The sequence below is a fragment of the Kogia breviceps genome, chromosome 19 (genome assembly GCF_026419965.1).
Source record: "Kogia breviceps isolate mKogBre1 chromosome 19, mKogBre1 haplotype 1, whole genome shotgun sequence".
Classification (NCBI taxonomy): domain Eukaryota; kingdom Metazoa; phylum Chordata; class Mammalia; order Artiodactyla; family Physeteridae; genus Kogia; species Kogia breviceps.
This window is the reverse complement of record NC_081328.1, coordinates 9,843,805-9,965,700: the sequence shown is the minus strand read 5'-3', so window position 1 is coordinate 9,965,700 and position 121,896 is coordinate 9,843,805. Positions and strand designations below refer to the sequence as shown.

General features: G+C 47.2%; 1 long non-coding RNA gene across 1 annotated transcript; it reads right to left on the bottom strand.

Annotated features, from left to right (window-relative positions):
- Window positions 1–1,178: 1,178 nt before the first annotated feature.
- On the bottom strand, window positions 1,179–96,752 carry LOC136793256 (uncharacterized). Its single transcript, XR_010838294.1, has 5 exons — window positions 96,668–96,752; window positions 96,412–96,467; window positions 23,023–23,161; window positions 19,178–19,226; window positions 1,179–1,277 (listed from the first exon to the last, which is right to left on the bottom strand). It is a non-coding gene; the product is annotated as an uncharacterized lncRNA (long non-coding RNA).
- Window positions 96,753–121,896: the final 25,144 nt, after the last annotated feature.

Genomic DNA, 121,896 nt, shown 5'->3' with positions numbered 1-121,896 from the left:
ATCAGCCTGCGTCGTCTCTGGAGTTTGCCCACTCTGTTTCCTTTGCCTGGAATGCCCCTCGCCTCACAATCTGTCACTCTTTCAGGGCCTGGGACAAACTCTCCCTCTTCCCTGACGTCTTCCCAGATTTCATGTCCAAATGTAATCTCCTACCCGCATCAGTGTTCCCACAGTTTTGTGCTTGGGATCAAAGCCAGGATGGGGAAACACAGGAGCCAAGTAGGGGGAAAAAGCGTGTGTGTATATATGTGTGTGTGTGTGGGGGGGTGTAGAACTGTTCAGAGCTTTACTGCCCCAGAAAGTCCTTATGTTACCACGTGTCTGCCCCAGGGGAGCATGGCAGGAGAAGGTGCTGTCCCTTAGGAAGAATCCGTGGTTTGCTGGGTCCTATGCTAGGCATTTTACGATTGTTAATTTAAGTAATCTTCACAACTTTATGAAGTCTGTACTGTTTTAGTTCCATTTTACAGATGAGAACACTGAGGCTCAGAAGAGGGAAGTGACTGAGCCCAAATCACACACCCAGAAAGTGGAAAACCTGAGCTGGAGCTCAGATCTGGTTGGCCTCAAAGGGACCCATTCCAGTGGGCTCTAACTTGGTCACTCATGTCCACCCACCTGTCCATGCCCCACCCTGCCACCCGTGAGGCACACAGGGACAGCCTCTGGCCTCCTTCCCTTGCACAGCCATCCCGAGGCCGACACACACATGCCTGTCCTCCATCTCAGATTGTGAAGGAATGCTATGGAAAGGATGCTTGCTGAGTTGTTCCTAACAGAGGACATGGCCAATGTCATTGCCAGAGCCCAGGGGATCATGGGAGGGAGGGAAGGAGGGACGGAGGGAGAGACGTTATTCTTTTAGAGGTTCTTGAGCTGTATCAAGGGATCCTCTCCGGAGAAGGAGAGAAAAGAGCTGCAGAGGAAAGGAATTCTCAGCCCTGCTCTGCATGTACCCCAGGGCCAGGTGCCCCAAGCATGTGGGCTCAACCTCAGGAGAAATCTATTCTATTACAGGACACACGTGGGAGAGGAGCAAAGTCACTTGGATGAGTAAAGTGTCCCCCATGTTTCATCTAGTTCCTCTGCTTCCTTTTAGGCGTGTTCCCTGAGGGGAGCCGAGGGATAGAGGTGCTATGAAGGAGCGAAATGCACTGGATCAAGAAACTCACTCTTCTCTGGAAGTTCATCAGAGCAGACAGACTGCCATCCACTAATCACGTGACTGTGTGTCCTTGAGCAGCACCCTTCACCTCTCGGAGCCTCAGTTTTCTCATCTGAAAAATGGAGAGAATGAGAATGAGAGGAGATACGGTGCTGCGGCGGTGGGGGGGGGGGCCTCAGGACTGCACTTCCCACCTTACATGCACGAAGTTAATTATTTCTTTTCCTCCCGATGTGTTCTCACAATTTGCAGTTATATTTTCTTTGGGGTACCTATTGGGTTAATGTCTGCTTCTGAGACTAGACTTTGAAACCCGAAGGCAGAGGTCATTCTAGAGTTCATGAAGACTGTTTCCCCAGGACTAGGACGGTGGCTGTCACGGGGCGGGGCTTGGGAAAGATGAGAACAGTGAATGAAGCTGCGAGCTCCCTCTCCATTCCTGCTTTGTCCACCCCTGCAGGGATTGTGCCTGAGGCTGGGGCATGCACTGGTGCCTGGGGGAGGGGTAGAGCGCTGGGAGATGGTGGGTGAGGGCTGGGTGCTGGTGGGGACCTGGGGATTCGGAGACTGTCTGTCTAATTCACACGGGCCCCGCCAACCCAGCTTTCACCAGTCTGGGCAGCTCAGGAGAGCAAGGAATACGCTTTGGGGGAATGGGAGTAGAGATTGAGAAGACTTCAAAGAAGAAAGGTTGGTGGATGGAGGGGAAAGATACTTTAGGATGAGGAGGGGCCCGTGAGAGTCCGCAGAGACTAGGGCAGCAAACATACCTGGGGTGCTCAGGGGAAGGTGAGAAATTCTCTGTAGTTGGCAAGCAGTGGGGGCGGGGGGGGGGCAGGAGGCTAGAAGTGTATTAGGAAAGCCTGAGGGATTTGGCCTTTATCCTGGAGCTAGGTAAGGGAGAGCCAAAGAAAGTTTTCCACCCATGGGTAGAACCAGTGGTGCGGGGAAGGGAGGGGAATAGTGGGTACTGACCATCCTGACCATCATCCCCAGGCCTGCCTGTTACCATGGCAACCAATGGCGCGCGGGGGGGTGGGGGCGTGAGAGGGATCTTCCTGTTTCTGTATGTATGAGTTTGACCCTCAGCATCTCAGGCCGAGTCTAAGACAAATAGCCGTGGCCACCTACTCCCCTTAGAGTCCCCAGGTGAGGAAGCCGGTTCAGCACCTTCCCAGCGAGCAAAGGCCCGGCTTGTGGCCCCTGTGCCCCTCCTGGAGCCCCCTCCCTGTCCACCTGAGAGATGACAGGGCTCAGGTGTGCGTCAGGGTCTCTGAGCAACTTCCACCCAGTCCTGAGCAGACTCTGAGGGGCAGGGAAATGGCAAGTGACAGCAAATGCCAGGAGTCACTAAGTCTCTGTCACCTCGATTTCCAGGCAGATGCAGGCGGTGCTGAGCAAATGCGGCACTTAGAGACACCCCTGTCCCTGAAGGAGCCACCTGAGCCAAGCTGAGGCCTGGCCGCACCCCATGCTACCCTACCCTTCCCTCAAACCGGCCTTCCTGCCCCAGACCCTGGACCCCTGTGTCCAGCCACAGCCCAGCCCTGGCCCAGAACCATCTCTTATAAAGACAGATCTGGCTCCTCCACACCCAGCCACAAGCTGGGGGGCTTATCTTTACCCATCATTAGGACTGTCTGCTCAAAAGAAACGACCTTCCTTGGTACTTTTTAAAGGTAACCTCCATGGGAGTTCCCTGGTGGTCTAGGGGTTAGGATTCCAGGCTTTCACTGCAATGGCCCAGGTTCAATCCCTGGTTGAGGAACTGAGATCCCGCAAGCCATGCAGCAGGGGCAAAAATAAAATAAAGATAACCCTTGAAAAGTTTGCTTACGATAACATCCAACAATTCTGGAGCCAGACTCCCAGGAATAATTAATTACTCCATCTGTGTTCAATGTCTTTGTCTTTTTTTATTTGTACAGACAGACTGAGGGGTTTCCAGCTACCACGTCTTTCCCCAAACAGCCCTGCTTTTTTTTTTCTTTTTCTTTTTTTTTTTTTTTTTGCGGTACGCGGGCCTCTCACCGCTGTGGCCTCTCCCGTTGCGGAGCACAGACTCCGGACGCGCAGGCGCAGCGGCCACAGCTCACGGGCCCAGCTGCTCTGCGGCACGTGGCATCTTCCCGGACCGGGGCACGAACCCGTGTCCCCTGCTTCGGCAGGCCGACTCCCAACCACTGTGCCACCAGGGAAGCCCAGCCCTGCTTTTTGAAACAATCTAGACAGTGTCCTGTTTGTTACATGACAGACTTTGGAAGGAATCTTTTCTGAGGGAAATACTGGAGAAAAATGATCGCATCTTACACGCAGGCATTTACAGTCTCTAAAATGCAAATCTGGCCAAGTCACTCTCCTCCTCAGGATCCTTCAAGGCTCTGCAAGATCAGGTTGGAACTCCTTTACCAGTCCGGTCCTGACCCGGCCAAACGTGCCATCCACATTTTGCCAGCATTCACCCCAAACTTGACCTTCAGCCCCTGCATTAAATTTTCTGACTCCCCCAGGTGGGGTTAGGTGTCCCCAGTCCCCACATGGATACACGTGTGCACAAACAAGCATCACACACACACGTATCCGTGCACACAGGTGCAAACACAGATACACGCACACCTGCAAACAATGCACACCTGCACACATGAACACGTGTGGGCACAGCAACACACGCACACACAAGTCCATGCATACACACAGATGCACATGCACGCACACACACAAACGCTTTTGTGTGCGTGCGTTCATTTTTATCATAACGCTGATACTTGGTTCTTTCCACAGTGTGTCTGGGTCCTCCCGTACCGGACCGTCCCTCCCCCTCACTGGCAGCTCCTGACCCTCTGGCAGCAGACAGTGCAGCGCCCAGTGAGAGACGAATGAGCACACTAGGGAGTCAGGAGGCACGGCCCTGGGACTGGCTCTGCCATTGCCCTTTAGCGGGACCGTGGATGAGTTCCCATCCTTCCCTGAAGCTCGGTTCCCCACAAGGACGATGGGAGGGGTCCACGTGGACCAGGTGGGGCTGAGAGACCAGCCCACAGTTCCCACTGCAGCCAGCACAGCCGGCACAGCCACCCAACCCAGCTTATTTATGATGCTCTCAGCTCCAAGTGGACCCATTTCCGAAGTCCTCTCCGCGATATGAATTATCTTAAAGGGCTGATTTGTATCACTGTGGCTGGACAATGCTTAACCAGAAAGCACTCCAGCCTTTCAGCAGTTTCAACCCAGGGAGAGCTATGGATTTTTTTTCATCCTAATTGAGCACTTCAGAAAGGGGGGGGGAGCGTGGGTTGAGAAACTTCAATACGTTGCATTTTTGGGAAAAGCAATTTTGACTTATTAGGTGTTTTTGGCTTCGCCTAACGAAGCCACTAATGCTCACTAATGACTTCTATTTAAATATTTTCCTCCAGCTGAGAAAAAAAATACTGTGTTAATGGATTTGACATCCCCTAGATGAGTATTTTCCCACCTTGGCCTCTGAACTTCCTTGGCCAGATCCTCTCAGATAGTCAAGAGGTCCCAAGCAGGCTATGTTAAGAAAACCCCTGTCACAATTACCTATAGAAATGATGATTTCCAGCACCATTGGTGATCTGCTAGGTGTAAGCATAAACTTAGCTGGAATCACTGGTTTCTCAAAATCTTGCACTGGGGCCCCAACCCTTACAGGATTAAATCCAAAGCTTCTAGTCTTGCACAAAAGGCCCACCCTGCCCACATCTGACACCACTATACACACCCTGCTCCCTTTTGAACCCCAGGCAGGAAATTCTAGGTGAGCGAGTGGCCTGTGTAGGCACACACGGCGCAGCATCCAGAAGGGCTGCATCTGCTTTAAGGCTTTGCTGTTGTCATCTTGAAATTCTTAATAATTTTCGAGCGAGGAGCTCCCATATTCTCATTCTGCGCTGGGCCTTGCAAATCACGTAGCAGATCATACCCAGACTCACCACACTCTCCCACTCCTCTCTACCTGTTTCTGTACAAGCTGTTTTCTCTACCGGAGGCATCGGTCTTCAGCTCAGCTCTGCCTGGCCCTTGACCATGGGATTAACCTTGGGCACGGATGCCTTGGGTATCAGAGGCAGCCCAGCCCAGCGGCTTAACGAAGCCAGAGACCAGGGTACAAATCTCAGTTCCACCACTTCTGGGTTACACAACCCAGGGCAAGCAACTTAGCTTCTCCGAGGCTTAGTTTTCCCTCCGAAAAATGGGATCTCCATTGTCCCTACTTCCCAGGTTGCTGCAAGAACTAACTTAGAGATAATCACGGAGCACTTAGAAGAGCGTCCGGGGGGCTTCCCTGGGGCTTCCCTGGTGGTGCAGTGGTTGAGAGTCCGCCTGCCGATGCAGGGGACGCGGGTTCGTGCCCCGGTCCGGGAAGTTCCCACGTGCCGCGGAGTAGCTGGGCCCGTGAGCCATGGCCGCTGCGCCTGCGCGTCCGGAGCCTGTGCTCCGCAACGGGAGAGGCCGCGACAGTGAGAGGCCCGCGTACCGCAAAAAAAAAAAAAAAAAAAAAAGAGTGTCTGGCCCAGTGTTCATCACTTTGTGACTACGATTGAATATTGATCCTCTCATGAAGCCCTCCTTGGCTGGCCTGACTCCTTCACCTAGCGTGAGATGTCCGTCCCTTTGTCCAAGCTCCTGCAGCCTCTTCTCTTCCGTAGGACCAGTATGCCAATAGATCGCCATCTGTCATAATAGTTTACAAACACTTCGGTTTGCAAGCGTCAGGAACGGACTTAAGCTAGCTCAGGCAAAAAGACGGGCTGGTTGTAAGTATATGGGGGTGTCTCACAGAACCCCAAGGGCAAGAATGTAGCTAAGCCTCGGGAAGTCCTGGAATATAAACTTGAAAACATACCAAGGACCCACTTTCCCCATTTTACTTCTGCTTTTATCTCAGTACTGGCCTCACTCCTATCTCTCTCTCCCTCTCTGTCTCTCTCTTTCCCTCTCTCTGCAGACCAGCATCTTCCTCAACTTAGCCATAAGGTAGAAAAGTATTACCTGACAGCATCTAAACTGTCCATGGTTCTAGCCATGGGAAGGCCGGGCCGTTCCTGACTCAGTTTCACAGTTCTGCGGACGCAGCCCCAGTCAGTGAAGCCCAAACTACGGGATGATTTTACACTCCAGAGTGGTCTAATCCTTTCACACCTCTCTACCACACATGTCTATCTTTCCTGAAAGGGCCATAAAGGATCCGTAAAGGCCATGTGTTTCTCAGCTTTGCCTCTCCTCCGGTCTGGTGCCTGGAGCCTAAATTGTTGTTGAGTAAAGGAGGGCGCGGATGGTAGGGGAGAGGCTAGCATTTCCAACCTCGAACACCATGCACTCTCACAGCTATTCTGCGCCCTGCAGGGACTTAGTAAAGGAGCCTGTCCTAGAACCAAAAGCATCGGGGGCAGGCAATTCATCCGAGGGGCGCTGGAGAGCCTGCCCTCCAGCCCCACACATCCAGGCAGGGCTTTGCCTGGTTCCCCAGCCTGCATCCAGAGCAACGCCTGCAGCCTTCTCCCGCTTGCACCGGAAGCAAAGCAGGGCTTGGTCTTCTTGAATATGCAGCGTGCGGCTTCAGGATCCAAGGTGATTTCTGCAGGAGGGAAGCTTCTTGCTCAACAGATTCTATACTCCCAGAAATTATTAAAGGAGCAGAATTACATTCACAGGGGTGAGAGGTCAGGGAACACTGGAAACGAGGCAATCCCAGCAGAACCTTCGCTAATTGCCACATTCGAATGTGCTGGAAGAGCAGAAATGCTGCTGAATTATTCACTTGGGTCTTAATATCAAAGCAAATCACAGAGAATCTGCTCCACGGCCAGTGAGCCCGTGAGCTCAGGGTGTGTCGATCAGCGAATCCCAGTACCTAAGGTGTCTCCGGACTGGGCATCCCCTGACCCTTGCCGACTCCTGCCTGGTGAGGATGCGGAGGAAAGAAAAGAATGTGCCTATGCAGGGGTCCCCAGGCTGAGCAAACCCACATGCTGACCGTTGAATTCACAGCTTTCACAGAGTGAAATATACGCTCCTTCTACGAATCCAGCTTCACGCTCCCCTTCCTGGGTCCCCATCTCGAAGAACGGTGTCAGATGGGAATGGCTGGTGTCCATGTGCAAGACTTTTTCAGAACCCCCTCTGGTCTTTCTTTGTCTCTTCGTCCTCTTGGGAGTGAGCTGGCCCCAGCGGGTGGGACTGTGCTGCTTTCCCCCTGCAGGGGGGGACGGCCAGCCTCGGTCCAGCCAGCAGACCGGAAGTCATACCCTTCAGCCTGGCGGACGCAGGAGTGAGAACAGATTTGTGGGCCTCCATCTTTATTCTTTGCTGGCTCACCTTGTTCAAAACTTAGGTAGGGAGTAGTGGTGCCAGTTCTCAGAGGGGGCCCGGAGCCTCCAGTGCATCAGGTCACCCTCCAAAGCCAATACGCCACTTGGCCTGGGACACATCCTTCCTGCCCACCCCAGAACTGTTAACAGATACCACACAACTGTAAAGCAAACAAACAAACAGACAAACCCATTTGGCCGAATCTAAGCTTCTAGAAACCACCAAGGTCAACATGTCCTGTCCATACACAGAAGCCGAAGGTCACAGCAGGCTCTGGCTGCCCCAAACCCATTCTATGTATGTATTTGGCTTTCTGAATTCCATTCTCTTTTTTTTATAAATTATTTTTTATTCATTTACTTTTGGTTGCATTGGGTCTTCATTGTTGCATGCGGGCTTTCTCTAGTTACGGCGAGCAGGGGCTACTCCTTGTTGCGGTGCACGGGCTTCTCATTGCGGTGGCTTCTCTTGTTGCGGAGCACGGGCTCTAGGTGCGTGGGCTTCAGTAGTTGTGGCTCACGGGCTCTAGAGTGCCGGCTCAGTAGCTGTGGCGCACGGGCTTAGTTGCTCCGCGGCATGTGGGATCTTCCCTGACCAGGCCTCGAACCCATGTCCCCTGCATTGGCAGGCGGATTCTTAACCACAGCACCACCAGGGAAGTCCCTGAATTCCGGTCTTTTTAAAAAATAATTCCCCATTGCACCAAATATTGAGAATCTTTGAGGGGACCCCTAATAAATGGTACCCCTCCAGGTTTTGAACAAACTGAGAAATAAAATAAAAAGTAAAGACAGAGGGCCAAAGTATCAGGTTTACTACTGCTAAAGGTGAGGTAGAAAATGTGGCTTTAGGCCAGTTAGGCAAGTGGCTTGCTGGTACTAAACTCCCAAATCTGGCAGCTGTGTCCACCCAGACTCAGACAGTGTCAGACTACAGCAGGCGTCCCGCATGGACGGTCCTGCCCAAGTGAGGCTTAGGTCTTGGAGGAGCAGAGGAGAGCTTTTTTTTTTTTAAAGAAAAATAGACTTTAATTTTTAGAGGAGTGTTAGGTTCACAGCATAATTGAACAGCAGGCCCAGAGAGCTTTCTGACACTCCCTGCCCCTCCGTATGCATAACCTCCGCCACCCTCAACGTGCCCTATCAGAGTGGCCGGAACGTGCGCTGACACAGCATTATTACCTCCCAGAGTCCATCGTTTATATTAGGGTTCACTCTTGGTATTGTACATTCTATGGGTTTGGACAAATGTATAATGACATGTTTCCACCATTATAGTATCATAAGAGTAGTTTCACTATCCTAAACAATCCTCCAGGTTCCATTTACTCACTTCCCGCTTTCCCCCAACCCCTGGCAACCACTGATTTTTTTACTATCTCCATAGTTTTGCCCTTTCCGGAATGTCATATAGTTGGAATCATACAGTAAGTAGCCTTTTCAGATTGGCTTCTTTCACTTAGTCATATGCATTTAAGGTTCCTCTATGTCCTTCCATGACTTGAAAGCTCATTTCTTTTCTTTTCCTTTTTTCTTCTGGTTGTGTAAACTGCTTTTTAAAAAATTGAGGTATAATGGACATCTAAGATTATGTTCATTTCATGTGTACAACATAACGATTTGATAATTGTACATATTGTGAAATGATCACTACAGTAAGTCTAGTTAACATTGGTCACTATACATAGTCACAAAATTTTTTTCCTTGTGACGAGAGCTTTTAAGATCTACTTGCTTAGCAACTTTCCTATATGCAATACAGTATTTTTAACTATAGTCACTACATTACATCATTTCTTTTTTGTCCTGAATAATATTCCGTTGTCTGGAGGTACCACAGTTGATTTATACAGTCACCTACTGAAGGATGCTTCTAGGTTTTGGCATTTATGAATAAAGTGGCTATAAGCATCCATGTGCAGGTTTTTGTGTAGATATAAATTGTCAGCTCCTATGGGTAAATACCAATGAGTACAATGTTAGATCAGATGTTAAGTGTATGTTTAGTTTTGTAGGAAACCACCAAACTGCCTTCCAAAGCGGCTGCACCATGTTGCCTCCCCACCAGCAATGAACGAGCTCCGCGCCCTCACCAGTATTTGGTATCATATGTGTTCTGGATTATGGCCATTGTAATCAGAGGAGAACTTTTGCCCTCTGAAGTCTGACTTGACCCCAAGAGTAAAAGTTTAAAGCAGGTTGCCTCGTTAATCTTCCCAAGTTCACCCATCAGATGAGTCAGCGTGCAAGGAGGTAAAGAAAGGTCGCGTGTGCTCAGCGAACACTCTTATCTTCATAGCACTTATCCCAGTACTTCCTCCTTATTTTATCTGTCTTCATGTCTGCCTTGCACATATGAGATGCTCAATAAATTAACAAATAATCATGAAGTGGGTGAACGAATGAAAGGTAGGGACCACATCCGTCTCGTTTTCTGTTGCACCTGCAACTTTGGGCAGGGTGATTGACACAAAGATTTGCTGAGTCAGTGAATTAACAAAGCAATGCATGAATGAATAAGTGAAGGCCAGGGTCCTGTCTATTGTCGGGTTCATCCACTGTGTCCTTTGCTCCTAGCAAAGTGCCTGATACCTGGCAGGCACTCAGTGAAGTATCTGTTAAGAGAACAAATATGTGAATGAATGTATGAATGAATGAATGAATGAATAAGTATGGTGCAGAGTGAGGGAGATTAGGGTCCCGCCTGCCCAGCGGTGGTCAGCGCTAACTCAAGAGTTAGGGCCACACGCTAAGAGCAAGTCCAGAGGAAGTGAGCATTAGATAGAAGATTTCTGAAAATGTTGAAGGAACTGGAGATGTGACAGTCTGTCGTCAAATGTCTTTAAACATCTGCCAGGCTGTCATGGGAGGAGGAGGCGGATGTACTCTGGGATCCCCAAGGAACCAGTGGAGGAAGCTTTAATAAGGCAGATTTTGGCACAATTTAAAAATGAAAAGAACCTACATGCTTTGTGCACAAGTCACATACGAGGCACTCTGCAGGTCGTTATTTAGCCTGCGTTCGGTTACATTTCACACCTTCCTAAACCAGGCGTGATTTCCCCATGCTTAGACACAAGAGACAATGTGACTCGCTGAAAGTCGCACAGTTATAACACGATAAACCAGGATGCAGAATCAGGACCAGCTGATTCCGTAGCCTACACTGCTTACAGGAGACCCCCCCGCCAAAAAAAAAAAAAGTTTAGGCTGCCTTGTAAGATAGTGAGTTCCCCATCACTGGAGGTGGTCAAGTAGAGGTTTGGTCACTCACTTGGTTAAGCCAAGAGAGACTACACAAAAGAGCTGAAAGGACAAACCAAACTGGAGTCTCTCTGGTTCTCTGGCTGTGGTTTTGCCCACTCTTGTATTGGGCCCACCCTAGCAACATAATGGATTTTGAGACAATGGTTTTGGTCTCGCAAGCTTACTTTAAAGATGATCTACCCGTCCTGTAAGCCACACCTAAGAGGCTTATAGTGCACACCTGACATTGTAAGGATGGCAAGTAGATTTTATTTTATGTTTCAGTTTGATCCAGTTGGTAGTGGCTGCCTGGAGTGCTGTCCAATTCTAAAGCTTTGTTTAGCCTCGGTGGGAACCGTGTTTTGATTGATTAGTGATGTCTGTCCTGGGAACGGGATAGTAGCTGGCAGACATTTGCCACATATATGCCAAACTTACTCCAGGACGTGCATTTGAACTCTGGAGAGCCCAAGTGGTTAATAGTGGTAAAGCCACATTCATCTAGGAAAATACCAATGTACATTGTCTTAGAGCCAGAAAAGGGATTAATTTTCAACACGAAGATTTGAAGCAGTCCATATTCCAATTCCTAAACATCACTCGACTTGTTTTTCTGTGAGCCTGTCCTTTAATTAGGAGGTTCTGCAAACACTCAAAGCCAAGCAGTTCCCTGGCCAGCCCAGCCCAGTGGCTGTCCCTGCCAGCTCCGCAGTTCCCTGCCAGCCGCAATTTCCCCTGAGCACCGCGCTGGGTTTTGATCATGCAAATAGAAATCGATGCTTCCCACTGTGCAGTAAATAGCCTGTCTCCGTGCTCAACCACATCTTTATCCCCAAAGCCAATTAGAGGCGTGGCCACCTCCCCATGCAGAACTGGGTTGGCTACTTAAACCCACAGCGTCGGCACCCTGGCCGGACCCGAAGCAGGCACCCAATAAACACTTGCTTCGTTGCAGCAGCTCTGGCCAGGATGCCTTTCCCCCGTTATCCCACTGATGTGGGTGTCTAAAATTAGCTGGTCAATACTGTAAATACCGCTGAAAGGTCAGGCCTCCAGCAGCCCGTGGCGGGGAAATCTCAACACTAAGTGACTTGGACCAAATGAGAAAGCACAGCTGTTTAAAACTGTAAAGCTGGCCTGGAAAGAGCTCAGGGCTGGATCGTCTATGATTCCTCCCTTCCTCAACCGCCCAGGACCAATGTCACCTCGTCCTGCTCATTCTACCCCAAGAACAGCTCCTCATGCCATCTGCCCGACCCCTGCCCCAGTTCTGGCCTCACCACTTTCACCTGGAGGGTCACTCAGCATCCTTCCTCACCGAGCTCCCGTACCCTCCATCCACCCCCCCAAACTGGCCTCTAGAGAAACTGCCTAAAAGAATACACATCATCATCATCACCATCATCATTAGTTTAGCATTTACGAAAGGAATAGAATCTGCCAAGCCCGGTACCAAGCACTTTACACATATTAATTCACTTATTCCTAGAACGACCCTGGATAAAGCTACTATTATCATCTCCATTTTACAGATGGGAAAACCAAGGGTCAGGGCAGCGGAGCGCATTGCTTCAGGGCCACAGCTACTAAGTAGCAGCAGATCTTGGGCTCCAACCCGGATGTGTCTGCCTCTGAAGTACCCATTCCTGACCTCTGCCCCGTGCTGAGCAGCCAGAGATCCATGAGGCCCAGCTCCCTGCGGGGGCTCAGAGTCTCAGGGGAGACAAACAGGCACAGAGAGCACTTACCCAACAATGAGGTAGGTGCTTTGCAGTGTGAATGAAATGCTGTCCGAGATGGTGGAATTTAACTGGCTGGGGCAGCTGGAGAGGATTCACTGCCTGGCTGAGGAACCGGCCTTGGAGCTGGCTGCTGGAGGGTGAATGGGACGAAAGGGCATTTTATGCAGAGGGAACAGCGTATAGGGCCTTGGTACGCGGAGTGAGACAGAGTTCTGGCCTGGGTATCGGAAGAAGTCATAGGGACGAATCAAGAGCACCCAGCGTGACTAATGATCATCTTACACCAGATACTTCCCAAACTGAGCCCCTGCTGCGTCCCCTGAAGCTGGTCCTGCTACAGCCATTCTTAGCTCCCTTTCTCCAGATGCTCAGCCCGAGCGTCTGGGTGTCACCCTTGACGCCTCTCTTGCTCTTCCGTCTTCCATCTGGCCCATCAGCAAATTCATTCCAGTCTACTTTCAAACTGTGTCCAGAATCTGTTCACTCCCCTCCCCGGCTGCTCCAGCCCCTACCCAAGCTCAGCCCCCCTTCTCTTGCCCTCGGATCATTGCCGTAGGCTCTGAACTTGTCGTTGCCTGACCAGTCTGTCTTCCATCGTAGTCAGTGTGACTCTTTAAAAGCAAGTCAGATCATGTCACCTTTCTGCTCAAAACCCTCCAAGGGCTCCCATCAGAGTAAATCAGAGGAAAGGACCAAGGCTTAAAGGGAGAAGAGAACCTCCAGGGCGACAGAATCCAAGGCGCCCTGTGTCTCCGGCCTTTCCTTCTCCACCCCCCCGCTTTTCCTCTCCCCTCTGGCCGCACCAGCCGCCAGCAGTTCCTGGAAACTCCCGCCTGTCACCTCCAAGTCCCTGCATTTGCTGCCCCACTGCCTGACATCCTCATGACTCATCTTCTCACTCCCCGCAGGGACTCACTCAAATCACCTTCTCCCCGAGGCCACATCCTCTCTAAAACGTCAACCTTCCTCCCCCACCATATTTCAGATCCCCTTTCCCTGATTTAATTTTTCTTTTACATGCAATTAAATGCCATTATTTAACATCCTCGATATTGGACTTACCCGGAGACTCGCCTCTTTGCCCCACTAAAATGTAAACTGCGTGAAAGTGGGGATTTGATTTGAGTTGATTAGCCACTTGGGGCTGATAGACAAGGAGAAAGAAGAAGGGTCTGGTGGAAAGGTGGGAGAAATAAATTTGTGGTCAGGAATCGTGAGTCCCTGGCGTTTGCTATTCCTGAAGGGGAGCCCTTCTGGGGAGAGAAGAGGCAGGGAAGGAGGGGTGGCTGGAGTGGATCTGGGAAAGGAGAGTCTCCACCATCTGAGGCTTCATCACCTCGGACACTGAAACCACCTAGGATGCAGGCAGAAGACAAGGAAAGGTGAAGCAGTCGCCTGGGAAAGCCGCAGCGCTGGGTGGATGAGAGATGGGGGGGGGGGGGGCGGGTACTTCCACCGTTGATGAGACCTTGAAGCAGGAGCTCATTGGTCTGGAAGCCACATCGTGATCCAGTTACGTCTGACCACCCTTAATGCCTTTTCAACAAGGCTCTTGGTCACCTCCAGGTCGAACGAAGTCTAAGCCTCCCCGGGGCGTCAGAAGTCCCTGGTCATTTGCCTTGACCTGCCACCCAGGCTCGCTCCTTCTAACGTGGGCTTTTGAAAGGGACACAGACTTTGGAGCCGGAGGATCTGGGTCAGAGCCCTGGCTCTACTGTGGACTCACCTCTCTGAGCCTCGTTTTCCCATCTGCAAAATGGGGATACAAATGTCTAATACACAAGGTTCCTGTACGGATTAAACGTGATACATGCCCAGGCAAACAGAATACACGACATATGCTTAGTGCTTCACAAACATCAGCTGCTGATTTTACCACTCGTGTCTCTGAGTCTCAGCCTGTCCACCTGTATCATGAAGCCAGTGTTCCCAACGCAAGGGTTTGTCTAAGGATTAAATGATGATAGGTTGATGAAAATGTTCACGAAGAGTATTGGGGTAGTGGCAGTTACACCATGTAACGCCAATATATCTACTCTTTCTCAAACGTTCCTTCTCCTTCCACACCCCCGAGCCTTCGATCGAGCCCTTCTCTCCGCCTGGGAGGCCTCCCTCCCTCTGCCCTTGCCTGGCCTTCCCTCAACATTCTGCTTAGCCCATCTATCCCCAGAGCTATGTATTAGTTACTTTACTTCTGTCTCCCGTTAGGTTGTGAGCTCTTGTAGGGCGCGGGGCTGGAGTTCCCACGCCACGGGGTCTGCAGCTCCCTGCTCAAAGCTGTGCCCGTGATGGGCGCTTGATAAATGTGGGTTTAATGGGATTACGATAAAAGAATCAAGGGGAGCAGCTATCTCTCCTTTAACTTCTCTTCCAATCAGATGTCTCACTGCTTCTCCAGGATAGGAATTAATGGAATCAAGGGCCAGTTTCCTAGAGAAAAGTAGCCAAGTTAGGATTTTAGAAATAATTGTGGTTCTGTGTTATGTCCCATTTGAGGGAGGAGAGGAGACTCAGATAAGCAAAGTCACAGCAAGCAGGCAGAGGTATCCCCATTGCTCTTAATAAAGGAGGCACTTAATCTCTTAAGATCATGTACGAAGTGCCCTCCCGCCAGCTAAGATGCCTTGCAATACCTAAGCATCCCCGTCTGTCACGTGGAGGCTCAGAGCTGGAGCCACAGGCCCCCTGGCTCTGCTTCAAGTTCTGGCTGCCCGCACAGTCTTCCAGGGTGGCGTTTGCTCAGCCTCTGCTCGAGTCCAGGAGGTCTCGCTTCTCTGGAGCTCCAGGTCATCGGCCGTTTCCCGCTGCTTCCTTCGCGGCCCATTTCCCAGGCCTTGGTGCATCTCCAGCCTGGACCATCCTTTGGCTCCTTTGCCAGGGTTCTTGCTCCCCCAGGCTCCCACTCCAGTGCATCCTTCACACTATCTTTCTGGAGCACACACCTGAAAATGCCCTGTCCTCCTTTTTCACTTGGAAAACTCCTATTCTTCCTTCAAAACCCAGCTTAAATGTTACCTCATCTCTAAAGCTCTTTTCTAAACTGTCTATACAGAAGCCTACTCCCTTAACTCCCATGTATCTCTTGTAACACTTGCCACATTACAGAAGCTTGTTTTGACATGTCTCTCTTCCCTGCCATGTGCCCTTAAAGAACCTGAACAATGTTTGAGGAATTCTCTGTGTTTCTGGTGCCAGCGGAGGTGAGAGGATGGAAGGAAGGTGCTCTTCATCTCGAGCACGACCAAAGTTCCCCGGGAAGCAGCTTTCTCTGCCCTTCACGGGGTCCTCTGCAATTCCCTGGCTTGGGGGTATAGGTGGTGCTAAGAAGGTTAGTAGTTCTAGCTAAGCAGACAGAGGTCAGCGCAAGGTCCTGCCCCAGTGAGAAGACTGGAGAGCAAATCAAGGAACCGGATGCAGGCACGGAGAGCTGGGAGAAGACAGAGGCTGCCTGGGTACCAGCTGCCCAGGGCTCACCCTCAAAACAGGGCTAAGGCACCTTGGCCTTGCAGAAGCTCATGGAGGGTCTGAGCCTGGCAGAATGACTGCTCTAAGCTGTGAGCTCCTAGGGGATAGATATTGGCTCTTTGCTCTGTCTTCCAGCATCTCCTGGCACAGAGCCGAACAATGAGAGTATCTGTGGAACCAAGTGGCAGGATGCGGCTCGCTGGCTGGGGTTGGTGCAGAGAGCAGAGGGCAGAGAGCCTGTAGTTTGGAGGCATCAGGGCCTGAAGCCACGCAGAGCTGGGGAAAGCAGGGGTGGACACACACACACACCACAGACCCCAGGAGCCCAGCTTCGGCCTCCCAACTTCCCAGCCATTAACGATCGCTATGCTCTGTTCTAGTTGGGTTGAGTCGCCTTTGCCAGAGCCCTGGGGTCTATCCACTTCCTCACAGTGATCTGGAGGCCCTTTAAGAGCAGACGATGTAGCGCCCTTTATGCAATCAGCGGCTCTGCATGTCCCATCTGGGGCCTGACTTTCCCAGCTCCGCTGGAGGCTGCCAGTCTGGGCTGTGGGCTCTGAGCGGTGCATTTCCAGAGCGTGTCATCAAGAAGAAGTTACATCAGAGTGTGAGCAGTGATTATCTCTGGGTGATTGGTTTTCAGGAGAGTTTAACTGTCTTCCTTATCCTTTTCAACACCTTCCTAATATAGACAATATACCCATACTATCTTGACGACCCGAAAATGTAACAACAAATACTATCTGTAGTGTAAAGAAAAGTATCATGAGAATACCGCCTATGTGGTGTGGAATTGACATGGTTGGAAGAGTTAGGAAAGACTTGGGAAGACGTTTAGGATTCTGGAAGGATGTGAAAGCAGTGGGATGCCACCTGTATCCTTGACTAGCGCGTGGTGCATTGGGTGGGGTGGCAGGACCTGCTCAGGTGCAGCGGGAGATGTGGCGATAACAGAAGGATGGGCCCAACTCTGAAAAGTTCTGAATGCCAGGAGAGACACAGACCTGATCTTGAAGGAGACAGGGAGCCATCGGGGACCGGTGAGCTGGGGAGCTCCGGGTCAGTGCCGAGCTGCTGATGCACCAGTCTGGCTGCAGTAACAGCGTGGAACGTGGTCATTTCAGTGGGTGAGGTGGGATGGGAGACTGAGCTGCCGTGGTGGGGGGCTGGGGAAGGGAGCAGACACGGGGGGGCAGGGCAGGATTCTGCCGGGCAAACCTTCTGAACCAGAGGGAGATGGGAGGCCCATTTGAAGAGCTGCGATGCTCGGGGAGGCAGAGGAAGAGGGGTACAGGGGAGTGGCGTGCTCAGAGCCACCCGAGGTAGACCTCTCTGCGTCCCTCCTGCCACAGACTTAGTGCAAGTCCCCATCATCTTCCCCCTGAATGGCCAGTACAGCTTCCTAACTGCACCACTGTGCTCCCCTGTGGCGCCCTCACACCCAGGCTCCAAGGGCAGCCAGTGGGCCCTTGGTAGAGCAGGGCCCCTCAGACTTGGAGGTGCACACGAGTCATGGGGGCCCTGTTAACATGCAGGTTCTGATTCAGTAGGTCCAGGGCGAGGTCAGAGAGTCTGCCTTTCCAACATATTCCGGGTGATGGCCAGCTGGCTAACCCTCGGACCGCACCTCGAATAGCGGGATTCCAAAACCCAAGTCTGGTCATCTGACTCTCTTATGTAAAACACTTCCGCGATACCCCACGGCCCAACCAGTTGGGTCCAAAGTGCTTCCTTCACAAGGCTCCTGAGGCCCTCCAGGACCCGGCTCTGGCCACCTTCCAGCCTCTTCCCGTTCCACTCAGCCCCCCTCTTTCTCTTCTCTCCAGCTGGACTGAACTTCCCCTCTTCACCTGTGAGCTGCTCCTTGACCTCCAGAACGTCCCTCATGAACTCGCTGCCCGGAACACCGCAATTCTACACAACCACCATCACCATGCACACATGCATGTGCACACGTACACACACACACACACACTCATGTGTGCACAGTATCTCTTGGCCTGTGGAAGCCTGTCTTAACCTCCCGTGTCCCCAGTTGGCAGCATTTATGTATTTAACTGTTCTGTGTCTTTCCCCCTCATCGGCTGGTGGTAGGCATTGATACACTTTTTTGAGTAGGTCTGAGCCCAACATTCAAATCTAGTCCATGTGACTTCGAGACCAGTGATATTTCATGAAACCACATTTCTCCCTTTTCAGGTAGAACTCAGGAAGTCCACCTGAGCAAGCCCTGTCTTCCATGTGTATTTGAACAACCAAACACAGCCTCCAGTATCTAATACTCTGGACCCTCCTCACTCAGGAGCCACCTGGCTCCTTCCCCACTGCTGAGGTCACTGAGGTTCCATTACGCTCTGGCCCTGACATAGGTCCTGAATCAGGAGCTCAGAGGATGCTGGTCCTTCTCTGACCTGGAGCCCTGGAGCTGGTACCTTGGATCCTGGTGTCTACTGAAAGTCAGCACCACCTTACCCCACAGCCCAGGGACCACCTTTTCCCTGATGCCTGCATGCTGCTTGAAGGGTTCCCCCAGGGTTTCAGGTTTGGACTCTGTCAACTGTGTCATCAGGTCTGGGCTGTGGTCTCTGGCTAGAGTCCTGATCTCATCATCCATTCAGTCTACTAGGTGGCTATTACCTGAGCTCTATCAAGACACTCTGTCACCTCCACCTGGACCGCCTTGACACCTATGGGCAGTCGGTGTGGTCCCATCTTCTCCAGGGTTAATATCAGCTGGTCAGGCTGGAAATCCCTCTTTACTGACAGTTGGGCATTTCTCCAACCCTTATCCCATTCCCCCCAAACTGTGCCTAGCTTGGGTTGAGATTCTGCCCATTTTATCACCTCCAATCTGTTGATGCAGTTAGTATTTCCATGCCCAGAAGGTCACAAGAAATTCCCAGCAGCTCGGTTGAGGACTCATATTCTAGGGTCTTACACTAGGTTGCACAGCTCTGTTGTACTATATGTGTAAATGGTGCCCATTGGAGCAACACACATGGCTGCCCTACAATCTGACTCCCTGGGCAGAGATCTTTCCGTAACCACAGACCAGGTTAGCATGAGGCTAGGAGACCTCCATATGACCACATGGGGGGGTTCCCACTGAGTCAATCCTGGGGTCTCAAGGATTCTGATGGAAGGTCATCAGCAGAAAATACCAGCTGAGGTGACCCCATTTTACCTCCGTGAGTCACTGAGAGTTTCAGATTCTCATCACTTACTGAGGCCGAAGTCCAAATGCAGATGACCTCTCTTGAGTCTGGGAAGGGCCTGAGAAAAGAGGAACCATCATTAAGGAATCTGATGAGATTCTGATTACTGCTAACCAAGCTGGATTTTCCTTTTAAATTATCCGTCAACACAAGTTCAAATGTTTGTGTCCAGGCAGCCATCTAAAAATTAAATACGCTGCAACAGTTAGGAAAAAATGCCCTGTCAGAAACACCAAAACTGAATTTGATTACTGATTATTCTGTGAATGAATTTATTCTGTTTTAGGTATCTCAGCTAGACTTTAGGAGCTTGTGATGAAAGGAAAGAGGGGGCGGTCTGCATTCTGTTGCTATTTAACCCTCTACCATGCTGACCCAAGTGGTGGGCCCGCTTATCCCTCTGGCTTATCCCTGTGACTCTGAGCAATGCTAATTAGCATTTCCCTAAAGCCTGAATTCCTACTCTTTAACCCAGGCACTGGGTTCTCTGGAGTCCTGTTAGTAGAATGTTCTGGAATCTTGCTTGTGGTCCATCCAAGAGCACTTCCATAAACTGTTGGTTAAAGAAAATTGAGACTTTCCAGAGAGTTGTACTTGGAGTCAGCAGATCTCACATTTGGGAGTTTATCCTAAAGAGATACGTGACATGTTCAGAAAGATAAAGGCATGGTTCCAGGGCTTGGGGTGGGGGAGGGGTGAATAGGCAGAGCACATAGGATTTTTAGGGAAGTGCAAATACTCTGTATGATACTATAATGATGGGTGCATGCCATTATACATTTGTTCAAACCTGTTGAATGTACAGCACCAAGGGTGAACCCTAATGTTAACTATGGATTTGGGGTGATTATGGTGTGTCAGTGAAGGTTCATCAGCTGTAACAAATGTATCCTCTGCCTCTGGTGGGGACGTTGATGATGGAAGAGGCTGTGCATGTGTGTGTGTGTGGGGGGGGGGGGGCATATACAGGGAGTCTCTGTAAGTTGGCCTTAATTTTGCTGTGAACCTGAACCTGTTCTAAAAAAAATAAAGTTCTTTTTTTATATAAGATTAAAGGCAAGAGAAATCAAAGCATTGTATAAAATAACAAATGAGAGTGAGAACTTTCATTGGTTTCACAGAATCTGGGGAACAATCATTGGAATTCGGGTTACACCAAAAAGGAGGGGCCCTCATAAATATCCTAGGCTTTTAGTTGGGACCTCTGAAGGGTCACACTGAAGCACTGATGGCTAACCAGAGACAGACCAGGCTTTTAACAATTAAAGGACAGGCTCAAATTGCCACATAAATGGAATACAGGAGAAAATTAATGTAATTATCTCAATAATGCAAAAAAACATAAAAAATTCAATACTCTTATGATTAAAAACTTACAGAAAATGAAGAATAAAAAGAGACTCCCTTCATCTGATAAATCTACAGCAAATTTTATACTTAATAGCAAAATATGAGAAGCTTTTCCCTAGAGTTTGGGAACAGTTTACTGTCAGAATTTCTATTCTGCCTTGTATTAGTGGTCCTAGCCAGTGCAATGAGGAAAGAAAATATTTTTGAGTGTACTGGGTGAGAAAAAAAATATTAAGTTGTCATTTTTTTACCAATGACATGATTGCAATACATAGAAAATCCAAAAGAATTTACAGACAATTATCACAGTAAATACATTAATTTAGCCAGGTCACTGAGTATAAGATCAATATACAGAAATCAATCATGTCTTTATATGCTAGCCACAAACGGTTGGAAAATGAAAAAATTTAAAGTCTACTGCTTATAATAGCATAAAAAATCAAATACTTAGATATAAATCTAATAAAAGAGTTCAGAGAATTCAACTATAAACTATAAAATGTTATTAGAGAAATTAAAGAAGACCTAAATAAATGAGGGGATATATATTTATACATATATGTTTATATATGTATAGTTTATAAGTTTATAGACTAGGAGACTCAATATTATAGAGATGTCAATTTTCTTCAAATTGATTTACAGATTTAAAATAATACTGATAAAATCCCAGCAGGTGCTGTGATTTTATAGAAACTGATAAGACAATTCTGAAGTTTATATAAAATGAAAAGGGCTAAGAACATTCAAGACAATCTTGACACTATCAGCTATCAAGATTTTTCAAATAAAGGGACAGTAATTAACAGCATATGGAACAAAGATAAGCACATAGAGAACGTATAAAATGGCCCACCTATATGTGTGGATGAGTGTGTGTATGTGTACATACCCAACTGATTTATGAATGTTGACCCCTACCTCACAACATATACAAAAACTAATTCCAGATAGAGCACAGACTCAAGTAGAAAAGCTAAAACAATAAAGCTTCTAGGACACAATAAAGGGAACCATCTTCATAACCTTGGAGCAGGCAAAGATTTCTCAAACAAGACACCAAAGCAATACCCTTAAATGAAATGATTGACAGTTGGACTACATTAAAATTCATTCATCAAATGACCCATTAAGAGAGTAAAAAGACCAGCCAATGTGGGAAAAGATATTTTCAACACATATAACCAACAAAGGACTAATAGAGAATATGTTTAGAACACCTGCAAATAAATAAAAGAAAGGGTAATAGAAAACCAGTCTAAATAGTTGAGCAGGTGCTTTACAAAAGAGGATATTGAAACAGCCAATAAACTAAAAATATGTTCAAAATCTTTGGTTATCGGGGAAACACACTTTAAAACCACTGTTCATGAGACAGTCCAAAATAAAAAAGATTTGGGAATTCCCTGGCGGTCCAGTAGTTAGGACTGAGCTTCCACTGCAGGGGGCACGGGTTTGATCCCTGGTTGGGGAACTAAGATCCCATAAGCCGTGCGGTGCCACCAAAAAAAAAAAAAAAATTAAAAATATTTTTTAAAAATCAAATAAAAAAAGACTTGAAGTACTGACAAAAATGTGGAATGGCTACAATGTTCGTACACTGCTTGTGGGAATATAATTTTGCACAACCATTTTATAAAAGAGTGGCAGCACCTGCCAAAGGTGAGAAGATGCATACCCTATACCCGGCAACCCGGTCCTGGACACAGGAGCAACAGAAACGCCCATCTATGTCTGTAGAAGATATGTATTAGAGTGTCCATAGCAATGTCACCTGTGCTAGGCAAAAACTGGCAACAGTTCCAAAGCCCATTAAAGAGGGATGGGTAAATCAGTTAGAGTATATTCATAGCATGAAATATTAAACAAAAATAACCAAGCAACTGAGAGTCACAATAACATGCATGAATCTCACAGTGTTGAACAAAAAGCCAGACACAGGAGAACACATATCCTATGGTCCCATTTATGTAAAATTCTCAATTAGGCAAAATTAGCCCATTGGTGCTGGGGAGTCAGGATACTGGTTCCCACTGGGAAAGACTGACTGGGCGGCGGGGAATACAAGTGAATTTCTAGGGGGCTGGTAATGTTTTATTTCTTGATCTGGATAGAGCTTATCTGGATGTGGTCACTGTGAGAAATTTTAACAAACTGTCGATTTGTAATTTGTGTACTTTTCAGAACATATGTTGTACTCCAATAAAATGGTGTGTATATATATATATATATATTTATATAAAATATATTTATAAATATATATTAAAAGGAATATACTCAACTTTGCTCTGGAGGCAAGGCAAACAGGCAAAGGGTAGAAAAAGGACAGTCTTATAGATTAACGATGGGGCTGATGAAAAACACACCTGTTAGGTAGGGAGTACCCTTGTTGGACTAGGAAGGAAAAGATGGCGAGAAGAGGTTGTAGTTTCTCCCATCTTTTCCTCTAAATTCTAGGAGATGAACTTGTCAGCCAAGCTCTTACCCAATTTGATACTCACCACAGATCCTTAATAACTTGTTCTTTGCTGAGAATAAACATATGCGTCCCAGTGAATTGATGATGATTTTATTGACTTGGGAGTTGAGGGGATTGTTTCTTGTTTTCTGCTTCACCACACCGTAGTCCAAACACAGCCCCTGTTGAAGAGGAGAAAAATCCATAGAGGACTTGAGTTTATTGGGTATGACCTTATGACTTTCTATCATGAAATAATTTCTGGAATTGGATCCAGAAAGTAAAACAAATCACCGAGTGCGTACAGATTTCGGAATATCTTCTTCCCCACCTCCACTTTTGACCCATCGGCCTATGACTTTAAATGCTTGGTCTTTCTCAACACTAGGACAAAACAGGTGCGTGCACGCACACACACACACACACACACACAGACACACACACACACACACACACACAACGGCTTCCTGGCTCTCAGCCCACACTCTTCCCGTTATTTCCTGCACCTTCTATTTTTTTTCTTTCTTGGCCGTACCACATAACACGCGCAATCTTAGTTCCCCACCCAGGGATCGAACCCCTGGCCCCCGCAGTGGAAGCTCGGAGTCCTAACCACGGGACCGCCAGCGAAGTCCCCTCCTGCATCCTCTTTGGACATCCCTTTGCTGAGTGCCATGGTGTTGGCCTCAGTTGACAAGATGATCTCTCTGCCCCACAGCCCTTACTCAGAACCAGACCCTGGTTCTCTGAGTCCTCCTGCCTCTTTTGGAAGCAAACATGTGGGCACAGGACAAAAAATCCCTTTGAACCTGTTAAGGATTCAGTAAATTGAATTCTGAGGCACAAAGAATCAGCTGGGGCCCCAGCGTGGCCTCGCAGTTTTAGCTGAATCCTCTGCTCATTGTCAGGAGTGTCTCTGTCCACAGAAGGTGATGCAGAATGGGCCAGTCCGACCTTTGAAACCTCTGCTCCTCCCCTTCTCCACCAGCACCCGTCTGGGCCGCCAAAGTAGTCTTCCTGCTTCTAGCGGCCACTCTTCCGCTTCATTCACTCATTCATTCATCCACCCATCATCTATAATTCACGTATTCCACACTACAGGGACAAGTCCTGGAGCTTGAAGAGCCCCCAAAGTACATCACTGTCTAACCACTGACCGTCGAGATTTGTAATTTCTTTGGCAATGTCTGTGGCCAAAGACTGCACAGCCCTCTTGAGGAGTAACCCCAAATGTGTGTCCTCTGGGACAAGAAGTACCCGACCCCTGAGGTCACTGAAAGTGCAGCATTCATGGTCATCTAGCTCAAGCAGCCACCTTTGCTAGAAGCCTCTTATAACACCCACCCCCCCACTCTGCCCCGGGAACCAGAGAAGGCAGACTTTAAAGAGCATACCCTTTCTGGGCCAGTCCTCGGGCTGATGTAGCGCCCCCTTGGGGCCTGGGGTACCATGGCAGCCCCAGGAATGGGTCTGGATGGCAGCCACCAGCATTTATAAGACTTTCATGACAGTTGCATTAATGCTGCTCTTGGCCCCAGTTTCATCACATCACCTGGCTCCCTTTCAGCACAGAGGCTGCTCAACGAAGGGTATAATTTCCTGACTCTAATGCATGACAAGGTTTCACTTAAAGGATAAAATAAAATTACCTTGGGAGGCTGACACTGGGAAGTCATAGATATGACTTGGTCTGCAGGAACATTCAGGGCTGGGCAGATCAGGGCGAGCTCATGTGAATCCTCTGTGCTTATGACCATAGCACAGCCTCCCTATGACTTGCAGTTGCTGGTTCCATGGCCAGGGTCTAGGACTGAAGCTAGACTGGCCAGAGTCAGGACCCTTTTTCTGATCACAGTGTGTGATGGTCCTAAATTGAATTGGCCCTTTCATGACTGCAACCTATGACCTTAGGAACAGCCATTCCATGCTCTAACCACTGAGAACTCTGGCCACCTTTTCCTCCAACGAGGATCCCTCCCAAAGCTGGAAGCTTCACCAGTCATGCATGTGGCTTTATTGAAGACCTGAGTCACATGGAACCTTGCGGACCTGGGGTTCACAGATGTATTAAGTACCCTCTCCCACCAGAGCCCCCTGCAGGGCCCACTTCCAAGCTGTCGTTGGACAAGTCCTCCCTCAACCACCTGACCTTGCTTCTAGGTATGGACGGAAGCACCTGTGTGCAGGGGATGAACTGTAATTAGGGGCAGAGTCTGGGTTTAAGTCCTCGCACAATTAATAATCCACTGACTATTAAATTGGAAAGAGAAGGGGGTCTACAGCACAGGAACAACCTGAGAGAGACAACTTGGAGAGGGGATAAGGGTCAGAAGACCCTAGCTTGGCCAAAAACTTCCTGGGCGACCATGGACAGCACCATTCTTCTCTCCAAACCTCCACTTCCTGTACCTGCAAATCTCCCTTTGGAAACTAGTAATAACCTCTGAGACACCTCCACCTCTGAGACCCTGGGAAAGAACCCAAAAAGCGTTCAGTATAAAATCAGATCTGTAGAAAATTCAGGCTGACGGAAGAGTCCTCCTCCAATCCAGCTAATTCACCAGAGCTTCAGCTTTCGGGCCTTAATGAAAGTTAAGACTCAGAGCTGACTGACTGTACTTGAACTACCCCATTTATAACTCACACCCCTGACAGATCTCTTTGGAGGGATTGAAGCTTGGGCTGAGGCAGTCTTCAAAGATGCAACACCAATTATTTTTAATATTCATGGAGCGAATCCATTCGGGGGCAGGTTTGGTGCTAAGCATAACAGCTGGACGTGCAGGTTGGAAAGAGACCTAATTTTAGAGTTGTTTTGACATTTTTCCAGGGTTTAGTCATTGGAGCCTGGGATAAGAGGAGCCCAGAAATAGGGGATGTCTCTCTTTAAAGTGTGTGTCTGTCCAGTGACTTTGGAAGCACAAAGAACTTCCGAGATAGAAAGGGTCAGGGGTCACTTTGGAAAACAGTTTCTTTAAGCATTAAACATACATCTACCTTATGGACCTGATATTTCACTCCTAGATATTTATCCAAGAGAGATGAAAACAGATACCCACAAAACTCCTTGCATAAGAATGTTCATAGGTTTTTCATGATAGTCTAAAACCAGATACAACCCAGATGTCCATCATCAAGAGAATGGATAAATTGTGGTAGAGCCATACCATGGAATATTACCCAGCAATAATTTTTTTAATCTATTGAGATATGCTGTCACATGGGCAAGTCTCAAATAATAATATGCTAAAGGAAAGTAGCCAAATACTGAAGAATACATACAGTGTGATTCCATTTATGTGAAATTCTGGGATAGGCAAACTGATCAAAATCAGATCAGAGGTTGCTCTGTGATGGGGGGTGGACACAATGGAACTTTCCAGAGTGAAGAAAGTGTCCTGTCCTGGACCCATCACATCTCTTCCCCTCCATGCCTCATGTTAAAGGCATTGATTGATTGATTTCCTGTCCCCATGCTTTCAGTCTTCTGTTTCGGCTCACGCCATTCCTTCCTCCAGGAAGTCCCCTCCTCAGCCAATGTCTGCAGGCCCAGATGCTCTCCATCTTCCAGGACCGAGTTAAAGTTTCCCCTTCTCCAAGAAGCCTTCCCTGCTCTACCCCTACCTAGTGGCAGTTACCCTGTCCTTCCAGCATTGACCCCTATAGTTTGGGGGCTTTTCTCCCTATCTTTCTTTTGGCTCGGACCATTCTTCGTAGTTTTGTTAACAGCAGGTTGTATCCATGCTTTAAATCCCTTTGCTATATGATGACCTTGCTGGCAGCCAAGGTTGTGTGGATTCCAGACACCCCAACCCCTAATAAAGAACCCACAGCAAATGACTGATATATACACAGGGAATGAAGGAACGAGTGACACACAAGTCTTCCTCTTTGCTTTTGTCAGACACTGCACTGTATTGTGTTCTGACTCCTTTTATTTTTCAGTCGTGCAGGATGCAAGCCACACCGATCTTTGCAGGAGCAGACTCTGGGCCCCCGGAGAGGGCTGGGCTGCCAACTTCTCATGGAGTAATTAAATGACAAATTACCTACAGGCTCTCAGCTGGAAAACCTATAGGAGCACAGCCTTTCCATAGTCGTATGGTTTAATCAAATCTGAATGCTTAGAAGAACTTCATAGCCTTTGTTCCACAGGCCTGTATTTGCAGATGGGGAAACTGAGGCTCAGAGCAGGACAGTGGTTCATTCAAGAAGACACAGGGCTGGGCTTCCCTGGTGGCGCGGTGGTTGGGAGTCCGCCTGGCGATGCGGGGGACGCAGGTTCGTGCCCCGGCCCGGGAAGATCCCACGTGCCGCGGAGCGGCTGGGCCCGTGAGCCGTGGCCGCTGCGCCTGCGCGTCCGGAGCCTGTGCTCCGCAACGGGAGACGCCACAGCGGCGAGAGGCCCGCGTACCGCAAACAAACAAACAAAAAAGGTAAGAATACACAGGGCTTTCTTTTTTCGCCTCATGTTTCCACGGAGAGAAGGAGCTTCCATTCCACTCACCAGGGTGGGACGGGATTGTAGGACTATTTCCCATCCTTTCCAACCCCTTCCTCCAAGAAGAGGAAAGCCTTATTGTGACCACTGGCCGCGCATTGCCCAGGCTTCCTCATCGACCGTCTTCACCCCCAGCTGCTTCCTCCACGCAGTAGGCTCTGCGATGGGATTCCCTCCCCGCACCAGTCACCTAGCGGGGGCCCAGATTCTCTAGGTATTCCAGCCCTCACTAGGTGGGTAAATGAAAGTCAGGGGGAAAAAGAAATTTGTCTGTCATATGTTGAGCTCTGTCCAAGGTGAGTTCATCAACCCACCTGTGTTAACAATACAGTTGATATTGTATTTTGATCCTTTTATGGCTTCTTGGGTTTGTCTTCAGAGTCATAGTTAATTGTCACCCTCATTCTCAACACGGGGGCAATTGGCAGTGCCCAGGAATAGAGAGCCACCCGCTCAAACAACTCCCCTAGAAGCGGGGTAGGAACCGGGGAAGAGGAAGTGTTAGGGCTGGCGCCCCAGTTTCTCGTCTGGGTGACCAGGTGGCTGCGCAAGTTGATATCTGGGGCAAAAACAGATGCTAAGGGGAGGAGCAGGTTCGGGGAGACGAAAGTGAGTTTAACTTTTGCCACACAGTCTGAAGAGGCCATGGAACATCTAGACGGAGATCTCCAGGAAAGAGATGGAGGTAGGACCTGGAGCTGCCGAGAGAGCCCTCGGCTGAAGGTAGAGCTTTCAGAGCCATGAGGGCACACAGGTGGGTATATGCCCACGGACAGTGTGCAAAGTGAGGTGAGGACTGAGGGCAGAGTATTCCAGGGCTCCAAGTCTGAGTGGTGGGGGGAGAATGAGAAAACCAGCAAAGACAGTGGTTCTCAAATTGTGGTCCACAGATCAACAGCACCAGCTTCCCCTAACAACTTGATAGATACACACATTTCCCGGCCCCAGCCCAGACCTACTGAGTCAGAAACTCTGGGCTTGAGGCCCCATCAGTGTTTTAATAAACCCTCCAGGTAATTCAGCTGCCCGTTAGCGTTTAAGAATCTCTGGCCTTAGGGATCATCTTCTCACACATCTTTAATTAGATTTATTTCTAGGTATTTTCTAAGCCTTTGGTAGGTTTTGATGCTATGATAAACGTTATTTTTAAATGTATTTTTCTGGCTGTTTGTTGCTGGCATATAGAAATACAATTGATTTCTATTGGTCTTGAAGTTCACTTATGAATTCTAATCATTGATCCACAGATTCATCCCTTTGGATTTCCTATGTGGCTGGTGAATGATATGAGATGATGACAGAGAAGAGGTCACGGGTTTAGAAATCAATAGAACTTCTGTAAACTCAGTAAGAAGCTATTTCTTTGGAGGAAAGGAGTCCAGAGTTAGACTGGAGGCTGTTCTGCTGTGTGCTACAGGGGTGTGCATGCGTACCCAGGCACGGAGAACTTTCCAGATATCATGCAGCTGAAGTGTGGGCTGGATCGCAGGAAAGCCAGAATCACAAGGGTAAAAACCGTGACAAAAATGCCCCATCCTTTGATATATCCATGCAAAAGGAAGTCATCCATTCCCGAGCAAGGTCTGCACTGCACACAAGTCAGGAGGTATTGTGGAGCTGCCTTCTTTGCCGACAAAGACTTTTCAGAGTAATGTGGCACATCAAAGGGCAACGCTGATGAGGGGATTAGTGGAATTTGGATTCTCCATCCCTTCGGCTGGGGAGGGAATGGAGCTCACGACCACCTGTGAAACAGCAGCCGGTGCTGGGTTCCTGGCACTCCATCCCCTGGGCTAGAAAAAGAAGGGAATCATGACCCACTGTCCTCTCTTTCTTCCTCTTTCCCTGCCTCTCCTCCTCCTCCTTCCTTTCCTTGATTATCCTAACTCCCATCCTGCGTGGCTGCCAAAGGCATGAAACCACAAGGAGTCAGGCAGAAATCTGTCGGGTGCCAAGCCTGTGGCAGAGGGAATTAACATGAGCCTCTCTTTCCAGGGAGACAGTGTCATAAAATGAACAGCATACAAGAGAGGGAAAAGAAAAATTTTAATTTAGGTCCCAGCTTTGGGTCAGCGGTGGGGAGGGTTTTGTAGTTTGGAAAGAGGGGGAAAAAAACCTGAATTTGGCAGACAGAGCTAACTGGATTTAGCTCTCAGGTGCACCACTGACTCCGAAGGACGCTAGGCAAAGTTATTTCCCTTCCTTTTTAAAAAAAAATGTTATTGAAGTATACTTGATTTACAATGCTGTGTTAATTTCTGCTGTACAGCAAAGTTATTCAGTTATACATATACATATATTCTTTTTCATATTCTTTTCCATTAATTTTTATCACAGGATATTGAATATAGTTCCCTGTGCTCTACAGTAGGACCTTGTTGTTTATCCATCCTATACATAAAAGTTTGCCTGGGGCTTCCCTGGTGGCGCAGTGGTTGAGAATCCGCCTGCCGATGCAGGGAACACGGGTTCGTGCCCGGGTCCGGGAAGATCCCACATGCCGCGGAGCGGCTGGGCCCGTGAGCCATGGCCGCTGAGCCTGCGCGTCCAGAGCCTGTGCTCTGCAACGGGAGAGGCCACGACAGTGAGAGGCCCGCGTACCAAAAAAAAAAAAAAGTTTGCCTGATTCCCCTTCCTGACTCTCAATTTCTTAGTTGATTAAATGGAAGCAATAATATATTTATGTTGGAAAGATTAATGGGATACTTACAGCTCTGGAAGGTGATGGACTTAAACTAACATGGAATCCCTCCATCTACAAATATTTAGAAATGCTAGATAAATACAAAATAATTACTTAGAAATCACAAAAAAGGACCCCCCCCCCACAAAAAAAAGGAACAGTAAATGTATGAGCTCAAAGACACAACAGTTCTGGTTCCACATGTTCAGCCGAAGACATAGACAAGAAATGTCCATAGCTGCATTTTATGAATAGCCCCAAACTGGAAACAGCCCAAATGTCCACCGTAAGTAAAATGGATAAACTGTGATATAGTCAAATAACGGACCAATGTAGACAACTACAGAAAGAAACTATGGTTATATACAACAGCATGAATGAAGTTTACAACAATTTTAAATGAAAGAAACAAGACACAAAAGAATACATACAATCTGAACCTCTTTATATCAAGTTCAAATAGAGATAAAAGCAACCATTCTGGAGCGCTGGATACATATATCTATTACAAACACTACCGTAAACAAATGATCAGACTTCGTATCCCCGGAGAAAACATGATGAGTAAATGCAACAGGAGATCCTGGATGGGATCTCGGAACAGAAAAAGGACCTTAGAGGGAAAACTGGCAAGATCCAAATAGAATCCAGAGTTTAGTTCATAACAATGAGCCAATGTTAATTTCTTAGTTTTAACAAATGTATCATGATTATAAAAATGTGCATATTAGAGGAAACTGGGCAAAGAATATATGAGAATTCTCTGTACTATCTTTGAATCTTTTCTGTAAATCTAAAATTATGCTGGAATAAAATGTATTATCAATATCAATAGATGTAGCAATCGCTGTCCTTATTTACCCGACTGATTTTAAAAATATATGCCACCCAAAAACCTGCACATGAATTTTTACAGGTACTATAATTACCTAAAACTGAAAGCAGCCAAGATGTTCTTCAGTACATGGGTGACCAAATAAACAAACTTTGGTACATCCATACGATGAAATACTATCCATCACTAAAAAGAAATGAACTATCAAGCCAGCAAAAGACATGGAGGACTCTTACATGCATATCACTGAGTTGAAGAAGCCAGTCTGAAAAGGCTACATACTGTATGATTTCAATTATATGACATTCTGGAAAAGGCAAAACTAGAGACAGTAAAAGGATCTGTGGCTGCCAGGGATTTGGCAGGGGTAGTGTTTGAATAAGCAAAGCACAAGGGACTTTTTAAGGCAGTGAAATTATTCTGTATACTTTAATAATGAATATATGACACTATGTGACTGACACTATGTGTCAAAACCCCATAGAACTTTACAGCACAGAGAATGAACTTTAATGTCTACAAATTAAAAAAGCAAAACATTTTAGGAGGTCAGGGGATTCGGGATGGAATGTAGAGGGTGACAAGAGAATCTAATTTTGCAAATGTATGAAACAATCTCACTAAAGGAGGTAGAGGGAAAAGATGCTGACCTAAGTAACTTTGGAAGTGAGTGGAGTCTGTATGACTAAAGGCAAAAGAAACTGTACATAAGGACTCTATTTCATAAAGTCATTTCCCATGAGAGTGTGGGGTATCAATTCTGGGAAACCAATATACCTGTATATTGAAATTGAACAATTAAGTAAATGGATGGTGGAAGGTCGGAGTCAGGTTCCTCACTGTTACAGGAGGAGGTAAGATAAGGGGAAGAGGATTGAAAAATCCATGCGGTGATGGATTAGAGGTGGAGACATCAGTATGGACTCACATTTGGTTTAATATACAGACAGAAGTTTATAAATGAAAATATTTATAGACATGTGTATACACATGAATTTGCATACATTAAAATATTTTATTTTATGTCAGCTGAGAGGACCTAGAAGCATCTACATCCCAATAGCAACAAACACTCCTAGCCCCCAGATCTTGGTTTCTGTGAACGTTCTCATGTAATAGAAACCAGGAATCATTGGAGAAATGGTTGATTCTAGGACTGGGGCAGGAAATATGTAAGATGAGCCTGGAGCCTCTTGTAGTGCCAGAGAGTAAGGAGGTGCTCAAAACACACACACACACACACACACACTCATTCACACACGAACACACGTGCGCACGTACACAGAAAGATGGGGATATGTCCAAGACACAGAGAAATCACCTGAAAGAGCTCCCAATGGCTGAAGCTGGAGCAATTTGAGCCACAAAACAGGTAAAGTAGTATTGGGTGAAACCCAAAGCATAAAATAAATATCCGCAAGTTCCTGCTGCTATAAATAAAGGATTGAATAATTAAGGAAATGATGTAGAGTCAAATCTCTCAAGCAGAAGAATTTCAAATATTTTATGTAGAGACTCTACCCTTAAGTTCTTAAGTCTGGACTCTGCAGAGGGACTTCCCCTCCCCCCCAAAAAAGTACAAAACTGAAATCAAGGGGAAAAAAGAGTAACTTTCCAACAGAGCAACCCGACAGGCACTGCCTGATGCCAGGTGATCAAGATTAACATCAAAGAGATATGTCATGTTGATAGTACGTATCCTTGGTATGATGTGATGAGAACGACAATTTACCTCTGTGGCCTTCTTCCCCCCAAACCATAATTCCAGTCTAATTATGACAAAAACGTCAGGCAAATCGGAATTGAGGGATATTCTCCAAAATACCTGATCAATACTCTTCAAAACTGTTAAGATCATAAAAACAAGGAAAGTCTGAGAAACCACCACAGCCTAGAGGAGCCTAAGAAAATACAATGACTAAATGTAAGGTGGTACCTTGGATAGGATCCTGGAAGAGAAAAAGAACATTTGGTAAAAACAAATACAATCGGAATAACATATGGACTTGAGTGGATAATAAGACATAAAGATTGGTTTGAGCATTGTGACAAATGTACCATAATAATGTAAGATGTTAATAAGAGCAGACACTGAGTATGGGGTATACTGGAACTCTCTGTACTACCCTCACAATTGTTCTGTAAATCTAAAACTATTCTAAAATACAAAGTTTACTTTAAAAAACTTAATACCCCTCAAAAAAGTAATTGCTACACTAATAGGAGGGGAAAAGCTTACTAGAAAAAAAAAAAGATATGCTTCTGGGTTAATTTATCTTATAGAATGACAGATTGTTAGAAAAAAATGGTGTTTAGGAAAACAAAAACAACGACACGTATGCAGAGCAAATAAAATTAAACCTTGGCATTTAGCAATGCCTCCTTGGGTAGTAAAACTGCACGGAAAATCCAGGAAGTCATTACCATAAAAGTCAAAATGGTGATTAATTTTGGTAGGGAGGGACCTGAGTGTAGTTTCTGGGGGTGCTGGCTATGCTCTATTTCTTAAACTGGGTGGTGGGTACATGGGTGATAAATTTGTGTTACATTTGTGATAATTTATAGAGCTATACTTTTTTGTTTTGTGAATTTTACTATGTGTGCCATAGGTCACAACAAAGGTTAGGGAAAAAACAAATGCACGAAATGGAGAGAATGGGTAAGAATGTTCCATAATTGATGAAATCCGTGCATCCTCAGAGAGAAGAATTCCGAAACTGTTGAAAATTCTTTAAAAAAAAGTAAATCCACTCCTAGACACATGACTTCAAAGACGAAAGAAAAAGCAAATAGGGCAAAACATTAACAATATATTAAATCTGGCAGCTGGGTTCTTGGAGATTATATTATTTTGTATGTTTTTCTGAATGTATAAAATATTTTATACTTAGCTTTTTTTTAAATTAAAAAGCGCCAGTAAGAAAATGTAGGCACATACATAAAATGCCTATTAAGATAAGTCAGAATAGTGGTTACTTCAGAAAAGAGGTTTTGGAATTGACTCCGATTGACTAGAAAGCAGTACCGAGTACCCTTGGGGGCTGGAAATTTTTATATCTTGATCTAGTCAGTGGTTGCATGGCGTACGCATATCTAAAACTCCAGGCAGGTGTGCATTTGGGATAAGTGCACACTGCATACTTTAATGCACATGTTAAATATTAATTAAACAGTTTAAAAGAAGTTTACAAGGAAATGCCTATGGCAGGGCCTGGCAGCTAGCAGGTATTAATAGGATATATGCTTGCTCTGGCCCTAGAGCAATTGGACAGGGTTTTTCCTTGCATTAAACAAAGACACCCACCCCCACCGGAGCCTAAGTAAGAGAGTCCATCAGAGGACACAGGGTAACTCTCAGAACATATGGGTAGAGGGTGCCTGGGTCTCAGGAGCCAAAAGGAGCTGGGAGAGGAATACCAGCTGGCTGGTCTCTCCCTCCATCTTTCCTCCATACTTCTCTCCGTCCAGTGGCCTCATTCTTCTCTCTCCCAGATGCCTGGTTTCTCTACCCCCCAGGCCACAAGACAGCACATAGATCTCTGTAACTCCTGGGATGGATTCCGCTTTTTTCAGCGTATCGTCAGAACAAGGGTGGAATATCTTTCAATTCCTGGGGAAGGGGCCTGATGGGCCAGCTTCAGTGCCCAACGCCAGGCTAACTCTTGTTAACCAGGGTAGCGGACACTGTGGAAAAGACTGTAGCTTAGCTGGAATGGGTTGAATCAGGGACTCACCAACCGTGGCCAAGGCAACAATGTGGGAGTCACACAAAAAGGAGAATTAGGAGAAAGTGCAGTGCTGCTAATCCAACAGGTGTTCACTACCCCATGGTGAGGGCAATGGCTCAGGTGCTCAATCAATGATACGACACTAACCCCTTAGGTCTGCAAGGTATGTTCCGTCTTTAACACAGTTTCACATCCAGGAATTCATTTTCTCCTTAGTATATTCTTTTTTTTTTTTCAGTACGCGGGCCTCGCACTGTTGTGGTCTCTGCCGTTGCGGAGCACAGGCTCCGGACGTGCAGGCTCAGCGGCCATGGCTCACAGGCCCAGCCGCTCCGCGGCATGTGGGATCCTCCCGGACCGGGGCACGAACCCGTGTCCCCTGCATCGGCAGGCAGACTCTCAACCACTGCGCCACCAGGGAAGCCCTCCTTAGTATATTCTTGAGAATTTGAGCTCAAGCCCAATTTACAGATGAGAAGATGGGTTCACGGAAGACAAACGACCATGGAAGACAGTGCTTGCGCACAGAGTAGGTAGAGAAGCCAGGCCCCAGCCCCAGGTGTGCATCTTGGTGTGACAATCGGGCCAGGGCATCCCCGCCTGCTCCTTCCTGGTTATGAGCCTGAGGCTGAAGCTGGGCTGTGGTGCGGCCAGAGGCCCGGATTCTGTGTGATCACCTCCGGCTCCCCCATTCCTCTGGCCGGGACTTTTACAAGACACACTGCAAACCCCTTTGCCTGTTAGAGCGATTGTCACTATGAGGATGGCCATTGCCAGTTCACTAGTTCCGGGCACCCAGCAGCTGTCACAGAACCGCCTCCCCTCCTCGGGCACCATCCACCCTGCAGGCCTTTGGCTGACACAGGGCCTGCCACCCATTCGCATAATAAAAAATGCCAAGTGCACGTGGAAAAGAGAGAGCAGAGGGGCGCAGGTTCAGTGCCTGCTGGCACCCATCTCTTCGTTACCGCCTACCCCTCCCTACCCCATGGAAGTGCCCGCTCTCTGGGATAACTTCTGAAAAGCACATCCCAGTTCACAAGACCACCTCGGTGCCCATTGGCTGACACAATTGATCCTCATCATCACTCTGGGAGACCAGGAGACTGGGACCCCCGAGGGTTTAGTGGCAGAGGTGCGATTCCAGCCGGGTCTCCTGGCCTCCCATGCTACCCGCTGGTTATATTGCTTTCTGCACAAGTGGGACATGAAAAAGCTATACACAAAGTGAGGGCTCAAAATTCTAAGTGCTCTGAGAGAATGAAGGCTCTGTCTTCATGCTTTAGGAACAAAATCTAAGGCCTTCCAAGAAACCATAAATACCCCCTACCCCAGTTCCTCCCTTCTCCACCATACCCCCAACTCCAAAACGTGGGACCACACAAACTTTTCTCCTTTTGAAAGAAGCTCACAGCAAGAAAGGAAAGGGGGCAGAGTCCAACATTCTAAAGCTGGAAGTTATAAAGTTTTAATTAAGGCAGATTCTGCTTTTATCATTAGCATGTAATGAATTATTCTCAGCTTTCAATGCCTTGGTAATTGTCTCTCTGAAGAATCTCATTAAACATTGCAGGAGACTTTTGATCATTATTAAGAAAAGTGATAACTTGGAATAATCTTGCATTTCTAAGTTGAGGCTGCAAACCTGAAGCATTAAGATAGATAATTAATGACAGGTGGAAATCTTCAGAGACAACCACCAAGGGCGTCTTGTCTTTGTTCTTCCCAGCAGGTCCTCCTAGGTTAGGGGAAAAGTTTGCCGACCAGAGTCAGACCATCTCTCTGACCATCAGCTTGAATTCCTGTTCCACCAATTCCTGGCCATAGATCTGTGGGCATATTTCTTCTCCAAGCACCCATTTTCTCTTATGAGTTCCTTTAACTATTAGTGAGACAGAATGAACTTCAAGGCTGAAGCATAGAAAATGCTCACAAAATGCCAAGTTCTATTGTTATTAGTCAAGAAATATGTACTCAAGATACTTTTATTCAAAACTCAATATTGTGAAATTTTATTTGGAAGCTCCAACACTAGCCAACACGAAATCATGGCATCCCATTTGAATCAGGATTCTTCTGAGTTACTCTGTGTTAGTATATAAAAATAACACATATTATGCTCTTACTCTATGCCAGGTACTATGCTAAGACCGTTAATGTGAATTATCTCCTTTGATGCTATGACAATTTGAGGAAGTAGGAACTATTATCCCCATTTTACAGATGAGGAGAAATGAGGTCAGGGAGGTTACTTAATTTGTCCAAAGTCACTCAGGCAATAAACAGTTGAGTTGGGATTCAAACCCATGCAATCTACCTTCGGCACCAGTGTGTTCCATCACCTCACATTTATTTCAATCTTTTGGGGTGCAAAGTGACCTTTTTGAAAGTAGAGAGATGATGGTCTCAGAATCTACTCCATTCTCCCTAACTTTCTCCCATGTGAGCTAAAGAAGATTTCCAGATTTCCCAGTGGATTTTCTAATATGCGGACAATGTCCAGTCCTCACTAGCCTGCTTCTAAATCTTAGTCATAAGGCAGATCATGTTTTCCAAAAATAGTCTGTCCAATATCTCACATGCCACATGCCCTTCTTATAATCTGATTTTGACACTCTTCCCATTCTATGGTGGGTTCCATGTTTCCTCCCCTTAAATCCAGGCGGGTTTATTGCTATGTGACTTCCAAGTGTAGGTCATAAAGTCTTCCACACGATTCTCTTGAGATGCTCTCTCTGGGAACTCATCGCCACGCTGTGAGGAAGCACAGGCATTCTGTGACAAGACCCATGAGGAGAAGCTCACGTGGAAAGGAACCGAGACCCCCAGGCTTCAGATGTAGCTGAAATCCAGGCAACAGCCCGTGCCCACCTGCCAGCTATGTGAGTGAGTAGCCATATTGAAGGTGGCTCTTCCAGCCCTCAGTCAAGCCAACCTAGCTGATGCTACACAAAAGACAGACAGGCCTTCCTCACCAAACTCTGTCTAAATTATATATTCATGAACTAAACAAACAGTGTTTTAGGCTGTTATGTTTTGGGTGGTTTGTTATGCAGCCATAGATAAAGCAGAGCAAGTTCCAAGCTCCTTTTTGCTTTCCAGACCCATATATTCAATGGTTTTCTGCACATGTTCATTTGAATGTCCCCAAATCACTTCAGACTTAATGTGCTAAGGGAGTTCTACTTCCACTTTGAACATAGAAATGAACATAGAAATCCCCCCAGACACGGTACTACCATCCTCATTATGCAAACAACCCAGATAATCTACGAAATCATAACTTTTTTTGAACCCATCAGAGAGCTGAACTCATAAGGCAGCCAAGTGAACTGAATGCCAAAGCATAGTGAGCTCCTTTGAGGAGTGACCACGTGGAATGTTTCACCTTCAGAACGCAGCGGGGGAAAGATGAGACCATCACAAAAGTAGGTAAGGAGAAATCAGCTAAAATTGTCATGAACTCTTAAAGGTTTGGTGTAGGCTTACGTGACAGTATAGAAAATTGAGTGCCTCCAGCATAAGGGAAGTTTGCACTCACTGGCAAACTTTCCCCCCAAAGGCCTCTGCGGTGTGCTCATGAGAAAGACTAGAAGCAGAACAGGAAATGTGGAAAGGTGCAAATCAGCAGCACAGGCATACAGCTGATGCTTGGCTCCAGCTGGATCATAGATACAAAACCCCTCTTACTCCCCCAGACCCTTCTCTTCCAAAGCAAAACTCATAAGATACTGGGAGGAGTGAAAGAAAACCCTCCAGCTCCTAAGGCAAAGGCAGTCTTCTTTTTGGGGAAGAGGTAGAAGCCGAACCACCTGATCATGGGGGAGGGACAGAAGCAGATGCCTTCTGCCCTTGGGGAAGGGGCAGGAGACACTCCCAGGCCCAGGGTCTTGCTCTGATACAAAGCACAGGTCTGCTACTGCTGGGGGAAGAAAGGGCCGTGTGCCAAGCTTAGACACAAAGCAGTATTTGGCTGCCACAGAGGGGAGAAGCAGGAATGTTGACAAAGTCCCATCCCTGAGGTCCAGGTGCAGAAGATCTGCCTAAGACTTGAAGATGGGTGAGAAGTAAGAAAAGCTCCTGTGCCATCATGAGCCTCACATTGTGTATAGCAGCAGCAGCCTCCTGCTAGAGGAGGTGCAAGAACCTGGAGAAAGACTCCTTCTGTGGTGCAGATCCACAGGGGCTTCTGAAAGCCAACAGTGACACAGGAGGACCAAAAAACCCCCCTGGTGCTCCAGGCCTGGTGCTAAGCACAAAATAATAGGAGACCACCTCTGGAGGAATTTGAAATTTGTAGTGCTATGAAAGGAAGGATAGCAACAAAAATCCTTAACCCAGCTCAACGCCTCATTAGATTGACTCAACCCCTAACCAAATATTCTGACAGAAGAAGAAATGTTCCCACTTCCGGGGGAAAATATCATTGACCTCAGCCTCTAGTGCTCCTCTACACACAATGTCTGATATTCAATAATCATTGTGAGACACAGCACGATAAAAGAAAGAATAAATAATCCATTGTCAAGAGATAAAGCCATCAACAGAACCAGACTCAGAGGTGATGCTGATGTTGGAAATATCAGCCTGGGACTTTCAAATAACTATGATTAATATGATAAAGCATCTAGTGGGGAAAGGTAGAGAAGATACACGAACTGATGGAAAATTTCAGCAGAGAAATGGGAACTGTTTTGAAGAATTCCTTTGATGGGTTTATTAGTAGAGTAGATACAGCCAAGGGAGAATTGGTGAACCTGGATATAAGTCAACAGAAATTATCCAAAGTAAACACAAAGTGAAAAACAAGAGAGCATCCAAGAGCTGTGAGACAACATACACCAGCCTAACATCTATGTAATTAGAGTCCAAGACGGAAAAGAGAGAGAGAAAAATGGGGGAAATTATTTGAAGGGATAATGGCTAAGGATTTTCCAAAATTAATGAAATACAGCAAACCATAGATGCGAGAAGTTCAGAGAATATCAAGTGGAATAAATTACCACACACACACACACACTCTCAAGCACACACTCAAGTACACACCTAGACATTTCATAATCAAACTTCTGAAAACCTAAACATCAAAAATAAAAAGAAAATTCTGAAGACAGAAAAAAAAGAAAAGAAACATTACATACAGAAAAACAAGAATTTGGCAGACTTCTTGGAAGAAATGATACAAGCTAGAAGAAAATGGAGTGACACCTTTAAAGTATCAAAAGAAAAAACTGTCAATGTAGAATTCCAAGTCAAGCCAAAATGTCTTCATGAAATGAAGGTAAAATAGAACATTTTCAGAAAAATGAAAGCTGAAAGAATACATTGCTAGCAGACGTGCACTACAAGAAATTTTAAAGGGAATTCTTCATAAGGACTATAATACCAGATAGAAATTTGGATCTATACAAAGAAATGAAGTACAACAAAAAGTGTAAAAATGTGGATAAATTATCTCTTATGACATTTTTAAACTGATTTTTTACATTGCTTGTAAATATAAATAAAATATAATTGACTGTTGAGGCAAAGGAAGTCATAATGTATCTGGGGTTTATAGCATATGTATCAATAGAAGTAAAATATATGTCAACTATAGCATCAAACCAAAAAATGGGAGTGAGGAAATGGAAATACGTACAAAGGGAGACTGTAGTAAGTTGAAGACGTATATTACAAACCCTAAAGCCATCATTAAAAAGTGAAAGAGGGGCTTCCCTGTTGGCGCAGTGGTTGAGCGCCCGCCTGCTGATGCAGGGGACACGGGTTCGTGCCCCGGTCCGGGAAGATCCCACATGCCGCGGAGCGGCTGGGCCCGTGAGCCATGGCGGCTGAGCCTGCGTGTCCGGAGCCTGTGCTCCGCAACGGGAGAGGCCACGTCAGTGCAAGGCCCGCGTACTGCAAGCAAAAAAAAAAAAGTGAAAGAGAAATAAAACAAATAAACCAATAGAGGAGATAAAAGATGAATTATGAAAAATATCCAACTGATCCAAAAGAAAGCAGAAAAAAGGGAACAAGGTAAACAAAAAAATAGATGTAACAAATAGCAAACAACCAGAAAGATTAATAAGAGTCTTTGTTCCTTCAGCTTTATTTCCTCCTGAGCCTGATGTAATATTTAAGTGACAGTGCAGCATTCTCAGTGAGCCTCAGCCTGTTCCAGAAGCACCCAGCACTCTGCAGGCTGTTTCTAAAGGTGCCAAGGCCATTGGTGGGAGAAATGGACCCTCCTCCTTCGTCGTTAGCTCACAGCCACAGAAAATTACAAGCTCTATGGATTCTTTGCAGAAGCTTATTGACTTTATCAAGGGTGGATCAAAGTAAAGTCTGTTATATGAAGATAGGATTGTTCAGAGCTACTTAGGAAGTGAAACACCGCCTGGGAAACAAAGATCTCCATGTCCTGCTCCTCTTCATGTTTGCCTCCTTTTCATCCCAGAGCTCCTGCACCTTTGTTTTCAGGCTGAAATGGAATTTTAAATGTAAGGTGTTCTTAGGATGAAATCAGGTGTTTTGAAAAAGCAAAAGAAGAAAAGAGAAAACTAGCAAAACTATATATTTAAATAAGTACATTAAAGACAACTAGATCAATATTTGAATTAAAGATAAACAGTCTAAGAAACTCAATTTAAAGAAAGAAATATCAGGTTTGATGAACAAAGACAAGACCCGACTCTGTACTATATACCAGAAAAACACACTTTAAATATAAAATCATAGAGTAAAAGGAAAAGAGTGGAAATATATATATCGTAGGAAAACTAATCAACTAAAGTTGGAGTGACTATGTTAATATCAAACCAAGTCGACTTCAGAGCAAGGAATATTACCAAGAATAAAGAGAGACAGTACAAAATTTTTAAAAACACAATTCTTAAGGTGTATGCACTTAACAAGAGAACATCAAAATAAATAAAGCAAAACTTGAGAGAACTGTAAGGAGAAAGATAAATCCGCAATTATAGTCGGAAATCTCACCACTCTCTCCGTAATCAATAGCATCTGTAGACAGAAAATCAGTAGGGATATCAACAACCTAAACATCAGAATCAGAGAACATGAACCCAAACTCTCTCCCAGAAAAGAGGAGGGAAGACTTTCTAACTTATGTTATGAGACCAGCATTACCCTAATACTTAAGCCACTTAAAGAAATTTCCAGGAAAGGAAACTATAGACCAGTGTCCTTCATACCAATTTTTTGGATGCCAAAATATTTAACAGAATATTACCAGTTGAATCCAAAAAGGATAACATGACATGATCTAATGAGAATTATCCCAGAAATTCAAGATCGATTCAAAACCAAAAAGGCTTAAGATTTCACAGAGGGCTGTACTGTTTTTCTACCACTTCCTGATTGCCTTGTGGATGGATTCACTCCCTGGGGTAATAACATTATCATGGAGGAGGGGCCAGTATATATGAAGTTAACAGTAAATGTTGTCTAGTTGGCTCGATTTGGGGGCAAGATCCAGGGAGTAATTGCCACAGAAAGAGTGGAGCTGTGCACCAGATAAATAATGAGGTTATGAAGGAGAAGACGGCCGGTCACATACAATGGTTAATTGATGCTGAGTGGCTAGGGGAGGGTTCCTGGGTGTTCCTATGGTGTCAGCCCTGACTTTCGTTGAGGTCAGTGTAGGTCTTACAGCATGAGGTTGTGCAGCCTCATTGCTTTACATCTCTGCTCCTCAGCACTGCTGCCCGGATGGAACCTTGAAGGAAGGCATGGCAGAAACTAATTTTTGTGTCGCTCAGCATAAGTGGCCCAGGATCCAGGCATTCATCTGACAAGCTACCTAGAGTGTGCTTTTTGTCCTTCCTACGTTTCATGAGGGTTAGTGAGGGTTAAACTGTGGGCCAGCAATTGGAAGAGGTCTTGAGGGTTTGGGAGGATTGCTTTGAGCACTGGCTAGCAGACAGAATCTGTGGGGGGGGGGGGCAATGGGGTACCCCAGTGACAGGAATGAGGGTCTACCTCCTGCATATGTCAGGTTAGGACAGGGCAGTACTATCTGGGGGTTAACTGTGGGCCTCAGCACCTAGAACCAGAGAAGCTCCTCCCTGAGGCTGGGCTGGTAACTGGAAATTGGCATGGAAAAGGAAGAGCCCGCAGAAGCAACAGGAAGGAATTCACAAACATAGCACAACAGGGGAACCTAAGAGCTTGTAAGAAGCAGCAGGGGGCAGATTGTCCCTGTGTTAATTTCCTGGGTGGCTTAAAATAATAGAAGCTTATTCTTGCAGAGTTCTAGAGGTCAGAAGTCCCAAATCAAGGTGTCAACAAGATTGGTTCCTTCCTGAGGCCTCTGAGGGAGAATCTGTCCCTTGCTCTTCTGCTGTTGCAGGCAATCCTTGGCACACCTGGATTTATAGACGCATCACTCCAATCCCTGCTCCATCACAGGGCGATTTTATAAGGGCACTGGTCCTATTGGATTAGGGCTCACCCTAATGACCTCATCTTAATCTGATGACTTCTGCAAAGACCTTATTTCCAAACAAGGTCATATTCACAGGTACTGGGGGTTGAACCTATCTTTCGGGGGGACACAGTTCAATCCATAACAGACCTCAAACACAGAGAGGTGTGCGTCCAACAAGCAGAAAGAGCCTATTCGTGAGGCAGCTGAGTGAGAGCCGTGTTCAGAAATGTAAACAAGCGTCGGCTCCAACAATGACGATCAACCCCAGCTGCATGAATTATGGGTTGTGGGTTCCGGCGCGTGAGGTCGGCAAGACCAAAGCAGGGAAATCCCAGACCTTAGTATGTATCCCGGAGTATGGGGTGGACCATCAAGTTCGGACCTTCAGGAACAAACAAGGCAGGGGGTCTAGGTGGGACTGGGACCAGCAGCAGGGCCATATCTGGGCTGAGTCCCTTCCTCGGGGCTACTGAGAGCCCCGACAATCTGGGTCCATCTAATTTTTTTTTTTTTTTTTTCGGTACGCGGGCCTCTCACTGCTGTGGCCTCTCGCGTTGCGGAGCACAGGCTCCGGACACGCAGGCTCAGAGGCCGTGGCGCACGGGCCCAGCCCCTCCGCGGCATGTGGGATCTTCCCGGACAGGGGCACGAACCCGCGTCCCCTGCATCGGCAGGCGGACTCTCAACCACTGCGCCACCAGGGAAGCCCCATGGGTCTATCTATTCTTGTAGGTGGCAGGCAAGAGACCCCTGCTAGGAGGAGAGAAGAGCTGGAGAGGGGGTGGGAGGTGGAGGGGGCGGGGATCCAGGGCAAGGCTGACAGCACCCTCCGGGGTGATGAACTCTCAGGGGGAAATCATCCCTTCTTGATGTCCCTTCCTGAGCCCAAGTCCTGCCTAGGAAATCAAGACAGGTCCCCTCCATGCTGAGCTCATACCCTCTGTGGTCTTGGTTTCTCCTCCGCGATGCCCACATCAGGGATGGGAAACACGAAGAAGACCATGGTCCGATGCCCTCTCAAGTCGTTGGCAACCGCGACGTAAGTCACTGGGGCTCGACAGTGAGTTAGGGGCTAAAATTATTCAAGCTCTTAAATGGGATAATAAGATAACATTCCTCCTCCTGCTATGAGCTCATTTAATTGTAAAGTTCTTAATAAATTCAGCCTGATTAACTCCAACCTTGTGGGGGAAGGTTACTCAGTGTTGTGGAATTAATTTTAAACAGAAGCCAAAAAAAAAAAAAAATTTCGAGCAAGAAGAAAGAAAACCCCCAGTGCAAGATGAGGAGGGAGGGATATTTACATGCAGGAAGGCAGCTCTGAGGAGGATCACTGGGTGGGGCCCCGCCTGCTTCTGAGATCACAGAGCATGGCCTTTGATAAATAATTAACTTTCTCAAACTTGGAGGCGCCTCAGGCAACCTTCCGGGGGCCCGGGACCAGCTTGACAGTGCACACGGCAGCGGCAGCGCTGAAGCTGAGGGTGAATCCTGGGGATCGCCTGCCCCTAAGTGCCTTCCGTGTCCCTGATCCCCCTGTGCCCAGGAGCCAGGCAGCTGTGGTTTCACACCCTGATCCCTGTACTTACCCGCTGCCTAACCGTGGATAAGTTTCTCTCTTTGGGCATCAGTTTTGTAACGAGGGCGACAATCCTCATTGTAGGAATGAGCTGCCCATGACGTGCTTCTCCCTGTCCAAGGACTGTGTCGGCCACCAAAGCCATTGTTGCCGTGTGGCCTTGGGGTTGATGTGTGCTTTCTGAGGCTCTCAAACCCTGCTCTCCCCATGGACTCTGCTGAGGTGCATCCCTGGCTCTTCCCATTTCAGGCTTCTCAGGTCAGCCTCTTGAGTCTCTCACCGTGGCCTTGAACCACAGGCCAGCCTGAGCAATTTAGAAGAGGAGTCCGGTGGTCAAGGTGGACCTCGTGGGGGACACGTGCTCTGCATGTGACAGGCTTTATAGTGAAACCTCTGGCCAGCTTTAGAATTCCTGTTGTAGGAAATGGGGAAGGAGGGGCCTAGAGAGGCCTACCCACCCGTGTTTGGGGGCCCAGGAAGCCTCATGAGTTACCCACAGCTGCCTCCCCTACAGTTTCTGATCAATCCGAGAAATCAAAGTAAGCAACATTAAAACCATCTCTGCTCTACTCTATTGCCTGAAGTTCAGGGCTTAGTTGTAAGGCTGGATTGGAGGACATGGCTCTGACCAGAGGGAGAAAGAGGTCTTTCTCTCCTTCTCCCTGAATGAAACTGGCCCTGGTCCAGGGAGAGTCACCAGACAGTGGTAGGCGCTTAGATGGGGGGGAGGGGAGCCTCCCCACCCCCGCAGATGAGCTCACCACGTGGCAGGAGAAAGCTGGGTGCAGGATGCGCAGGACTCGGGGTTAAGCCAGAGGGAGCAAAGTCCGGAGCTTGGGGCTGCTCGGGTTTACTACTCTGCCCCCCCTGGAGGGACAGGAAACATGAGCCAGGCACGCTCTCCAGCCACTGGCCAGCTGGGCCGCCCTAACCCTCCCGCCCCCTGCAGCAGAGCCCACACACCTCGGTGGTCACGGGCTTCGCGCCTCTCAAAGTCTGCTGGGCTGAAAACTCCCATTTCATGAATGATTCAAAGCTCCCCCTTCCCTCTGCAGTCAGTCAAGTTTAGCACTCTGGGTACCTGAAGCTAGGAGGGAGTTTGGTTTGCTCCTTCACCCCTTCCCCCTCCATCCTTTGGAGCAAGGGGAGGAAGGTTCTACCTCTGAGATGTCTCCTCTCCGTCTCTGGCTCAGGCTCCAGACCCCATCCCTAAGCCCCCTCCCCAGCTCAGCTCTGGACAGGCACAAGCAAGGTTGAAACAAGAGGCCAGGACAGAGTGGACGTGGGCAGCAGGTAGTCAGAATGCCGGAGTCTTGTAGCCCAGGAAAGCCTCAAGGCCACCCAGCCCCTCCCCCCACCATATTTCTCGAATGTGCCATTCTCTCCATTACCATCATCATCATCTTTCCTAAACCTCTGCTGCTCCCCGCAGCCTGCAGGGCTGCTTCCCCACAGTGGTTTGGGTCATGCCCTCCTCAAGGACACCAGGCCAGAGAGTGGGTGGAGGCTGAGATGCAACCTCACAAGGCTGCCCGGGAGGAGCCCCACGTCTGCTGGGGGCGGGCCGCCCTTCCTCCCCTGTCCTCCCACAGAAGGTGCCTGCTCGCCATTCACATGCCGTGTGCTCATGATGGCCCTGCCAGCTGGGACCCCTGCTCCCAGCCTGGCATCTGCACTCCCTCCACCCTGTCTGCTGCACCCCAAATGCAGTCTCCACACAGCAGTGTGGCCTTTCAAAAAGCCTTAACCTGGCCACGTCAATCCTCTGCTTAACGTCCTTTGAGAACTTCTCATGGCGCTCAGCGTAGGGTCCAAACTCTTGTATAAGCCTTATAAACGCCACCCGACTGGACCCACATGACTCTCAGCCTCCTCCCTCACCCTCTGCCCCCGGCACCTGGGCCCCCAGCTCAGCTGAACTTTCAGCTCGTCCATGTGGGCCTGGTCCCTCGCTTTCCCTCTCTCCTCCCAGCATCTGCATGTGTTGTTTATTCTGCCGGAAATGCTGTTTCTTCCACACCATCCTGCCTGGCTAAATATTATCCATCTTTTACACTTAAAGGATGATTATATGTCCTGCTTCAGATGTGGATTTTTAGAAAGCTCCATCAGTCGGTAATACTGTTGTTCTTTTAACCAAGGGTTATGACCATCGTTAGCAATCATGGAATCGATTTATCAGGTTTTGACTAACATTTTTTAAAATATAAAATTGAATAGAACAGAAAACATCAGCATGAACTCCACTCAGTAAAGGTAAGTGTTATTCGATGAAACTGTGTTGACATCACGTGTGCGTGTGTGCGTGTGCGTGTGTGCGCTCACATGTGCACCTGGGCTGTGATGTCAAATGTGATTCTTCCTGTAGATGATGGTCCAACACTTTGAAAGCCGTGACAGTCGTTGACTCTGCTGCCCAGCCAGGCTGAGGATCGTTGCCTTAGTTCTTTGCGGCTCTCAGAGTCATGGAATTGTTGACTGAAATACACCATCAGAGGACAGGTAGGAAAGAGCTGCTGACAACATTTCAGCTTCTCTGTAGGAGTTGCCACTCTGTCCAGATTATGCTTCTGCATCTTCTTCCTCCCTAGACAGCTACCACCCCTGTTATCAGCTCCGTGCGTGTGTCCTCCCACAGTTCATATATCGAAATCCTAACCCTGAATGAGATGGTGTTCAGAGATTAGGGTTAGATGAGATTAGAAGGGTGGAGCCCCATGGTGTCCGTATGAGAAAGGAGACCAGAGCCTGTGCTCCTTCTGCCACGGGAGGACACAAGAACATGCTCATCAGAAAGGAAGAATGCTCTTATCACGCCGGATCTGCTGGCACCTCGATCTTGGACTTCCCAGCCTTCAGAAGTGTGAGAAATAAACGTGTGTTGTTTAAGCCACCCAGTCTGTGGGAGTTTGAGCACCCCAAGCTGACTGAGGTAGCGCCCAAGTTCCTCACTCTCCCCTCACCCAGCTTATAAGAATTGCTTAGTGGATGTCAGTGGCCCAGATGGGTGTCTGTGTCCTGTGGGCACATGGCCACCATCTTGAAAAATTGGGCTGACTCTTCAATGGGGGCAGGGATGATAGACGTTGCCATTGGCTGTCAAACTTTACTGTACCCCAAATGTGAAACTCCTGGGGGTCTACCTCTGGCAAGTAGCATAGACTTGGCCTTGGTGTCTGTGCCCCCGTAGCATGTGGCTGAGAGGGAGTGTCGGGGAGGCAACCCATGCACACCTGGCTTCCGTTCCAGGTCCATCGGCTCTCTGAGAACAGCACTTAGCCAACTTCCATAAACAAGGACGTTCATCTTTGTCAGCCCTAATGAACCGCATTTGTCACACCGGAACCAGAGAGCAGCTGTGTTGGAGGGAGACAGATCACTGAAGCCAAGGCTCCTGATGTGGCAGCCCCTGGCACAGTAGCGATCATGGCGTTTAACTACAGAAGGGGCCTGGAGGACCCCCGTAGGGGGAGGGCTGGCTGCCCTTGACGGTTCTCGTCAGGGCAAAGCGTGTGAGCTGGCGAATCCAGTGTGTGCGCTGGCTGGTGCTTCTCTCCCTGACGAGCATGTGCTCCTGGGTCCGTGCACCCTGCAGATGCCTGGGCGGGAAGAGAGAGACGGGGGGCGGGGGGCAGCCTCTGCTGGCAGCAGAATGCAGGCCCAGGCAAAAGGACTGTTTCCAGAGTCATCCGTTTTGGTTCCACCAACTTGTTTCCTTTTAGGATTTTTTTTTTTAGGAAAGACTCTTGGGTGCGAGGGACAGAAAACCCATTCCAAATGCGTTTAGGCAAAAGGGTTTGTATGCACTCATGGGCTCTGAGGTTGGACATCTATGCTGCAGGCAAGGTGGGAAGCAGCTGAGCTTCATAAACAAGTACCTCTGGGAACTCAGACATGACCCGGATGCCTCTGCCTCCTCTCCATGCTTCCCTCTGTCTGCTGGCTTTGTCCCCTCTCCCTATAGACAGGCTTCCTCCATCAGTGGGAAATTTGGAGATGACAGCTCTCAAGTTTTACCTCTCAGGGTTTCCGCCCCTGGAAAGGGGTTGACGTAAGCCTTCTCTGGCCCCAAACTGAAAAAAACAACCCCCCCCCACCCCGGGAAAGAGCCCTGACTGGCCATTGTAAGCCAACCAACACACTCATCTGTGGCATAAGCCATGGAGTCACCTAAGGCAGCTCCCATGGGGATCCCATGGCTGGAATCAGAGAGGACGGTTCTTGGTAAAAGTCAGAGTCCTCAGTAGACAGGATAGCACATGTCCACTTTAATGGTCTTTGGTCCTCACTTCCCCCCAAACCCATATCCAACTCAGCTTCTTCTCCTCTCTACTGGGAGAAGGTCCAGAGACCATGCATATCCCTGAAGACACTCAGGGAATAAGACCAGGGAGGATGGGTGGGGTCTTACGATGCTGGTAAAGTCCAATTTTACCACCTATCCAATCTTCAGGGCTCTATGTGACATTCAGAACTGACACCAGGACAAATGCTGGGCTGGCCAGGCACTTTTACTTTGTTGATTTTGACAGTTAAGTATCCCTGAGGCGAGGATCCTGGTGGACTTTGCATATTTACTAAGCCACTTCTCATCTGTACCAGCCCTAGGTACTCAGATACACATGGCACAATGAGGGTTATACTTTTGAATGACAGTGTGCTGCAGGTGACAAAAACATCACAGTCACTCTCCCGGCAGCTCTTCAAACGTTTTTGACCACGAACCTCAGCGAAAAATATATTTTTGGAATGAAACAATACACTTCGCATCATGATCCAGCACATACAAATACACGCACACACACACACACACACACAAACTGAAACAAGTTTTGAAAAACTCTATTTGCCTCTCTTACACATGATGCAATTTGATGGTTTTTACTCTGTTCTTTCCTTTTCTATTCTAGTTTCATAATGCCACTAACATTTTTCATGACCCAGAGGTGAGACTGAACCTGCACGTTGATAAAAAACATGCACAACCTCACTGAATCTTCACACATCATTGGCCTCATTGAACGGCAAAAGTTTCATAGATAGTGTCCCTTCTGGATGCCAGGCCCTGGCCCGGGCTTTTTTAAAAAAATCATTGATCCTTATGGACATTTTATTTTACAACTTTTAAAGGTTACTTTCTATTTACAGTTATCAGAAAATATTGGCTATATTCCCCATGTTGTACGATACATCCCTGAGCCTGTCTTATACCAATAGTTTGCACCTCCCACTCCCCACCCTTAAGCAAGGAGCCAGACCTGGGAGCGAAGCTGCCTTCGCCACACCAGACTAACCCACGTGGAGATAAAGAATCTCCCACCTGAGCCCGGCCAAGGGTGAGATATAATAAATTGGTTGCTGTCTTGTGTCAGTAAGTGCTGGATATGTTGTATGACACAATAGAGAGTGAGTTTCAAGAGCTCCAATCCACCATCAGTTTCCAGCTTCCAGGCTCTTGGGAGGCCCTGCCTCTTCTCCCTGCAACTGAAGACGCGTTGAGGAAGGCTCCACCCCACCGCATGGATTCTGCTGAGAACGTGCAAGGCCAGAACATCTTCTCTCCCCTCCTCTGCTGCTGGGGGCCCGTGACTTAGGGGCAGAATCTCGACTTTACAAGCCAGGAGGATGCAATCAGTGGGAACTTTGGGGGCTTCCGGGCCCCCATCTCATATACACTGACCTTCCCAGTGGGCCACTGGCCACCCGTAGGTGCCTCTCACTGGGGGGCGGTGGGGAGACCAGAGAGAAGGAGGCTACCAATTGAGAGGGCGATTGTGCCGGGCATGGAAATAGGTATAAAGAATAGAAAAGCATTTCTTAGGGCTTCCCTGGTGGCGCAGTGGTTAGGAATCCTCCTGCCAGTGCAGGGGACACGGGTTCGAGCCCTGGTCCGGGAAGATCCCACATGCCATAGAGCAACTAAGTCCGTGCGCCACAACTACTGAGCCTGCCTTCTAGAGCCCACGAGCCACAACTACTGAGCCCACGTGCCACAACTGCTGAAGCCTGCGCGCCTAGAGCCCGGGCTCTGCAACAAGAGAAGCCACTGCAATGAGAAGACCAGACACTGCAATGAAGAGTAGCCCCCGCTCACCGCAGCTAGAGAAAGCCCGCACGCAGCCATGAAGAGCCAACGCAGCCAAAAATAAATAAATAAATAAATTTATAAAAAAAAAAAAAGCATTGCTTTGCATTACAACATGAGTCTCAAGGCACCCTGACTGACTGACAGTGGAGGGAGGAACACAGCCCTGAAATCAAAAAGCTTTTTGCCGGAGCTGGGAAGGTAGAGGGTAGTGGGGGAGGGGTGGGAACTGTTTGTTAATATTTACTCAAATTAATAAGATGTTGAGCAACAGCCTCTATGTAAAAGCCACGGTTAAAATTAGTAAGTAGTTAATCGTGGTCTAACAATGTGGAATAATTAATATCCACATGCATGTGCTTTTCTCTCTTAAACAGTCATTAAAGAGAAACATTACATCACGGCAGTGTTTTTCTCTTTAGGCTTACCCCAGTGAGTAAACCCAATCTTTTATTGATGAGGAGAGACTCACGCTGGAAAAACCACAGGAAGAGCATGAAAAGCCCTCCAGTCTTCTCTTGAGACGCATAAGAAATCTCAAATTATTAAACCATACGGAGGGCATAAAGCCAGCGGGTTGTTTCCACTGCAGGGCCGAGGCCCAGTTTCCCTCCGACGTTCGGCTCCCCTGAGGGGTTTGGGGCTGTCGGAGCAGTAAGGCTTGTGTGCCCTGAGGAAGGAGCCCCCTGTGAACTGGCTTTCCTGAGGACAAGGAGAGGACTTATTCCTGGGGCCTCTCTCCGCTCCTTTCTGTCTGACTGGGCCTGAATTCTCTGCCCTGCAATTAGTGGGTGAGGGTAGTTCCGAGGGCGGATAAAAGAGCCCAAGTTCAGAGGCGCCTGGGCGCCCTGGACTCCAGCCGCCTCTGGCCAGCTCACCCCACCTGCGTTCAAGGGCTTCGGCCAACCTGACAGGTGAGGTCAGGGCAGGAAAAGGCACAAGGGCTGACATCTGAGAGCACTTTACAGTTCACTCTTTGCGGCTCTTACACTCATTATGCAAAGTTATTCTGTTCTCCTGCTGAATCCCAGCAGGGCTCCCGCCAGAGCCAGAGCTGCTGCCTGGAAATTGTGATCCTGCCTTGGGTCTCTGATGCCACCCTGTAGCTGCAGCCCGGGCACCTCGGTGAGGACGCCCAGGAACAAAGCTGTAATTGGAGACAAAGGAAGGGCCCCGAGGGAGGCCCTGGAGTACAACGTTTCATAGACACAGACACAAGCCCCCTTTATTGAGCTCCCAGTGAAGCACCTTGGGCCCACGGGCACTCACAGTGCCCGTTTCTGCTGCAACGTGTTGGTACATTTACTCACCTGCAGCCCCCTGGGCTGTGAGCTCTCTGAGGCCAGAAGACTGTCTTACTCACTGTCAAATGCCCTGCACCATGGCACAGAAGAAAGGTCCTATCATGATTTGGTAAATGAATAGATGGGGATTTAAGCCATCACTTGGGAGAGAGGCTGGCACCAGGCAAGGGACGGCTGCCCAAGGACCAGAACCAGGGGGCACCTTCTTTCTGAGCTGGAGCATCTTGTACTGAGACCCCCTTGTGATCTCTACCACTGTCCTGCCTTCTACTCCTGCCCAAGCCTCCCTGGGGACCACAGGGATGGGGCGGGTGAGTGAAGCCCCAGGGGTGCTGGACTGATGAATTCTTACCTGGGGCACCGGGAGCATCCCTCCCCTTCTCACGGCCACCCCTGGCCCCTGGCCCTGGTGACTAGTCCTGGGGATTTCCTTCCAAGCAGCAGTGTCGAGAAGAAATACAGAGGAGGTAAGGTGAGGAAGCCTCTGCATGATCTGTGACCTGCAGTGTCTTGACCAGGGTTGGAGAGAGATGAAGCAAGTCCCTGGAAGCCTGGGAGTGTCGGCTAAAGTGACCCCATTTACATGCATTCTTCTTCCTAAGAACAGCATCCTCTGGGGCACCATCCCTTCCAAACTCCATAAAGTCTTCCTGTCTGGGCTGGTTGACTAGGGTTTCCACCTGACTTATTAGCTCAGCTTGTTCTTTCCTTCCGTCCTGTAGTTACCCTCTGAGACGGGCAGAATCGTGCCCCCCACCAAGATGCCCACATCCTAACCTCTAGAACCTGTGACTGTGTTCACTTCCATAGCAAAGGGGAATTAAGGATGCTAACCTGAACTTATCACAGGGAGATCATTCTGGATGATCCAGGATGGTCCAATGTAATCTAAAGTGTCCTTAAAGGTAGATGAGGGAATTGGAAGAGAGAACCAGAGAAACGGTAGTGCGAGAGAGATCCAACCACCATTGTGGGCTTCCAAGATGGTGGAAGGAGGCGCTGCAGTCAGGAGCACATCATTGCCCCTCAAGGCTGTGACCCAGGCAACAGAGCCCACAGGTATAAGGACCAAGGGATGCCTCATGTCACCTGTTTTCCTTCGGCTGGTACCCACTGGTGGCATGGGCCATCCATGCTGGCTGGGGCTACAGCTCCAAGCTTCTTGAGGCTGGGTCCCTTAGACTCATGATGGGTCTGGGATGCATCCTGTTGCATTGCAAGGAAGCAGGGCAAGCTCAGACGGTAGACTGGGGTTGAGGGATCCTGGGTCATACCTGGGTTGGGCTAGGTAGGCATCTTGGGCAAACAGAAATAGGCAGAGCCACGAACAAGGTCCCAGAGATTACTGGGGGGCCACCACCAAGCAAACAAGAGCTGTTGGCAAGTCCAGAGGATTCAGGTAGACTTGGGGAAGGACCTAGGAGTGAGGCTGAATGAAAGGAAAGGGAATGGCTGTAAAGAAGCTTGGAGAGGCTCAGCCATGTTAACATGGCTGGGAGTCCCTCTCCCCTGTGGATATGCTGCACGTGGCCTGCCTGCTACACAGCCCACTGGGTGAGACCGCCTGGTGACCTACATCTTAGCGCTTGCACAGAGCTGATACTCAATCAATGGCTCAACTCTTGAATCTAACTGGTTTTGGCTGGTTCACCCACCTCTGACCATAGAACTGATACACTGTTTTTTGGTTTTGTTTTTTTTTTTTTTGCGGTACGCTTGCCTCTCACCGTTGTGGCCTCTCCCGTTGGCGGAGCGCAGGCTCCCGACGCGCAGGCGCAGCGGCCACGGCTAACGGGCCCAGCCGCTCCGCGGCATGTGGGATCCTCCCGGACCGGGGCACGAACCCGCGTCCCCTGCATCGGCAGGCGGACTCTCAACCACTGCACCACCAGGGAAGCCCAGAACTGATACACTTTGAATGTTTGCCATTATAAAGCACTCCCACTTGGCTAATGGGAGCAATTTGGCAAAAGGTATTAATAACCTCAAAAATATTGAAAACTTTTGACCTGGTAATTGTCCTTCTGGGAATCTAGCCTAAGGGTATCATTAGAGATGCGGACAAGGATTTTACTCAAAGAAGTTCATCACAACATAATTTTGAATAGAAAACAACAAATTGCTTAAATGTTCCACAAAAGGAAAATGGTTGTGTATAGAAAAATCCTTATGGTGAAGTACAATACAGCAACTGAAAGTAATTACAAGGACACTTTTTGAGGTAGCAAAATGCCCCTGATATAAAATTGCATTAAAAAAATAAAGAGTATCTGAGTTGGGGGATGTGGATATTTGCTACTTTTTTTGGTTATACTTTTCTACATTTTCTAAAATTTCCGCAATGTTCACACACTACTTTTAGAATTGGAAGAAGAGAAAAAATTGCCGCCTTCTTTGGGCCCGTAAAGAGTTTGCTTCCTGAAACCCGTGTCCCTCGTTAACCCCGCTGAGGTTTACCAAGCCGGCCCCACGCGCTCCCTGTCAGACCTTGCCTGGCACAGCCCAGGGGGAAAGTTTTGTGTTTGGCTCTAATTCCAAATCCCAATAAAAACATCACAGCTGCTTTTCTTCTGAATTCTCATCACTGCAGAACCGAAAGCTTCCCCTACGCTTTTGATTCTCTGCTGCACTGCCAATATCTCTTTTCATGCAAATACTAAATATACTTTAATGGACCCAGACTATTACTGACGTAACCCAAGATCCGGATAATATAGGCAACATCAACTGAGTTCCCAAACTCTGAGTTCAAGTACTCACAAGTCTCTACAGAGACAGGGGACATAAATCCAGTTCAGTCCTGAGAACTGTCTCAGTTCAGAATGGAAAAGAAAATCCAAATTGGCTTAAACAATAAAGGGAATTTATTGTTTCATCGAAACAGAAAGTCCAGAGACTTCAGGCCCGGTTTGATCCAGTGGTCCATGGTGGCGTCAGGGTCCTGGTGCTGTTTTCTCTACTGTTTCCTTGGCTCAGTTTCATCTTCAGTCTGGTTTCCCTTGGGCCTGCAGCCATCCAGGCAGGTGGGCCTCTAGCCACAGGGCCCCATTCAGAAGGGAGGCTGCCATTGTCCCAACCTCCCCAGCAGAAATCCTGAGATTTGCTCTGACTGAGCAGGCTCCACTCAGGCGCTCACCTCTGAACTGTGACCAGAGGGACAAAACGCATTGGTTATCTTAAACTATCAAGTGCCTGAACCAGAGTCGGGGCGGGGGTAGTCAGTTCCACCAGAATCACATGGACTGCCCCCCAAGCAGAAGTCAGGACCTCTAGAAAGTAGAAAACGAATGCCCGCAGTTACCTCAAGTGTCCACCATGGGGAAATTGGGTTTTTCTGGTTTTTTTGTTTGTTTTTTTTAACATCTTTATTGGAGTATAATTGCTTTACAATGGTGTGTTAGTTTCTGCTTTACAACAAAGTGCATCAGTTATACATACACTTAGGTTCCCATATCTCCTCCCTCTTGTGTCTCCCTCCCTCCCACCCTCCCCATCCCACCCCTCTAGGTGGTCACAAAGCACCTAAAGGTGCTTTGATCTCCCTGTTCTTTGACATTCCTTTTGGGAGAATATCTAAGGGTTGCTTTACAACCTTAGGAATATTTATAGCTGTTCAACTCTAGTATTTTATTCAGCAAACATTTACCATTAATTTCCAAATCCAGTTAAATACTATATTTTAATTTTTCATTGTTTCTGGCACTTCAGGGAAATTAATGGTTTAAAGAACATTGATTCAAAATATTTCAGTGGCCGAAGGAAACAAAGATTAGAAACCTCATTATAGCTTTTCTTTTGGGGAAGAACAGAAGAGTTCAATCAATAGTCTCATGAAATCCATCCATGAGGAGAGACTCCTTCCTTGGGATCTTATCAGCCTTTACTCAAGTTCTGCCCTCTGCCCAAATGCCTTTCCCCTTCCTTCTCTGCTAAACATTCTCAAATGTCCATGGTCCTCTCATGTGCCCTCCCCTGGGAAGCCTTCCTGACCTTCTCTCCACTTAGTGGAATCCATGGTTCTCTCCCATGCCCTCAGCCCGTACTTACTACATTTATTATGGGGTGCTGTGCTCCTGTCCACTACCCTGCAGACCATAATAAGCTGGGGGGGGGCGAGGGGCTGGGGTGAGGAAGGGGGTGTGAAAAGACAGTGATCACGAAAAAGTCCTAGTGGTAAGGATGGCCAAAGGATATTGGAGCTCTTCTGGTGATGAGCCCTGGGGAGAAGCACAGGGAAGGGAGCTGTGTTCTACAGGCGAATTGATGATGGATAGGAGGAGGGTAACAACAAAAAAGAGTCAAGGAATAAAGGAAAGGAGGAGACACCGTCCCTTCAGGGGTCCCTGAAGATGCAGAGAGGGGCATCAGGACTTCCACCATACACGCAGGACTCCTGGGAGTTGGTGGTTCACATCTTAAAAGATGGGAGATTGGGGTATTTAGACACCTGACATTTGGGTTATCTTTTAATGAAAAAAGGATCTGTGCCCCCTTTTTAAAAAAATGCCCCATTCTAAGCATCTAGAGGTTTCCTACCACGCAGGGACACCAGAAAATGTTTTCTGAGCAGAAATATGTCTCATTTCAGAAAACATTTCCATGCCAGAAGTCAACCTCTCTCTCTCTCTCTCTCTCTCTCTCTCTCTCTCTCTCTCTCTCTGTCTGTCTGTCTGTCTGTCTACCTCTATCTCTCCATGTCTCTAGGCTACAGGCTGCCCTTCCCTGCCACTCTCAGCTTCCCTCCTGCTCCACCGCATGAAAGCTGCTCTGGCCACAGTCTGTTGGCACCTTCCAGCCCAGGGCACGGGAAGCCCCCTTCATCATTTGGCTGAGGGGTCGGCAAGCTACCGTCTGTGGGTGAAATCTAGCCTGCCACTTGCTTTTGTGTGACCCATGAAAATAGTTTTCACACTTTTAAACGGTTGGTTTAATAAAATCAAAAGAAGAACGCTATTTCATGACATGTGAAAATTACATGAAATTAAAATTTGGGCACCTGTAAAGGGGTCTGCTGAAGTCTTAGTGGAACACAGCTATGCTCGTTCATTGACCTATTACCTGAGTCTGCTTTCCTGCTGCAAAGGCAGAGCTCAGCAGTTGCAGTAGATGCCTTCTGACCTGCAAAACTGGAAATATTTGTTCTCTGGCTCTTTACAGGAAATGTTTGCTAACCCCCGCTTTAGATCTTTAAACTTGGCTCCGCTCTGGGAAGTCAGACATAACCGGTGACCTTTCTCTCTCTCTGACTCCACCAGGGACAGCTCACTGTGGCCGAAGAAACCACAGTGAGACCTGCTTTCTGCTTTTTGCACGAGGACAGATTCCCACACTCACCCTTGGTTAGGTTTCTGCCAAGGCTAGGACCTGGTTAAGAGACTCTCACCTTGACAAGGTCACCCACGAAGGACGGAAGTTTCAGAAACTGGTTCGTCCGTGTGCCCAGAGGCCCCGCCCACCCTGGCCCAAAGCTGCCCATCACCCTCTCTTATCAGGAAGCAGGAAACTGTCCTTGGGCCCTCAGAAACCAAGGCTCCTCTTCTCTCAGTGAGTCTGACGCAACCCTTACAGCTCCCGGACATCAAATGCACTCTGACCACCAGCTTTGGGAAACTCATTTGAAATTGAAAAATACGGGTGAAATCATCCAACGTCTGAATGAATGTTGTTCTTTCTTACAGACTAAGGCAGGGAGTTGCAGTTGCTATTCAAACCTGAAAGTTCCTTTCGATGGTTCAAGCAAGGAGAGGAAATGGTTTCAAGTGTGTCCTTCGAAGTTACTCAAGCCTATGGTTGTTCTCAGCCCTGCTCTTTGGATTCACGGGAAGAAGGCCCTTGTATGAAAGGCACCCTGGAGAGTGTGTGTCTTAGCCTGGGCTTTGAAGCCATTTTCAAAGCTGGCAGAGTCCTGGTCAGGCCTTTGTGAGATGTCCTCGGACTTGAGCTGGCTTTGTGGCCTCACGGGTGGTCCTGGGGCCACTTGAGATGGCATGGACACGGGTAGCCCCGCGTGTGACCCACCCCCCAACTTCAGCTGTGCAAACTGGGCAAAGATATTGCCCTCTCTGAGCCCGAGGTTCTTCCTCTGTGGAGTAAGACTATTCAGAGCATACGGCAAAGGAATTTGGGGAGATTAAGTAAATAATGTCAAGTTTACGAGCACACAGATTGTACACAATACGTCGTAAACCAATATTGAAACAGCAGTGAAGGAAGCATCTTGTTTCCCTTGGGAACTTGAACCCTCTGGAAATAGAAAAGTAAACTTTGTGTTTTCTTAGCACCTTTGCTTAAAACTGACAAAGACCATCTGCTAAGCTTCCCCCAACACACACTAACAACAAACAATAACAAAACTATGACAGCTACAGGGTAATTACAAGGTGCCAGGGCAAGTGTTTTGTATATTTATCCACTGGATTCTCATAACAACACTGTAAGGCAAGTATCAGTCCTGTGTTTTCCCACTTTTTAGGTGAAGACCTGAGGCATAGACAGCTATTAAGCTGTGAAGACAGGATCAGAACCCAGACAATATAAACCAGAGCCCATGACATAAACCACTTTGCTGTATTGTCCTTAGTAAATGGATAAATAAATAATGGGTGGATATGTGGACGGGTAAGTGAATGAGGAAATGAAAACACTGATGCCTTAAGTCCAGGTTGTCCAGGCTAAAGGCATTTGCAGAAGTTTAGGGAAGCAATCTGCTAAGGGCTGGCTTGTAGCTGATGCAGATGAAGGTCAGGGGCAACGTGTCTGCACACATATCCATCTGATGCATCAACTCTGCCCATTGTCCCAGCCAAGCCCTTGAAAGCAGAACTCCAGGCACCAGAGAAAGGTCCAGAGGGTAGGGGCTCAGACAGGGATGCTCTGAACAGCCCCAGTAGATCACACCTGCTCACAAGCATCCGTTCAGCCTGCATCTCCAACAGTTCTTCTGCTGTTGCTAAATATCATTCTAACTCAGTAGGCCCTGTAGCAAAAAGTGGAAGAAAATCCTTTGCTGGAGATTCCTATGCAGATGGAAAAGCAATTACAGGCCCCTTGGAACATCCACACTGCCCCAAACCCACCAACACTGCCTACAATTCAGCTTTCCTCTGACTGCTGCTGTGGATAGCTGGTGGCCCTTCAGAGGGCAGCTGGGGACCAAATGCATGCTGGCAAATACTTTCCCAGCTCAGTAATGTTGGGATATAGAAGCAGCACTGGGGACTTCCCTGGAGGCGCAGTGGTTAAGAATCTGCCTGCCATGGGTTTGATCCCTGGTCCAGGAAGATCCCACAAGCTGTGGAGCAACTAAGCCCATGTGCCACAACTACTGAGCCTGCGCTCTAGAGCCCACGAGGCACAACTAGTGAAGCTCGCACGCCTAGAGCCCGTGCTCCACAACAAGAGAAGCCACCGCAGTGAGAAACCCGCGCACCGCAACGAAGAGTAGCCCCCGCTCGCTGCAACTAGAGAAAGGCTGCCCGCAGCAACGAAGACCCAATGCAGCCAAAAATAAATAAAATGAAATAAATAAATTTTAAAAAAAGAATACCTATGAATCAAACGTTGGATTTCTAGGATTCATCCTCTATCTTAAAAAAAAAAAGCAGCAGCCTTGTTTGACTTGGGATGATCTGCCCCCCACACTCAAGAAGATGCAGCCTCACCTAAGTGGGTGTAAGTGGGTTTTACAGGAGGGACCACCTAAGCTGGAATGTGGCCTGCCTGCCACACTGACTGGATCACAGAACCGTGTCCTCCTATGAGCCTCTAGGGGAGAAAGGAGAGAGGGAAGGAAAGATTTTATTGATCATTTCTTTTTTTTTTTTTTTTTTTTTTTGTGGTACGCGGGCCTCTCACTGTTGTGGCCTCTCCCGTTGCGGAGCACAGGCTCCGGACGCGCAGGCTCAGCGGCCATGGCTCACGGGCCCAGCCGCTCCGCGGCACGTGGGATCTTCCCGGACCGGGGCACGAACCCGCGTCCCCTGCATCAGCAGGCGGATTCTCAGCCACCGCGCCACCAGGGAAGCCCTTGATCATTTCTTATGATCCAGATACAGATGAGCATTTTCTAATTGAGCAGAGTGGTGAGGGCACAGATTTGGGGTCAGAAAGACATGGGTCTGAGTCCCAGCGCTGGAGATGACTAGCTTTGTGGTCTTGGGTGTGTTATCAATTATCTACTACTGGTTTTCAAACTACCTCAAAACGTAAAGGCTTCAAACAATAATAGTTTAACTCAGGAATCTGAAATTAGGGCAGGGCTCAGTGGGGATGGCATCCTGGTTCTATGTGGATGAGAATCGATTTTTAAAATAGCTCACTCACCTGGCTGGCAGGTGGTTGCTGGCTGATCCCTGGGAGTTAGCTCAGGGAGGCTATGGGCCAGAGACCCCAGTTGCTGTCCCTGTGGGCCTTTGTGTGAGCTGTTTGGGCTTCCTTGTGGCAACATGGGTAAGGTTCCAAGAGTGAGTATCCCAGGAAAACGAGGAGGGAATGTGTGGCATGTCCCTGACCTAGCCTCTAAAACCACACAGCATCACTTCTGCTGTACTTTTTTGGTGGAGGCAGCCACAAAGGGATAATATCAGGGTGGTCCAGACCTAATCAGATGAGCCCTGTAAAAGAGGGTCAAAAAGTCAGAGACTCTCTCCTCTGGCCTTGAAGGAGTAAGTGTCACGAGTTCCATAGATGTAAGGAAAGAAATACTGCCAACAACTACATGAATTTGAAAGATGGCCTGGGCCTCAGATGAGATCCCAGCCCCAAATGACACCTTGATCAAATCTGTGAGACCCTGAGCAGAGGACCCAGGGAAGCCATGCCCAGCTCCTGACCCACAGGAACTGAGAGAGAATAAATGTATGTTGTTTTATGTTGTTAAATGTGTGTCATTTATCATGCAACAATAGTACACTCAAACCCCCAGATTACTGCCGTGGTCATCTAACTCCCATCCTGCTTTACTTTTGTCCTTCTTGAGTTTACTGCAAACTCACGTGTGATCCAAATTCAGCAATCCTCTCGAGGTTCTGCCACAAAAGCTCCCCACCCCCTGGCACTACCCTAACTCCGTAACCCTTCACCTAATGACTCTATTATTTTTCATTCCATATGAAAGTATCCATGGTCAGAAAAGTAACCGAAGGGATAAGTCCATTTGAGGACAAGCAAAGAGTCTGGAAACACATGTGAATCTGCCACCTCAGTAGTCCTGAGACCCAGCCCCTCTGCAGCCCTTCTCCTAGCCTCTGTCAACACCCCTTCTTCCCTTTTATTTCTCTAGCCAAAGGGGAGGTCACTGCTTCCCACAGGTACAAGTCTCTGGGCCACATCCATATCAGTCCTTTTGCTCTTTCATTCTTCCCATATCCAAGTAATCAATTTCTTATATTAAATCCCCTCCATTTGAAATACCTAGTGTGACTTCTGTTGTCCTGACTGCCTCACCCATCTTCCTGACTTAGCCTAAGTGAATCTCAGGTCCTTGCAACCCAAAGATCTTTGACCATAACAGAGAGGGTTTGTGACTTGCCCACAGATTTGAATTCAGGTCATCTTGTTCCAAGATCAGTGTTCTCCCCACTGCACCACCCTTGGATCTTACAGACCCAAAAGAAGCGTATGGAATGGACGCATGAACATGCCAACAGCCACAGGCACCAAGTACTCTGACCCTCTCCCCTTGGACCAAAAATGGATTAACCCCTTGCTGCCTGAAAGACTTTAAATTACCCATCCTTCAGCAAAACACCCAGGGATAGGCTCTCGTCCAAACTCCTCTCACATCCCAGTCTGCAATTTCCTCTGAACAAAGTGATTGCACTACCCTTTTACCAGGGGAGATTAGTCTTCTGAGCCGGGTGACAGGCGCCAAATGGGAGGTGAAGCGGTCTGCCTTTCCTCCACCCTCTGTTAACATAACCCCAAGCCACCCTCAGGTTTGTGCTGAACCCGCTTGGCTTGTTCTGAACGGGCTGCCAAAGCTTTGATTGCTTTTCTCTCAGTGTGCGCACTCTGAGGGCACCCCATATTCCAACTTATTTCCCCTGCCTCTTTAGAGGAAGCAGCCGATGTGATATGCACCCGCTGGCTGAGCGCCGATCCAGGAAGGAACGTGGCAATGGGAGATGACCAGAATCAGCCTCAGGAGTGGGTTTTGCACATGCCGGACTCTGCTTCTTATTACTTAGTGGGCTTCTGTTCACATGTTATTCTCAGCCTGGGATGTCATAGATGTAGGGTCTGTAGGGGCTGAGTTGAATTCAACAAGATGGCCCTTTATTGCTGCAAAAATACTACCTGACAGATTCAACATATACCCCCCGAGGAAACTCAGGAGGGTCCCAAATCCAATCATGGAATGGGGTCCCACATCCCAAGCAAACATTTTCCTTTACATCTGTTTAGGAAAGAATAGGGGGTTGGGGCAGTGATTCACCCTGCCCATGACATCTGCACCATCTCATTTACGCATCTCCTGAATAAGGTGAAACGGACATCACTGCCCCGGGCAATGACGTCTTTTCAAATCATTTTACACCACTGACATGACAAGAGCCAAAAGAGACAGGAAATTCAATCCCTTCCGATGTCTGCACAGAAGATTAACCACCTCAAAGAAATTAGGAAAGTGTCTTCATGACAGTGACATAAAGACATTGCTATTCGGTATGTTAATGAAAAATCCATTGATGTTTGGCATTTATCAAGTGTCAAAAATTAAATTTAGCCGTCCTGTGATTTTAATTAGCGTTAACCCAGTTAAGCCAGCAGGTTGCTGCTATGGTTCAGGCAGATACCTTCATCTGCATAGTTTCTACCAGATAACTCGCAGTGAAAGGCGTGGGCGGCATATGGAAGAGCTTCAGGAGAATGTGGTGTTTCAACTAGACTTTGAAGAAGTTTGACATCTCAAAGGGGATAAGCTCGTTCCGGGAAGAATGAACAGCACGTGCAAAGGGGAAGAGAGTTAAAAGAACAAGACACGTTCTCAGAATAGCAAATAGCCCAGTTTGCCTGGAGAGTGATGGGGAGATGAGAAGGAGAGGCAGACAGGAGCCGGGCTGTGAAGGGTCTCAAAGCTAGAGCGGAAATCATCTTGTAGAAACGGGGAGCGGTTGAAAGCTTTGGGGCAAAAACCTTATCTATAAATTAGTTTGCAAAATGTATATTTATATATGTGAATAAATGGCAAATGATGTAGCAAACCGATAACGGTAGCTACTGCTAGAGAGGACAGTGGCACTGGACGGAACAGACAGACCTTCACTTAACTGTATCGTTAGAATTTTTACCAACAAATGAATGTGTTGCATCATTAAAATAAATTTAAAATAATTCATACAATTTTTGACAGATGTCTTAGGGCCACAGATGGACCCAACTTTGTTCACACATGTCAAGAAAACACTGCTTTTTTGTTCCTTGAAGACGGACCTAATCTCCCCGGCCGGGCTGCCTCCCTCTGGCTGATGAAAGGGCAGGCGTGGGGGAAAGGGACGGACATTAACCTTTCCAGTCTATAGTGTCTTGGTCTCTGACAGCTTGACGGTCGCTGCTGAGTCACCAGACCCTTTCTGATGCCATCTTCCTCTCTCAGATTTCTTCTTTCTGCCTCTGCTCCTGTCTGAGAGAGAGGCTTTTATGCCCTCAGGTAAGAGGAGAAGGGGGCTTCGAACCTAATAGGGTCCTTTGGGCTGTCCTGGTCTCTGCCTCAGCGGCCAGCCACACCACCTGGCCTTTGGGGGAGTCTTGCCCCCTCCCTGAAATCCAGGTCCCAGCCAGAGGAACCTCTGGGCCTGCGTCCTCCTCACATCACTGGCATGTGCTCTGTATCTCCAGAAATTCTGGAGCCCTGCACAGCACGCACAGGCCACGGAGACCAGGGGTGCCGCCCAGGGGCTCACCCATCAGGCCTCACCCTCAGCCAAGGCCGTGCCCCGGTCCCGTTCCATCCATGGTGGCCCATCTCCCAGACAGAGGCCAGGCTGCCCCTTCAGCACTAGCGCCCCCTCCGGCTGTGGCCAGCGGACTGGTCCACCCCCTTCACCGTTTCAAGCTCCCCAGGCACCCCTGCGGATCTTTCTTCAGCACCACTAGGTTGGGAGATGATGATTGGGGGCGAGGGGAGGGGGGGGGGATGAGGACCCTGGCATTTAGTCTCCTTGCTCCTCCTTTTCCTCGCTCTCCTCCAGGACGGGACGGGGAACTCCAGCTTCCTTTCCTCACTACGAGGTCTTCCCTATAACAGATCTTCTTTTCGGGTCTTTCAGCCTTAGCACAGGAGAGGAATCCCCTCTGTTATGGGCTGAAATTCATGTGTTGAAGTCCTAATCCCCAGTACCTTAGAATGTGACTGTATTTGGAGACAGGGCCTTTGAAGAGGTAATTAAGTTAAAATGAGGTCACTAGGGTGGGCCCTAATCCAATCTGACTGGTGTCCTTGGAAGAAGAGGAGATTAGAACACACACAGAAGCAGGACCATGTGAAGACACAAGGAGAAAGAGGGCAACCGCAAGCCTCAGAAGACACCAATCTTGCCCATACCTTGACCTCAGACTTTCAGCCTCTGTAATTGTGAAAAAAGAAATATTTCTGTTATTTAAGCCACCCCATCGTGGTTCTTCGTTATGGCCACTCTGGCAAACTAATATACTCTCTGTACCCAAGAAACTATAAGCTAGGCCACCAGGCCTGGTTCATCTCATAGGTGAGCTCTGGGGAAACTCAAATTAAGAATTACTGAGGACGAAAATACAATGGTTAACGGTGAACAATAGTCCCCATTATACAGACTCCAGAATGAATCATCCATTTGGGAGGGTAACCCTAACCGCAGACAGCTGGCTGTACTATTGGAATATGGACAAATGGGGACTCATGGCAAGTTGAATAACAATAAGGAGAACGTGTTGAGAAGGTCAATACAGCCAAGGAACCAATGAGAATACTCTGATTATAGCCATCATGTTTCTGCTGTAACTCGGTCCTTTTTGTGTGCATACATATACTAGAGAGAGAGATAGACCAAATATATATACATAGACCAAACATATAGAGATATGTATACCAAGTACAGATATATATACACCAAATATACATACATACATATATATATATATATTTCCATGTGCCTTAGTGACATTTTGCCTCTGTTTTTAGCACCCCCAAAATAAGGACGCGAACCCACAAGCTCTGGTACAGGGAGTGGGGCTCTGAACAGTGATTTCTTTTTTTTGAAATTAATTAATTGACTTACTTATTATTTTTTTTGCGGTACGCGGGCCTCTCACTGTTGTGGCCTCTCCCGTTGCGGAGCACAGGCTCCGGACGTGCAGGCTCAGCGGCCATAGCTCACGGGCCCAGCCGCTCTGCGGCACGTGGGATCCTCCCGGACCGGGGCACGAACCCGCGTCCCCTGCATCGGCAGGTGGACTCTCAACCACTGCGCCACCAGGGAAGCCCTGAACAGTGATTTCTAACGAGGCGAGGAGCAATCCCAAAAGCCTCTCCCAGTTTGCACTGTGAACACCCCCATACCTGCTCACGCACCCTCAGCCTGGCCCTCACCTTCTGAACGGCCAACAGAACATTTCCACCCTTCCTTCTGCCTTAACCAGAAAGGTCTCGGCAAACTCTCTGCTTCTCAGTCCACAGCTTAAGGGGCAGCCTCTCAGAGAAGGAGGGGGCTGCTGGTCCCCCAGAGCCCCTTGGACAACCCTTGACTCTCAGCCCTCACTTCCATTCCTTTCGTGACACAGTCAGAGATGCATCCCGGCGGTGGCCAGCTCCAATCTTCCTTGTCCACTCGAAGTCCAGCAGGCAGCTTGGGGGCACTGTCCCTCTGCATTTTGGAAAAGCAATGGAATCGCCTGTTTGTACTGAACAATGGCTGAAGAGCAAGGGGCCATTTGGGATGTCAGCCGCCTGCACTCAGAAAAGATCAGGCCAAGCCACAGAGAGACCAGGTTAGGATCAACGCCGAGGAGGGAAGCCCCTTTACCTCCCAGGCTTGAAGTCTCTTTCCTGGCTATGCTTCAGGGTACCCAGGATCCCAGAGCAGCAAAGGTAACAAAAGCAGCTTTGTTTGTTCAGGAGTTGTTGTGAGGGAGTGACCTGAGATAGCAAATGAGCAGCTGGGACTCTGCCTATGGTTTATAATTTTCCTGTTGTAACAGAGGCTCTTTTAGTCAAAAGTAATTAATCTCTTCTTGAAGTGACAGGCGGCTGGACCAGTTTCTTTGACTTTCAGCAAACCCACATAAGGTACGAGAAGCCCCATGCACAGAAGGAAGGAATTAGTCAAATGCAACAATTGGGACCCAATTCTTTAGCAACCAGACAGGAATTAGGAAAAGAGACTCAGGCTTTTTGAAGAATCTTTTTTTGGGGCTTCCAGAAAATCCATCTCAAGTCTATCACTTTCACTTGCAAGTGACAGAAAACCCAGAATAGACGCACTAAGACAACAAAGAAAAGTCTTTTCCATAGAACAGAAGAATCTGAATCAAGCATCAGGCATAGGCTGATCCAGGGTTCAAATGATATCACCAGCAAGCTCTCTCAGTGTCTTGGTTTTGCTCTCTCTGTTGACTCCTTTCTTATTTAATCTCTTCCCTCATGGCTGAAAATTGACCACCAGGAGTTTCTGGGGCCATATACTTCCAGGTTCAAATTCAATGGGCAAGGAAAAGAGGAAGCGATCTTTGTGCCAACATTCACAGCCATGAAAATCATGACGGTCTTTCTGATTGCACTAGCTTCACCAGGAGACACCCATGAATCAATCATTGACATCTAGAAAATGCACTACAGCAACTGGTTTGAGCCTGGGTTGTATGCCCCAGCCTGACACATAGCTGAGACTGAGGGAAATGACAATCCATAAACACAGTTGGAGCTGTTGCTGGGAGACTGGAGAGGGAGATGTGGATGCAAGCGGAAACAGCCATCGTCCTTTACAATTACTAACATTTAATGAGCTCCAGCTGTGTGCTGGGGCTTTCCATGCCATTATTTCATTTATCCTCCCAACACCACATCCATAGTTTACGGAGGACAAAACAGCATCAGTGCAATGAAAGAACTTACCCCATGTTATCCCAGCTCATGAATGGCAAAGGCAGGATTTGAAACTGGGACTCCTCAGCCTGTGCTTCCAATAGCTACAGCCTCTGTGCAGCCTGCTAGGGGTCCATCATGGAGACTGTCTCAGACGCCCTGAGCGGGGACCCCTAACATGATCAGTGGTGCCCAACGCTTACTCCAGACGCTGCAGTCACGTGACAACACATCTTTGCTTTTTGTGTAATGAGTTTAGTCTAGGTTTCCCTAATGGAGACCGCAATCACTATTAGCCCAGTTGATCTGTATTCAGAAGGCGAAATTTTCTGGACTCCCTAAGAACAGAACTCCTGCAAAGATCGAATGCTCCCTCTACTCCTGGTATCTCCACCCCACCAGTTCTGGACAAATTAGCAAGTTCAAACTCATCTTAAGAAATAATCATTTATTTTCCAGGTGAATCACCTCCACCCCCATCCCGGGCTCCTTCCCAATAATCACACTGTTGCTTTCCTTCCTGTGCTGAATCAGGAAGCTTATCTTATCTGAACCAGATACAGCCCCTCCAGGGAGCCATCGGGGTAGAACATCTGCAAAGAACACCCAAAGCCGGATGCCGCCAAGCACACATCTTCACGATGAGCTGACTGAGGTCCCTGCCAGAGCCGGGGAAATCAATACGACAGCAAAAATAAGCTTCCAGGTGAGTGGTGGGAACGAATGACAGCGGCATGCATGGCTGCTTCTAATGTCCGAAATTGAGGTCGTCAAAGCCAAGTAGAGAAACTCAAATCCCAAATTCAGCAGTTCCGATTGCAGATAACCAGAGTGAGACCTGTCCCCTCCGATGTCAAAGCTTCTGATGGCTCCTCCGCGCATCCAGCAGAGCCATCATCTGTGTTCACAGGGAGAAGGAAGCTTCTTCCTCATTTACATTGTGCTCAGATATATTCCCTCCTTCCAACTCATTTCCCGCCTCCACCACCTCCCCTTCCCCCACCTTCCATATATTCTCTCTTTTTTAGTTAATGGCTTTAGGCAGGCTACGAATATCTACATTTTTGTTTCTCCCCTTCTCACCTGATGAGTCTCGAAACCAGAGGTTCTCAGACTTAGCGGCACATTAGCTCCACCTGTGATTTGTTTTGTTTTGTTTTGTTTGGAGTACAGATGCCTGGGCTCCGTTCGTGTCTGGCAGGAGAGTTTAACCTTTTTCCCACTGTGACCCATAGGAAGAAATACATTTTGTATCATAGTCCAGAACACTTCCATCGAAATGTATGAAAAGAAGCCCATACCGTTGCTATGTGGGAGGTATTCTAATGTTTCCTATCCTATTCTTTTTTTCATTTAATGACAATCATGATCTGCTAAGAGCTCGCGCAGATTGGAAAACACTCGTTTGAGATATTAGTTTGTGTCATTCTGTCTGTATTTCTTCTTCTTCCACGTTCAGGCCCATAACCCAGTTCCTTTGCAAATTCCTTGCTTCAGGGATTTTTTTGCAAGGCAGACTGCAGACACTACCTGAAGTCAAAGGATTTTCCAGACTTTTGTCAAAACCTAAACTCTTTGATGAGATTATGCTTGATGTCCCTGAGGGGGAAAGAAAGAAATGGCTTTGGAGGGTGACAGGAGGTTAGAAACTGATTTCCACCAGACCGGAAATAGGAACAATGGTGCGGATTTGGGAGTAGCTGGAACCCTGACTTGGCAAAGTGACAAAGACCCGTAGGATGAGGGCTGGGTGCGTGGCCTCTCTGCAAGGCTGGACTCTAAAACTTCCCAGCTGTGGCAAAAATTTTCATGCCCCAGAATTGCAAGGAATTGGAAGGCTGCCCCGCTACAAGGGACCTCACTGAGAAAGGGGGATACCTGCGACCATTCCATAACCACCTGGAAATTAATCACCCGGCCCTATTTGCAGGTGCCCCCTTAGACCCCTGAAATTCTCATGGAGCCCAAGAAATGGGGAGGATGAGTTGCCTACCAGTTAATGAGGCTGACTCTCCCACCATCTTGCTGGGATGCAGACTCCGTCAGACTTAAGCTGATTTAGAATAGAACGAAGATGTAATATTTCTTTTACTCCTCCTGGGTTCGTGAAATAAGATTCATATCCAGCATACCTTACTTCTATTCCACTCTTGCCCTCTCTGCATCCTCCCTTCCAGCCCCCTTGCCACTGTCTAGTTCACAGAGGCTCCCCCTATTTTCCAGACAGAAAGACGGCCCACAGGGGATAAAGGACTTGGTATGGTCACTCAGTGAGCTAATAGGTGAACTGGGCCTCCAAATCCAGCTTCCACCATAGCCCACTGGGGGCGGGGGTTACCCTGGGAGAGAGAGAAACACCCCATAAAGGGAAAAAGCCTTGGGGTGAAACGCTGGTGCCGCTCACGGTGGCTCCCAGGCAGTCCTAGCAGCGGCCTTATGGACACAACAGGTCAGAGGGCAAATGGCCTGCATCCACCCTCACGGTGCACTGGAAAGCAGAGGGGCTTAGCCTGTGCTGCCCTGTTAGATGGATAGGTGCCAAGAACTCCAGTGTTGGGCTTCCCTGGTGGCGCAGTGGTTGAGAGTCCGCCTGCCGATGCAGGGGACGCGGGTTCGTGCCCCGGTCCGGGAAGATCCCACATGCCGCGGAGCAGCTGGGCCCGTGAGTCATGGCCGCTGGGCCTGCGCGTCCGGAGCCTGTGCTCCGCAAAGGGAGAGGCCGCAACATTGAGAGGCCCGTGTACAGAAAAAAAAAAAAAAAAAAAAAGCACCCCAGTGTTGTGGGCAGGCTGAAGGACAGAGTTCATTCAAGATCTGTTGGAAGGTAAATGGAGGCACTATTTTCAAGAGTTTATTTTGAGCGTACATCGATCGATGCGAATCTGGCAGCGCCAAACCAGAGGTGGTTAGGAGCCCTCCACCACAAGAGTTAGGGGAGGCTTTTACAGGGAGAAGGGGAAGCAGAGCAAGTATCTGATGGGTAAGAGGTCCAGTGGTTGCTTCACTGGGGAAAGCCTCTCTGGCTGCGTGTGATTGCTTTGCTCTCGAGTTTCAATGTCTCGGATTTGAGTGCACTGACCCCGGCTGAGGTTTAGGTTTGCTTGCTCGGCTACGGAGCCATCAGAGCCACAGTCTAATGGCCTCTTGTTTAAATATTTTAACAGGTCCCGGTTCAGTATGTGTGACCGTGGGGGCAGGAAGCCAGCGGAAGGTGGCCAAGCGCTCACTACAAAGGTCGGCCTCCCTACGCCGGGTCCAAGCTCACACCCAATTCTCAGATTTCATAAGGTGTTTAAAACGCACTGAGTATCATCCATGTAAAAACCTGTGCCAATTAAAAATGTCTAGAACACCTGTCTCTTAAGATATGTCCTTCTACCCTTTAAAAACTGTCTCTCCGTAGTGCTGGAGAGCTTAGAAAATTACAAACAGCATTTCTTATTTATTTATTTATTTCAGATGGTGGTGAAATACACATAACATAAAATCTACCACCTTAATCATTTCTAAGTGTATAGTTTTGTGGCATTAAGTTCATTCACACTTTTATGCAACCATCACCACCAGTCATCTCCACAACTCTTTTCATTTTGCAAAACTGAAACTCTGTACCCATTAAACACCAACTCCCCTTTTCCCTTTCCCCAGTCCCTGGCAACCACTAGCGTACTTTTTTGTCTCTATGGATTTGACTACTCTAAGTACCTATAGAAGTGGTACCTTATATACAAAACTGGCCATTTTGTACCTGGCTTATTTCACTTAGCAAAATGTCTTCAAGGTTCATTCATGTTGTAACATGTGTCAGAATGCCCTTCCTTTTTCTGACTGAGTAACATTCCGTCATATGCATCTACCACATTTTATTTATCCATTCATATTGATGGACACTTGGGTTGCTTTCCCCTTTTTGGCTACTGTGAATAATGCTGCTATGAACATGGATGTACCAATATCTCTTCGAGACCCTGCTTCCAATTTTGGCGGGGTGTGTACACAAAAGTGGGACTGCGAGATCATTTGGTAACTCTATTTTTTCCTTTTTGAGAAACTATCATACTGTTTTCCATGGTGACTGAGACTACATTTCTTAAGGGATTTTCTGATATTTAAAATGATCAGGGGATGAAGCTGACCTTCACCTGTTATTCTGATTCAGAAAGGGCTTATCGTCTTAATTTCTAGAAGGTGACTAGAAGCTGGATAAAACATTAATGCAGAATGTCTCGTTCAACTCAATGACACTCAGCCCAAGCTGGCCACCTCGCAATAGGATGCCGGGCTCCAGATGCACCTGTGGCATCTCTCTCTCGCCTCAGTGGGCTGCCTAGACCAGCTGAGTTCTCCATAGACCATTGGAATGTTTTTAAAGGCAGCTACTTGTTGAAATTGGGGTACAACACAAAACCAGTGAGACTCATATGCATCCGTACGTTGCTCCATTTCTTCTGCTGTAATTGGAATTGCTTAATAGAAGCCAATGCTGTGTTAGATGTCATGTTCTATAAAAGCCATTCAGTAAGTCCAGGCGACCACTTAAGTGGCTGGCTGATCCCTGCAGAATACGCTACAGTATAGAGACTAGACCTTGGGGGTCCCAGATCTGTCATTTGTGGGTCCATTTCTCTGACCTTCCTTTTTTTCATCTGTAAAATGGGGACAAAAATAGAATCCACTAAGGATTAAATGAGTGAATGTGTGTAAAGCACTAAGAACGGTGCCTGGTACTAGTGGATTTTGAAGGTGTCCTACATTCCTATTACTGTGACCAAAGCCATTTCGGGAGAGCGTTCTCCATCATTCTCCCGTGTTTCTGCAGGTCTTCCAAATAGACACTTGACAGCTTTCGTCTTGGACTGTCTTTGCTAGCATGTCTGAATAGCAAACAGCCTCAGAAGATACAGTGTCTGTCTCCCAGGCAGAGGGCAGATTTGATTGCTGTCCAGAATAATAATGCAAATGTTTCCCTCTAGGGCAAACGTCGAGCAGGTTATAAAACACTGGAGTTTCCCAAACTCAGATTCTCCAAGAGTGGCACAAACGCACTCCACGTGCAGCATCTACCTGGGCTGCTCTACATCATACCGTGGAACTTGGGGGTTAAGGGGAATCGATGCAAACATGAAACTCAGAGGACTTCTCTGGTGTCTCAGTGGTCAAGACTCTGTGCTCCCAATGCAAGGGGGCGCAGGCTTGATCCCCGGTCAGGGAACTAGGTCTCACGTTCCATGTCGCAACTAAGAGTTTGCATGCCACAACTAAGGAGCTTGCGTGCTGCAACTAAGGAGCCCGCCTGCCACAACTAAGGAGCCCACCTGCCACAACTAAGACCCGGTGCTACCAAATAAATAAATATTTATTAAAAAACCAAAAAACAATTCTAACCTTTAAATATACATATATATGTGTGTATATATATATATGAAACTCAGTCTCCCTGCTGGGCTGTGAGTCATAAAGTCTTTGGTCTACGATCGAGGAGCCTCCTGTGCCTTCTGGGAGCATCCATGAAACGATAACAAACTAAATTGTGAGCTTTCAAACAAGGCAAAATCTCAGACCTCTCAGAGTCCTGGGCAAGCGGAAGCTTAAAGTCAGTTGCTGTTGCTGGCAAATCAGATTCATCTGTGGTGATCTCCAGGCCAGCCTTGACCCATATTGTTGAACCCATTCCCAGCCTCTCTCCAAGGCTTCATGGATCCCTTATCCAAGACCTATTTGAACAGTTCTTTCCCATGTATGTGGATAGACCTTGGGAATTCAGACCAAGGCCCAGAACTCACCTTTTCCAAGAAGCCCCACCAGACTTAGATGGCTCCTTCCCTGCACATGTACCCTCCCCATCCCCACGGAGCCACAGGAGAGGTTTCCCAGGACCCTGGATATTTGGTCTACTGACCAGAGAACTATTTATTCCCGCCCAGCACTCTTCAAACTGGTGGGAGCAAAATACACAGCCAGGGCTGGCTACGACACCAGGGCAAGACTGGCCTTAGCGCAGCCATCAGCGAACCCAAAGGAGGTCCCCGGAAGCAACTGACCTGCACCCAGGAGCACCAGATTAGCCACTCCGTTGCGGCTCCCTCCAACGCACCGCTCAGCGTGGAGGATTTCAACGAGCCAGGCAGCACTGCACCGAGCTCTTTTGCAACAGCCCCGTGAGATATCAGGCCCACATCAGAGATGAGAAAGTTTCAGAGAGAAGGCACTTGCCCAAGATCACAGCTAGTAAATGGCACACACACACCCCGCCCCGTTGCTGCACCCTGATACTGCAGGACGCCTCACTGTCCTCACCAGGGCGCCGTTTCCCTGCAGGGTTCCCACATCAGCCTGTGGATTTCTCAAAGGCTCCCCTGTCTCCTGGGACTGAGAGCATCCCGGCACAGGTGCCAATTCCCCAGCTGAGAAGGTAGCTGGCTGGCTGTTAATTAGCAAGTACTTAACATCTAGAAGTCATTAATGCCCCTGAAGTGTTTGACAGCAAATAAAGTACTGAACCCCTGGCAGGGCAGCCTCCCATCACCTGCCATTGCACTGACTTCTTAGCGGGTCACTGCTTTCTTATCCTGGCCCTCTCCACCCTCTGAGACACGGGGAAGAAAAAACAAGGCCGTCTCTGTCCTCCAGCTTTCATCTTCTTTGCCGGAGGCAATTCTACGCTTTCCAGGGCTAAGCCTACAGTGGATAAATCCTTACATGGGAAGCTGGCCCCAGCGTTCGGCTGAGCCATGACCCTGGCCCCAGCTTGAAACTCAAGGCTGCCTCTCCAATTTTCGTGTCTCAGGAGGTGAAGGTCTTTTCTGAGTCCTCACTGCTGCTCCCTTAGGTCGGCTAGTTGGATGCTGGAAGACGCAGCTCAGAGCCACGAGGTGAGCTCTCAAGAGCTCACGCCTCCACGTGCAGGTCACCCCAGCCTGGGAGAACCATGCCCTCCCTCCTGATTCCTCCAGCCCTCCCACTCTCTCCTCTGAATGCCAGGACTCTATGCTCAGTGACAAGGGAGAGCGCACCAGACAGCACTCGGTCCCCATCAGGCCCCAGGTATATGGCAGGCAGAGCACAAACCCTCCCTAGCACTTAAGGACAAAGCTAAAGGAATACAGTATTTTTTTCCATCTACTCATTTAATATTTATGTATTTATTTATTTGTAACCATTTGTAAATTGAAGTATAATTTACAATGTTGTTTTAGTTTCAGGTATGCAGCCAAGTGATTCAGATCTGTGTGTGCGTGTGTATTCTTTTCCATTATAGTTTATTACAAGATATTGAATATAATTCTCTGTGCTATACAATAGATCCCTGTTGTTTATCTGTTTTATATATAGTAGTGTGTATATGTTAATCCCAAACTCCAAATTTATCTCCCTCCCCACCCCCTCTATACCCTTTGGTAACCATAAGTTTGTTTTCTATGCCTGTGAGTCTATTTCTGTTTTGTAAAGAAGTTCATTTGTATCGTTTTTTGGGTTCCACATATAAGTGATATCATATGATATTGTCTTTCTCTGTCTGACTTACTTCACTTACTATGATAATCTCTAGGTCCATCCATGTTGCTGCAAATAGCATTATTTCTTTCTTTTTTATGGCAGAGTAATATTCCATTGTATATATGTACCTCATCTTCTTTATCCATTCACCTGTCAGTGAACACTTAGGCTGCTTCCACATCTTGAATATTGTAAATAGGGTTGCTATGAACATTGGGGTGCATGTATCTTTTCGAATTAGAGTTTTCTCCAGATATATGCCCAGGAGTGGGATTGCAGGATCGTATGGTAGTTCTATTTCTAGTTTTTTAAGGAACCTCCATACTGTTCTCCATAGTGGCTGTATCAATTTACATTCCCACCAACAGTGTAGGATGACTCCCTTTTCTCCACACCCTCTCCAGTGTTTATTATCTGTAGACTTTTAAATGTTGGACATTCTGACTGGTGTGAGGCGATACCTCATGGTAAATGCTGAAGAAATATTCTTCAAAGATTTTGATGTCTCAGGTCTTCACCACCTGGGCGAATCTAGGGGGTTGGCGTCACAGTGAAAATATCTTGAGGCATTGGCTGCTCTCCCCCCCTTTTAAGGTGTGATTTACAAAACATGAAAGTAATCATTTAAAGTATACAATACCGTGGCATTTAGTACATTCACAATATTGTGCAACTACCACTTCTATCTAGTTCCAAAATATTTCTGTCACACCCCCAAAAAGAGACCCCATAAGCAGTCACTCTCTACTCTCCCCTCTCCCAGCATCTGGCAACCACTATGTCTCTATAGATTTATTTATTCTGGATATTGCGTACAAATTGATTCATACAATATGTGACCTTTTGTGTCTGGCTTCTTTCATGTAACATAATGTTATTGAGGTTCATCCATGTTGTGGCATCAAATGAACATTTGTACAAACGAACATTTGTACCCATGTTCATAGCAGCACGATTCACAGTAGCCAAAAGGTGGAAATAATCCAAATGTCCATCAGTGGATGAACAGATACACAAAATGTAGTATATCCGTGCAATGGAATATTACTCAGCCATAAAAGGGCTGGAGTTTCATAGAGACAGAAAGTAGAAAGGTAGTTGCCAGGGGCTGGCAGGGGGGAAGTTATTGGTTAATGGGGACAGAATTTCAGTTGGGGAAGATGGTAAAGTTCTGGAGAGAGTGATGATGGGGTCATGGTGGTGATGGTCGCACAACAGTGTGAATGTATTTAATGCCACTGAAACGTTCACTTGAAAATTTACGAGGTAAATTTTGTTATTCATATTTTACCATGATATAAGAAAAGGAATGGGGAACTGATAAATGCTACAATGCGAGTGAACCTTGAAAGCATCACGTCTGCTTTTTTCCCCCTGTTTTTGTTCCGTGTTTTGTTGTTATATAGAGTAAGCCTTTAACACAACTTCCTTCAAAACAATTTCAGGAAAAATCTGTAGAATTTGATTTATTTACTTAATAAGCTGCATCCAAACCAACGCTGATACTTGAAGTCATCAGATTCAAATTTAAAAAACATTTATAGAGCTTGTGTTCTGAACAGCTTCTGGATTTGAACTCCACATTGATTGCCCTACTCACTCTCACTAGTATGTGTGGCAGCCATCACCATCACCAATATCATCACCATCACCAACACCATCACCATCACCAACACCATCACCAACACCATCACCAACACCATCACCATCACCATCACCAACACCATCACCATCACCAACACCATCACCAACACCATCACCATCACCAACACCATCACCAACACCATCACCAACATCATCACCAACATCATCACCATCACCAACACCATCACCATCACCAACACCATCACCAACATCATCACCATCACCATCACTGTCATCACCGTCATCATTATTCTCATTTAACATTGGAGGAAGCAATGAGTAAAATTTTCAGAGTTTCAGTTTTGCAAGATGAAAAAGTTGGGAAGATAGATGGCGGTAATTGTTGTACAACAACATGAGGGTACTTAATGCTCCTGAACTTTACACTTAAAAATGGCTAAGATGATAAATTTTGTTTTGGGTTATTTGCCACAACTTAAAAAAAGGAGGGGGAGGATTTTTCATGAGTTAATTTCACAAGGCTTCACAGCTATCAAGTGTCAGGGAGGGGCACTGGCTCACTAAGGATGGAAAATAGTCTCCGGATGGCCAGGGACAGGCCAGAGTGATGGGACAGCACTGGGCCAGGAGCCTAGGGGCTGCGCTGTGAGCCAGGCTCTGCCAACTGACCCTCAGGGTCACCCTGGGCCAGTCCTTTGCATTCACTGCTTCTTTGGGGCTCTGGAAGCAAACAAACTCTGATTCAGAGTGTGTGTCTATGGTCACAGAACGCCCTTACAGATGCCAAGAGCAGCCTCACAAAGAGAAGAGTCATCTCCCTCAGTCCTGGCCCAGCATCAGATCTGGGGACGGAGCTACTAATTCAGGCGGAAGTGCCAGGTGCCAAGAGGCGGCCGAGGTGCTCCCCGCCTGCAGAGACAATAATGGTTTATGACTCTGAACCCACCGGAAGGTTAGCTAGGTCAAAGTGGGAGCTTGAGCATTTGTTTAAATCTCTGTCCAAGAATCTCTCCACTTGCAGCTAGAAGATAATGAGTTCTGAGCCACGCCAGAGTCCGGCGCTCCGTGAGTCTGATGCAATGTGCTCTTTGAAGACAAATCCATGCATATTAATCACTAGAAAGGAAAAAGCGTAGCAAACCACCATCGTTCACTCAAAGCACCGCTCTGTGCTAGGCACTGAGGATAAGACAGAGGAAAATGGAAGAGGCAAGTCCCTGGCCTCAAGGAGTTTGCCTTCTGGTGGTGGATCCTGCTGATGAAAAAGCATGGATCAAAAGTCATGGAAGAAACAACGTGAAGAATGGTCGGTATCGCTACTTCCATAAGTGCGATCAGGAAGGTCTCTCGGAAGAGGTGACATTTGAGCCAAAGCCTGAATGACAAGCGGAAGCGACCAAGCAGACAGCTGCAGAAAGGGTCCTGGGGGCGTAGGGAAAGCGTGAGGCATGCAACGGAGATGGGAATGTGCCTTGCCAGCAGGGCAGAAGTCTCCAGAGGTGAGAACCCCAGGGCACCCAAGAAACCTATGGTCGGGGCACTCCATGAGCACAGAGGACCCCAGCTGCAGAGCAGAGAGGACAGAGGAAGGGCATGTGTGGCTGAGAACAGCCTTGTCAGGGAGAAGTTGAGTCGTAGGACCCTGCTTCCCTGTGTCACTGCTGGCCATGCAGGGACCAGGAACCCCCAGTGGACTGTAGGAGCCTGGGGGGCGGCGCTAGGGATGTGGTCAGGTTCATTCCTATATCACCTACACTGCATGGTGCCTGGCACGGAGTGAGTGACTCCCGGACCATCCTTGAGCTGTATGAGGGACCCTGTGAGGCACAGATTAGAGACCAGAGCGCTGGTGAGGTTGGGTAAGCAGCCCAAATTCTCCACAGTGAGCCTAGAACTGATCTTACCTTTTAATGTTATCCAGTATCTATTCACTGGGCCCCTGCCACCCGCACCCTCACGAAGCCCCGCCTACCTCTCCTGTTCACTTCTCTCCAGCCATGCCGGCCACTATTCCTTCCGCGTCCCAAGTGCATTCCTACCTCAGGGTCTTTGAGCAAGCTGTTTCCTCTGCCTGGAGTTTCTCCCTCCTGCCCTCCTGGCATAACTGAATCCCTCTCGTCCTTCAAGGATCAGCTCAAATGTCTCTTCTTCACGAAAGACGTCACTGACCACCCAGTCAGTAGCCTCCGCCCCCCCAAACATCACTCTTGATGCCAATATTCTACTCTGTTCTCTCCAGAGCACCTCTTTCTCCGCATAGTTGTCCTTCTCTACTTGACTACCAGTTATATTCTGTAGCCCCAGGAAAGTGTGAGCTCCACCGGAGTGAGAGCTTGTCTGGGATGTCACCTCTAGGAGGATGTACAAACTTAGAAGAGAATGGGGAACATCTGTGAGCGGTCAGGAAAGATTTGATGGATGGAAGGTGAAGATGAGGGGGAGGGAGAGGAAGGGGCAAAGAGGGAGAGAGGAAAGAAGGGGAGAAAGGGAAAAGGAGAGAGAAGGACAGGGAAAGAGGGAAGAAAGAAAAGGGAAAGAGAGAGAGAGAGACTTGGCCCCTATTCTCAAAGACCTCATGCACTATGGAGGGGACAGATGTGCAAACAAATAATCAAGGTGAGGTACACTATGTGCTAAGGTACACGGCAAAGAGGGCAGAATGCTTATGCCCAAGCAGCAGTCAAGGAGTACTTCAGAGAAGTGGTGTCATAAGAATTGGTTTCGAAAGATGAAGAGGAGTTCTCCAGAAGTTGGAATGTCATTTCTAGAAAGAGGCAACTACGTCTGGGAAAGCCAAAGTTTATGAAACTACGTGGGGTTATTAGGCAAGTACATCTGATGTATGATTGGTGTAGAACAGGCAACTGGGGAGGACGGATGGAAAACAGAAATGCTGAGAGAAGCAGGGCCATCACTGAATGCCCTTGAATGCCAGCCCTGGAGACTTGGACTTGATGCTGTAGGTGACCTGGGAGGAACTGAAGAGTTTTATGTGGGCAAGAGACATAAGTGAGGGTCAAGGAAAGAAGTGATGTGTCTACTAGTGATGGTGGACAGAAAAGGGGAGGATTCCAGAGATGTTTGGAGGGGCAAAGAACAGAGCTTGGGATCAAATATGGGGGGTGAGGGAGAAAGGAGGTCTAGGAAAATGCCCATATTTCTGGCTTCGGAGCCAGGGGGGCCATGTCTGAGCTGGGAACCTGGGAGCAGGAGCTGGATCGTCAGCATGAGGTGGGGACCACCAGAGCCCCAGGGTCCAGGCTTGGGTGCAGAACCGCCTTTGATAAAGGGCTACCTGCCAACTGTCCAAATTGGAGAGAACAGAGGGACCTGTGAGCCCTGCCAGCTCCCTCACATATTTAACACGTGTTATAAATCACATAAAATTTTACAAACCATATAAATTCTGTTTTTATGAAGCATGAAAATCACCTGTAAGACACCACCTGTGTTTGCAGGCAACCCCCTGAGAGAGGTGGGTCATTCTCCAACAGATAATCGTTTACCACCTCGTGGGCCTCCCTGCCCAGGTACCAGCACATTCCTTTCCTAAGGAGAGGAATGACATGGGTTAAAATTCCAGGGCTGCCCCTTCCTGGCTGAGGCTTTGGGTGTGACCCCGACCCTCAGTTTCATCTTCTACGAAATGGAGATGACATTTCCATGGGCAATGGCACCTGTTCCGCCCATCTGGTGGCGAAGATCATGAAAAAGCATTCTTTCATTGATGCCCAACTTCCTCTAGAGAAGCTACCCAAGAATTTGGGTTTGTGTCCCAGCAGGGTTACGGAATCACTGAGCGACGCTGAGCAAAGCCCTTCCCTGCAGACACAGCAAAAGGGAGAGTACAGAGCCTGGACTTTGGCACAGACTGTTTCCTGGCTATGTGACCTTAGAGAGCTTTCCTGATCTTTCCAAGACCCTGTCATCCTCCATAAAATGAGGATAATCAATGGTTGCTGAAAGGATTAAACGTGACATGGGCGGTGTATAAAAATGCCTGGCACATGGTTGACAGAAGAAACCCCCAAAGTATGTATTCTCCTCTTCTTCCCCTGATAGGCTCCCATTTCTACCAGTAAACCTAAAAGACTGGATGAACTAGCCATAAAAATGGAGTTATAGCCAGCCTCTCAGCTATGTGAGCTTGAAGGAGGTAACAGACTAGGCATGATTTTTAGCTGAAAGTGATGGATGTGCATATGAGAAATGCCATATGGGTGTATGGGTCCCCCCATAAATTCACATGTTGAAACCGAACCTCCCCCCAAGGTGATGGTCTCCGGAGGTGATGAGGTCATGATGGTGGCGCCCCCACGAACGGGATTAGTGATCTTACTAAAGAGACCCTAGAGCGCTGCCTCACCCCTTCCACCAAGTGAGGACACAGCAAGAGGACGGTTATCTGTGAATGAGGAAACAGGATCTCACTAGACATCGAATCTGCCAGCACCTTGAACTTGGACTTCCCAGCCTCCAGAACTGCAAGAAGTGTTTGTTGTTTATAAGCCAGTTTATGGGATTGTATTACAGCAGCCCGAACAGACTAAGACAAGGATTGCTGCAGTCATTAATCCTTTAATCATGTAAAGGAAAAGGAGACGAGCACAGAAACCTGGCAGACGGCACCTTGGCCGAGACACCCTGACTCATGTACCACCTGATAGGAGGCACCGAGAAGGACATAGCATTACTTCTGCAGGCATCTTTGCCAAAAATGAAAACTGGCTGTGAGGAAACATCAGACAAACCCAAACTGAGGGACAGTCTACACAACAACTAGACAGTATGCTTCAAAAGTCTCCAAACCCTGAAAAACAGGCTGAGGATGAACTGCCCCAGATTGGAGGAGACAAAACCGGTAGGACAACGAGGCGCAACGCGGAGCTTTAGTAGACGACTGAAAACACGAATAAGGCAGTAGATGAGTTAATAGCGTCCATGATACCATGGGCATAGATGTTAACATGTGAGGAAGGTAGGTGAAGGTGTAAGGGGATTCTGTAATATTTTTGCAACTTTTTTTGCAAATCTAAAGTTTTTTCACATTTTTAAACTATTTTAAAGTTGAGAGAGAGAGAGAGAGAGATTCAAGTAAAGGGAAACAAGAGGCCACCCATGCCTCTGAGGATCTGTAGTTACCATGTCCCAAACTGTCTCCCTTCATAACCCTGGGAGGCTTGGGGTCATGGAGAAGATTCCTGCTTTCTTTCCAAATCAGGGCCTAAACCCTCCCAACCCCCAGACACGCCAGGAGTCCTATTCTTACCCCATGAGCTGCAGGTAAGTCACCCCCGGTCACCATGAGCCACACGTAAGTCTTCCCAAGAGGTGCAGACAGAGGCGGAAAACGGAAAATCTGGTCTAAGGTGGCTGCCTTTCCCACCCTCCCACCAGGACGTGTGGGAGTCCAGGCTACAGGCACCAGGGCAGAAGGGCCTGAGTCCCCAGCGCCCAGTCCCAGACTCCGAGCCCCCCTCAGGTGGGTGGCACGCCCTGCCCTTGGAGTTCAATTCCCAGCACTCGATATTTTCACTACAAGACTCTTTTATACCAACAAAATAATCGCTTAGACACATAGAATTGTAGTCAATCATTTAGTATGCATCCTCTGAGAAAATATATAACCTGCAAAACATAAAAGCAGATGCACTGACCTTCTCTCTTTTTTTTTTTTTTGCATTGACCTTTTAAAAACAGCACTGTCGTACTCATCACAACAAAATATATACACGTCTGGGGAAACATGTTGTGCTTAAGCTTGGGCTCCTATGGACTCGCGGAGAAACTTTAGTGGGAATCCATCTCTAGTCAACCAGTCCCCTCCCCCCCCCCCCCGCCCCATCCCACCTGGGCTCTTTATACCTCCAGAGCCTCAGGACCTCAGGACTCCGGCCCTGGTCTAAGCCCAGTCACACTGAAGTCTGAAGCAAAGAAAACATGTTCACCCTTACATACACTTATCAAACTATCCTCCCATACTTCAGACTGAGTGGGAAAAGCTAGTGAAATCTCTACAGTCAAATAACACGACTGTATCTAAAGCTCTGTGTGGCCCAATTCATTTGGGCACCATTACCGATCTTCATAAGCCCAGGGTAGGGGAGTGTAGGCCAGGTGGGCTGATCAGAATCAACTCTTCTGGTTGCACAAAAATGTAGGGTCACAAAACAAACAGCCTGGTTCTACTTAAAATTTTGATGTTTTGTTCATTATGGGTTTTTTGAATCCTGGCTCTATCCCTTAACACTGGGCATCTTTGAGCAAGTGGGTCAACCTCTGAGCTCCAGACACCACATCTGTACAATAACTCTTGGCTTTCTGACAGCAGCAGAGCACAGGGGTGAAGTCTGCAGGCCGGGGCTTGAGCCCAGCTGCCCCACTTACAGCTGTGGGATCTGAGCAGGTCACCTGAGCTCCTAGGCCTCCGTGTTCCCTCCCAAACCAGGGATGACAAATATGCCTACTTCCCGTGTGGCCGTGAGGATTACAGGAGCATGGCTGTGAGTCCTTGACACCGTGCCTGACGCCTAGATAATGCTCCATAAAAGGTAGCTACTGTTACGGCTGTTGTTTGTCCAGTTCTTTATCTAAAGAGCCTCACTGTCTAGGAAAGGCTGGTTGCCCACACCTTCCTGTCCTTTTTTTACTTAGGCCAAGGGTCAGCAAACTTTTCCTGTAAAGAGTCAGAAAGTAAATATTTTAAGCTTTGAGGGCCATGTAGTCTCCACCAGCACTACCCAATTCTGCAGCACAAAAGCAGCCACACATGATACATAAACGAATGGGTGTGGCTATGTCACAAAACAATTTTATTTGAAGAAACAGCTGGCAGGCCAGATTTGGCCCACGGCCAAGTTTGCCAACCCCTGGTCTAGGCCACGTGCAGTCCTGTCTCTGAGTGAACCACCTTCTCTAGCACATAAGTCCTTCTCACGCAGAATAGGAAATTATTTCTTTAAAATATTGTATCTTAGGGGGCTTCCCTGGTGGCGCAGTGGTTGAGAATCTGCCTGCCGATGCAGGGGACACGGGTTCGAGCCCTGGTCTGGGAAGATCCCACATGCCGCGGAGCAACTGGGCCCGTGAGCCACAACCGCTGAGCCTGCGTGTCTGGAGCTTGTGCTCCGTAATAAGAGAGGCCGCCACAGTGAGAGGCCCGCGCACCGCGATGAAGAGTGGCCCCCGCTCGCCGCAACTAGAGAAAGCCCACGCACAGAAACAAAGACCCAACACAGCCAAAATAAATAAATAAATAAATAAATTTTTTTTAAAAAAAAATAAATAAAATAAAATATTGTATCTTAAACATATCTGCCTATTAATCACTTTTAATGGCTACAGAGCATTCTATCCAGAGTGCATGTGCGTAATGGTGAAATATATATACATATATATTTAATATGTGTGTGGCTAAATAAATAACATCTATAAGGGTTAAATATATTATGGCATCTATAATGGTTAAATATAGTATGGTTAAATATATTATTATTATATTACTCAACCATTACTTATTATTTTATTTGACAATATTACCTTACCGTGTACCAGGTACCCTGTTAGGAACGGGAGACACAACAGTGAGGGATACATACAAGGTCCCTGCCCTCAGGGAATGTACATTCCCACATTGCTGTTCCCAATTCAGCATGGTCAGCTTTGTCCTCAGTTTTCTGGAATATTCTTCCTACCGGTCCTTAAATGGAGTGTGTCAAAATGTGTGTCCCCATTTTTGGTTCTGAAATCAGGGCTTCGTGATCATAAATATCCTTCTTCTTTCTGGTAATTTCCTCTGGATAAATTCCCAGGAGTGGAATCACTGCCCTAAGAGTGTGAGCCTTTTAAAGACTCGATACGTAGTATCAAACTGCTTTCCAAAGAGGGGCACCCAGGTTACACACTGCCACCAGCACTGTGTCTGCCATGGTTATACCACAACTGGGTCACTCTTGGGTGTGATCATTATATTTCTTAATTTGTACTAATTTAATAGGTGTAAAATGGAATCTCGTTTTAATTTGCATTTCTTTGATAGTTGTGAAGATTGAACACTTTCCCTAATAAACATACGCTTGGATTACTCCATTCGTTTATTCCTTCATTTAAAGCATTGCACATTAACCCTGTACTACACACCAGACACCTGCCAGGTGCTGAGGACGCAGAGATACATCAGCACAGTTCCTACCTTCAAGGATCATGCATCCAGTAAGGAAAGCAAATGAGTAAATCCACAGTCCCAGCACAGGAGGATGGATCATGTGCTACAGAGAGGCCCAGGGACTGTCGGGGAAGAGGAGGGACCAGGCAGGTGACACAGAGGAGAGCACCGGACCCAGACTGGGGGTTGAAAGGGGTGGCTTGGCTGCTCTGGATGGGCGTTTGACAGCCAGTTGGACGGACTGGAAGGACTTTCCTGCTTACGTCTATCCATCTGCTTCTTGTGCTGTGTGGTGTGCCGGTGTGAGCAGTGTTCTGTTTGTGTGCCTGTGTGTCTGTGCATCTGTTGTCTATGTGCATTTGATGTGTGGTGGTCCCGCCCACGCCTTTGGGTGTGGACCCGTGAGCCTTTGCGCTTTCGTGGTTTCGAGGTCACGTGAGTGCGTGTGTACTGGGGTGCTATGCCGTGGGTTCTGCAATTCTGAGGCAGGCAGATGAGGCCAGGTGGACCTGGGTTCCTGCGGGTGGAGGGATGGGGGGATTTGCAAGGGCTTCTGCTAGCAGAGGTGTCCAGCTGCACTGACCTCTGTTGGCCACTGGCCCTGCTCCAGCCAAGCTTGGCTCCAGTCTCTGCCTCTTGTCTGCTGTGGGTGGAGAGGGCCGCCCTGGCCTTTCTGGGTTTAACTACAACATCCCAGTCAGATATAGCGTCTTCTCTGAGTTTTTAGTCTTTGTCAACGAAATCCCCGCCGAGCCCAGAACACTTCCCTTTTCACAGCCCTCTCTGGGATGGGGAACCCCAGAAACGGGTAGGCTAAATAGAGCCCCCCCCCCGCCTTCAGTCACTGGAGAGTCTGTGAAGGTCCCCCACATCAGGAAAGGCGCCCAAGCACCTGGCCCGCTCCTGGCCACCAGAGGCCAGCATGAACAGTGGCATTACTCTGTGTGTTTACAGCCATGCCTGGGCCTCAGATGGCCCGTGGAGGACAGCCATTGGCCCCAGAGGTGGAGAAGGGACAGAACTGATGTTGCTTTGCCAGAGGGCTGGGTGTCCAGCAGCAGCCATCTGCTTAAAAGCCTCCACAAGTGCCTGTAGGTGGCCATGTTTTGCTACTGGAAATAAATCACCAGGACAAGGCAAGTACTTCACTGCCCCCTCCTAACCCAGTGCCCTCCCCCAGATCTAAACACTGTTAGCAATTTTTACAAAAGAGTGTATTGACATATAATTCACATGCAACATAATACACCATTTAAAGTGTATAGTTCGGGCATTTTTATTACATTCATAGAGTCGTGCAACCATCACTACAATCTAATTTTAGAACATTCTCATCTGACCATTAGCAGTCACTCCCCGACCCACTTTCCCCTCCAACCATAGCCCTAAGCAATCCTGATCTAATTTCTGTCCCTATAGATTTGCTCATTCTGGATATTTCATATAAGTGTACAATATGTGGTCCTTTGGGACTGGCTTCTTCAACTTAGCATAATGTTTTCAAAGTTCATTCATCTTGTAACATGAATGAGTACTTCTATTTATTGCTAAATAATATGCCGCTGTGTAGATACCACGTTTTATTCGTAGATTCATCAGCTGATGAACATTTGGGTTGCTTCCGCTTTGGGACTATTGTCAATGCTACTGCTATGAACATTCCTGTACAAGTTTTGGTGTATGTTTTCATTTTGCATGGGTACACACCTAGGAGTGGAATTGCTGGATCATATAGTAACTCTATGTTTTACTTTCTGAGGAACTGCCAAACTGTTTTCCAAAGTGGCTGCACCATTTGACACTCCCACTAGCAGTGAACAAGGGTTCCAGTTTCTCCACATCTTCACCAACACTTGTTATTTTCCATCTTTTCAATAACAGCCATTGTCATGGATGTGAACTAGTATCTCATTGTGGTTTTGATTTGCATTTCCCTAATGCAATTTTGTGTGTATCATTTTTCTATAAATTTTGATATCTTTAATTCATGGTCATGTATATGTATGATGCTTTGTTGGTTTAAAAAAAATATGCTGGTATGCCCCACTTTTTGAAAGTTTGCTTTACACCACTTTTCTTTTAGGAAAGACCTATATTAGTAACTGTTTTTGCAAATGGAAAGAAATCTGAAGAGGATTTTAGCTTTTACCAAAAAAAAAAAAAAAAAAAAGGTGAAAAGCCAAAATAGCACTCAGGGTTTGTTTTGCAGCCAGCTGTTATAGAGGCAGCTCACTCAGAGTAGCAAGACCTACACCATCAAGCTCCTTCCCTGGTAACGACACTTAGCATCTCAGCATCGAGCTAGCATAACTTCGAACTATGTCTGTGAGCATCTACGCTTTATCTTGATTTATTTTGTGCATCCGTTAGCAAGATATGTCCTAAGGTAATTGCTTCTTCAATTTACGTCATTTTGGCTTATGGAAGGTTCCATAGGAGCACTCTACTTTGGGGTAGCAGGGGAAACCTGTATACACTTGAGTTCATTCATCCGTTATTGTCTCCAACTTACTTTCCTCCTTAATATGCCATGGAAATCTTTCCACATTAGTAACGCACATCTATATTACTCCACAGTATGGATATATCATAATTTTTAAGCGATCCCTTGTAAATATACATTTCAGCTGCTTCAAATTTTCACTATCACAATTAATGCTTCAATGTAAACATCCTTTGATATCTATTTTTGTGTATGAGTTTCCGCAGATTTCCTAGAAGCTGAATTGCTCCTTCAGAGAATTAGAGCATTTTAAATTGTGGTAAGACCCGGCAGGGTGATGTCCAGTGAGACTGTAAAAACGCACACCACTAATAACAGTTTTCGCGAATGTAGACAGATCGTTCTAATGACTAGATCTATCTACACACAGAGTAAGCTCTCCCTGGAATTAGTGCATTCCTGTATTCCTTTTCACAGGAAGTATATAAGCAAAGAATAGACTTGGTAGAGATGCTCTAGAAAGTTCAAGTGGGGAAGGGGCTGAACTAGACCATTTTTAAGATCTCTCCCCTCTCCAAGAGATCATGAGTCTATGAAATGCCTGCACTAGATGAAGGACGTCCCAGCTCACATCTGCTGTCACTTCCATTCCACCCTGGCTTAACAGTGGATTCCAAATATAACTGGCGTCCCAGATGGACTAGTCTCTGCACAGGATCAGTTTAAGGAATCTGCAGTCAGATAGAAAAATATACCTGAAAGCAATTGCAAATTAGGCTTACGCTCTTGAGAGACCTCTGAAGGGAATGTGTGCAGATGTATTGGGGGAGGTCAGAATATATGCTCAATGCACAGCAAAAGATCCGAACAATTCTTTTCTCCTCCAGGTGTGCCACTCTCAATATCCACATATCTGGCAGCCATGCTTCAAATGCCTTCTTCTTTCCCCAAATCTCCATCCCTATGCAAAATTCTCCCTATTCCCTTCCCTTTCCCAGCCTCTCCTTCTCACCCCTTCTATTCTTTTCTCCAGGGAACAACTCTTCCCTTTCTGATGCAAATCTCCTGCCTTCCCCTCCACAGTCCCCAGCCTTTCTACCTGGATCCAATTCTGCCTTAGCAAAGCTGAGGAACTAGCTGGAAAGGCAGAACTGTGCTTAGTAGGCAGGGTTGCCAGGAAACTGAATGGACAGGGCTATAGATATAAATTCTCTTCAGCTATAGAAAGAAGGGAGTGAGAACACGAACGTCCACACATTCGTCATTTTTGTCCCTTAGTAGGTTCTAAGTACACAAACCTGCTTGGAGTGGTGCAGAATTCAATCAAACAACGTGTGATTTTGGAAACAGCCAGTCATTACATGCTATTACCGCGTGTGACGGAAGGCAGCCCAATTATTTTCTTAGGTGGCCTTGTGTGAATGTAGGTGCTGACACAGACAGAGAAGGTACTAGAAAGTCCTTGGGGCTGATTGATTTTCATTCTAGGAGAGGAAAATGGAGATCCAGAGACAAAGAAAGATTTACCCAATGTTGCACAGCAAGTCAGTTCTACAACCGGAGATGGCGCTAGAACCAGGTCCCCCGCTTAGGACCAGCCGCATAATTTGCAGGGCCCAATGCAAAACGAAATGCAAGTCCCCTTGTTAAAAAATGATTAAGAATTTCAAGATGGCTACGGCAGGGCGTTTAAGCAAGCATGGCCCCCTCTGCCTCTGCACGGGTCACAGGTCCATGACGTTGGCCCTGCCCCTAACCCCCAGCCCTGGACTCTCCCTTTCCACCAGCGCTGCTCACCTTTGGTAAAAACTAGGGAGGAAGAAAGGATGACAGCCACAATGTTCACAGTCAAAATTAGGGGTTCTCAAATTTTGCTACACGATGGATCGCCTGGGGAGCTTGTAGAGGTCCCAAATGCCAAGGCTGCCCCTGGAAAAATTAAATCAGAATCTCTGTGAAAAGGGCACAGACATCAGTATTTTTTTAAAAAAACTTCCCAGATGATTCCAATATGCAGCAAGTTTGAGATCCACTGATCCCCAGAGGCCCAGACTTGAAGGCCGAGCATCCTGATTCGGGGGACCACGGAACGCTGGCAGCTGAGCCCTAATCCTGTCCCTGGAGCAGGGGCTCAGCCCAAGTGCGATCTAATTACCGTCTCTTCTCCTCATTAATGCCGGCATAGCCCGCACCCTGGAGATGACTGAATACATAAATAAGTAGGTCTGAGCCCTTCTTAGCTTATTCAGGTTTCCCTCATAAATATGTATTCGGGGAAATTTCTGAGAAACGTAATATTATGTCTCTTCAGAATTGTTCGAGTCTATTGGGAAAATAAATATTGAAGAGGCTTATCAGATGTGTTCCGCTGCTAGCTTCGAATTCAAGCCCTGTGTCCTTTCACCATCGAGGAGAAGGCATCAGGGGAAGGGAGCCTTTCCCACCGCCCTGCCGGACACACACGCTGGCTGGGAAAGGACGCCCCCTCTGACCTCTTCCTGGGCTCTCAGCAGCTGCGTCCAGTCCCAGCACCTCAGCTGCCCAGCTGGGGAACCTTGGGAGGGTGCTTCTCCTACCTGGATCTTGGTGTCCTCTTCTCCTGGGGGCTGCAAGCCTCCTACGGCAGCTCAGACTTCCCTGGACAGCTCAGACTTCTACAAAGTTCTACCTGACTGTGCTGGCCTCTGTCTGCCAACTCTTTTGTCTTGTCACGGCCACCTGCAGGGCTCAATGACATCTGCTTTCTCAACCCAGAGAGCCCTGTGAGGGGTTTCACAGGTGGGGTCCAGGTTTCTGACCCTCTGAGCCCCCAGCCTGCACTGAGCTGACTCCCCTCCCCCCTCCTTGGCCGCCTCCAAAGTTGACACAGTACCATCTCTACAAGCATTGAAGACCGTAAAAAGGAAAAGTTTAGAAGCTCCCATTTAGAGAAATTGGCTGGAAAGTTTGAACCACAGGCTCCTTCAGACATGATTATCCAAACATAATTTGCACAAACGTCGTAATTTTTGCCAATGGCATAATAAAAGAGGTAGAGGGCTGCTAAGTGATCGAGGGAGAAATGCTTCAAACGTCACCGCCTGTTCCCATCTCGCCTTTTAAGTGAATCACTTGTTGCCAAAATCCAACGAGGAACAAGGAAGACTGTACTGCTTGCACAAAACCAACCCGTGCCCAGTTAGCCAAGCGTCCACCCCAGGGCACAGCCCTGTTCCAGGTGCCACATGGACCGTCCCGTCAGGGTGAACTGGACACAGCTGAAGCAGAGGTGTGTAATTCCAAGCGGACTGGCCAGGAGACCGGTACCAGGTTGTTCCGTGGGCAGTGAGGCCACGGGTGTGGGGAACCTCCCCTGGGGAGGGGCCTTCTGGGAATGAAGGTGCCGTTGCCTCACCCAGAATCCCTTGGCCTCATCAAAGAAAAACTGGAAGAGGTGAAATCATTACACTGAAATCTCTTCACTTTATAGACAGTGAAACCGAGGCCCATGACATCTGTGACGTGCTTGGGGTCGTGCGGGAATCTGTGCTGAGGGCCTGGTCTGAACTCAGGCTCTGCCTACAGCTGGGGCTTGACTGCGTCCTGGGAGTGGACAGAGAGTGCTTCCTACGGCCCTAGTACCTGTTATCTACTGACGCGTTCCAACCATGCAAACACTTGGTGGCTTAAAGCAATACCAATATGACATTGGTATTATTTCTTCTAACGCTGAGGGCAGATGGGCCCAGCTGGGCCAGTCTACTCCGTGTAGTTTAGCCGAGGCCACTCCCATGGCTGCGTTCAGAGGAGAGCTCACGTGGGGCTGGAATGTCCGAAGTGGCTTCTCCCCCTCCTCCGTGTGGCCTGTCCTCATTCATCAGGCAAAAGCAGAGGCTGCCAGGCCTGTAAAGGCAAGTGCTGAACTAGCGTAGCATCACTCCCAACGCTTTCTGTTGGTGGAAATGCCATGGCAAACCCAGCATCCGTGTGGGAGGAGACTATACCAGAGGGAGCCTAGCAGGAGGCAGGGGGTCCAGGGGCTGCCAGTTCAACAGTCAGTCCACCCCCGCGCCTCCTGGGAAATGCCCCACCCTGAGCCCAGCTGCAGCCCAAGCACTGACCCGGCCGCCCACCGACCCCTGACCACAAACTGAGCCTGTGTCCTGGCCCCCAGATGAACCGTGTCCACGGCTGCCATTGAGACCTACTCTGCCAAGCCCCTCAGGAGTAGGGAGAGGATGAACAATGAGAATCCAAGAAAAGAGAGGGGAACTTGAATCTCACAAAGGACTTTGTCAGAGGTGGCCAGAGAGGAAACAGGCTACCTCGGGAAGGAGTGATGTCCTTGTCACAGGAGGTATGTAAGGACAGTTGAAATGGCCACTTAGCAGTTCTGTGAGTGTGTGCGGGGTCGGCGGAGAACGTGGGGAACGGTAGACCCCTGCACAGATCCTGACGGGGCAGAGGAACCCGTAGCTCTAAAATTCCTTCCCCAGCCCTGAGCTCCAGGCCAGAAAACTAGAGCGGGGGAGCCCAGGGAGCAGAGATCTAGCAGCTGGGACCAGGAAAGAGCACTGGACCAGTTTTCATCCAGCCTCTGCCCTTGAATCACTATGACCAGATGATCTTCCAGTCAATTACCCACAGAGTAATAATCAGTTAATAGTAATCAACTCCCCAGGCCAGAGTAACAATTTACAAATTCAAATCACTTGCAATCCCCTGTCTTCCCCACAGCAAGTCCCAAACCTCTCAGCTCTTCCCAGACTGATATGGCCTTGACCCCACTGTCCTTCCCTGGTCACTGCCCCTCACTCCCTGGGCTCCAATCACAAGGGAAAGAATTAACATTCCCCAAACTCCAAGACCTCCCTTGTGTTACAAGCATCTACATCAGGTTCTAATTCCTAGGATGGTCTTTTTCTCTTTCTAGGCAGAGTAGGGTGGGCAGAAAGACGGGAGAATCCATAGTAGGGGGTAGTACCCTAGAGGAGTCAAGGAAAGCAGCACAGACACCTAATAATTATGGAAAGTCCAAACTTTTACTTGCCTCCTATGTACTTGACATTGTTCTAAGAACTTTACATGCAATACTTTAGGTAATCCACATAATAACCTTATGAGCTAGCAGCTATTTTTTATCCCCATTTTATGCGTAGGAAAACTGAGGCTCAAGGAGATGAAGTATCTTACCACGCTCAAACACAGGCTTACAAGCATGTATGACTGAGAACACTTCACACCTTCTCTGTCCTCACACCTGCTATGCCCTTTTCTTTATCCTCCCACTTAGCTGCGTTCTTAAAATGGTCTCCTCTTCATTGAGAAAATATTTATTTTTTTCAAAACTTTTTTTCAAAAATATTTATTGAGCATCTATTATGTTTTCTTGTGTGCAGAATCACCCCTGACTCATCCCTGACTCACAGCATCAAAAGTAGGCCTTGTACTAAGCAAGAGTTTGGTAGAAATTTGTTGGATGGATGGAGAGATAGATAGTTGCATGCTAGACAGATGTATGGTAGGATAGATGAATGGATGGTTGGGTGGATGGTTGGATGGATGGTTGGGTGGATGGTTGGGTGGATGGATAAATGGGTGGGTCGGTGGATGAGTGATGGATGGATACATCATGGATGCATGTCTGGGTTAACAGTTGAAAAAACATACAGAGGAATACGGACAGAGGATGGATGGATGGAGGGTAGATAGGTGGATGGATGGGGGAAGATGGATGGATGAACGCATGGATAGATGAATGCATGGATGGATGGTGGATGGATGGTGGGGGATGGATGGGTAGATAGACGGATGGGTGGATGTCTTCATGAAACTTGGGTGGATGTCTTCATGAAACTCTAGTTTAATTACACTGATTGAGAAACCAATCTATAATGCCCAGAAGCCCCCAGCTGATCCCTTCCAACCCCAACTAGCCTTTCCCTCTGTTCCAAGAATAGATGGGATTTTCCCGACCCCTCGCCAAGTTCCCACAGGGGCCATTTGTTTTAAGTGTGCAGGACAGCTCTGTGGTGGTGCAATTAGTCCCTCGTTAGCAGCCACTGTAACCGGACTGTAATTTCCAGACTGTTGGGTGGCAATTGCACACGAGCAGCTCGGCGAGGCTCTGCACCTATAATGACAAACTGAGCCTTTTCCTCTCTCCATGCTGCTCCAAACAGCCAACAAGCAGGTGAGCTCCTGGATGCCATATTACTAAACGACCCCAGGGCTGTCCAAATGAGGAGAGCAATTAGGCCGATCAGGGGAAGACAAAGCATCCCTTGATGAGCGTAATGATGACACAGGCAGAATCGCTCTGGCCTGAGGCAGAGTGTGAAATCAGAGCCCCGGGCTGCACTGTGGTGCAAATCAGCCGCGCTCAGCTCGTCCCTTTTGCCTACCCTGGGCATCCGTCACTGGCCCTGGGGCCAGTGCGGGCCGTTAGCTCCCAGCGCTACCCGCTCTGTGCATATGGCCTGCTGACCTGCCGCATAAGGAGCTTGGCCCAAGCAGGCGTGCCAGCCCAGCTCGGAGCCAGTGCCTTCCTGAGTCTCTGGGGCTCACTGTCCCCCCATCTCTCCAAGGCTTGGGGCAGAGACTCGCTAAGCGGAGGTTCCCCTTGGGGCACGTACCTCGCCCGTGCCAGGCTGATAGAATCCAGTTAGACGTGTTTCTCAGGGCCCTTGCAGCTGACAGATTTCCAGCTGTGTGCAGGTAGAGTGGCCTTTGCTCTACTTAGAGCCTTTCACTAACTGGGTAGACTTGAGTTATTTAACTTCCCTGAGCCCCCAGTGTCCTCCTCTGCAAAATTGGGAAGTACAATCAGCCTGGCTGGATGCTCTGAGGATGATGTGAGCTAACGGATGTAAAGTGATTGGTCCCAAGTAGTCTCTCCATTCATGGCCTTATGACTGAGTGCAATTCATTGCTTCACCCACAGGCAGACAGCTGGGAGAAGCACGTGTGTCTCCCGTTCCTCCCAGCCCTATTGCGAGGATTTTCTTCCTGCCGCCCTGATTTTCTTCTCCTTCCTGCCCAGCCTCTGAGCTGAATGCTAACGGGCCCAGGCCAGGTCTCAGCCGGCGAGCTCTTTTAGGAAATGGCTGGTCCAACCTCAAGGGGCAGACCTCCGGGAGGGTTCAGGAGGGGGATTCCCAGGACCCGGCAAGGAGAATGTCTAGGGCTCACCATAAGCACCCTTAGTCAGTTCTGAACCACTTTCCACCTCCCACGTGGTCCTTCCCACACTCCTCTTTCCCATTTCCCACTTCGCAAGAATAATAAGTGTATTAACACCTTCCCTCCTTTCTGCTTTTGTTGTCATATCTTTAACTTTTTACATATGTTTTAAACGATGCTTAAAATGTTATCATTTTGTTTTAAACAGTCAGTTGTCTTTTCTCAAAATTATGAGAGTAAAACATTAGCTGTGGGCTTCCCTGGTGGCGCAGTGGTGGAGAGTCCGCCTGCCGATGCAGGGGACGCGGGTTCGTGCCCCGGTCCGGGAAGATCCCACGTGCCGCGGAGCGGCTGGGCGCGTGAGCCGTGGCCGCTGAGCCTGCGCGTCCGGAGCCTGCGCTCCGCCACGGGAGAGGCTCGCGTACCGCACAAATCAAACCACATTAGCTGTGCTCTTGCCCTCCTGGCGACGCAACTTTCCATCAGGTAACTTCCCATCATTTCTTTTCAGCCTGGAGAACACCCTTTGCAGACCTTCTGTATGTCTGCCGGCAAAACCTTCTCTCAGCTTTCATTTGTCTAAAAATGACTCCATTTCATCCTCATTTTAAAAGGATATTTCACGAAAATAGATAGTAAAACTGCCTGGGTTGAGAGGTTGAGTCTTTTTTTGTTGTCTTTAATCACTTTGATGATATGACTCCTTTGTCTTTTGGCCTCCACTCTTTCTGAGAAGTCTGTGGTAGTTCTAATTATTGTTACCCTATATGGAATGTATCTTTTTTCCTCTGGCTCCTCTCAAGATTTTCTCTATATTTAGTTTTACGTGGTCTGACTATGATATGGTCAGCTATTTATTTCTTTATTTCAAATTCAGCTATTTATTTCTTCATATATTAGTCCTGACCAATTATCATTATAGTCTCCTTCTAGAACTTCTGTCACCAGTGTGTTAGATTATTTGAAATTGTCCTGTGACCTTTCAAGGCTCTGTTCATTTATCTTCAATCATTTTCCTTCAATCATTTTCCTGTCTGCTCTCTCCAGCTGGATCATTTCTAGTGATGTCTTCAGACTCACATATTTATTCTTCCATCACCTCTAGCCTGCTATTAAACCCATCCAATGAATATTTTACTTCAATTACTATAATTTTTAGAATTTCTAGAACTTTCATTTAGTTCTTTTTAATTTCCATTTCTCTGATGAAATTCTCTATCTGTTGACTCATTAACGCTCATTTTCCTTTAGTCTTTGGAACATATTTATACAGCTGATTTAAAGATTTTGCTAATAGTTTAAAGATATTTACATCTAATATCTGGGCCATCTCAGAGTAAGTTTCTATTAGTTGAGTTTTTTCTTGACTATTGGTACCATTTTCCTGTTATTTTTTGGGGGTGTGTGAGTGAATTCCTGGCCCACAGGCCATCTCCAGTCTCAGTGCACTGCAGGTCACAGAGGTCCATCCCCTACACACTGGTATCTCCATTTAACTTCTAGCCTATAGAAATTATTACAGTGTTTTTAATAATGCCGGTCCTATCAAAAACAAGACAAAATTCCATTTGTACCTACATGGCATTTATATTCTAACTCTTTGCATACGTTTGAAAAGTGGAGGGCACGTCTCTGGCAGCGCAGTGGTTAAGAAAACACCTGCCAATCAGTAGACAACGGGTTCGATCCCTGGTCTGGGAAGATCCCACATGTTGCGGAGCAACTAAGCCCGTGTGCCACAGCTGCTGAGCCCGCCAGGCACAGCTACTGAGACTGCGTGTCACAACTACTAAAGCTCACGCGCCTAGAGCCCATGCTCTGCAACAAGAGAAGCCACCGCAATGAGAGGCCTGCTCACCGCAACGAAGAGTAGCCCCCGCTGGTCGCAACTACAGAAAGCCCGCACGCAGCAACGAAGACCCAACGCAGCCATAAATAAATAAATAAACGTTTTTTTTTTTTTTCTTAAAGTGGATCAGGAAGGCTCCAGTGTGTGCTGATTCCAACACCATGACCAAAAGTCAAAAACATTTTAAAAATCCTTACAGCTATTAAAAGAAAACGGCATTGGGCTTTTGGAAGTAGTGAGTTGCCCCCACTGCAAGTGTTTAAGGAAAACTTCTAGGCCCATCTGTTGGGAGGGTCACAGAGGGGAATTTCTACATGTTGAGAGGGCTAGGGCAGATGAACCCTATGGATTTGTTCAAACATATGACTTATTCAGCACGAAAGTACCCATCACAGAGCTAGCATACAACAGATGCTTGCAAAGCAGGCAGTAACATATACCATTATCATTACAGGCAACTTCAGCTCATCACAGCCCAGTCTATGGTGGCCTCTCCTCTGGCTAACACTTACCTTTAAGCAGCTAACAGCTTCAGTCCCAGAGCCCAGGCTTGAAAACTGCGCCACCACTACAGAATAGAAAAGAAAATGTTTGTCAGCTGAAAATCATATCTGCTTGTTAGGAAAATGATTCAGAGCATTTCTTTTTTAACATCTCTGTATCGATTCCCAGCCTTCTTGTTTTATTGTACAATAGCAGGCCCTGGGACGGAGACTATATTACCACACAAATGTAAAAGGATCTCTTCCCAGGGAATTGCCTGCATACCAAGTGCCCTGCCCCACTCGGATTCCCAGGTTAAAACAACGGCAGCAGCAAGTGTTCAAGAAAGCATGCGGGTTCCCTTTCTCTGGGGGCAGGGTCGTGGAGCTCAGAAAGCCCGCCTGGACCACAGCGGAGGTCTGGTGGTTTGGGTCCCACCCCGGTGGGGCTGACTGTGGGCGGAGTGAGTGCAGGCCCCGCCCTGGGGAGGAACAGGTGGGCCCCCCCCCATATGATTGGAGCCAGTGGGCCGTCATCACCATCGCCCCTTAACGGGACTCGTGTGGCCCCCTCGGGCAGACACCAGGAAGGGGTCCTAACTGTCCTCTTGGTGAAACCTCACATCCCCCTTCCCCCACCCCGTCCAAGCATAACTAAATGACTGAGTAATGGCTCCGGAAACGGCCATCTGGTGAGCCTGCTCCCAAGGGGAGGGCTACACAGACGGCCCGTGCGCGTGGGGCCGGAACACGGGGACCCCCATCCAGCTCTGTCACTGGGCGTACCCACGCTCATCTGTCAGGCCCTGACGCGAGCTCTCGTCGGTGGAACGGGAGTTACAACGGGCCTCTTTGTTCTGTACACACGTGGAGGCCCCAGCTGCCTCCTTCTCCTGCCAGCAAGGGGGAAGTCGTTCCGCAAAGCCGGCCGGGGGTCTTTAGGTGAAGGAAGAGGGCAGGGGCTTCCGAAAGGGGAGGGGCCTGGAGACTTGGCGACAGAAGGAGGCGATGCTGAGGGAGAAGGCAGCCATGAGAAGTCCCCGAGACCCTGGTACTCTCTGACTTAAGCTGCAAAAGGGTCTCCTCGCCTTCTCGCAGCTACCCCAGGGACAGGGAGCCAGCAGCCCGCGTCCCCTCCCCCCGCCCCTGGAGCGAGGTGGGGGCAGAGTTGCTAGGAGGGAGGGGAGAGCCAGCAGATGGCGCCCCCTGGTGCACTCTTCAGAGGTGGGCGCGTGGCAGGCGCTTCATAAATATTTGTCGAGTAAATGAACCAACCTGGGCCCTAGAGTTCAACAAACTTAGGTTCAAATCTTCTGTCTGCGACTTGTGTCTCTGTGACTTTGCTTTAGTCCCGTCTTGCCTCTAAACCTCAGTTTCCACATCTGTCAAATGGGGATTGTGTTATCTACCCCCCACAGGGTTACTGTGAGGACCCAGTGCGACAGTGCACGGGATGGATGGCAGTTTCTGTTGTTATGACGATTGTGTGTTAATTCCTGCGTGGTCAGGACGCCACACGGACGCAGCCACATCCGCAGCGAGCTCTCCGCAGAGGAGGCCGTGGGGCTCAGCTGGCCATCCCCCACCTGTGCCCAGAGAAGGAGTTGTGGACGGGGCATCTGCAAGGTCCCTGAAATGCTGCCTGGAAGGAAGGGGAATTCTCAGGCGCCCCAGGCTGTAATTCCAGTGCACAGGGCTGGATTCTAAGGCCGGCGTTCAGAGGCCCGGTTTGACATGAATGGACTCTCAACAGAGAGGAAATGATTTTAATCAGCTGAAGGAACACGAAGGTCATCCATCTTCCGTTGTTTAAGGGAAAAATTAATCTCAGGAGTGTGGCGGTGAGGCAGTGAAGAGAGGAAAGCCGGGACAGATTTCAATGTTGAAGAGAGCATTCTCTATAAAATAACTGAGCAGGGCTGTGGGTCCAGACAGAGCTGGTCATCATAATTCCATGTGTGCCCTTCTCAGCGATGGGAACACGCAGTAATGATAAAAATCGCCACAACGCCCTTTACAGATTACAAAACACTTCCATATCCATTGTCTCATTTAGTTCTCGTAAAAACCATTTGAGGTCAGCATTATTCTCTCTGTGTATCACCGGGCGACCAAGAGTCACAGACATGCTGCTGAAACGGCCTTTAACACAGCACGGAGTCTTCATTTGCCGGTTCACAGTAAGCTTTACGTTTCTGTACTTCTGTTTAACCTCTTCACTGACGCAAGGCGTGCACACAGAAACGTGCCTGATAGGGTTCAGGACACGCTACTCCCAAATGTGGCATGTTGGCGACGTGGGATCGTTTAAGCTGAAGGAGTTTGAGAAAAATGGCAGAAGCCAGAGAAGGCCACTCTGACCTTCTCCGCCACCTCTCCTCCTTCTTCTCTGAAACAGGTCATAAAGCCTTCACGTGAGAGGTGCCCTCCCAATACCTGGAGGAAAGGAGCATCCTTATTCTTGCAGAGGGATGCCGAGAAGCATCCTGACAGGCAGACCTTGCTAAGCTGCCCCCCGTCTCCTACTCTAACCTCATACTCCTAACCTTACCATAGGCTCCCTGACTTCCTGTTCTTCGTCAAAACCAGCATAATACTCAGTTCTCTTTGAGTCTTCATTTCCTCGTGAAGCCTCTCATGTCAGGTAAAACTTAACGTTAAATAAATGTGCATGCTTTTCTTCTGTTAATCTGTTCTTGTCAGTTTAATTTTCAGACCAGCCAGGGACCCTAGGAGGCTCAAGGAAAACTTCTTCCTCCCCTACACGCCCAAATATATAATGAATTTTCACTAAGGAAACACAGCTGCATCAGGAATAGATGGCTGCCAGCAACCCTGCCTGTTTCTACCCAATCCCACCCTCCTTTTCCCCAAAGGTAACCTGGCATCTGTCATCATAGACTAGTTCTGCCTATGCCTTCACATTCTATAAATGCAATCATGCAGGACCATTCTTGCCCTCGACATGATGTTTGTTACACGTGGTTAGAGTTCGTTCATTTCCACTGCTGTGTGCTCCATTGTCTCAGCATCACAAAAATGGGTCCTTTCCATTGTTGATGGACATTTGAGTGGTTTACGTTGGTTACACATCTAGGGGTGGAATTTCTGTGTCATGGACTCTGTTTAAATTCAGTTTTCCAAATAGTTTAGAAAGTAGCTTTCCAGAGCAGCTACATAAATGGACACTCCAACCGTAGTGTAAGAGTTCTGGTTGCTGTGTCTTCACCAACACTGTGTACTGTCTCTTACATTTCAGGCTTGCTGATGGGTGTGTAATGGCATCTCATCGTGATTTTAATTTGCAATTCCCTGATTAATAAGGCTGAGCTCCTTTTCAAATGCTTATTGGCCGTTGGGACAGCCTCTTTCATCCCGTGGCTGTTTAAGTATTCTGTCCATTTTGTTCATTTGCATTTTTCTTATTGATTTGGATGAGTTATTTATATATTCTGAAAATGAATCCTTTGTTGGAAATATAAATTACAGATGGGAGGGCTGAGAAGAGTTTCTTTGATCCCAGAGGATTGTCCCATGAAATTCTACCTTTCCCATAAACCAAATTCTCTGGTGTGCTTGAGTCTATTTTTGGATTCTCTATTGTCTCATCCACCTGCCTACTCCTTCTCCAGTATCAAACTGCTTTAATTGCCGACTTTCAGATGTTTTCGTATCTAATCGAGCTGGTCCCACTTCAACGGTTTTTTTTTTTTTTTTTTTTCTCAGAATTTTCCCAGTTATTTTTGCAGGTTTTTTTTCCCCAGATAAACTTTGGTTTTATTTCACTGGATTAAAAAAAATCCTGCAAAATTTTAGTTGGAATTTCATGTGATCAGTTTACTTTGAGATCATGCGCCCCTGTGATGTTGAAGATTATGACTGCCCAACAGCAAAGACTTGCTTCTGATTGATGTATGTCTCTCAACAGAGGTTAGAGTCTTTTTCACAGGGATACTGATCGACTCAGGGTAAATATATAGTCAAATGTTTTGCACTTTTCTAGATTTTTTTTTTTTTTTTTTTTTTTTTTTTTTTTTGCGGTATGCGGGCCTCTCACTGTTGTGGCCTCTCCCGTTGTGGAGCACAGGCTCCGGACGCACAGGCTCAGCGGCCATGGCTCACGGGCTTAGTTGCTCCGCGGCATGTGGGATCTTCCCGGACCAGGGCACGAACCCGTGTCTCCTGCATCGGCAGGCGGATTCTCAACCACTGCGCCACCAGGGAAGCCCTAGATTTTTTATAATATTTATATATAATATAATTTTGTATAATATTCTTCAAGGGGATATTTTTAGCATAGAGCAAAACTGTGAGTCTTGAAGATTTGTGTTGGAACCCACCACTTTGCTGAATTCTCCTGTTGCTTCTAAGAGTTTTTCAGTGGGCTAGCTTGGAATCAGCAGGTCCAGAGGGGCATCATTTGCGAATGATGATGTTTGGCTTCTCCTTTTCAGTACTCCTGTCTCCCTGCTCATCTCATTGACTTGTGCTGCGAGAGCATCTTAGCCACGCCGTGAGGTCACCCACGCGGCCACGGGAGGAACGGCGGACATAAACCAGCGGAACTGAGAGGGTAAAGGCAGGATTTCCCAATCTCGGCACTAGGGACATCTTGGGCTGCATACTTCCTTAGTGGGGGTGGGGACTGGGAGGGGTCCCTGTACATCCTAAGGTAGATGTTCAGGAGCATCTCTGACCTCCACCCACTAGATGTCAGTATCAACCACAGATGTCTCCAAACACTGCCAAATGTCCTCTGGGAGGTAAAAATCAAAAAAGTTGAGAACCACAGGTCTAAGGGAAAGTAGCTAGAGTCCCCGGACCCTGGAGCTGATTTTGAGCAAATCAGCAAAAGGCATCTGTCTTCTCTGAGCTCTTCATTTCAGAGTCCCCAGCGCTGTCAGGACCCTTCAGCCTCATCTTTATCCAGCCCTCTTTGACCTCATACTCCCAGAAATCCAGGATTTTTCCCAGGCCATCTTTGGCAGGTGCTGTTTTCATTTCATATGCCCTGGGTTTAATGAGAATGCTTCTAGTCTCTCACCATTAGATTGATTTGAGCTCAACTTTTTAAATTATGCTAAGAAAATGTCAGTCTGAATCAGAATGCTTTTGGCTGCAGGTCATAGAAAACTCACTCAAGCTGTCTAAAACAATAAAGAGAATTTATCAGCTTGGGTAAAAAATAGCCCAGTGGTAAAGTATGCTTCAGGTGCAGTTTGATCAGGGCTCCAGTTTCACTGTGACTCTCTGAGTTCTACCCTCCTCTACACTCTGGCTTTGTTGTCTGGTTGGCTATCCTCCTGGGGGAAAAAAAAAAATGACTGCCCAGCTTAAGATCTGACATTTGCACACCATATAGCCCAGAAGGAGAGAAAGCTTCTGTTCCTTCAACTTTTAAAGAAATAAGAAGTCCCGAGGTTTACCCTGCACCGTCCAGGACTCTATTCATAGTTGGAGCAATCATTGTGGTCAAGAAATGACTTGATGAGTTATTGTCCATCCTTAACTATTCCTTGTGGCGGTGAAATTATTCTAACCAGCTTGGGGTTAAGGAGCCTCCCTTAGCACTGGGTGGAGGTCAATACAACTCAAACCCTTGGCTGCCCCAATGGGGGAAGGGTGGCTGGACACTGGGGAAGTGTACCATCTACTCCCATATGTGAAGTTAGTTAGTTTGTTGTTTGTTTTAAATTAGGAGTGAATATTGAATTCAGTTAAAATTCCTTTTGGGGGACTTCCCTGGTGGCGCAGTGGTTGAGAATCTGCCTGCTAAGGCAGGGGACACGGGTTCGAGCCCTGGTCTGGGAAGATCCCACATGCCGCGGAGCAACTAGGCCCGTGAGCCACAACTACTGAGCCTGCCCGTCTGGAGCCTGTGCTCCGTGACAAGAGAGGCCACGATAGTGAGAGGCCCACGCACCACGATGAAGAGTGGTCCCGCTTGCCACAACTAGAGAAAGCCCTCGCACAGAAACGAAGACCCAACACAGCCAAAATAAGTAAATAAAATTAATAAACTCCTACCCCCAACATCTTCTTTAAAAAAAAAAATTCCTTTTTGGTATCTAATTGAGTTCGTCCTCTGGTGTTTTTCCCTTTGATACATAATATATCATATTAATCGATTTCATAATTTTGAAAGGCCTTTGAATTGTAGGAAGAATCCCACTTGAAGGTGGTATTTTATTCTTTTAATAGGCTGTGGAAATTTCTGCCATTATTTTATTTTTTTCATGGTTGTGCTGAGTGAGATTGATCTAAAGTTCTCTATTTTTGTGCTAACTTTGTCAGATTTTGGAATCCATGTTATGATAATTTTATAAAAAGAATTTGGGAGCTGTCCTTATTTCTCTAGGTTCTGGAAGAGTTTAAATAGTATCAGATTCATCTGTTACTTGAATATTTGAAAGAACTTACCTTTGAAACCATCTGGATCTGGTGCTTTTGTGGAGAGGTTGCTTTTTAATAATGTTTTCCAATTCTTCCATTGTTTTTAGTCTATTTAGGTTTCCATCTCTCATGAAGTCAATCTTGATAACTTATAGTTCCTGGAAAATATCTTATTTCACTCATCTTTTCAAATTTAGTTCCACTGAATTTTTTGCAAAAAATGTTTTTTTTTCAATTTCTTTTAGATCAGTGGTATTTTCTCTTGTTTGTTTCTAATGTAGTGCTTTTGAGCTAGCTCCCAATGATTTATCAGTTTTATTGTGTGTTCCCCCATACGTACTACTTCCTTTTTTTCTTAATTTTTTTTTAATTTAAAATTTTATTTATTTTGGCCGCATTGGGTCTTCGTTGATGCGCACGGGCTTTCTCTAGTTGCGGCGAGCAGGGGCTACTCTCTTCATTGCAGTGCGTGGGCTTCTCATTGCGGTGGCTTCTCTTGCTGCGGAGCACGGGCTCTAGGCATGCGGGCTTCAGTAGTTACGGCACTCGGGCTCAGTAGTCGTGGCTCGCGGGCTCTAGAGCGCAGGCTCAGTAGTTGTGGCACACGGGCTTAGTTGCTCCAGGGCACGTGGGATCTTCCCAGACCAGGGCTCGAACCTGTGTCCCCTGCATTGGCAGGTGGATCCTTAACCACTGCACCACCAGGGAAGCCCTACATACTATTTCTTAAATTTATTTATCAGCTCTGTCATTTTTGTTTTCTAATTCATTAATACTTTTTTTCCCTAACCTTGGATTAACTTAGTTGATCTTTCCTAACTTTTTGAACTGCATACTTAATCTGTTTGTTTTAATTCTTTAATCCATTAATTCTTCCTCGTGTAACATGTTCCTAAATTGCAGGGTTTGGCTGAGTAAACAAGATATTCCACCAAAATATACCACAAGTGAGATAAGAGATGCAGCAGGATGCAGAACATTTAAACACAATTGTCAAGAACCAGTTACATGAGGGACCACAATAAGGGTGCAATAGGATTGAGTGACAAGTTTTGGAGCCCATTTTGGGAGAGCATTTTTTTGGAGAGAGCTATACTTTAAGTCAGAGCCCATTCCAAGGGGTGGCATGGACAATGAAATCTCCTGAGCCTGAGCTGGTGGATGGGTTAGAGGGGAGTTTGTGGGTTCTCTGCAGTTGGGGACACAGAGAACTGATGTCTGACCCACCCCCTGAGAAAGCATAGATGGCTGCACCTAGAAAGTCACAGCATTGCCATCAGATGAGGCTGAAGGAGGCCAGCAGGACCAGACAAAGAGACCTTGCCCAAGAAACAAGAGCTGTAGCCAAAGGACGCAGCAGAGGAACCTCTTAAGAAATGAGGAAAGTGCTCCTAAGGCAAAGAGTTCACTTTAACCGCATTCCAGGTACAAAGCATGTGAACCCATCTTAGGACAGTACTGACCAAGTAAGAGTTTTCCGTACCCCATTTCTTCTCCTCCTTTCCCTGAGCTTCGCAGCAAAATGGGCTGGGGGTGGGGGTGGGAAGGGAGGTGTCAGAAACACTTTGAATTACTTAAGACTATAGTTGTGCTCTCAAGTGATTATATACAATTTTAACTACCTGAGAGTTATCAGAGAAGGACTGAGTCTGCTCAAGTATCCGTTAGGTGTTAGGGAAAGAACAACCCAACCAAACAGATTAAAGAGATGCTCAAAAATAAAGATGTTTTTCTAATTAAATTAGAATTAAATGAGTTCTGCTTGTTCAATGTACTGGTTACATTTGTTTGGTTATGTAAGTGTTTTAAGAGTAAAATTTTCCTCCCAGCGGAATTTCTAAGCATCATTACTTAGTGTTTTCATTCTCATGTATTCTTATTTTCTTGATATTCTTCAATGTCAGTTTTAATTTATTCTTTGACCAGGAGTTATTTTTTGAGAGAGCTTTATTTTTCTTTTTTTAAAATTTCCAGGTAGTTGATTAGCTGGACTTTGTTTTTCCCCCATCCTCTGGATACCTTTAATATCTTATCTCTATCCCCCGTGATTTGAAATGTCACAATAGTTTGTGTTAATGTGGGTCTGTTGTTTTATTATGCTGGTCCTTTAGACTTATTTCTGGGGAATTTTCTTATATTATTTCTTTCATAAGCTTCTCCTCTCCATTTTCTCTGTTCATTCTGGAACATATATGAGATCCCAGACCACCTGGATTGATCTCCTAATACTGCTATTCACTTGTATTTCCCTCATTTTTCCTTTATGGTCTCCTTTCTTAGACATTTCTTCTCATTTAGCCTCCAGCCCTTCTACTAATTTGAGATAAAAAAGAAGTCAGCAATTGGAAACATTAGGCTAAGTGAAAGAAGCCAGACCAAAAAAGGCCACCTATTGTGTGATTCCATTGATACGAACTGTCTAAAATAGGCAAATCCATAGAGACAGAAAGCAGATTGGTGGTTGCCTGGGGCTGGGGAGGGGCTGGGGGAACACCTGCTTCATGGGTACAGGGTCTACTTTGGGGATAAGGACAATGTTTGGAGCTAGACAGAGGGAAGAGTTGGACAACACTGTGAATGTTCTAAATGCCACTGGTATATTTTAAATCGTTTGTTTCATATTATGTAAATTTCACCTCAGTTAAAAAACATAAAGCATATTTTTCAAGAAAGCAAGTGAAGAGAAAAAGAAAGCAGCAACTTGTAATTCCCAGGATCTCTATCTGGTTCTTCTCATTTTGTCTTTCATAACATCCATTTTGTCATTTATGTAATGAATGTAAGAGGCTCTCAGATACCTCGGAGGACACTCGATGAATTCTTTTATTCCCTTCTGTAGTATCTCAGTTTTCTCTAAAATTATTTTTCCATGTTTACTTATTTTTATCTCTTCTTTTTGTTAGAGTCTGCAGTTGTTTTAAAATATGTTTACAAATACTTGGGTACTCCTTCCTTCAAAAGGGGAAGCCTAACTCCCCTCCCCGTGAATGTGGACTCAGTGACTTGTTTCTAATAATAGAAGAAAATGGAACCGATGGTGTACAATCCAAGATCAGGCTGTAAAAGCCTTCCTCCCAGTGCTTTCTCTCTCTCTCTTCGATCCATCAGTCTGCAAGAAGCCAGCTGCTGTGTCACGAGGACACTCAAGCAGCCCTTGAGTACAGAGGTCCACGTGGTGAGGAGCTAAAGCCTCCTAACATCAGCCAGCGATGAACGGAGACCTCCTGCCCACATACTCAGTTTCTCAACTTACAGGTGCTGCTTTGGGATACTCAGGTAGGGAGGTGGCCAAAACAATGGCAAGTCCCTAAGTGATAGAAAGAGCAGGTGGCCATTTCTCTGGGATTTTTCATTGTATTTAAAAGAAGACACTGGGGCTTCCCTGGTGGCGCAGTGGTTGAGAGTCCGCCCGCCAATGCAGGGGACGCGGGTTCGTGCCCCGGTCCGGGAAGATCCCACGTGCCGTGGAGTGGCTGGGCCCGTGAGCCATGGCCGCTGAGCCTGCGCGTCCGGAGCCTGTGCTCCGCGAAGGAAGAGGCCCGCATACCGCAAAAAAAAAAAAAAAAAAAAAGACACTGATTTGTTTCCCAGGGAAGGAGGTGGATGCCTGACCGCTGGGGTTTCTGTGGAGGGAAAAGGAGCAGGAGGTGTGGCACTGTGTAGGTGTTCAGTTAGTCCCTACTTTCAGCCTGTTCTCTCACTCAGTTTACTAGGGTTTCAGGATCCCAAGTCTCTCTGGGTTCTAGAGGGCGAAGGAGAGTCTTCTTAATCTCTATCCTTGTCTACTTTCACTCTCCCCTGCACTTTCTCTACCCTGCATCGTCAGTTACCTCTCTTCTGTCTTAAGGAAATTTTTTGAAGTCATCTATCCATGGCTGAGCTTTCACTCACTCTCTTTGACATGGTTAATTATACTTTATTTTTTTTTCTCTTGCTATCATTTTAGTAGGTCTCTGGGGGAAGATAGTATTTAGTCATTTTAACCACAAGTCCTTTTCTTTAACTCTTAATTTTTGCATCATTTTATTTTTAATCCATCTCTTAAATACAACTTAACATTCAACTTGTTTATTTTAATTAGTAAGCTTGTCACCTTTATTTTATTTAAATAATAGATATTTCTGGGTCTTATTTTATCCTCTTTTTTGTTGCTTCAAATGCTTTCTCGATACCCAGTATTTCCCACACGAATTGTCTTATGTGTCTTGAGTATAGGTTTTCTTTCTTGTGAGTTGCAAAGTACACAAAATATGTCTAACCCTCTAGTATTTGCCTTCATAATCTTTTGAATGGCATGTAATCCCTGTTTCTTGGATGTCTTGAGGTCTGGCTCTAAAACTTTGGTCACCAAATTTTTTTATATAAAGGGAAAAAGAGTAAATATTTTAGGCCTTGCAGGCCGTATGGTCTCTGTCACAGTTACTCACTTCTGTGGTAGCATGAAAGCAGCCACAGACAATAAGTAATTGAATGAGCATGTCTGTGCTCTAATAGAACTTTATTTACAAAACCAGGTGACAAGTAGAATCTGGCCCATGGGCCTTCATGTGCTTATTTCTGCTCTAAAAGATGAGAAAATTATCACACACTTCGTCTTTTGCTTTCTCTTTATCTTTCAGTAGTTGAGACTATAGCCTTATTTTCAGTTATTTTGATGGTTCACTTCATAACATCAAAAAATAGAATGAACTGTGAAAGACAATGTCAAGAGAATGAGAAGACAAGCCACAGACTGGGAGAAAATATTTGCAAAAGACACATCTGATAAAAGACTGCTATCCAAAATATATAAAGAACTCTTAAAATTCAACAAGATACCAAGCAGCCCAATTAACATATGGGCCAAAGACCTTAGTACACACCTCCCCAGAGACATACACAGGTGGCAAATAAGCATATAAAAAGAAGCTCCGCAGACTATGTCATCAGGAAAGTGTAAATTAAACAATGAGATATCACTACACATCTTTTCGAATGGCCAAAATATGGAACGCTAACACCACCAAATTCTGGCCTCCAGAATTGTGAGAGAATACATTTCTGTTGCTTAAAGCCATCAAGTTTGTGGATATTTGTTAGAGCAGAATCTAGTACACAGGCCACTGGTGATCATGCTAAGTGAAGGTATTAAGGTAAGTATTGTTCCCATTTTACAGATGAGAAAATCAAGTCTCTGTAAATCCCCCAGGATCACACAGCAGGCCAATGACAGGGCCAGGGCTCACCCCAGTCCTGCCAGGTTCTGAAGCCCAAACTCTTACCCCCTATCTGACACCATCTCCATCAGTAGACACCCAGGGTCCAGCATCAGGGAGCTGGTCATGCTCCACTGCCCAGCACTGTCCAGCCAACTCAGAACATGCTCTCCAGAGCTCAGCCCAGATGCTGGATCTCCTGCAGTGGGCACCTGGTAACCCTCCCGCAAAGCACTGAGGCCACACCTAGTAAACCATAAATATTCAGACCTTCAGACCCAATGATGCATCTCATTGACATCTCGAAGAAGCCACACCTGAAAATGTCCATCACAGCATTCATTATAATTGCATAGAAATAGAAAAAAGCTAAACGTCCAACAGTATGAGTTTGGTTAAATAAATTATAATACATCAATAGATGGAAGAATCCACTTCCTTTCAAAATGATGCTTATGAAGACTAGGAGGAAATATGAAAAGCAATTCTGATGTGATGTGGAGAAAGGGATAAAAAGCGTTCAAATTTAGAAATTTGACAGAGAAAAAGACAGAAAGGAACATACCAAAATATGGATAATAGTTAGGTTAAAAATGAGAACTTTGGTGACTTTTTTCTTATTCCCTAGTAAACAAATTTTCTGTAGTGATGTTAAATTCCCTCTATGATCAATTTTTATATACATAAGAAGGGACATTTTCACCTGTACAACCTATTTATAAGAACCAAACCAGCATGATAAAGACACATGACTACAATCCATAAATGATTCAGGATCTGGGAGTACTTAGTCTGGATACGGACAGACAAAGGGGGTCTTGATCACCATCCTTCAGCACACGAGAGCAGTCTTTTGTGAGAAAAACGAGCCTTGCCCCGTGTGAAGGCAGAGAGCTGGAAGGGTACTGGGAAACCATCTCTTTATTCTTCATAAGACGCTGCAAGAGTGAAATTTCCCAACAATACACAAGGCTGCCTGTAATGCGGGGAGTGCCCTGTCACTGGAGATATTCAAGCCTAAGTCAGAGCTGCCGTTGTCTGATATGAAGAAGGAGGTTGAAAGAAGGTGGGAAAAAAAAAAATCAGGATGTGGCAGAAATACAATAAGCAGGTGACTGATGGGGGTCAGAAACTTCAGTGGCCCCAGAGGCCTTTCCTGGAGTTCCTACAGCCTGGGCCAGCCCTCACCCCTAGTGGATTTCACCAAGAGAAAGTGCAGATGGGAAAAATCCCACAAGCTGTTGTAAACGCCTTAGAACACAAGAGCCAGAGGACCCTTGAGGCCTCTTAGGCTCCTGTCCTCTTGTTACTGAAGAGGAAATGGAGATTCAGAGGGGCAGGTGTGTGCTGGGGACACACAGCAGGTCTGTTTAGAGTTGTTTAGATCCCAGGCACTGGGAAGCTGACTCCTAGAGCATCCCACCCACCACTACACCACCTCCCGGACCCCACTCCTACCCCGCACCCCCTGCATTTCTGTTTCTCTCCAGACAGGAGGACAAACTCAGCAAGGGCTGTGACCCCACCTGGAGAGAGAAGAACAGAAACAACAAGAGCCAGAATGAAAAGGTGATTGCTCTTCTGGTCTAACTCTCTCCCCTTGCTCTTTGAATCACACACACACACACACACACACACACACACACACACACACACACACACGACTGCTTTTCTGTGAAGAAATTAATGACTCCTGGGCTGCTCATTGTTCTTTTACTTTGGTAAAGTCTGGTTTCATATAAAACCAATACTTGATGGAAGGTGATATGTGTCTGGAAATAATGAAATGTCTGTCGGAGCCCGGGCACCATACCGGCCTGAGGTGAGAGTGGAATGCACCCCACTTCATATTTCATTCCAAGGAAATGCCCTCCTGTAATGAAAATAGTCGTGTCCGTGCCGCCGGGCCCGAGATGAGGGAGCCAGAGCGTTTCCCGAAGAAACCCAGGGAAGAGCCGATCAATAAAATCCATCAGACTCACTACATCCTTGAAGCACTTTCTGTGTTCATTTATCCTGGACCTGGGAGTGATTATGTCAGGGTGTTTTTCCCAAGGATTCTGGCAAAATAAAACAACTTTCCATCCCAAGTCTCTTTTCTTTCATGGAAGGCTTTGGTTTCTTCAAACCTGTGCTTGCTGTTAATTTCAGCCTCCTGGGCAGTGCAAGGGCCTTTCAGGGTGAGTTTATCATTGGCAACAGGTGTCCTAACGGTGCAGAGACCCATCATTAGTGGACCCCCATATCCCACTTCTGGCCATGGGGAGCACGGAGGGGGGGGGCAATTATCAGAGGGCCACCCTGGCCCTTCTGAGAACCCGAACCAAGAGCTGATTTCCTGTCTCAAAGTCCCTAAAGCAAATGCATTAGCAGCTTTGGGGATGATGGGCCATTCCTAGCAAACGAAAAGGTGAATGTGTCTGCTGCAAAGTCCTCTGCTCTTTAGAAAAATCTTCTAAGATAAGTGCAGATTCACATGCTGCTGTAAGAAATAACACAGAGAGAGCCCAGTCCACTTTGCTCAGTTTGCAAAACTGTACTGTAACATCACCACCCAGATGCAGACGCCGATACAACCCACTGATCTTGTTCAGATTCCCTCAGTTTTCCTTGTACTCATTTTGTGTGTATGCATTAGCTTCTGTACAATCTTATCTCCTGCTAGGCATAATTTTAGTAGTGGTTGCTGTATCACCTTGTATACAACTCCACACTCAAGATACTGACCCTTCGCTTGTCTTTCTAAAACCATACTCACCACATTCCACTCACCACCACGCCTCATGTCTGGCAACCACTCATTTGCTCTCCATTTCTATAGCTTTGCTGTTTCAAAAATGTTATGTAAATGAAAGCATACAGTATGTAACCTTTGGGGATTGGCTTTTCTCATTCAGCACCGTTCTCGGGATATTCAGCCAAGTTGAATCAACAGTATATTCCTTTTCATGGCTGAGTAGCAAGTAGTCCATGGTATGGATGCACCTGTTTGTTTAACCCTTTACCCGTCAAAGGACACCTGGGATGATTTCCAGTTTTCAACTATTGCAAATAAAAGAGCCATGAAATTTTGTGTACAGATTTTTGTGTGAACATACATTTTCGCTTCTCTGGGATAAACACCTAGCAGTGCAATTTGCTGGCTTGTACGGTAGCTCCAAGTTCAGTTGGTCAGGAAACTGCCAAACTTTTTCATAGTGGCTGGACCATTTTACATTCCCACCAGCGATGCCTGAACGATCCAGTTCCTCAGCACCTTCACTGGCATTTGGTGTTGCCACTATTTTTTATTTTAGCCATTCCAATAGGAGCCTAGTGATATCTCTTTGTGGTTTTAACTGACATTTCCCTAACAGTTACTGCTGTTGAATGTCTTGGGTTTATTTGCAATCTGTATATCTCCTTCAGTGAAATGTCTTTTCATGTGTTTAGCCTATTTTCTAGTTGGAGTGTTGTTTGGGGTGTGTGTGTGTGTGTGTGTGTGTGTGTGTGTGTGTGTGTGTGTGTGTGTGTGTGTGTGTGTGTGTTTTCTGTCATTCTCTGCTCTTTACACTCTTGACTCCACAAGACAAATTTCACAGCAAGCACAAACCACCGAGCTGGCCTTGCCTCACGGGCAGCTGTGCTGAAGTCTTCCTACCCACCAAGGAGGGAAAAGCCAGAAATCTGAGAGAACACCCCCCTACCCTATTCTCCTCCTTCCTTCTCTCTCTCTCACCTGCGCTTTACCGTGGGGGGGGAAAATTAGCCTCGGGAGAAGGAGCTTTGATCCCAGCTCCGCCATGGCCTGCTGTGCAGTCCAGGGGCCCTTTTATCCCCTCTCTGACCCTTTACTTTCCCATCTGTAAAATCAGAGGGTCAGGCCTGGTGACCTCTGACATCCTGGTCTGCCTTCTTTCTCCTCTCTGTCTCTGGGTTTGCTCCACCACTGACAATTCCGCAAAGAGGGAGGTCTCCGTTCTGAGCGTGTGCAGTTTGGAGCTGCCCAGCACGATTCTCCCAGCTCTTGGTTGACAACTCAGGGTTTTCAGGCAGGCATCTACTCTCCCTCACACATCCTGGGTGCTTCAGAGGAAGCTGGCTCCATCCCCCAGCTCTCCTCCCCTCCCCCCACTGAGGCCACGTGCCAGCCCTGAACTAATCTGTGTGCTCCACCCCCTTGGAGATTCGTCACCTAAGTGGATCCAACAGCTGAAGCCTGAGGATTTTGTTTGCTGGTTGGGGGCAAAAGTACCCTGTCCCCAGGGAATATGAGCCAGGGAGCAGACAGTCTTCCAAACGGGCAGGCGTTTTGGAGTCACGAGAGGAGACGCCTATGAAAAAGGAACCATCACGGAGGAGGAGGAGGAGGGGACCGAAAAGAGAACCTGGGTCTTGGTCATATTATCGTCAAGACCCCCCTGAAGACACACCCTGTCATGAGCCAAGGCGTTCTCTTTAACCAGCTGCGTTTTCTGTTACTTGCATTCAAAAAATCCAAGTGGGCACAGATGGCCTCCGGAAACCCCGACAGTCTGGAGTAATTCAGGGATACCTTCCCGTTCTCTGGCACAGGGAACTTCCCTTTGAAAGCACTGTTGCGTGTACTCACAGGTGTGGGCAGTGCTGTCCTTTCTCCCTCGTAGTTTTATTTACTTTTTTATTTTTGGAGCTTGATTGAGATATAACTGATTTATCAAAAAATGCACATATTTTATGTATACATTTTGATGAGTTTGGACATATAAATACACCTGTGATACCATCACCATGATCAAGGCATTAAACATACCCATCCCCTCCAAAAACGTCCTTGTGCTCTTTGTATGGTTTTTTGTTGCTGTTGTTGTTTTCTTTTTGTGTTTTGGTTTTGGTTTGGGGATTTGGGGGGGTTTTTTGTTTTGTTTTGTTTTTTTTTTGGTATGCGGGCCTCACATTGTTGTGGCCTCTCCCGTTGTGGAGCACAGGCTCCGGAAGCACAGGCTCAGTGGCCATGGCTCACGGGCCCAGCTGCTCCGCGGCATGTGGGATCTTCCCGGACCGGGGCACGAACCCGTATCCCCTGCATCGGCAGGCGGATTCTCAACCACTGCGCCACCAGGGAAGCCCGGGTTTTTTGGTTGTAAGAACACTTCACGTGAAATCTATATTCTTAACACATTTTAATGTGCACAATACCGCATTGTTACCTTGCAGCCTTTACAGATACAGAACCAACAACCTCAATACCCTGCCTGCCCCTCTGATCACCATCTGCCCTGATGGACAGACAAGGGAGACAGGGTCTCTGTTCTCCACCAGCAAGCTGCTGTGCCACAGAGGATCTCAGAAGGGTGAAGCAGACCAGGCAGGGTCTTGTGTAGTCAGATGCTTAAGGAGAAACTTGACCTCATGACAACTCGGCTTTGTGGCCAGCACCCCCCCACACACACACACACTCAGGGTCCCTCCAAAGGTTCATCCTCTGGTTGCAGTGGTCTTTCCTCTCCATCCAGGTACACAAACACTTCTCACCTGCAGTTGTGCATGATGAATATGGGAGCAAGTCCACCTTGACTTTTTGTCCTTCAAGGGGCCCAATACCTGTTTGTTGAGTTAATCGACCTCAACTTACCAATCCATGCAATGGGCGCATGCCAAACAACACCCCTGGGGTCCAGTGCCAGTTCAGTAACTCTGGGGGAATCCCAGACGTCTTTGTGTGTTTCCAGTCTCCCCATCTGCTCACTTGGCGGCAGCAACCATGTGGCCATCTACCCCTGAGAGCTGGCAGTGGTTCAGGAGGGATGAGGGATCTAGCTCTTGGGACACCCAGGCTGTGGCAGCAGTTGGGTCCCAGTCTAGGGCTATGGCCAGGTCAGTCTGGGAGAGAGCGCTGTTTTGTTTGCTTTGCTTGCATCTGGGAGTGGATGTTAGGTGGGCTGCACCCTGTTCCCCTGTTCAGCCCTCAGGTCGGTTACACCCACGCTCATCTCCTATCCCTGGGTGTGGTCTGGGGATTGTGGTGTGGAATTGGGGGCTAGCAGGACTCCTCATGCAAATTGGAAAGATTCTTGTGAACTGGAAGGAGAGGAGAGCCCTGTGGCCCTGGCGCAGTGGGTTCCTGGGCTCCTCGGGGTCCTGGGCTCCCCTGCCTGGCACTGACCTGGATGCCAGCAGCAAGATTCCAGGGAGGAACAGCTGTGTCTCTTCCCCCAGTGGGACCTGGAAGCAGCAAGGAGCTTGCAAGCCCCAGAGGACGGTGCGTTCCCATCGTGGGTCTGCCAGCCCCGCCTGCCAGGCAGCGACCTTGAAAGGAGCATCAGGAAGGAAGGCCTGTCTCAGCCCTTCACTGAGCATCCGGGGGAGGCGGAAACGGGACACAAAGCCACGCCCACCCCAAGTCACTCACAGACCAGGTGGAAAGATGGAACATGCCACGCAAAAGCAAGAGGACATGACGATTTCAGAAGCCAAGCGCTCACTCTGGGGACAGTGGCCCTTCAGTAGCCCTGTGTGCTCATGTGGCCTCTACTTTGTGTGGAGGTGGAGGAAAGGGACAGCCAGTGCTCTGGTGTCTCTTCTTATAAGGACACCAATCGTATTGATCAGAGCCCCTCCCTTTTGACCTCAGTTAACCTGACTTTCCTCCTCAGAGGTCCCATCTCCAAATACAGCTACGCTGGGGGTGGGTAGGGCTTCGACACATAAATGTTGGGGGCAGGGGACACAAACATTCAGTGCTTAACATCTAGTTGGGGCTTGATGGTGAGATTAGCCAAGTCCTGAAGGTTGCCTGCCCCACCCCGGCTCCTTCCCCTGTGATCATTCTGGAAAGCAAGACATGTCTTCTTACAGCAGAGAGACGGGCAATATTGAAATTGCTCCCCTAATCTTTATGCGATTGCCTTCTCCCTGATAGAAATATTGCCTCTTGCTGAGTATTTATTGTCTGCTTCTCTCCAAAGTATTGACTTTATGTAACAGTTTGATATACATCAAATCCCTTACGGATTTAATAAACTTCTCTGGTCAGCCTTCTGTTGTGAACACAATGGGATTTATGGTCGTCTTGGTGTAAAACCGTTTTTCCTTGAAATTTTCTACTTCCAGATATCAAAAGATAAGAAGGGAAGCATTTATCATCTTGGCAATCGTACCCCATGTCGCCTGCCGGGTATTAGGCAGAAATGACTAGTGGTTAAAGGACTGCAATATGACAAATGCCTGACTAATGAACAGCTGAGGCTGGGTGAAAAGTGGGATTAAAAAAAAAAAAAAATCCCTCCTCTTCCCCTCAAAAAGAACTTTTCTTCGCAATTAATCAGGAGAGCCTCTGGGGCAGCTGTGCAGACTCATTTGCGTTGGATGCATAACCTTGGGGGGACTCAAGTGAAAGGTTAACAAGTCGAGTCAATTCAGGACACACTTAGCAAGTTTTGTGCGGGGGGAGGGCCGAGGACCTGCAGGCAGAGGCCATGATGCTAGAGTGTCCAGATGCAGGGGGGCAGGAAGGCACCTTTGTGAGGACTAGCTCTTCCTCTGGGGACTCCTGCACCCTCTACATCCATCTCCGAGGCGCTAACCCCAGGTATATAATCACCGACTCACACCTCTCTCTCTCCCTTAGACTGAATCAAATCAAGATCAGACCTTTAGCGCCTAGAGAATGCAAGATCAAAGTGTTGTTTGTCAAGTGAATAAGCAGGTGAATGAATGAATGAATGAATGAACCTGGCCTAGATTGTTTGGAAGCGGAGAAGACAAACAAGAAGACCATCCAGGAAATGACTGAACTATATGGGTATTTAGCATTCTCCTTGATCTCAAAAGAAACTTCTGGAAGGAAACACAGCCGTACGAGGAGTTTGAGAGGATCAAGAGAGAGAGAAGCCTCTTCAGTGTTCTAGATGTTTTTTTGAAGAACTTATGGGACAGGGGAGAAGAAATAGGAAAGAGATTTACTGAGCCTCAAAGCCTCCCGTTAAAATTCAATGCAGTGAGACGAGTGGGTTTCCACATTTAATTGTCTTTCTCGCGGTAACTGTGTGTCAGTCTTCTCTAAGGGCCTATGAATTCTGTAATTGAGCGCAGCCAGAACAGAGCGACTTGCAGAGCCAGCACGGGTCTTTTTCTCTCCTCACTGACTACCTGTCATCCTGCACGAACGTTACAGTGCCTTCCACCTGGAACACCGGAAATGCCCCCCAATTAAAAAGTTTTTATAGTCAGTTTGATCATTAAGAAAAAAACTATTTGTGCATCAGTTGGGAAAAATGGGATCCACGTCACTGGATGTTATGATTTTCATAGCGGCTGAAAATAACTGAGCTAGTCAGAAGGGCCCTGCAGATGCCAAGTCCTGGACAGATGACCCAAGTGGCTCTGCCGTTAAATAAAAAAACTGATTTATTCACGTGACCCCCAAACCCACTGAGCAATGCACCTGTGTACATTTGATGCACAGCCAGGTTTGCTTTGTCCCAGCCCTCCCCTCCATCAAAGGCATCCTGCAGTCTCCGTCTCCTGCAGTCCTTGTTTAATTAGGACCCCCAGCAGGTCCGACTTCCTTAGAGAAGGGGTGCTCCACAGATTGGGGGCCCCTAGCTGGCAGGGCTTTCGCCACATAATGGGGATCTAGCAGCTAGTGAGTCACCGTGAACTTGCATTGCCGTTTTCTGCTCTCAGAGCCTGCCCCTCTACTCTTACCACTTTGTCCCCACGATAACTGTGAAGCAGCAGCGATCAGATGTGGGGGAAATAGCACATGTTAGCAGAGAGCCAGAGGTAGCCCTGGGGTCTCACTGGGGTCTCACTGGGGTCTGTCTCTGGCTGAAACTCTGAGCCTTCACTTCATTCCTTTATTCATTCATTCATAAAGCACATATTTACTATGACTGCTGTCTGTAAGTCCCTCTGCTGGGTCCCAAGAACACACTGATGGACCAGGCTAGCGTCTGCTCTCCAGGGCTGGTGCCCAGATGGGAAGGGTGGTCTGTCAGGCAGCAAGGAAAGCATGTGCATTGAGCCCAGTCAATAAAGAGCGTTTCGGATCCAGGGAACTGCTGGGGGTTGTTTGGACCTACGCGCTCACGAAACGGAGCAGGACCCCACCGTCCTCGCCCCCCATGTCCTCAGCCCGCCTTCTGTCTGCGGAAAAACTTCAGCCAAAGAATAAGTTTAATCAGAGAAGTGAGAAAATACAGAAACAGAGGAAAAGTCAAAGGAGACCAAATAATAATCGTTTAGTCATTAAGCGTAGTCAAGGACCTTTAGTTCCTCCTCAACTGTAGATAATATTCTGAGCCGTAGCCTGTGAGCTGTCTTGTAGGCACTGAAACCCCCAGCAGGTGGACGAAGTTAACTACATGGTGACCAGACTGTAGCCGTGACACAAGCTGCCGCAATTCTGAGAACTGGTCTCAAGGAAATGGGAACAAACCGACCCTGGAACTGAAGATTAATTGTTCCTAAAACAATCAAGATGATGCTGGTCAGACCACCGATGACCAATACCAAGGTGACTGTCAGAGGTGACTGTGCAGTTTCTGCATGGAGCCGCCCCCTCCGTCTATAAAAGCTCTTGCCCCCCGACTGTCAGGGGATGGGGGGGAGTCGGCCTTTGGACAGGCGTCTGCCCTCCCACCCCGGTTGCCAGCAACCAAAATAAAGCAAACTTTCCTTTCCACCAACCTGGCCTCTTTATTGGCTTTTGAGCGGAGAGCAGCCAGACCTGGGCTTGGTAACACTCGAAGCATGGAAGAAAGATGAACTGGGAAGCTACAGAAGGCTGCAGACCCAGACCCTTTTTGTATCTCATTCTAAGGAATTGGGTTTTTTTTTCTGAAAATAATGAGGTATGAGGTGACCCCTGTCTGTCTCTTGTACAGTTTTGTGATTTTTTTTAGTCATTGCTATTATTTTTGTGGGCACCTTATACTGCATGCACATACAGTGTAAGTACTTCAAACACCAAATTAGTTCCCATTAAAAACTTTCCTTTAAAAATGCTGACTTTCTGATTATGATAGCAATATATTTATTAAGAAAAATTTAGGAAGGCTGAAAATGTACAAAAAGTCAAAAAAAAAAAAAAAGACTTACAATCCAAGAGCATTTTCAAGTATACTCAATCAAAATTAGAACCCTCTCCCTCCGTCCCATATACCTTCCGCCCCTCTATCCTTGACAACACCGCAGGGACCATCTATCCAGCTTTGATTTCAGTGGGATTGCTGAGCCAGAACCCAGGTATGCACTTTTTTTTCTTTTTTAAATTCTTAAAGATACTGCCAAGTTACCTGAGAAATACTACATCAGTTTACCAAGAGGTTTATAAGCCTGTCTGTTTCCCTACATCCTTGCCAAGCCTAAGCATTATCTACATTAAAAAAAATTTTCCCAGTGCTATAAATCAGAAATGTTTTACTTGAGTGTTTTTAATTATTAGTGAGGTAAATGGCATTTTCTGTTTGTGGCCGTTTTTGCCATTTTCCTTCTTCAATCTTCTGTGGATTGATGATGGCCTATTTTTTTCTTTTGCTCTATTGTACGCTTTTTACTTATTGATTTGTAGGATTCCCTCCTATATTAGACATATCAACTTTAGAAAATTAATTAATTTATTAAACAAGTTTTAGTAACTTTATACAATAAACAGACATTATGATTTTTGCAGAAGAAATTATCATTTTTGTGTATTTACTTATGTGAAAAAACAATTACACTGCACCAAGTTCAAAGTCGTAGAAAAAAAACCTGTACAGCATAATCCCAGATATGGAAGCAATGTGCTTAAGAAAAAAATGCATGAGGGAAATAATAGTCTGGAACAGTACATACTAAAATGTAAAGAGTGGTCCTAAGGGGCAGAATTACAGGTGACTTCTGTTTTTTAAGGCTTAGTAACTTTTAAATCCATTAGATGCATTTAAAACATATATAAACACACATACATGTGAGTTTGCATCTACTACATGTGTTGCAAATATTCTCGCTCATTCTGGTGTTTGTCTTTGGATTTTATTTGTATCGTTTGCTATGTCAAAGGTTTAAATGTTTATGTAGTTAACTGTATCAATCTCTTCCTTTATAGCTTTGAGGTTTTGTGTATTGCTTAGAAAGGCATTTCTACCCCAAGATTATAAAATCACTCTCCTAAATTTTCTTTAAGTTCTATTATGATTTGGGTCTTTTTTTGTAACTTAGATTTGTTTTAATCAATTAGGGGTTCACTTTTATGTAAGGTGTGAGATAAGAATCAAAAATGTGTTTTGTTCCAAATAGGTAACAAATTGTCCAACACCAATTTATTGAATAGATCACCCTTTCTGCTCTTGATTTAGAATACCTCCTTTATGGCCTAATACATTCCCTTACAAACTTGAGTCTGTTCCTAAATTCTCTGTTCTGTTCCACTGATTTGTTGGTTCATTTATGTGCAAATGTGTTTTAATTATTTTTGTAACTTCATAGCACAATTCTAAGAAGCCAATGTTATGGCATTTCCCTGCAGGAAAAAAAAAAAAAAAAATGGTGAGAAATAATGGAGGGGGAAACGAGAAAGATAAACAGAAAATACCCAAGGGTGGTTACCTGCAGGTAGAGGAGACAAAGAGGTGGGTTGAGAAGGAACATACACTGGCTTCAACAGCACTGGTCAGGTTCTAATACTTAAGCAGGGAGCCGTTTCACTGGTGTATGTCTTATTACATTTCTTATTATGCTTACAGTCGATATTATACACCTTTTGTGTATATGTCGATTATTTCATTTTAACAAAGAATAATAATGAGGGAGGGTTTCCAGTTCAAGATGTTGGACTAAGACCATGCTAAATCTCCTCCTTTCTGCTCCAAACTCCTAGTGCCAAGGAAAAACACACAAGCGTGCTCAAAAATGAGAAAGAGAGATCCCGGTAGATCTTAAGGCAAGACTCCTAAAAGAAACATTGGAGCGTGCCTAGCGGCAATAAATGGGACTGAAACTACACAGCCTGCCCCAGGCTGCAGCCCAGATGGATGCCTCCGCGAAGAGGCCGACGAGGGTCAGAAACCCACTTCCTGTCCAGAAACCCACTTCCTGTCCACCCACAATGACACTGAGACTGCCTGCACCCGCTTACCGAGAGGACAGGACCTAGGGATGGGGCGGAGGCTGCTGAGAAATGCAGCAGGTGAATTCAAAAACAGGAGGCACAAAGTAGCCGAGGAAAATCACCACCACGAACTCCACAAAGGAAATCACCTACCTCTGAAGGAAAAGGGATCAAGCAGAACCCTCCTAGAAGGACTACGTACATAACAAGTGCTGTAATAGACTCACAGGGGTCAAGACAGGAACCACGACCGTGACACGGGAAATAAAGTGATGAAATTAAAAGGAAGTGGCTATGAAAAGGAACCAATTAGAGACCTTAGAAATGAAAGAGAGTTCGTGAAATTTTAAAACTCAGTGGAGAAATTGACCAGGATGGTGGACCGCGTGGAAGAGCGAGCGGAAACGGAAACGGAGAACACAGAGATCAAACAGAACAGAGCCAAACAGAGATGAGAGATTTAAAAATATGAAAGAAGAGGTGGAAAGACAGGAAACGCGACTCCAAAACTCCAAAATAGGTCTGATGGGAGCTACCAGAGAAGTCGGTGCTTGAAGAGCTAGCAGCTGAGAATTTCACCGAACTTAAATAAGCCATGAGTCCCTGGATCTAAAAATGCTACCAAGTGTTATGAAGGATAAGTAAAAAATCCATACCTACACTCATGATGGTAAAACTCAGAACACATAGGATAAAGAGAAAATTCTTAAGGGTACTGAGGAGAGAGATTGCTAAAAAGGAGTGAGGGCCATCCTTCCTTCGGAGGTCACAAAGCTGGGTAGTTGAGTGCCTGAGGCCAATCTCAGCTCCATTCCCTCTACCTGTGTGGCCTTGAGCACCTCGTTCTGTCTCAGTTTCCTCCTCTGTAAAAGAGGGATGCTACTAGTACCTCCCTCATAAGGTTGCTAAGAGGACTAAATGACTGAATCCATGTGAAGCCCTTAGAACAATTCTTGACACATGGTAAGAGACTGAGAAGTGTTAGCATTCATTAACCGTATTTATTATTCTCATCGTTGTCAAATTTCTCCTAAGCAACACAGGAAGTCAGAAGACACTAGGACTCAGGGCCACCCATGTCTGCTGATGAGGGTGGTCTTCTCAATGGACTGGAAAGAGGAGGGAACGAGATCTGTATCATGGATCACCCACCACAGGACAGGGAATTTTCACACATTGCCTCATTTAATCTTTGCAACGCCTTGAGATGAGTCATGATACAGTCATCGTTCAGAGGAGAAAACTGAGGCTCTGAGTAGCTCAGAGGTTTGCCCAAGGTCCCTGAGCTGGGAAATAGTGGAGCCAGTGGACTCAGACATCTGACCCCAAAGCCCGTGCTCTTGGTAGGTCCCGTGAGAAGACTGGGGGGTGCCGGGCCCCTGGCCTTGAGTCTGGTCCTGGAGCTTCTGCCTCTAGAAGCACTTCCTCTGGCCTCAGAAAATGTAGCGCTACCATCAAACAGGAAGAAAATAAACTATCCTGATTTCTTACAACAGCTTCAATAACCAACATGACATTGTGAAGGACATGCCAATATTTGTAATCTCCCCTGACAAGTTGTTAAGTATTTATAGAAACATCCTCTCCTGGTCCTGCTTAAGGAAAGTACTGTATCTAATTTCCTCTGGAGACATGTGCTGGGGGAAATCAGAAAGATAATCTGTCATCATAAATAGCAATAAATAGTCACCCTGAAAGAGTTGCTTGTTTAGCAGAGTTGCTTGAATATTAACAGATTTTCTTTTCATCCTACCTTTGTGGTGATAAGCCCTGGGGGGGTCATAAATTAGGCAGGTGCTGGGTTCCAGACTTTCAGGGGTGGGGGAGGAAGCTCAAGGCTGGGGCAGTGCCCCCTGAGCTCAGGACACAGAC